At 33.7% G+C, this 143,216-nt stretch overlaps 13 protein-coding genes and 1 non-coding gene across 23 annotated transcripts in view; 8 read left to right on the top strand and 6 right to left on the bottom strand.

Moving 5' to 3' along the window:
* Positions 1-3,498: 3,498 nt before the first annotated feature.
* On the bottom strand, positions 3,499-5,075 carry LOC125867536 (cationic peroxidase 1-like). The gene is made up of 4 exons (XM_049548075.1): positions 4,816-5,075; positions 4,526-4,717; positions 3,986-4,151; positions 3,499-3,884 (listed from the first exon to the last, which is right to left on the bottom strand). The coding sequence occupies exons 1-4, from the start codon at positions 5,023-5,025 to the stop codon at positions 3,499-3,501; spliced, it is 954 nt and encodes a 317-aa protein (XP_049404032.1). The 5' UTR covers positions 5,026-5,075.
* Positions 5,076-12,744: 7,669 nt separating this feature from the next.
* LOC125867537 (cationic peroxidase 1-like) lies at positions 12,745-14,547 on the bottom strand. Its single transcript, XM_049548076.1, has 4 exons — positions 14,264-14,547; positions 13,652-13,843; positions 13,232-13,397; positions 12,745-13,130 (listed from the first exon to the last, which is right to left on the bottom strand). The coding sequence occupies exons 1-4, from the start codon at positions 14,471-14,473 to the stop codon at positions 12,745-12,747; spliced, it is 954 nt and encodes a 317-aa protein (XP_049404033.1). The 5' UTR covers positions 14,474-14,547.
* Positions 14,548-44,307: 29,760 nt separating this feature from the next.
* Positions 44,308-45,903, top strand: LOC125867877 (cationic peroxidase 1-like). The gene is made up of 4 exons (XM_049548468.1): positions 44,308-44,570; positions 44,669-44,860; positions 45,231-45,396; positions 45,497-45,903. The coding sequence occupies exons 1-4, from the start codon at positions 44,361-44,363 to the stop codon at positions 45,880-45,882; spliced, it is 954 nt and encodes a 317-aa protein (XP_049404425.1). The 5' UTR covers positions 44,308-44,360; the 3' UTR covers positions 45,883-45,903.
* Positions 45,904-46,973: 1,070 nt separating this feature from the next.
* Positions 46,974-52,402, top strand: LOC125867633 (spindle and kinetochore-associated protein 1 homolog). Of its 2 annotated transcripts, XM_049548191.1 has the most exons (11): positions 46,974-47,092; positions 48,053-48,184; positions 48,268-48,392; positions 48,842-48,954; positions 49,053-49,119; positions 49,598-49,665; positions 49,858-49,963; positions 50,051-50,080; positions 51,068-51,181; positions 51,873-51,968; positions 52,191-52,402. In XM_049548191.1, exons 2-10 carry the CDS (start codon positions 48,088-48,090, stop codon positions 51,948-51,950), a joined length of 798 nt encoding a protein of 265 aa, XP_049404148.1. In that variant the 5' UTR covers positions 46,974-47,092; positions 48,053-48,087; the 3' UTR covers positions 51,951-51,968; positions 52,191-52,402. The 2 variants fall into 2 exon arrangements, with proteins under 2 accessions (XP_049404148.1, XP_049404147.1); XM_049548190.1 differs by lacking the exon at positions 52,191-52,402 and having other exon boundaries at positions 51,873-52,180.
* Positions 52,403-52,734: 332 nt separating this feature from the next.
* On the bottom strand, positions 52,735-56,952 carry LOC125867313 (flavin-containing monooxygenase FMO GS-OX5-like). Its single transcript, XM_049547767.1, has 7 exons — positions 56,398-56,952; positions 54,743-54,813; positions 54,486-54,635; positions 54,263-54,345; positions 53,961-54,102; positions 53,201-53,374; positions 52,735-53,033 (listed from the first exon to the last, which is right to left on the bottom strand). Exons 1-7 carry the CDS (start codon positions 56,918-56,920, stop codon positions 52,896-52,898), a joined length of 1,281 nt encoding a protein of 426 aa, XP_049403724.1. The 5' UTR covers positions 56,921-56,952; the 3' UTR covers positions 52,735-52,895.
* Positions 56,953-57,950: 998 nt separating this feature from the next.
* Positions 57,951-72,347, bottom strand: LOC125867312 (flavin-containing monooxygenase FMO GS-OX-like 2). Of its 9 annotated transcripts, XM_049547758.1 has the most exons (8): positions 72,219-72,347; positions 65,977-66,420; positions 65,742-65,812; positions 65,500-65,649; positions 65,346-65,428; positions 64,924-65,065; positions 64,557-64,751; positions 57,998-58,277 (listed from the first exon to the last, which is right to left on the bottom strand). In XM_049547758.1, exons 1-8 carry the CDS (start codon positions 72,295-72,297, stop codon positions 58,116-58,118), a joined length of 1,326 nt encoding a protein of 441 aa, XP_049403715.1. In that variant the 5' UTR covers positions 72,298-72,347; the 3' UTR covers positions 57,998-58,115. The 9 variants fall into 9 exon arrangements, with proteins under 9 accessions (XP_049403723.1, XP_049403720.1, XP_049403722.1 ...); XM_049547766.1 differs by lacking the exons at positions 64,557-64,751; positions 64,924-65,065; positions 65,346-65,428; ... (1 more) ...; positions 65,742-65,812; positions 65,977-66,420 and adding exons at positions 59,085-59,252; positions 69,909-70,050; positions 70,343-70,425; positions 70,497-70,646; positions 70,741-70,811 and having other exon boundaries at positions 57,951-58,277; positions 71,775-72,330; XM_049547763.1 differs by lacking the exons at positions 64,557-64,751; positions 64,924-65,065; positions 65,346-65,428; ... (1 more) ...; positions 65,742-65,812; positions 65,977-66,420 and adding exons at positions 69,369-69,542; positions 69,909-70,050; positions 70,343-70,425; positions 70,497-70,646; positions 70,741-70,811 and having other exon boundaries at positions 57,960-58,277; positions 71,775-72,330.
* Positions 72,348-87,654: 15,307 nt separating this feature from the next.
* Positions 87,655-89,750, top strand: LOC125868221 (protein GRAVITROPIC IN THE LIGHT 1). The gene has a single exon (XM_049548854.1). It carries the CDS (start codon positions 87,828-87,830, stop codon positions 89,244-89,246), a length of 1,419 nt encoding a protein of 472 aa, XP_049404811.1. The 5' UTR covers positions 87,655-87,827; the 3' UTR covers positions 89,247-89,750.
* An 8,735-nt stretch (positions 89,751-98,485) lies between these two features.
* LOC125868329 (probable tRNA N6-adenosine threonylcarbamoyltransferase, mitochondrial) lies at positions 98,486-107,841 on the top strand. The gene is made up of 13 exons (XM_049548984.1): positions 98,486-98,774; positions 99,041-99,085; positions 101,055-101,129; positions 103,496-103,592; positions 103,905-103,995; positions 104,832-104,881; positions 105,540-105,730; positions 105,849-105,934; positions 106,320-106,395; positions 106,538-106,621; positions 106,755-106,869; positions 107,090-107,178; positions 107,440-107,841. The coding sequence occupies exons 1-13, from the start codon at positions 98,511-98,513 to the stop codon at positions 107,584-107,586; spliced, it is 1,410 nt and encodes a 469-aa protein (XP_049404941.1). The 5' UTR covers positions 98,486-98,510; the 3' UTR covers positions 107,587-107,841.
* Positions 107,842-108,907: 1,066 nt separating this feature from the next.
* Positions 108,908-113,690, top strand: LOC125867529 (DNA repair protein RAD51 homolog 3). The gene is made up of 9 exons (XM_049548067.1): positions 108,908-109,048; positions 111,690-111,788; positions 112,012-112,134; positions 112,273-112,306; positions 112,389-112,459; positions 112,562-112,788; positions 112,870-113,001; positions 113,093-113,159; positions 113,358-113,690. The coding sequence occupies exons 1-9, from the start codon at positions 108,937-108,939 to the stop codon at positions 113,531-113,533; spliced, it is 1,041 nt and encodes a 346-aa protein (XP_049404024.1). The 5' UTR covers positions 108,908-108,936; the 3' UTR covers positions 113,534-113,690.
* Positions 113,691-116,839: 3,149 nt separating this feature from the next.
* TRNAL-CAA (transfer RNA leucine (anticodon CAA)) lies at positions 116,840-116,923 on the bottom strand. Its single transcript has one exon. It is a non-coding gene; the product is annotated as a tRNA-Leu (tRNA).
* Positions 116,924-119,258: 2,335 nt separating this feature from the next.
* Positions 119,259-123,416, top strand: LOC125869386 (transketolase, chloroplastic-like). Its single transcript, XM_049549966.1, has 7 exons — positions 119,259-119,794; positions 120,458-120,548; positions 120,681-120,786; positions 120,890-121,172; positions 121,448-121,596; positions 121,681-121,834; positions 122,138-123,416. Exons 1-7 carry the CDS (start codon positions 119,300-119,302, stop codon positions 123,095-123,097), a joined length of 2,238 nt encoding a protein of 745 aa, XP_049405923.1. The 5' UTR covers positions 119,259-119,299; the 3' UTR covers positions 123,098-123,416.
* Positions 123,417-126,256: 2,840 nt separating this feature from the next.
* Positions 126,257-134,124, top strand: LOC125869387 (3-phosphoshikimate 1-carboxyvinyltransferase 2). Its single transcript, XM_049549967.1, has 8 exons — positions 126,257-126,728; positions 128,611-128,855; positions 129,302-129,455; positions 131,530-131,744; positions 131,825-131,942; positions 132,214-132,424; positions 133,482-133,543; positions 133,629-134,124. The coding sequence occupies exons 1-8, from the start codon at positions 126,396-126,398 to the stop codon at positions 133,845-133,847; spliced, it is 1,557 nt and encodes a 518-aa protein (XP_049405924.1). The 5' UTR covers positions 126,257-126,395; the 3' UTR covers positions 133,848-134,124.
* A 3,910-nt stretch (positions 134,125-138,034) lies between these two features.
* On the top strand, positions 138,035-140,355 carry LOC125867659 (UDP-glucuronate 4-epimerase 3-like). Its single transcript, XM_049548216.1, has one exon. The coding sequence runs from the start codon at positions 138,602-138,604 to the stop codon at positions 139,907-139,909; it is 1,308 nt and encodes a 435-aa protein (XP_049404173.1). The 5' UTR covers positions 138,035-138,601; the 3' UTR covers positions 139,910-140,355.
* Positions 140,356-142,822: 2,467 nt separating this feature from the next.
* LOC125869125 (40S ribosomal protein S13-like) overlaps positions 142,823-143,216 on the bottom strand; it is a 3,205-nt gene continuing 2,811 nt past the window's right edge. The window contains exon 5 of the mRNA XM_049549683.1: positions 142,823-143,137. Within this exon, the coding sequence (XP_049405640.1) occupies positions 143,104-143,137 (34 nt within the window). The 3' untranslated portion in view covers positions 142,823-143,103. The remainder of the gene's footprint in view (positions 143,138-143,216) is intronic.

Below are 143,216 nucleotides of genomic sequence, written 5' to 3'. Positions count from 1 at the left end.
TCAAAAAATAAAAAAATAGGGGAGACCTACTTTTGGTTTTAAACTTATTTTAAGTCATTTAAATTTAATTTAAGTTATTTTTAATTGCCAAACACGTCCTAACTTATTTTGAGTTATTTTATATTTGACACACTTTCAGAAGCCAAAAACTGACTTAAAAGTAGGTTTGACCAACTTTTAAGTCAATCCAAACATCGTATAAGTATTTAGGAGCCCAAGCTGGTTAAGACTTAATTTAATATATGAATATTTAGCAGACCTTTTAGTCCTTTTTCTTTTTTTTTTTTCTTCAGGAAAATAAAATGAATGGAGAGCAGCTAAAGAGATCTGATTTATTTTTTTAATTCTAAAGGAAAACATTCTAGAAGCAAAACAACCAAAAGAGATATTTAGTGGTAATAAACTACCTAATTAATTCTCTAGTCAAGAATTTTTTATTCTTTTGTTACTCTAATATAATGCATGTAGGATTATAGATAAAAAACAATAAAATAATTATTAAAAAAGAAAAGAAAAGATAGAGTGGTTAATCAATCACAGTCAATTTATACTGAAGAATATTTGTATTCAAATTTTGGTCGAAACCAAGTTGGACTATTGTACTATTATTTCATCAAGACTATGAAAGAGAGTGGTTTACATTTTATTAATTATTAATAATTATATAAAGCCCATGCACTAATTAGGGTTAGATAAATATATTTGACTTAATCAACCTTTATTGTTTAATTAAAAGCATGCACAGTTGATTAATTAAATGTTACACATTAATCAATCAAAGAAATCTATACCTCTACTTTCAAAAGTTGAACATTAATTTGCCATTATGCATTCATCCCATGCCAATAATAGATGTTCTTTCAATTAAAATATAGCCAACGTTTGCTTTGTGTTCATTTTTGTGTCTTTTATGAGACGTTTATATAGTCGGTATAGACAAATCTCAACGCAGTTTAATACAATAAATTCCAAAAGAATTCTTTATTTTATAAACTTCACGCTTAATTAGTCAAACTACGAACGTTATCATCACGATTCAAATTCGAATTCGAATCCACATTACATGTACCCAATCCGAGCAAACTAACTCATACGAGAAAACCTAATACACTTTTTGATTTTGATGAGTTCTTCAAGATGGTTAATATTATTAGTACATTTTTCATTGATTTTCTTGTGTTATGTTCATATTATTGTACCCTAAATGACCATGAGTTTGATATTGTCTATTTATCACATTTAACCTAACATTTTGTCTTTTCGATAATGACAATTGACAAAAGGAAAAAGGTAAAAGATGTTCATTTAGTTACTCTGATCAAAGAAACTGGTCCTTGTGACTATTATGCATTATTGATGTTGATGTTTGCAAGAAACATACCAAGACCTTTCCAAGGTTCTTATATTTAGTTATTTATAGGGTTACACTGAGTAGACGGTGAGTTCCTAGACTTATATGCAAGATCTAACATCTTAAAAGTCATTAGTACTGTTGTCGAGGTTGGTTCTTATATGCTGAAGATGCACATAAGTTTGTGATCATCAAAATGGGAAAATTTGTTGAGATGATGGAAGAATAACGGAGGAGATTGTATATCTCCAAATTTTATGACACAAGAAAGTTGCAAACATTGTTGGAGGGGTAGGGGGGAGGATTATCTCCAAATTTAAAACGTACATAGTACATCACAGTCTACGCGATAAAACAAAATCGAAAACATATAAGACACACTCCCTAAATCGTACATAGTACATCAACGTCAATTTATACTTAAGAATATTTGTATTCAAATTTTGGTTGAAACAAGTTGGACTATTGTATTGTTTCATCAAGACTATGAAAGAGAGTGGTTTACATTTTATTAATTATATAAAGGCCATGCACTAATTAGGGTTAGATAAATATATTTGACTTAATCAACCTTTATTGTTTACAATAAAAGCATGCACAGTTGATTAATTAAATGTTGCACATTAATCAATCAAAGAAATTTATACCTCTACTTTCAAAAGTAGAACAATAATTTGCCATTATGCATTCATCCCCGGTAAATTATAGATTTTCTTTCAATTACAATATAGCCAATGTTTGTTTTGTATTCATTCTATCTGAAACAATACATGAAAATATGGAATTAGCTACGGAATTTATCATATCCTTAGCTAATTTTGTTGCTAAAAAGTTTCTAGCTATGAATTTTCTTATAATCCGTTACTAATCTATAGCTAAATAGGATTGTTGGTGTATATGAATATGTATATTACACCAACAAGGATTAACATGAATGTTTTTATATTTAGCTATGAAATTTTATCAGTCACTAATTCTTTATTTTCTAGCAGCTAACGAATCTTGTGTTTTTCTCCTTCAAAATAAGAGTGAGATATATTAATTCAATTTAAATTTTCATTTTTGTGTATTTTATGACATGTTTATATAGCCAGTATACAAAAATCTTAACGCAATTTAATTCAACAAATTCCAAAAGAATTTTTTCTTTTATTAACTTCGTGCTTAGTTTGTCAAACCACGAACATTATCATCACGATTCGAATATGCGTTACATGTACCCAATCCGAGCAAACGAATTCACTTTTTGATTTTGATGAGTTCTTCGAGATGGTTAATATTATTAAAATTTTCATGTGTTATGTTCATATTAGTGTACACTAAATGATCACGAGTTTGATATTGTCTATATATTTATCACATTTAAACTATCTAACAAGGTCCTTAGCAAATCTCAATAAGGAGCTCGTAGTACTTATGATTGATAAATAATTATAGAAGAATCAGGTCCTTTGCAGGTTTATTGTAGAAATCAAATTTAACTTGGTCTTGGTTTAAAAAAAGATGAATATAAGATAGTCCTTAAGACTTTTACATTTGTTTATTTTCTTGGAAAATAAAGTCCATTTTATTTACCAAAGTTATATTTACGATTCAAGACAAAATTGAAAAAAGTTGATTTGGACATGCCCCAAACATAACTAAAACAAGGTGCAATCATCAACTAACTTCAGCAACATCAATATTTGTCTAAAACTAAGACATTTGAGCACATATAGTATGTATAAGTCCTAGTTGCGGTGCTAAATGAAAAGTACATAAATAAATTGTTTATGTACATTTGGACATAAATAAAACATCATTTTCAATGTTGCTGAAGGGGGAGGGGGGAGGATTATCTCCAAATTTAAAACGTACATATAGTACATCAAAGTCTACGCGATAAAACAAAAACGAAAATATATAAGACACACTCCCTAAATAAAATAAAGTTTTATCAAGTCAACAAATTCAAAACATTAAACCGTTGATCATTTTACTTCAACCGTTGGAAAGTTACACATCGGAGGGGGGAACTTTACCACCTTTACGTCCAAATTAACTACACAGAACTTCAAAGTTCGCGATTAATCGAAAAGGAAATACATATATAAGAAATACATGAAATCTCGAGATTAAATTTTAGAATCTCGTTTTTCTATGAAACCTTAATTGGTCTTTCTGCAATTTTTACGGATTTGGCCGTTGGTGCCGGTAAGTGGGCTAAGATTACCCATTTTCACCATGGCATTTGCAAAATCAGTGAAGAAAGTGGCTGAATTGGAGCTATAAGTGTTGACTATAGAGTCTGTTGATCCTCCACTAGAGAGTTGTTGGTCAGAATGAAGAAGACCCTTTTGAATTCGCAAATTCTTATAGTAAATATTGTCAAATGTGGTTGGGCTTGTGGTGTCTAATGGAGAGATATTATTGTCACTTCCACTTTGTGGACAGTTCGATTTAACCGATGTTGCAAATGAAGAATTTATATCAGTTTCGTTGTAGAGACGATCGCGAAAAGTAGTGCACCTTGCTTGACCTATTGTGTGAGAACCTGCAAAATTCAAAGATATTTTGATTTAGTGTATTTTCTATGAGTCTCGTAAACTAATAAAACAAAATATTTTGATGTATTTTTTTATGTAAAAAATAAACCTGATAGAGCGACCATTTCTCTGGAATTGAAACCTTTGTTAGAAAAGGAAGAAATAAGACCGCTAAGATTCAAAGTTGGTGCAGGAATATCACTATTTGCAGTACTCAAACTTGCAGTTGTTGAGTCTCTTCTTCCAAGTAATACAGTCCAACTAGGCCCACCAAGCTAACAAATCATAAACAATATAATATAATTAGTTTCAACAACTAATACAAATATAATTTCTATATATTGTCAAAACTCTGACTAATATCCTACTTTTTATAAAGGTCAACTTGCTTTCTTTTCCTTTTCCTAATCAACAAGTTTATTAGTTAAAAAATATATTTGCACATGCTTATAATAACTTCCCTGAAAAATCCATCAACTACGTACATATGGGATGTTCGTTACAATTATTTTATTGTAAGGCATATCACATGTGTTTATAGCTTAGGAAAACCAGTTTTTTTAATATTCTTTTTTCATAGATTCATGTTCAGTTAAATTAATAAACATAAAATGAAATAAAAAGAGTATTATTTTAGTTGTTAACTTACTTTAACAACAGAGTCTCTAGCTGCGACAGCTAAAATATCAGCACAAGACACGACATCGGCACATGATGATTCGACTTGAGTTTTGATAGTATCAATCACATCAAATCCCCTTATGGATCCACTATTTGGATTAGCAGTCTTTTCTCCAGTGAAACTTGATGTATCATCTAATAGCACAGATGCATCACAACCCTGCATATTCAATATTAATTAATACTTGTTTGACTTTCAAAAATCAAAAGTATTGCTAAAATTGAGACAGAGTGTGCAAAATAAGTGAGGTAACTTGCATTAACAAAGCAGTCGTGGAAATGAAGACGAAGCAAAGAAGCCCCCATGCGAGACTCCGTAGCGATAGCAGAATTCACAGCTGTTTTGATTATGGAGAGAACATTTGGGCATGATGAATTGTAGAAATTGGAAGTCAATTGAGCTGAGCTCATTCCAATTAGAAAAAAAGGGACTATAATTAGAACTAGTACAAAAGATATGTTAGCCATGACAAAGAAATTATTAGAAGTAGAAAGGAAGAAATTAAGAAGAAAAGATATTGTCTAAGTTTATTGCTTAGCACTACTTAATGTGGAATATGGTTCTTAATTCTTCCCATATTTATAGTAGAAGAGTGTGCCCAATTGTCAACCATTTTACCTTATTTTTTAAATTTCTTATTTCCATTTTCTTTTTAGAGTTTTTTTTTATTTTAAAAAATACTAACTGATTCAAACTTTGCAGCATTACCAAACAGACCATATTTTTCTAAGGCTTTGTAGGCCAATGGAAGCTATTGTGACTTTTTTCTTTAGTGGAAAAAAGGAAATGGCTCGGCTATCCCATGTAGCCTAGTTAGAAAAATTGATTAGATATAATTTAGATAAAATAAATGAGTTGGAAAAAATCAGGAATACTGAAGCTAATTCCTTTGGCCATAAATTTTGAAAGCATTTTTTAAGAATTTTGTGTCAAGCTTATAGGCATTTTTGATACTTTTAGAACTTATGAGTATTAGTCATGTTTCATGTATTTTCGAAAACAAAATAAAATATGTTTCTAGAAACTATAGTCAAACATATTTTGAGACTTCATTAATTCAAACTTCACCCAAATCAGATTTTCCAAATATATTTAGGAATCTATGATCAAACACTAGCTAAATATTTCGTTCGCCTCAAAACATTTGTCTCCATTCGCCAGTCACCCCAACTACCATCGCCACCACCTATGCACCAATCGTATTTTCCACCAACAACGATATGGTGACATTAGATGGGTTCAAATGATTGGACAAGAAGATACTACTGAAGTACATAAAAGCTACTTTTGGTTTTCAATTTTATATCGAAATGACTGATTAACTGATAACCCGACAATAATCGATGGGTAATCGTGAAGTCGAATCGAATCAGTTAATATTTTATTGGTTCAGTAGGGTTTTAACACATATCAGATTTTCCAAAAATATTTAGAAATTTATGGTCAAACGCTAGCTAAATATTTCCTTTGTCCCAAAACATTTGTCTCCATTCGTCACTCACCCCAACTACCATCGCCACCACCTACGTATCAATCGTATTTTTCGCCAGCAACAATGATGACATTCGATGGGTTCAAGTCATTGGACAAAAAGCTACTACTGGAGTACATAAAAGCTACTCATTTTGGTTTCAATTTTATATTAGATAAGACTCAATAATCGACGGATAACCGTTAAGTTCAATTGAATCAGTCAATATATGATGTCTTATTAGTTCGGTAGGTTTTAACACATAAAATTCAATAATCAACAGGTCAAATTATTAAGTTCAAAAAATCAATCTGAACCATTCAATAAGCATATATCCCTAATTTTGATATTTATTGTGTAGATAAATCTTACACATTTGTGTAGCTTTAAATTATTTCATTAAAGGTAAAAATAATAATTTCGGATTAAGTTGTTTCTAATTTTTTTTTTAGTTGTTTCTAACTATTAAAAGAAAGTGACATTTTTTTTTTTTGAAACATCAATTAAAATAGGGGAGTAGCATATAGAGTTCTTTTTGGTTCTAAATAAATTAAAATATTTCTAATTATTTAAAAACATATTTTTAAAACAGACTAAAAATAAAATATCTCACATCAATCAAAATAAGGAAGTAGTATATACACGAGTTTTTTTTCTTTCTTGGTCGTATGAAACCAATAACATTGGAGAATCTTTAATATATTTGGTCAATTGGAATAATATACATGGTATACTTAATTAAGCAATTATATATTGGGAAACCTAGTTTATGTATACTATGTAAGAGTTTACATTTACATACACAATCAATATTTTTTTAAAAAAAATTACACCATGCATCAAGTTAAATTCACGTACAATAATAAGTAGATTTTCATTTTAAAAAATGATATGATAATCTTGAAAATGAAAAAATAACTTGCTACAATTAGTTAAATTAGCCTGTAAAAATATCTTATTAGTGTATATAAATTAAATTATTTACTATTTAATAGAGACAAGAGAAGAAGAATCTGTCATGACTTTTTCATGTCAATTAGCAGGTTTAAACAATTAGTATGACTAAATTAAACCGCGTAATTAATCATTTGGTTAATCAATTTTTCCAACTTTTGAGTTGTCTTAATGCTAAAATTCCTTATTCTTGCATTTCTAGATGCAAAAATGGATGTATATTCAGAGGCTATTTGACTATAAGATTATTGTTTAATTATAATAATGTAACTTGTAAATATTCAATTAGTTTTACATTTGCTTTCTAAAAGTCACAATAATTTCTAACTTAGGCAGTTGACACTTACATTTGGCTCAAAGTCAACCTTTGATACACAGTACAACTCCAATAAGTATGGACTATGGTGTACGTATTTAGGAGTCGTTTGATAGCTGATTAAGACTTAATTTAATTATATGAATATTTTTCAGACGTTTTACCTTTTTCAGGAAAATAAAATGAATGAGAGCAGCTAAAGAGATCTGACTTATTTCTATTCCAAAGGAAAAACATTCTAATAGCAAAACAACAAAAAGAGATATTTAGTAGTAATAAACTACCTAATTCTCTAGTCAAGAATTTTTTATTCTTTTGTTACTCTAATATAATGCATGTAGGATTATAGATAAAAAAAAAAACAATAATTATTAAAAAAAGAAAAAGAAAAGATAGAGTGGTTAATCAATCAAAGTCAATTTATACTGAAGAATATTTGTATTCAAATTTTGGTCGAAACCAAGTTGGACTATTGTACTATTATTTCATCTAGACTATGAAAGAGAGTGGTTTACATTTTATTAATAATTATATAAACCCCATGCACTAATTAGGGTTAGAACATTTTATTAATAATTATATAAACCCCATGCACTAATTAGGGTTAGATAAATATATTTGACTTAATCAACCTTTATTGTTTACATTAAAAGCATGCACAGTTGATTAATTAAATGTTACACATTAATCAATCAAAGAAATCTATACCTCTACTTTCAAAAGTTGAACATTAATTTGCCATTATGCATTCATCCCATGCCAATTATAGATGTTCTTTCAATTAAAATAAAGCCAACGTTTGTTTTGTGTTCATTTTTGTGTCTTTTATGAGACGTTTATATAGTCGGTATAGACAAATCTCAACACAGTTTAATTCAATAAATTCCAAAAGAATTCTTTATTTTATAAACTTCACGCTTAATTAGTCAAACTACGAACGTTATCATCACGATTCAAATTCGAATTCGAATCCACATTACATGTACCCAATCCGAGCAAACTAACTCATACGAGAAAACCTAATACACTTTTTGATTTTGATGAGTTCTTCAAGATGGTTAATATTATTAGTACATTTTTCATTGATTTTCTTGTGTTATGTTCATATTATTGTACCCTAAATGACCATGAGTTTGATATTGTCTATTTATCACATTTAACCTAACATTTTGTCTTTTCGATAATGACAATTGACAAAAGGAAAAAGGTAAAAGATGTTCATTTAGTTACTCTGATCAAAGAAACTGGTCCTTGTGACTATTATGCATTATTGATGTTGATGTTTGCAAGAAACATACCAAGACCTTTCCAAGGTTCTTATATTTAGTTATTTATAGGGTTACACTGAGTAGACGGTGAGTTCCTAGACTTATATGCAAGATCTAACATCTTAAAAGTCATTACTGTTGTCGAGGTTGGTTCTTATATGCTAAAGATGCACATTAGTTTGTGATCATCAAAATGGGAAAATTTGTTGAGATGGTGGAAGAATAACGGAGGAGATTATATATCTCCAAATTTTATGACACGAGAAAGTTGCAAACATTGTCGGAGGGGGAGGGGGGAGGATTATCTCCAAATTTAAAACGTACATAGTAATGAAATAGGAATTACTTGATAATACACCGAAAATTAGTTAGAGGTAGTTAAGGGATTTAGGCAAGTTGTTAAGTCGGTTAGGAATAAACAAAGTATATATATATCACTGTTCCATTGTACAAAATCAGTTAAGCATTTTCTTCATTGTGTTGAAATAATATCTCTTCCTTTCTTCTTTCTAAATATCTCTGTAGAGTTCATCAATGGTGTATTAGAGTGAACAATTGCCTGTAAATCAACATGGTATTAGAGCTTTACACCCACGATTGTGAGGTTTATTCCAGTTAATTGTGCGATTTCAAGCTTCGTCAATGGCGGCAAATAAGTTCGATCATAATCATGCATTGTCCTACACCTTTCTGACACCACTGGTGCTTCCATTATTCCGATGCAACTAATAGGATCCGATAATTACTCTGTATAGAGCAGGGCTATGCAAATTCAATTGCTTGGGAAGAACAAGCTAGGAATTGTCGATAACAGCTGGAAAAAAGAGGATTTCGGGACTGAGTTAGGGCATCAATGGGACCGGTGCAACTCAATTGTTCAAGGATGGATCATGAGTTCTGTGACTCCGGATTTACACACAGACATAGTTTATGTGACCAGTGTAAGAGCAGTCTGGGAATATCTCCGGGAGCGATTTGACAAAGTAAATGCTTCGAGGATTTATCAACTGCATAAAGCTATAGCTACTACTGTACAAGGTAATGATTGTATTCCTATGTATTTCTCTAAGCTATGCAATTTATGGGATGAATTTGCTAGCATTATTCCACCTCCCTGTCAATGTCCTAATTCTAAGGAGTTTTCTATGCATTTGGAGAGACAAAAGTTGATGCAATTTCTAATGGGTTTAAATGAGAACTATGACCAATCACGAAGTCAAATTTTAATGGTTGAGCCTACTCCTAATATCAATAAGGCATATGTTATGATTATTGAACGAGAGAGTCAGAGATCTATGGCATCTTCCTCCATAGGTGGTGAGGGTACAGATCTGGCTGCTCTCTTGGCAGGGAAGGGGATGCCTCATAAATACAACAGGGGAACTGCTCCACAAAATTACAATAAGGATCACACATCACAGTCTACATCACAATACTATGATAAGGGGAAGAAAAAATGGATCAGAAGTGTGATTACTGCCACATGCAAGGACATATGGAGGGTAATTGTTTCAAACTCCATGGATATCCACCTGATTGGAAATTCAAGAAGAAGGGAGCTGGAAACAATAACAATGCTTACAATGTTCAGACTGAATGAGTAAGAGTTAAGGGCATGGATCATTTAGTTCTTGATGATTTCCCAAGAGCACCTCAATTGACTACTGATCAACATGGACATATCATGAAGATGCTTGATGGGAATGTTTCTACTGCTAATGTAATGGCTAACATGGCAGGTATGGTCCAAATTCCTATGTCTAAAACTGCAGGTTTGAAATGGATCATAGATAGCGGAGCAACTAATCACATGATCTCTAGTCTAGATGTATTGCATTATGTGCATACTGTTAAGACTGAACAAAATAGGAAAGTACATTTACCAAATGGAGGTGTGACCTTGGTAACTCATACTGGTAGTTGTAAACTCATGGAAACAGGAGAGTTACATGATGTTTTGTTTGTACCGGAGTTTCATTATAATCTTTTGTCTATATCAAAGGTTACAAATGAACTCAATTGTTTTGTGTCATTCTGCCCTGGATTCTGTTTATTCCAGGACCTTTCAACTGGGAAACTGAAAGGGATTGGTAAAGAGGATGATGGCCTTTATTTTCTGGTTCAGCAACAAAGCTTCTCTAACTCTAGAGTTCATGACAATGTTAAAAGATTTGCTGCTCATGATGACAAGAAAAACATTATGCTATGGCATAGAAGACTTGCACATGTTTCAATAGGATCTATAAAGAATCTATTAGGGTACACTGTTGATAATTGTAAATCAGTTTTGAGTGATTGTGAAATATGTCCTCTTGCTAAACATACTAGACTTCCTTTTCATAATAGTAACTGTCCGGACTGTCCTTTCCTTAGCTGCTCAAAGCCATTGGTCTGTACATCAGTTGGATGTTTATAATGCCTTCTTACAAGGTGATCTTCATGATGAAGTATACATGCATCTGCCAGAGGGTTTTTCCAGTCAGGGGGAGTCTGGACTTGTATGCAGACTTGTCAAATCCCTATATGGGCTTAAACAATTAAGCATGCAGTGGAACTTGAAGCTAAGTGAAGCATTGTTGGAGTCTGGTTTCATCCAGTTTAGACCATTCATTGTTCATTAAAAGGAAAGGGACATGGTGGTGATTTTAGTATATGTTGATGATATGTTAGTAACAGGAACCAACTTGGCTCTTATAGAGCATACAAAAGCTGCTCTACACAAGGCATTCAAGATTAAGGATCTTGGTGAATTAAATTTTTTTCTTGGGATGGAATTTAGCAGATCAGCAAAAGGTATTTTGATGAATCAGAGAAAGTATGCTTTGGAGATTATTTCAGACTTGGGGTTAGGAGGTGCTAAGCCAGCTTGGACCCCTCTTGAAGCAAATATGAAACTGACAACTCAAGAATTAGATTGTGTCACAGGAGAGCAGAATGATGAACCTTTTGAAGATAGATAATCGTATCAAAGGTTGGTGGGAAGATGTTGTATTTGACCATGACAAGGCCAGATATTGCTTACTCAGTTCAAACACTCAGCCAATTCTTACAAAATCCAAAGAAATCACACTGGGCAGCAACTTTGAGAGTGACGAGATACGTTAAAAGAGAACCGGGACTTGGAATTTTGTTAAGTAGCAAAAGCTCAAACAATCTAAGTGTGTATTGTGATGCAGACTGGGCAGCATGTCCAAATACAAGAAGATCAGTATCAGGATTCATAATTAAACATGGTGAGACATTGTTGTCATGGAAATCTAAGAAGCAAAATGTGGTCTCCAGAAGTTCAGCAGAGGTTGAGTACAAGAGTATGGCTAATGCAGTTTCAGAACTAGTATGGATAATTACTCTATTAAAGGAACTGGGAAGAGAGGTGGAACAACCAGTTGTGGTATACAGTGATAGCAAGGCAGCTTTGCAAATAACAGCTAACCCAGTGTTCCATGAGAGAACAAAGCATATTGAGATTGATTGCCATTTTATAAGACAGAAAATTCAAGCAGAAATTATGAGGACAGAACATGTGGGCTCTAAGGAACAACTTGCAGATATTCTAACTAAGGGACTGCCTAGATTGCAACATGAATGTTTAGTAGGCAAGCTTTGTGTGTTAAATGTGTTTACACCCACCAGCTTGAGGGGAGTAATGAAATGGGAATTACTTGATAATATACCGAAAATTAGTTAGGGGTAGTTAAGGGATTTAGGCATGTTGTTAAGTCGGTTAGGAATAAACAGTGTATATATATATCACTGTTCCATTGTACAAAATCAGTTAAGCATTTTCTTCATTGTGTTGAAATAATATATCTTCCTTTCTTCTTTCTAAATATCTCTGTAGAGTTCATCAATGGTGTATTAGAGTGAACAATTGCCTGTAAATCAACATACATAGTACATCAAAGTCTGCGATAAAACAAAAACGAAAACATATAAGACACACCCCCTAAATAAAATAAAGTTGTATCAAGTCAACAAATTCAAAACATTAAACCGTTGATCATCTTATTTCAACTGGTGGAAAGTTACACATCGGAGGGGGGAACTTTACCACCTTTACCTCCAAATTAACTACACAGAACATCAAAGTTCGCGATTAAACGAAAAGGAAATACATATATAAGAAACACTTGAAATCTCGAGATTAAATTTAAGAATCTCGTTTTTATAAGAAACCTTAATTGGTCTTCCTGCAATTTTTACGAATTTGGCCGTTGGTGCCAGTAAGTGGGCTAAGATTACCCATTTTCACCATGGCTTTTGCAAAATCAGCAAAGAATGTGGCTGAATTTGAACTATAAGTGTTAACTATAGAGTCTGTTGAGCCTCCACTAAAAAGTTGTTGGTCAGAATGAAGAAGACCCTTTTGAATTCGTAAATTCTTATAGTAAATATTGTCAAATGTATTTGGGCTTGTGGTGTCTAATGGAGAGATATTATTGTCACTTCCACTTTGTGGACATTTCGATTTAGCCGATGTTGCGAATGAAGCATTTATATCAGTTTCGTTGTAGAGACGATCGCGAAAAGTAGTGCACCTTGCTTGCCCTATTGTGTGAGAACCTGTCAAATCCAAAGATATTTCAATTTAGCGTATTTTCTATGAGTCTCGTGAATTGATAAAAAAAATAAATGTATGATGTATTTTTATGTAAAAAATAAACCTGAGAGAGCGACCATTTCTCTGGCATTGAAACCTTTATTAGAGAAGGAAGAAATAAGAGCGCTTAGATTCAAAGTTGGTGCAGGAATATCACTATTTGCAGTACTCAAACTTGCAGTTGTTGAGTCTCTTCTTCCAAGTAATACAGTCCAACTAGGTCCACCAAGCTGATAAAGCATAAACAATATAATATAATTAGTTTAAGCAACTACTTTACACTCTATAAGCACAACATCCAATTATTTAATTTGTATATTCAAACTATGACTAATGTCCAGCTTTCTATAAAGGTCAACATGTTTTCTTTTTCCTTTTCCTAACTAGCTATTAGTTAAATATAAACTAAATAGGATGGTTGTTACTAGTTGGTATTTTATTGTAAGGCATGTTACATGTGCCTATATTTAAATTGTTAGCTTACTTTAACGACAGAGTCTCTGGCTGCGACAGCTAAAATATCAGCACAAGATACAATATCAGCACATGATGATTCGACTTGAGTTTTGATAGTATCAATCACATCGAATCCCCTTAAAGATCCACTATTTGGATTAGCCGTCTTCTCTCCCGTGAAACTTGATGTATCATCTAATAACACAGATGCATCACAACCCTGCATGTACATTCAAATACGTAAAATAAGTTGTCATGTGGAAAATTTATTTGCATGACACTTATAGAGGCAGAGACAGAATTTGAAGCTTATAAATTTGAAGTAGTTCTTTTAAATTATTAGGTTTTAAAATAATAATTTGTACATAAAGTTATAACCAAAGTTAGTGAGTTCGATTGGTCGAATTCGTTGTCTATACTCTAGCTCCACCCTTGGACGCACAAGAGTGTTACTCATGATTACAGGGGCAACGCCAGAATGATAGTTATAAATTCGATATATTTAGTAGTTTGAGTTCAAATCTTATGTTTGTATTGAAAAATTATATCATATGTTTAAATAATTTATCAAGACCTCTCATAAAATTAAGAAATTTCGATTTTGCCTTTGTGCATGTGAAGACTAAGTAAGACAACTTACATTGACAAAGCAATCGTGAAAATGAAGACGAAGCAGAGAGGCCCCCATGCGAGACTCCTTAGCGATAGCAGAATTGACAGCTGTTTTGATTATGGAAAGAATATTTGGACATGATGAATTGTAGAAATTGGAAGTCAATTGAGCTGAGCTCATTCCAATTAGAACAAAAGGGACTATAACTAGTACTAGTAAAAAAGATATGTTAGCCATGACAAAGAAGTTATTAGCAATAAAAATGAAGAATTAGGAAGAAAAGATATTGTCTAAGTTTATTGCTTAGCACTGCTTAATGTGGAATATTGTACTTAATTCTTCACATATTTATAGTAATAGGAAGCAGAAGAGTGTCCCAAGTTGTCAAAGTTTACCTTAATTATTTTAGTATTTCTTAATTCCATTTTCTTTTAAGAGTTTTAAAAATAATTAAAAATCAGACACAGCATATTTTTCTAAGACTGGTGCAAATAAGGCCAATTGCAGCCAGTGATACCAAGTCCATGTGTCTTGGACGGAGCTATAATATTAGTTAGGTGTAGGGATGGCAACGGGACGGAGCAGACGGGGCTTGAGGCGAATTTTAGGCTATGCGAGGCGGAAAGGGCGGGTTTTAAGCTACGTAGATGCAGGATGGATTGAAATATTTCTTTCAAAATTAATGCGGGGCGGACGGATTGCGGGTATTTTTTTTGTTGTACAAATTTAAATTCTTCGAGAGACGAGAAAATTCAATTTTGATTTTGAAAATTTATAGAACCACTTTTATAGATATTCTACTATTTACGAATATATCAATTCATAGAAATATAAAATATCCCCTCCAGTAGGCTAATGGAATTCATTTGCTATAAGTGGATTAAAAAAAGTAAGTAGTTTTAATAAAAAAATAATTAATTAATCAACAAAGAGCATATAACTTTAAAAAATTTAATAAATACAATAAGATTCACTTTACAATTTTAATGTATACCTTAATAATGTTTCCTTTTCCGAATGAAAACTTCGGAGTGGGATGGATTTATGCAGGTAGGGCGGATTGAAATTATAAAAAAATGTTATGTGAGGCGGGGTGGGGAGGGGTGAGTTAAAATTTTATGGATTAATTAAGTGAAACCCGTCTCATACCCACCTCACACCATTTCATTGTCATCCTTAGTTGGATATGATTTCAAAAGAATTTAGTAAAAAAATAAATAGATTTTTATTTATATTAAGTTATTTATTATATTTAATTATAAAATTTAATAAATATTAAAACAAGCTACGAGTTTGGTGGAAAATTCACTCTTTAAATTTCAAATTTTGACAACTTCTTATAGGTTATTGATTTTTAATAGCTTGTGATAAAAGTGCATATTACATATTAGTTTCTTGTCATTTGTTTTCAACCCACTATTAACATATTATTTTTCACTGATATGTCTCACTAAAAAATATAAGTGATTATTCTTAAAAATATTTTGAATGAGTAAGTGAGAAAATAAAAGATAATTGTGTTTTCATATGAAAAAATAGTAAGCTTTCCACGGTTTTAATGAAAATTTGTTTTTCACCAAGTGCTTTTCTGATGAGCTGGTTTAATGAAAATGAGCGGAAAAATTATACTCTCACTATCCATATTAAGTGTCTTTTTTTATTGTTCAAAGTTCAAGAATCAAAATACATGTTTGGAATTTTTTCATATTTGCCCTTTAATAAAGTATTACATTTTTAGAAGATAAATTGAGATTCAGTCAAAATGCATTAGTGAAAATTATGATTTAAATTATGTTCTTGTTTTTCTTAATAAATATGTATTAACTTAAAATTTTACTATAAAAAATATAATATAAATATTATTAGTGAAATATTATTACAAAAGAATGATTATCATACCGATCCAACCAACAAATTATGCTCTTTAGAGAACCTTCTCAAATATTGAGAATATACTTTTGAGTAACTTTCACATATAGCAAACAAAAAAATCATATTTGTATGTTATAGCAAAATTTGCATAATTCCGCTCCATAGCAAACATATATATGTATAATTCGCTATACATATACAATTAAAAGCTGTCTATTTCGCTATACATATATACAAAAAGAGCAATTGTATAATTCGTTGGCTCCTCTTCAGAATTGTATAATTTCATTATACAAACATAAAACTGGGCAGGGGAATATTTTTATTGTATAATTATAAGTGTATAGGACGAATATATATATATTTGCATGTGTATATACAATTTTCTCTCGCTTTATACAAACAGAAACGCAATTTATACACTTCTGTTGTATAAAACGAGAAAGAGAGAAAGGCACAAGAGAACTGGGCAGGAGAATATTTTTATTGTATAATTATAAGTGTATAGGACGAATATATATGTATTTGCATGTGTATATACAATTTTCTCTCGCTTTATACAAACAGAAACGCAATTTATACACTTCTGTGTATAAAGCGAGAGAGGAGAACACAGAGGGAGTGAGCGAGAGAGGAGAGTGGCGAGCGAGAGTTTGAGGGAGAGAGACGCTGGCAAACAGTTTGCTACAGGACACAATTAAATCAAAGTGTGGTTATACCATTTAATTTGAATTATTAGTTTGCCATTATATACAATTTTCCCTATATTTTTTGGGTATTATGTGTAGACTTAGTGGGTTGTGGATCTTAAACCCAACCCACCCAAAGGTCGTATGAAACCATTAAAATTGGAGAATCTTTAATTTATTTAATTGGTCAATTGGGACTACATATAGAGGACCTAATTAATTAAGGAAAAATCACACCATATATAACTATCCCATTTACTTATCAAGTAGATTTTTAAAAAATAATTCTCTTTTACTTGATCACTTCAACAATTTGGGAGAAGAATAATTATCATCCTTTTCGATTTTATCTTTATTACTAACCAACCATTCAATTTTAGATTTTTAAAGTATCATTTACAAAAATAATTTAGTTAAACAAACACTTAATATATGTACTGTTTCTTAAGAGGAATGACATATTTACTTCCTTCGACCATTTTTAGTTGTCATGTTGCGCTTTTTGAAAGTTAATTTGACTAATTTTTAAAGTTAAATTAAATTATATTAATTTGATATTTTAAACAAAAAAAATTAGATAATCAAAAACTATACGAAAAGTACTTTAAATTTCAATTTTTACATATCAATATGATGAAAAAATACATCATAAAATGTTAATCAAAATTCGTATCGTTTGACTCTAAAAAAAGAAATTATGAAAACTAAAAACTAAAAATGGACAGAGGGAGTAATAGAGAAAAGAGAAGATTTTGTATGACTTTTACATGTCAATTAAGTCTTAAGACTAAATTAAATCGCGTAATTAATTTGTCATTTGGTGAATCAAAATTTTCAAACTTCTGATCAATTGTGTTAATGCTAAAATTCCTTTTTTCTTGCATTTTAGATTGCAAATGGATATATTTTCTTCATTCACTTTTACTTGTCACGTTTCACTTCTCTAGAGTGTTAAATTACATGAACTTTGACTATATTTTAAGATGTATTTTTTCATCGTATCAATATGAAAAAAATTTGCAACTTACGAATTTTTTTCTTATAATTTTTGAATATCTAAATTTATAATTTAAAATATTAAATTAATTTAATTCAACCTAACTCTAAAAACTAATCAAATTGATTCTAAAAAGCAAAATGCGACTAATAAAAATGAAAGAAATATGGTATAATATTAATATTGGTCAACTCAGATTCTCAAAAAATAAGTGCCCTTATTCACGACTATAAGGTTATTGTTTAATTATAATATTATAACTTGTAAATATTCAATGAGTTTTACATTTAGGCAGTTGACACTTACTACATGGCCCTCATCCTCATGCATGCAGCACAAAGTCTAATAGCCTTGACGCACGAAGCAAATTTAAGATCTAAATTTTATAAATTGGTTTGATTTATAAGGATTTTAACATTAATTAATTATATTTTTGAAATTACGATTTCATATCTAATAATTGTTGCAATTGAAGTGAACTTTTACATATAATTATATACTTCACATCAAAAGTATTGGATTCTAATAGACTCGGTATTGATTCATTAGATAGGTCCGCCCTTGATATACAACTCCGAATAATTATGAAATATACAGTAATTATAATTTTAAGGTTATTCCTCATAAACGTATAGATCATATATATTTCTCAGACTTTTGGTGTTTTTTTTTCTAGAATTTTTTTTTTGAATTGAGAGTAGCTAAAATTATTACAAGAAAATAAGGAATTAGCGACATACAAAATTCCATGGTTAAACAACAAAAATCTCATGTTGATTCTACTTAGCTACAGATTAGTGGTAAATTATATGAAAATCCAATTAGCTAGAAACTATTCTGTAAAGGATTAACTAGAGGTTACTAATAAATTATGTGGCTTATTATGTGTTTTCTAGTATTGAGAGAACCTTTTTTTCATTTATTCCAAAATCCAGAGGAAAAAAAAACATTCTTATAGCAGCATGATGATCATAAATTAAGATTGTTGAAATACTAAAAACCATGTTAGAGGGCGTGTTTGGTATAAAGAAAAATATTTTCAGACATCTTTTTTTTTAAAAAAAATCAGTATCCAACACTTAACTTCAAATGTAATACCTTAGCACGCAAAATACATGTATGAAAAAAGTCATTTTCCTTCTTCTTTTTTTTAAAGAATAAGTTTTGGGGTGTTTTGGAGGTCATAACTCATAGGAACATGACTTTCTTTTTAAAAAAATATTTTTTTATTTCCACCATTTATATGAAATATTAATCTCATCATTATAATATAAATAATGAGATAAAGTAATCTCATGATTAACTAATAATTCAAATAATCAACATGTGATAAAATTAATTCTAACTCTTATCCCAAAATTATTATCTTTATCGTCCTATCTACCAAACGATCACCGAAAGTATAACTAGAAGGTGCCAATAATGCATGTAGGAAAAATTAAGATGGAGTCGTTGTGGAAATTAAACAGCATTAATATCTTAAAAGATTACCTTTTATGCTTTGGTTGATCAAAGTCAATTTAATTTAACAATAAAATATTTATGATTCAAACTTTGGTCGAAACAAGTTGCACTATTGTATAATTTCATAAGAGATTATGAAAAGGCCATGCACTAATTAGTGTAAGATATTTGACTTAAACTTAAAAAAAAAAAAAAAAAAAATAGGTAACACACATCCTAAAAAGTAATTAATTAGCCTCTATTTTTGACATTAAAAGTATCCATAGTTGATTAAATATTACAAATTAATCAATCAAGAAATTAATGCCTCAACTTTCAAAATTAAAGTTGGACATTTGCTATTGTATTCATCTTCTGTCAATTATAAGATTTGCTTTCAATCAAAATATAACCAATGGTTGTTTTTAAAATTTCCAGCTTTATCATATTATATATAAATTCTTCATTAATTTCACAAAAAGAAAATGACAAATTGCATAAAACAATTCACATAGTCTTTTGTGATATTATCAAATTATTATAGGTTAGGTGGACCAGCAACTTGATGTATATAATTACATATACATGTTAGAAAAAAATACTGGTATCTAAAGGGGTATTCATACTCTATGACTCTTGCATATTTCTCCTAATAAAATAAATAGTGAGTGGGATCTAACTAAACTTTAAAAAATTTATTTTATCATTAGTAACATGTTTTTATAGCCATATACAAATCTCATGATAGTTTAATTCAAAAAGTTTCAAAAAAGATAACCTTTTTTTTTGTTTCTTAATGTTTAGGATTTACATCCATGTGGCCTGCATTTATACTAGAACCGTCAATATGGGCTAGGTCCATTGGGTCTGACCTAACCCGTGATTTGATAGGGCTGAACTATGATTTTTGGAGCCCCTTTTAAAATAAATTTTTAGCCCCACCTGAATATGTTTGTCGATTTGTGGGGTTTGAGAAATATGGATAGGGCCGGCCTGTGGGTCAAATAAAAATTAATTAAAAAATAAAAATAAAATAGAGTTTTAAAAATAACAAGAGTCTAAACTTAAAATCTGTTTAAAGTTTGAAATATTACAATTTAAACACAAATTATGTTTATAAAATATGTACTACATAAATTAAAAACTCCCTAAAATTTCTAGGGAATCACTACATAAGTCGTAGCCTATGGAATATTGTCATAATTTTTGTGTTTTATTATGATCATTGGAAAACAATTAGGTTAATATTTCTATTTAGCTATTTATGCTTTTATTTGAAATCAAACTTAATAAATATTATAAAGATAATTTTATTTGCGGATTTGATTAACACTAACACCATCTAATATTGTCTTGTCGATATTTATTATAATATTTTTAAATTATAATTTAAATTTTAAAAATTATAAAAAAAATATACTTTTAAGAAAAGAGAGCTGACCCGATAATGCCCGTAGCCCACATATTTGTGGGCTGGGTCGACCATTTTCTGGCTCACACAAAAATGGGCTAGCGCACCCTGGCCTATCAAATTTCTAAGCATGTATGGGTTAGACCAGATGGAATGGACCAATCCATATTGACAACTCTAATCTATACGAAAATACACAATTACATGTTATTCTTTATATGACGAAAATACCCAATCACATGTTATTCTTTATATGTAGAAAACTTTTATTAAGGCATCCAATTTTGATTTTTTTTTCTTAAATCGTACATAGTAAACCCGCATAGGGATTACATTAGTATATTTATCAACATTCTAGCTGTAATTTACTTAATCGGTCTTTTTTTCAAATAAAATTAGATATTTCAGACTTGATGTATTTCTTTTGTTAGACGAATGTATCCATAAGCAGACTAACCGCCCATGGTAGGGGATTACTAGTTTATTTTATTTTTTTGATTGATATCCTAGCAACAAAGGTAAAATAGTTGCACTTGTTGATTTGGGGTACACAACTTGACTTTTTAGCATGCTCACCAGAGTTTAATTTTCATTCTAACATTTGTTCAAATTTTATTTTTTTGTTAGTTTTATAGTTACATCTTAGTTGATTTCTTATATTTTTAGAGAGTTTCAGGTCAAATTTAATACCTAGTAATTGACGTGTTAATGATTTGAAGAAAAAAAATTGCATGCTTATATTAATTAATTAAAGATAATAACGCCTCGTAGCAATTTTCAACTCAGTGGTTACGTCTCTAGTTATTGTTAATGATGATCATGATTAGATAATGATCAAGCATGATAATTACTTTACGAGTTATAGAGAGTTATATTTTGTGTCTAGAATTACTTTATAATATCAAACTACTAATGTATTCGTCTGTATAAAATTATACAACCATTGTTTCATTCAATCTATCAATACAATCACAAGTTTCTCGACATTAAAATTGTGTAATCATGGTATCAGAGCTTCTCTAAAGCTATTTCCATTTAACAAAGAGAGAAGCTCCAACTTCTCACTAAATTCTGATAAAAAATCCCCTACAATGGCTAGTTTTTCTAAGAGCCTTAACGGGTCTCCCCCAAATTTTGCTCCATGAGCCTCTCCATCGACATCTTTGGACCCCCCTCTTCCTCAAATCCCAAATCCCCCAGGTCCAAAGTTTGTTGGGAACAAATCAAATGTTGACATCCCTACTTTTCAGAACAAAAATGACATGAAAATTGATGAAGCTGCCAATCAGACCCAAAAATAGTCTTATGCTGGAGCAATAGGAGTCAAAATTGGGAATCGCCCAAAGCTTAAAGTAAGTTTACCACCAAGAGCACATGAAGTGATTGATGGTAAAGCGGTGGTAATATTCACAAATGAAGAACACGAGTTACAGACAGATATTTGTCGATGGACGGTAGTCGAAAAATTCGCAAGAGGTAGGCCTGCAATTGATAAAATTAGAGCTGATTTTAATAAAGTTGTTACTCTTAAAAGTAATGTCAAAAAAGGAGCTAAGGGACAGATTTCATGTATTCATAGATGTAGACAATGAGGAGGATTTTAACAATGTACACTCGAGGGTTGATATTCAACTTAGTAATGGTGTATCCATGAAAATTCTGAAATGGACAACTAATTTAAACCCAATGCAGAATCAACCTTAGCTCAAGTTTGGATCAACCTACCTGATTTACCATGACATTACTACGAATGAGACGCTCTATGTCAAATAGTAAGCCCCTTAGGAACACCACTAGTCATGGACAAAGCCACTACATCCTAAACAAGGCCGACTACTGCTAAGCTAAGGGTTGAAATCGACCTGGATAAACCTGTTATCCACGAAGTTCAGGTATAAATAAGGATTCAACATGGAAAAATGGTTACTTTTGAGCAGAAAATCGAGTATGAGGAGCTACCAGGTTATTGTTCCCATTGCAAGGGTCACTATGTGAAGAAATGTAATCAGTTACATCCAAAAGGGCAAATAGAAAGAAACAAGCAACAACCTATTAAAGAGAATGAAGAGTCATCTCGTGATCAAAATCTTGAAAATAACGCAGTTATGAGTGATACTTAGCAAAATGAACCGAATTGTATTAATCAGAGCAACAATAGGGAGGGATGGCTAAATGTGGAAAGAAGGAAAGGAAAGGGAAACACAAAGGTCGAAGGTCAAATGAAGAACAAACAAGAAGATAACACGGAAGGAGAACAAACAGAGAAATCCAACTCGCATGAAAAGCTTACTAGAAAGGAGGATACCAATACTTTCAATGCATTACAAGAAGACAGTGAGGATGAAGAAATGTTAACTACCTCAAACCGAAACCTGCAAGATACAACCCAGGTACAAAACACAAAAAATCAACCACCATCAAAGAATACAAGATGGGACAAGGTCCAAGGAGAATTTGAAAGAAAAAAGAACAAGAGGTAAAACTAAAAAATATCATCAGGCTATGAAGATAAAGAGAACCAGAAGCAATGAACATCCAAGTTAAAATAGTGAGGACAAAGAACTCCAAGAAAAGGCCTTAAAACTTATTGGCGTGGAAATAAAAAATTCCAAGGGGATAGTCAATAACAAAACAAATTTTCTCAAGAAAATATCCATTCCTGATGATATGATCTTGGATGGTGAAACAAAAGTGAACAATGTCATATCTAGGAAACATGAAATGACTCAAGATACTAGTTGGACCCCTATCAACCTAATAAATGGGGTTATACTCGAGATGAAAAATATTAAGGAAGGAGAAGTGAAAACTTGGATCTTGGCCTAAAAGAACAACAACAACAAAAATCATTACACAATTACAACAATGAAACTCCTGATAGAAATGAAGAGAACGATGAAGAATTTAAGGAATACTTCCACAACATCAATAATATGGAAATTGATCTTACTATAATTTGCAGGAATAAAGACTCTACTCACTCTGATGATGATACAATTGGAGGAAACGCTACGTTGAATATCATGATACAATATACTTACCCAATAACCCGATTCAACAAAGTATAACTTTTTTCAACAATCTGTCATCAAAGAACCTTCAGAACCTTGGAGGTGAACCTAACAACATATCAGCACAAATACAATAGGCACAGAGATCAAAGAAAAACCACACCCTACTGTTTCCCTAAAAGGGATAAGATCAGCAGGATCTTGGGAAAAACTCCATACTATCAAACATCAATTTCAAATTCTCTTGCTACTACTACAAGAACCTATGGTGGATAATAGGAAACTTGATAAGTACAAAAGGAAGTTAAATATGCAACATGGCTTCCACAACTGCAACAACAAAATATGGATACTCTGGAATTATGAGGTGAATGTCAATATCATCTCGAATAAAGAGCAATGTGTCCTTCTTAGCTGTACTCACGCCAATAGCTCACCTATTCATCTGATAGTGGTGTCTGCAAAATGTAATGAAGAACTAAGAAGAGACGTACGACATGACTTAAAAGGACATGGCTGACAAAATTCAGGGACCTTGTGTCACAACCTAGACCATCGTCATTGGCACCACACTAACACTCCAGTGGGAGAATCACTACTATAACCCAAACCAAGCAAAAAATCTAAAAACTAAGGCATATAAGTCAATTACTAAGGAAAGACAATAGAGTTCCCATAAACTCTAACATAAGTTCAACAATAAACTAAACAAATACGGTAGAATTAACCTAGAACCTTAAAGTCAATGCACCAAAACATCTAAACAAATTATCTAAGTCTAAACAAGAAGGGATACACCCCAAACTAATGAGCTAACTAAACAAATGTCTAATTCCGGAAATAATGGACATAGATGAAAAAGAATCCCATGGCAGCCCGAAAGAATTGGCTCACCCTTGAATTCGAAACAACGATCACAGATCTTCTAAGTGAGGTCTGTCACTAGCCGCTAGAAGATGCCACGTACTCAACAAAAATAAGAGCAAGTGCAGAATCAGTACACAACCACAGTGTACTGGTAGGATCACGCGGTTATCCCACTAGTGCAACATAAACAAGTCAAACAACATTATAACCACATGCATATATATCAACATATACAACATTATCAATATTTATGAACAACCACTAGCTTTCACATTTTATATCATATCATTGGTCCTCTCATGGAACCCAAACTCAAAAAGTTAACATGTCAGAACATGGCAATCGATCTCATATTTATGCCAAAACGTGGCAACCAATCCCATATTTATGTCGAAACGTGGCAATCCGATCCAAGTTAGTTATGCCGGAATGTGGCAACCGATCCCACTCACACACCACAATCACAATCACAAGTACATCATCAAGATTATACATTTAAGTCATGATTTCATAGTAATGATATTTCATCTATCTCATTTACAACAAGTATGATCAACGTTGCAACATCCATACATATACAAGTATCATAATGAAGCAAGAACAAGCATACATCACACGAACATAGAATCACAACTATCACCTACCTCGAAACAAGCTTGAAACCCTAAGAAACTTGATTATTGCCTTTTCGGATTCATTCCGCTTGTTCTTGGTCTACAAACAATCAATATAATACGAAAACTAATAAACAATCACTAATTACCCGAATTACTAACAATTCCATAAACTCTAGATCAAACCTATGATCCCAATTATTCAATTTAGGATTGTTTCCACCATAGAATTTATAACAAAACCCTCCCCCATCAATATTTACTCATTTTATTACGTTCCACGAACGACAAATGGATTCGGGAAGTGAAAAACTTACCTTTAGCCTCAAGAATGGTGAAAAACGAGTGAGAGTTGCCTGGGGATCGTTCCTTAGCTCAAAAGGTTAAACAGTGCAAAATGAGGTCATTTAGGGTTTATTAACGACTTTAATTCGTGTCCTGCCCGCCACAGCGGCGACACCAAGACGGCAAAAACCCCTGGCAAAGCAGCATTCGCGAGACAGAGAACAACTTCAAGAATTCTAAAATCCTCATTTCACAACACATATCTAACCCCCGACGCTCAGAAAATACGTTTTACGCTAAGATCGATTTCGAGAGTTTTACTCGCCCAAATTCAATTATGTAAAGTCGTACGAATTCCTTAACGAGTTATCTAGCACCTCATGTAAACAAAATCCTAAATGATTTACCCGATTGTTACCAGATTTCCCTACACCTTAAAGACTCTGATTTATTCAAATCTGGACTATGTTGGGAAAATTCAAATACTACGTAAAAGTTTTTCCAGCCCTAATTTTCCCCCATTGGCTTGTCTACAATGACAGAAATATGTCGTTATAATAGATATCAATTTACCCATCACTCTTCCCTGAGTGACAAAACTTAGGAAACGTAGGCTAAGGAAAGAACGAAGTAGTACCTGATTCGACGAACACTTGGAGATACTTGTCTCGCATGTTTCTCTCGGTTTCCCAAGTAGCTTCTTCAACTCAACGATCCTTCCATTGAATCTTCACGGACTTAATCTCCTTGGTCCTCAACTTACGTACATCATGATCAAGAATTTCAATCGGTTCTTCTTCATATTGGAGGTATTTGTCTAACACAATTGAGTCCCATTTAATGATATAATCCCCGTCGCCATGATACCTCTTCAACATAGACACATGAAATACCGGATGAACACCCGATAGGTTAGGAGGTAAAGCCAATCTATACGCTACCAGTTCCACACATTCAAGAATCTCAAACATGCTAATGTATCTAGGACTTAACTTACCTTTCTTACCAAATCTCGTCACCCCTTTCATGGGTGATATCTTAAGAAGAACATTTTCACCGGTTTGAAATGCTATGTCTCCACCTTATGATCCGCATACTTCTTTTGTCTACTCTGGGCTGCTAGAAGCTTAGTTTTAATACTCTTAACCTTATCTTGAGCCTCATTCACTTAGTCAATCCCTAATGGTTTCACATCTCCAGCCTCAAACCAACCTATGGGTGATCTACATCCCCTCCCATAGTATGCCTCAAATGGTGCCATGTATATGCTAGAGTGATAACTATTATTATAAGAAAATTCACACAAAGGTAAGAACTTATCCCAATCCCTTCCAAAATCAATCACACATGCTCTCAACATGTCTTTCAATACTTGAATAGTCCTCTCCGATTGTCTATCCCTATGTGGATGAAAGGTTGTACTAAAAGTGAGTTGTGTTCCCAATTCATCATGCAATTTCCTCCAAAACTTGGATGTGAATTGGGTACCACAGTCTTAGATGATAGAAAAGGGCACCTCATGCAACCTCACTATCTCTTTCACATATACCTTAGCCAATTATTCAACATTATAATCTATTCTTACCGAAATGAAATGGACTGACTTAGTCAATCTATCAACCACTACCCAAATAGAATAAAACTTCCCCAAAGTCTTGGGAAGACCAACCACAAAATCCATGGCTGTTATTTTCCATTTCCATTCTAAAATTGTCATTCTTTGAAGTAAACCTGCATGCCTTTAATGTTCATACTTCACTTGTTGATAATTTTGACACTTCGCCACAAACTCTACTATGTCTTTCTTCATGCCCGGCCACCAATAAATTCATTTTAGATCTCTATACATCTTCGTCACACCCGAATGAATAAAATAATGTGAACCATGAGACTCTGTCAATAATTTCTCAATCAAGTCATCTACTCTAGAAACACATATTCTTCCTTTAAAATTGAGTACACCATCCGCATCAAGAGTGGTCTCTTATGCCTTACCAATCATAATCTTCTTTCTAAGCTCCTTCAAATTTTCATCCTCAAATTGTTTGGCCTTGATCTCCTCAATGAAAGTGGCCCTTACTTCAATACTAGCTAACACCCCACCTCTTTCTGAGATGCCCAACTACATGAATTTAGATTTCAAGGTCTGAATTTTCATAGCTAAAGGTCGCTTGGATACACTCAAGCAAGCTACACTACCCATACTCACCGTTTTTCGACTCAAAGCATCTGCTACCACATTAGCCTTGCCCGGATGGTATTGAATGGTCACATCATAATCTTTAAGTAACTCCATCCACCTTCGCTGTCTCAAATTCAGATCATTTTGAGTGAACACATGCTGTAAACTACGATGATCAGTAAACACTTCACACTTAACACCATAGAGGAAATGCCGTCATATCTTAAGAAAGCAAACACTACCGCTGTCAACTCTAAATCATGCGTTGGATAATTTCTCTCATTCACTTTCAATTAACGCGATGCATAAGCTATAACATTCTTATCCTGCATCAGCACAACACCCAAACTAGAATGTGAAGCATCACAATAAATAATAAAATCTTTACATTCAACCGGTAATGCTAGAATGGGCGCGGTGGTCAACAGAGTCTTAAGCTTTTGAAAGCTCTCTTCACACTTTTCATTTCATTCAAATAGTATCTCTTTTTTGGTCAAATTAGTCAAGTGAGTGGCAATAGAGCAAAATTCTTAACAAATCGACGATAATAGCTAGCGAGTCCCACAAAACTCCTAACTTTCGTCACAGAGTTAGGTCTAATCCAATTCTTAACCGCTTCAATCTTTTGAGGATCTACCATTACACCTTCTTTTGAAACTACATGTCCCAAAAATGCTATCGAAGTCAACCAAAAATCGCACTTAAAAAATTTAGCATATAGTTTTTGCTTCCCAATAACACCCAAAACAATACGAAGATGGTCGGCATGTTCTTCCTCACTTTTTGAATAAACCAAAATATCATCAATGAACACTATAATGAACGAATCAAGAAATGGTTTGAACACCCCATTCATCAAACTCATGAACGCTGCAGGTGCATTGGTCAAACCAAAAGACATAACCAAAAATTCATAGTGCCCATAACGAGTTCTAAACGTCGTCTTAGGTATATCCTCACGCCTAATTTTCAATTTATGGTAATCGGATCTCAAATCAATCTTAGAGAAGACTGATGCACCTTGCAATTGGTAAAAAAGATCATCTATTCGAGGCAAAGAATACCTATTTTGAATAGTGACTCTATTTAATTACCGATAATCTATACACATTCTCATGCTACCATCCTTCTTCTTAACAAACAAAATTGGAGCACCCCATGGGGAAGCACTAGGACGAATAAATCTTTTATAAAAAAGCTCTTGGATTTGAGCCTTAAGCTCTCTTAATTCTGTCGGAGCCATGCGATATGGAGGGATGGAAATGGGACGAGTATCAGGCTCTAAATCAATGCAAAAATCAATATCTCTATTCGGAGGCATACCAGACAAGTCATTAGGAAACAATTCACTAAATTCAGACACCACAGAAATAGACCCAATGGATGGAACCTCAATCTCAACATCCCTAACATGAACCAAATTAGCCAAACAACCCTACTACACTAATTTACTTGCCCAAATGGAGGATATAATCTTAGCTTGCTTAGGCTTGTACACCCTTTCCCACTTTAATTTTTCCCTTCCCAGAGTTTCTAGAGTTACAGACTTAGTATTACAATTAAGTACAACATAGAAGGGGGACAACCAAGTCATGCCTAAGATTATATCAAAGTCAGTCATATCCAAAATCACCAAATCAGCACAAGTCTGAAATCCCATAAACAAAATAGGACAAGCACGATAGATATGGGTAACTATGACTGACTCTCCAATTGGGGTAGAAACGCGAATAAGGGCATCAAGAATATCACAAATCATCTCAAAATCAGAGGCAAATCTCACAGATAGATATGAATAAGTAGAACCCGGATTAAACAACACATTAGCCATTCGGTCATAGATAAGATAGTACATGTGATCACCGCATCAGACGCCTCCGCCTCATTCTGGCCTGAAAAAGCATAACATTGAGCCATATCATCTTGACGAGCCACTTTCCTGCCTGGTTGCGCGTTACCCCTACCTCCGTTACCATTTCCTCTACCTTCACGGCCTCACTGATTACCTTATCGCCCACCTTGTGGATGTCCTCTACCATTATTACCATTTTCTGCGGGTACAACTACTCTAGAAGGCTGCTGTGCGGACTCCAACACACGTGGATGGGGACAATCTCTCCTTATATGCCCAGGTTATCTACAATTGTAGCAAGTGCGATCAAAAAATGGTCTACTACCCATTGAAGGCGCGACAATCTAACTATCCTGGAAATTATGAGATGGAGTTCCTGAGTAGTTACATGTAGAGGCGGGCATAACAGACTGAATTGGCTTGGCTTCAAGTGTTGGTAGTCCGAACCCCCTAGAATAAGAACCTTGAAAGTTACCCGAGTTCTTGGCCTTTTTTGCCCATGCCTTAGCTTGACTGTCACGCCTTACCCCCTCCACTTTCTTAACATAGTCTGTCACTTCATTAAAACTCCTCCATGCAGAAGTCATATGAACAGATAATACTTGCAACTCAAAATTTAAACCTCTAATAAATAACTGGATCCTCTCCTCCTTAGTAGTAACCAACTGCGTAGCATATCTGGATAAACATGAAACTTGGCCTCATAAGTAGCCATAGACATACCACCTTGCTCTAAAGCCATAAACTCATCATTCTTGCGATCCCTCAAAGTCCTAGACACATACTTTTCTAGAAACAGAGCATGAAATTGGATCCAAGTAAGTGGAGGTAAAGTAGAAGATTTGCACTCCATATAAGCTCTCCACCACTGCTTAACCTCACCTTGAAGTTGGAAGGACACAAACTCAATCACATGTTGGTGAACAATACCCAATTTATGCAACCTCTCATAACAGTCTAAGATAAACGCAAAAGCATCTTCAGTCTCAGAACCCAAAAACATAGGAAGGTTTAAGCTTCAGAAACTTAGTCAATATATTATGCTCATTTCCCGTCATAACAAAAACCCAATAAAGAACGAAAGAAAGCATCATTACCTCTCATTCCAACCGTCTTGGGCACAGTGCTAGAAACATAGAGATTAACGGGAGCTTGAGTTGCTTGAACAGACGGAAGTATTCCCGGACCAGCCAATCCCTTCAAAAATGACATGATTTGTTGAGCCAATACCGGATCGATGAGAGGAATACATGTAGTCTCAGCTTGCACATTTTCCTCTTGTCCAAGCTCCTCAACATTCTCAACCTCCACATTTTCCTCTTCAATCTCTTCATGATGTGCATGAGGGTTCTCATTCATAGGAGCATTATTAGTCGGTACCTCATTCACAGCAGGCACTACTCTCCCACGGCATCTACCCCTAGCTCTTCCTCTACACCTACCCCGACCACGACCTCTCGCTGCAGATTCCTCAGCTAGAACATTGACAGAAGCTACGAGCCTAACACTGGTATTAACCATCTACGGACAGAAGAGTGAATGAGGTTAGATACCAATTTGAATCGACATTTACCAATTGGAATCAAGTCATAGCATGAAAGGAAACAAGAGAAAAATAGAGAGATTTCCTAAAGTCCTATAGTCTCTCGAAGAAAAGTAAAGGCGTTTCCGCACCGTTCCGCGAGATTCTATTAGCTAGACTCGTTTCGGTACATCGAGATCAACGAATCTAGGCTCTGATACCAACTTTGTCACGACCCAGACCATCATGATTGGCACCCATACTAACACTCCGATGGGAGAACCACTACTACAACACAAACCAAGCAAAAAATCTAAAAACTAAGACATATAAGTTAATTACTAAGGAAAGACAATAGAGTTCCCATAAACTCTAACATAAGTTCAATAATAAACTAAACAAATGCGGAAGAATTAACCTAGAACCTGAAAGTCAATGCACCAAAACATCTAAACAAATTATCTAAGTCTAAACAAGAAGGGATACACCCCAAACTAATGAGCTAACTAAACAAATGTCTAAGTCCGAAAATGGTGGACATAGACGAAAGAGAATCTCATGGCAGCCCGGAAGAATTGGCTCACCTTGAATTCGAACAAACGATCATAGATCTTCTAAGTGAGGTCTGTCAGTAGCCGTTTGAAGACGCCCTATACTCAACAAAAATAAGAGCAAGTGCAGAATCAGTACACAACCACAGTGTACTGGTAGGATCACGCGACTATCCCACAAGTGCAACATAAACAAGTCAAACAACATTATAATCACATGCATATATATCAACATATACAACATCATCAACATTTATGAACAACCACCAGCTTTCACATTTTATATCATATCATTGGTCCTTTCATGGAACCCAAATTGAAAAAGTTAGCATGCTAGAACGTGTCAATCGATCCCATATTTATGCCAAAATGTGGCAACCAATCCAATATTTATGCCGAAACGTGGCAATCCGATCCAGATTAGTTATGCCGGAATGTGGCAACCGATCCCACTCACACACCACAATCACAATCATAAGTACATCATCAAGATCATACATTTAAGTCATGATTTCATAGCAATGATATTTCATCTATCTCATTTACAACAAGTGTGATCAACATTGCAACATTCATACATATACAATTATCATAATGAAGCAAGAACAAACATACATCACAGAAATATAGTATCATAACTGTCACCTACACCGAAAAAAGCTTGAAACCCTAAGAAAATTGATCCTTCCCTTTCCGAATTCGTTCCGTTTGTTCTTGATTCACAAACAATCAATATAATACGAGAATCAATAAACAATCACTAATTAACTAAATTACTAACAATTCTATGAACCCTAGATCAAACCTATGATCTCAATTATCCAATTTATAGTTGTTTCCACCATAGAATCTATAACAAAACCCTCCTCCATCAATATTTACCCATTTTATTACGTTCTACGGATAAAAAAAATGGATTCAGGGAGTAAAAAACTTACATTTAGCCTCAAGAATGGTGAAAAACGAGTAAAAGTCGCCTGGGGGTCGTTCCTTAGCTCAAAAAGTGCATAATGAGGTCTTTTAGGGGTTTATTAACGACTTTAATTCTCGTCCTGCCCGCCATAACGACGACGTTAGGGCGGTAAAAACCCTCGCCAAAGCGGCATTCGCGAGATAGAGAGCAATTTCAAGAATTCCAAAATCCTCATTTCACAACACACCTCTAACCCCCGACGCTCAGAAAATACCATTTACGCTAAGATCGATTCCAGGAGTTCTACTCGCCCGAATTCAATTCCATAAAGTCGTACAGATTCCTTAACGAGTTATCTAACACCTCATGTAATCAAAATCCAAAATGATTTACCCGATTGTTACCAGATTTTCCTACACCTTAAAGACTCTGATTTCATCCAAATCTGGACTAGGTTGGAAAAATCCAAATACTACGAAAAAGTTTTTTCCAGCCCCAATTTTTCCCATGTTGGCTTTTCTATAACGACGGGAATAGGTCGTTACACCTTGAGATGTCATTACAGATTTTAATTTTACTATCTCTAATGAAGAAAAAAAGGTGGTATAAGTCACAGATTAGAAGAAAGCATAGACTTTATAGTATGTCTCAATGAGTGCGGACTTCAAGATGTAGGATACACAAGCTCTAACTGTACTTGGTGTGACAATATAGATCCACCTCTACTATCTGGCAAATATTAGACATAATGCTTTACAACACTACTTGGTTTGATAGTATCAATAACATTGTTGTTACACACTTGTCTAGAACTTGCTCTGACCATGCCCCAATATTGGTCAAAATGAGCAATGAAGACAACACTCATATAAATATTTTAAATTTCTTAAATTTATGGACATAACATACTAACTTTCTTAAAATTGTGCAGGAATGCTCAGAGGAGGAGATATATGGAGATACTTGTACGTCCTTCGTCAAAAGATTAAAAAGTTTGGTTTCTCAGATTGGTGGGTTCACATTATAAACAACTACATTTCCAATAATTTGTACTAAGTCACAGTGAATGGGGGTAGGCATGGCTTCTTTAAGTCTGAAAGAGGCCCGAGACAAGGAGATCTTGTATTCCCCTCTCTTTTTTGTCATAGCTACAGAACTCCTATTGAAAATGCTAAAGGATCTAAATATATATACAAAGGTTTTCACATGAACTCTAATGGGTCTCAAATCAACCATCTATCATTTGCAGACAATACCATCCTGTTTTGCAATAGTAGTAAACAACCACTGGAAGTGATTTTGAGAGTTCTGAAAATGTATGAAGCTGTCTCCGGACAGCTCATGAACAAAGACAAAAGTTGTTTTACGGTGTCTGCCAACAACAACATTATTACTATAAATAAGATCAAGCGAATCACTAGTATGAACCATGAACAATTTCCTATCAAATATTTGGGATGTCCTCTATTCACAGGGAAGAAAAAGATTTCTCACTATTCTGACATGGTTAAAAATCATCAATAAAATTAGGGGATGGTATACAAAACTTCTTTCAATGGGGGGAAGAGTTATATTGATGAAACATTTTTTGTTCGTTTTTTCGGTCCATCTACTATTAACCACTAATCCTTTAATGGGTACTATAGAACTTATTAAAAAATACATTACTAGATTCTTTTGGTCTGGTCAAGAATCTAGAGGAAAGTACCATTGGGTCTCCTGGAAAAAACTTTGCTACCCATACAGTGAGGGTGGGACTAATTTTAGAAGTCTTACAGACACCTGTCAAACTTTCCAAGAAAAACAATGGTGGAACTTGAGGACGACTAACTCCTTATGGAAGCAATTTATGAAAGCTAAGTACTTCAACTTAAGTACTTCAACTTTGACCATCCCAGCACAATTCAATGGAAAAAAGGGCAAACTCAGAGTTGGAAAATACTTGCTGAAATCAAGGAAGAGGTCTAATGCAATATCATCTGGAAAGTTGGTAAGGGAGACATTTCCTTTTGGTTTGACAATTGGTCTAGATTGGTACCTCTTTGGTAATTAACTCCTAACAACGACCACTATAGCCAGATTACAATTAAGGAGGTCCTTAGTAATGGAACTTGGAACTGGAACATTCTGCAACCTCAGTTAAATGAGGAGACCAAGGCTTATAAGATCATTGACATCAATATCAGGATTGTTGAACACAAGAATGACAGAGCCATTTGATCCCTAGATAATGCAGGCCTCTTCTCAATCAGCTCTGCATGGAATATGCTGAGACAAGTAAGGACCACGAATAATTTGTCAACTATATTTGGCATAAAGACATTATATTCAAAATGTCCTTCCTGACTTGGAGAACGATAAAAGATAGACTATCCACCAAAGAGAGAGTAACTAGGTTTGGAATTCAGGTGGACGCTTCATGCCACTGTTGTAATACAAACAACACTATTACTGAGATGGAAGACACTGACCACCTATTTAGCATAGGAGAGCATGCTAGGAGAATCTGGAAATATTTTGCGAACCCTCTTGGGATTGAACATATGAATATGAGTTTGAAAATGCTCCTCCTAAATTGGTGGAACTATAAGACACCTAACATCATTGCTAAATTCATTACAATGATATTACCATTGATCGTATATTGGGAATTATGGATGGCCATATGCAACAAAAAATTCAATAATATGAACCCCTCATTCTATAGAACGAAAACTAACATACTATCCTTTCTTTTGCAGGTCATTAATAGGAGATTTGAAAATGCAGCAGCAGGACTTAATTAGTACAAGCAACATGGCAGAAGCATCAGCCATGCTTTTTGGACTCAAATGGTGTGCACATAATGGCTTTAGAACTGCCTTGGGCGAAACATACTTTTTACTGTTAGCTAAATGCATAAACAGAGAATGGAAAATTCCTTGGAGAATTCTCAATTTCATAGAAGAAATTCAGAATTTAGTTGAAGAACATGGGTTCGAGATCAATCATAGTTATAGAGAAACTAATCAACCTGCTGATAGATTGGCAAACTTGGGTCATACTATTGCGGGAACCCAAGTGTTCAACTCTTTTGTTGAGCTTCTAAAACACATTAGGGGGCTTATTAACATGGATAGATGGAATTTACCATCTTTTCGAGTCAAACGTACCAAATATGCCCAAATAGCTTATGAACCTCCTTGAATTTTGTATAAAAGCATTGAGTAGGGTAGACTAGTCTCTTTTTTTTTTTTTTGAAGGAAATATATTTTAGTCGACTAGTCTCATCTTGATGGTCATGTACAAAGTTTGGTATACCAAACTCAAATATGTAACTTTTTGCACATAAATAATCAGTAGAGACGATGTCTTTGAGTAAAAAAAAAAAAGCTATTTCCATTTTCAATTTTTTCTTAATTTCTTTTTCTATCAAACACAAACAGATGGCCTCCAACTCATTTTCAACATCCTCCTTTCATCATCTCATTGCCTAATATGAAATTTAAACTCACCAACTATCTAATATGGAGGACACAAATAATGCAACTCATTCAAGTGATTAGACTGACTTATCTTATTGAGGCTAAGAAAACACTATAACAAAAAACACCTTTTAGCAGCAATAATATACACATTAAAAATGAGTATTTAGACTTGTATACATTGTATTTTTTTATACTCCACCTAATTATTATCCTATTAGATCCTATATATGTATATTTTGTGGAAATTGTCAAAAAAGAATGTGCTTGTATAAATTCAAAGTCTATCAATTCAGTAAACAAGTACAAAGTGAACTTTCATAAACATGTGATTATTTTTCGATTAACGAATGTGTGAATAAGTAGTAGTAGAACAAAATAAAATCTCGAGGTCAAAATAGATCTCAAGTAATTGCTTAGACCAATATCATGGGTACAATTTTCGAAGTATAAATAATTAGGTTAATGTTTTGTTTTTATTATAGACATATAAAACTGGCTTCCACCATCTTCTATGATATCAAAAGCATGAAAAAAAATTAAAATATTATTTGATTGATTATTCTGTTAATGAAGGTAGCATGCAAGTAGAGACAACTAGGAAACATATATAAGCAACTATAGGTAGACATGTTTGGTGCCTAGTCAATATAAAAATGTGTCTCACTTTTTGACATTACCATAGGATCGTTCGGATGGGAATAAGTCGTTTTAAAATTAATTATTTAGAAATAAATTATTTTGGAATAAGTTATTTCATTATGTAAATGGGATAACTTATCTCATCATTATGATATAAATTGTGGTATAAATAATTCAAGGACTACCTAATACCTCCAACCAAATGTATAGATAAAATAATATTACATTTTATTCTAAAATTAGTATACATTATACCTCACACCAAACAACATGTAAGTGTGAAATAGTTTTACTAGCTTATACTATTCACTTCGTTCATTATTACTGGTTCATTATTCTAAAACTATAATTTCACTTTTAACAAATCAAGAAAAAATATTTTTTTTTTGAAAGATTACATAATTAGATATACTTCACTACCATATTTACTGTTATTACCTATATTTTCAAAATATTACATATCTTATCATTAATTAAGAATTTCCTACTATATATTGAAGACAATACACTTAGGTACATGTATTTTTGTTATCAGATACACAAAAATTGGAGAGAGGCGAGCGAGATTTGTATCATTGTATGTATCCCAGATATATGTGAATCACACTAGATACACACTAGATACATGTATTTGTATGTATCTAGAGTGGTTCACTTCCAGATACATGGGAGAGTAGCGAGCGAGATGAGAGAGAGACAAGGGAGGCGAGCGAGATCTGCTATGTATCCTAAATCATGCGAATTCACTTGGATACAATGTATCTAGAACAAATTACACCTAATTTTGACCTCTTGTATTCGAGATACATGAATCTGGACGTATCTGGAGACACCAAAATCTGGTAAGATACGTAATATTGCAAACTAGAGTGTATCTAAGTAATTATCTTCTAATTAAACTAGTAGAATTTATGTAAGTTTCCTCTTCTACTTTTTTTATTTATCATCCTCAACATTAATCACTACTTATTTTCTATTTTCCAAGACCTAAGAAGCTAAGACTATACATATGAATATTGTAGTAAAATACTCATATTAATTATTGAGGAGTGTAAAATAAAAGTGAATAAATAGAAGTGAACGAAGTGAAATAATTTGGTAAGATTTTCAAGGTAAAAAGGCGAGAAACCAGGAGGCATAAGCCAAGTAAAACCAACAAAAATGGACAGGCACTTGCTTTCTTGTTTTTCTTGTTTCCTTAACCATCATGACCCGTCTATAGTTCAACACTTAAATAAATCAACAATCTTCAAATATTTTCAAAATTCAAAAAAGTAATATATATATATATATATATATATCATGCCCTTGCTTTGAATATCTTCATGCCTTTGAGACTCAATATTTCTTATTTTGCTTCTTATTTCCTACTTGATTACATACATGATTTGCATGTTATTGTTCTAATCAAACCTTTATATCCTTCTAAAATCACCATTTAAAGCTAGCTATATCTACTCTTTAAAGTAGTATTTATATGTTACATCTTGATCCAGATTTTTTTAAAAAACAAATATATTTAAGAAGAACAATTAATGTACAATTTTTCTCAAATGTCAATGATAACTATATCCTCTCTTCTTATAATTTTCCTTCTATTCCATGCATGTAATGCACGGTCACTTGGTCTCCTCAATAAGGTAAATTCTTCTATTTCTATATATTAATTTCAAATTTATTATCTAATTTATATCTTTATGTTCAAAATTATTACATTATGTTGCATGTGGTTTTGCTCTCTTCTGATAGACTTTACATTGTCCCCTTATTACCTATTATATTTTCTTTACTGTCTCCTTGTTACCTGTTACATTTCCTTCACTGTCTCCTTCTTCCTTATATTGGATTTGCTGCACTTGAGCCGATCAAGAGTCTTGTGGAAACGTTTCTCTATCTCTACGAGGTAGTGGTAAAATCTGATACATTCTACCCTCTCAGACCCCACTTGTGAGATTTCATTGAGTATGTTGTTTGTTGTTGCAGTTGTTGTTGTTTATATCTTTATGCCATATGCATGGACAAAATAATGATTTTTTAATACTATCAATATATTATGAAGTATTATAGAAGATTATTTTATGAAAAAAAAATAATGTTTGTAATATAACTTAATACTTTTTTAATTTTAGAATTTAAATTCTATGAACTGACGGTATAAAAGTAGTTACATTAATCAAATCACTTAATTATAAGATAGTTACAAGTAAATGTCTATAATAAACATACACTAGTTAGTAACCTAGCTGTAAATATGATAATTAACCTGTCATTACATGTAACATCTAAATTTCTTGGATTGTTCAGTATATATAACTTAAATCTTAGTACTACAAGGGGTCGTTTGGTTTGAAAATGAGTTATGATGGGATACGTTATGTTGGGATAAGTTATGTTGGGATTAGTTATGATGAGATAAGTTATGTTGGGATTATTTTTTATTGAGTGTTTGGTTTGTTGTATTCAAAATAATAAATTTTAAGAACAATTTATTTGTTTACAAAAATGCCCTTCATTAATGTAAAAAGTGATATAACAAAAGGGTTGAAAGAGACATTTTTGTCATTTACCTATTTTATCCTGGGATAAGTTATCCCGGGATTACTATACCACCCAAAGAGAGGGATAACTTATCCCGGTACTAATTATTAATCCCGGGATAAGTTATCCCGAACTTGCCAACCAAACAACAAAATAAGCGGTACTATAATTTAATCCCGGGACTATTTGGTATTATCCCTCACACCAAGAGTATATTATGTATATCTTGGTAGAAATTTGGAAATCTAAAATTGAATTTTTTGGGTGTTTTTCTTGCAGAATGAGGAGATCAATTCAAGTATGGCTAGGGTTTCCATTCCATCGGGGTCGGATCTAGAAGTAGAAGTGTCAAATAAGAATATGAAAAGGGAGGCGGAGTATAACTTGGACTACTTACCGCCAAGAACACACCCTCCAGCTCACAACTGAGTTGAGTGCTGAAGTTCACATGTCGCTCTATTTAAGTTCATCTTGAAGTATAAATTTTGGTTCTTAATTTTACATTTTGATGACTCCACTAAATTTTTATGTGCATTGAGATATTTGCTACATGATATAACACCAATATGTTAGATAGGTTAAATGTGATAATTAGACAATATCCAACTCATTGTCATTTAGTCAACATTCGGAGTTTGACTAATTAAGTACGGAGTTTATAAAGAAAGATTTTTTTTTGGAACTTGTTAAATTAAACTATTTAACTATGGATTAGTGACGGATTATAAAAAATAAATTCAATTGGTTAAAAACTTTTTAGCGATATATTAACTAAGAATAACGATAAATCCCATAACTAATTTCATATTTTTTTGTAGTAATTCAAAGAGAATGAATACAAAACAAACGTTGGCTATATTTTGATTGAAAGAAAATCTATAATTGACAAATTAAAATGTCCAACTTTAGAAAGCAGAGGTATCGATTTCTCTGATTGATTAATGTGTAACATTTAATCAACTCATGTGCATGCAATTAACGTAAAAAATAAAGGTTGATTAAGTCAAATATATTTATCTAACCCTAATTAGTGCATGGCCTTTATATAATTATTAATATTTCATAAAATGTAAACCACTCTCTTTCATAGTCTTGATGAAATAATACAATAGTCCAACTTGTTTCCGCCATAATTTGAATACAAATATTCTTCCGTATTAATTGACTTTGATTGATTAACCACTCTATCTTTTTTTTTAATCCTTTTTAGTAATTTTCTTATCTATGATCGTACATGCATTATTAAATATCTCTTTTTGTTTTGCTATTAGAATGTTTTTCCATTGGAAGAAAAAATATTAGATCTCTTTAGGTACTCTCCATTCATTTATTTTTCTGGGGAAAAATAATAAACAAGAAAAAGGACCAAAAGGTCTGAGAAATATGTTTTGTTTTCTTGGATTTATGTGAAAACCCCTTAAATACTTAGGTGTTGTTTGACCACAAATATATTTGAGAAAAACTTTGACAATTAGTGTTTGATCATATAACTTGTCATTAATGGCAAATATATTTGGTAAATATCTCTAAGTTCTAAAAAAAATAGAATTTGGGTCGTTCTAATATTTGTTAATTTTAAAAAATTTATAATATTTGTTAATTTTAAAAAATTTAAAACTACCCCAGACTTTTTATATTTTATGAAACAACCATTATTTATTAATTCCAATTAATATCTATTTACAACCAACTCCATTAAAATGAACATTTTGCTTTAATGAGTTATAATTTATCTTAAATCATATATTAATGACACGTTTGAGTATGTGATTATTGTACTTCTCTTGCCCATTTTATTATTTTTGTTGTTGTTGATTGTCATCAATTATGTTATAAGATTATTTTGTAACAGAACATGTTCATTATAAAATGATTATATAAACTTATGAGTAATTTTAATAATTTTTAGAACTTATTGGTATAAATCATATTTTTTGAAAAAGTTAAATACTTCTTTCAAAATCTATGGCCAGACACATGCAAAAACTTCATCTAAAAATGAGTAGTTAAAAATACTTGAAAATTTGTGATCAAACGCTAGCTTACGCCATATATATAGTCCTTACTTATTGGAGGTATACTGTATATCAAAGTTTGACTTTAGGCCAAATATATGTGTCAACTGCCTAAGTTAGAAATTAATGAATAGTTTGGATGAATGACTTTTACAAAGCAAATGTAAAATTAATTGAATATTTACAAGTTACATTATTATAATTAAAAATAATCTTATAGTCAAATAGCCTCTGAAAATATATCCGTTTTTGCAATCTAGAAATGCAAGAATAATAAGGAATTTTACCATTAAGACAACTCAAAAGTAGAAAAAAATGATTCACCAAATGATTAATTACGCGGCTTAATTTAATCATACTAATTGTTTAAACCTACAATTGACATGAAAAAGTCATAATAGAATCTTCTTCTCTTTTTCTCTATTAAAATATATAATTTAATTTATATGCATTAATAAGATATATATTTTTATATAGGTTAATTTTAACTGAGTGTAGCAGGTTATTTGTTCATTTTTAAGATTATCATATCAATTTTTTAAAACAAAAATTTACCAATTATTCTATGTGAATTTAATTTCTTGATGTAGTTTTTTTAAAATATATTGTACAAAATTTAAACTCTTATATAGGATGAAAAAGACTAGGTTTCCCAAGAAATAAATGCTTAGTTGATTAGACTATGTTTATTTAATATTATTCCAATTGACCAAACAAATTAAAGATTCTCCAATGTTATTGGTTTCATACGACCAAGAAAGGAAAAAAAAACTCATGTATATACTATTACACACTTTTATTTTTAATTTATTTTAATTTTTTTTTTATTAATCTAAATAATTTAATTAATAGGTAGAAAAGAAAAGAACTCTATATACTACTTGACTACTCCCTATTGATGTGACACAATATTCTCCTTTTAACATATTTAAAAAAGAATGTCATTTTCTATAATTAGAAATAACTTTAAATATATATTTTTACCCTTAATAAAGTAATTTATAGCTACACAAATGTCTAAGATTTATTCTAGGCTACAAATATCAAAAGTAGGGATGTACACGCTTATCGGATGACTTGGTTCGATTTTTACACTTAACCATTTGACTTATCAATTTTCAACTTTTATGTATTAAAACCCTAATGAACCAATAAGATATTGATTGACTCAATTCGACTTCACGGTTACCCATCGATTATTGACATATTATCAGTTAATCGATCGATTGTTAGTTTTAAAGCAAATTTGTATAATGACAAGTCTCCCTCTGATGCAGGAAAACATGAACTGTATCTATCAAGATACAAAGGTTGTAAGGATATCTCATTGAAGAAAGAAGAAGCCTATTGACATGGACTTGGTTGATATGAACATGAATTAAAAATCATTCTCAACCAAGGAATCAATACAAATTCTTGATTGAATGAAACACTTTTTGATATACCTTACAAGAGCAAATCACTAAAAGAATATATAAAACATCTTTAGCATTAGGTGAAGATCACACACTTCACTGGAACTTGTATTGTTATCTTTTTTCATATTTCATAAAGCTTTATATTCCCTTGAGTGTACATTGAAAAAGAAAAGATAAAAAAAGATTCTAAGGGTAGATTATACTGGTAAAAATGTGTCAGGATAGAACATTTGATTTGCATATCAGATTGGTTTTAGTTTCGAAATTGTGTTCAACCAAGTTCCTAAAAAACTCTAAAGGAAACTCTTGTAATCCAAGGAAACTGGACTAGGCACCACACTGGTAATCTAAATCAGTATAAAATATCTATCTCATTTATTCTTATTTGTTTGCTTCATATTTTATCTGTGTTACTAATATGCAGGTTAGTCGACTTCCTTCAGAAAGCAGTCGACTCGAAAAAAATTTCAATTCACTCCCTCTTGACTTTCAATTTCGATATAAAATTGAAACCAAATAAGTAGTTTTCATGTACTTCAATAGTAGCTTCTTGTCCAATGACTTGAACCCATCGAATGTCACCATCGTTGCTGGCAAAAAATACAATTGGTACGTAGGTGGTGGCGATGGTAGTTGGGGTGAGTGACGAATGAAGACATATGTTTTAGGGCAAAGGGAATGTTTAGCTAACGTTTGATCATATATTCCTAAATATTTTTGGAAAATCTAATTTAGGTGAAGTTTGAACTAATGAAGTCTCAAAATGTGTTTGACTATAATTTTTGGAAACATATTTTACTTTATTTTTGAAAAACATGAAACATGACTAATACACATAAGTTCTAAAAACTATCAAAATACTATAAGCTTGACACAAAATTACATTTTTATCATGAACTAGATATTATATTATTCTAAAATTATAATGTATCACTTTAAAGAAAACTATTTATAACACAATTATATAGCTACTATAATTCATTAAATTATAACTAATTACGATGATCCATCAGTGCAAGAAATAAATACTGATAATAGCAATAGTACTTAATTAACTATTTTTTGATATAATCTTCTCATATTCTACAAACAATCTCTTCATAACAAGCATGCATTTCCATATCAGATGATCAAAATGGATAAATACTAAATAGGAATCAGTTAAGGTCATAAATACTCTTTTTTATATATATATATAAAATATAAAAGTTTGGGATATGTTTTAATTATATTTTAAAAGATCGACAACTATATTTTGGCCCAAGAATAAGATTTTAGCAGATTTTGAAATTTCTCAATAACAAGACACATTTTCTAATCAAATTCATATTTGCCAAAAAAATTCTTAAAAAAATGCTTTCAAAATTTATGACCAAAGGAATCAGCTTAAGTATTTCTTTTTTTTTTTTCAACTCATTTATTTTATCTAATTTATATCTAATCTATTTTTCTTGCTTGATTAGGTGAGATAGCCAAGCCATTTCCTTTTCTTTCGAATAATAGATTGGGCAAAACCACTTAAACAGAAAAAAAAAATTAAAAAAAATCTAGCTGCTATTGACCTACAAGCGTTAGAAAAATATGGTCTGTTTGGTAATGCTGTAAAGTTTGAATAAGTTAAGTAATTTTTTTTTTTCAAAACTCTATAAAGAAAATGGAAATAAGAAATAATAATAATAAAAAAAAGGTAAAATGGTTGACAATTGGGCACACTTTTCTACTATAAATATGGGAAGAATTAAGAACCATATTCCACATTAAGCAGTGCTAAGCAATAAACTTAGACAATATCTTTTCTTCTTAATTTCTTCCTTTCTACTTCTAATAATTTCTTTGTCATGGCTAACATATCTTTTTTACTAGTTCTAATTATAGTCCCTTTTGTTCTAATTGGAATGAGCTCAGCTCAATTGATTTCCAATTTCTACAATTCATCATGCCCAAATGTTCTCTCCATAATCAAAACAGCTGTGAATTCTGCTATCGCTACGGAGTCTCGTATGGGGGCTTCCTTGCTTCGTCTTCATTTCCACGATTGCTTTGTTAATGCAAGTTATCTTACTAATTTTCCATACTCTGTCTCAATTTTAGTAGTATTTTCAATTTTTGAAAGTCAAACAAGTATTAATTAGTATTGAATATGTAGGGTTGCGATGCATCTGTGCTATTAGATGATACATCAAGTTTCACCGGAGAGAAAACTGCTAATCCAAATAGTGGATCCATAAGGGGATTCGATGTGATTGATACTATTAAAACTCAAGTCGAATCATCATGTGCCGGTATCGTATCTTGTGCTGATATTTTAGCTGTCGCAGCTAGAGACTCTGTTGTTAAAGTAAGTTAACAATTAAACTAATACTTATTTTTGTTTTTTTTTTATGTTTATTAATTTAACTTAACATGAATCTATGAAAATCAAAAAAATGGTTTTCATAAGCTATAAGCACATGTGACATGCCTTACAATAAAATAATTGTAACGAACATCCCTTATGTAGTTGATGGATTTTTCAAGGAAGTTATTATAAGCATGTGCAAATATATTTTTTAACTAATAAACTTGTTGGTTAGGAAAAGGAAAAGAAAGCAAGTTGACCTTTATAAAAAACAGGACATTAGTCAAAGTTTTGATATATATAGAAATTATATATTATAATTGTATTAGTTGTTGAAACTAATTATATTATATTGTTTATGATTTATTAGCTTGGTGGACCTAGTTGGACTGTATTACTTGGAAGAAGAGACTCAACCACTGCAAGTTTGAGTACTGCAAATAGTGACATTCCTGCGCCAACTTTGAACTTAAGCAGTCTTATTTCTTCCTTTTCTAACAAAGGTTTCAATTCCAGAGAAATGGTTGCTCTCTCAGGTTTATTTTTTACATAAAAATACATCAAACATTATTTTTTTTATCAATTTACTAAACTCATAGAAAATACGCTAAATCAAAATATCTTTGAATTTTACAGGTTCTCACACAATAGGTCAAGCAAGGTGCACTACTTTTCGCAATCGTCTCTATAACGAAACTGATATAAATGCTACATTTGCAACATCACTTAAATCGAACTGTCCACAAAGTGGAAGTGACAATAATATCTCTCCATTAGACACCACAAGCCCAACCACATTTGACAATATTTACTATAAGAATTTGCGAATTCAAAAGGGTCTTCTTCATTCTGACCAACAACTCTCTAGTGGAGGCTCAACAGACTCTATAGTTAACACTTATAGCTCCAATTCAGCCACTTTCTTCACTGATTTTGCTAATGCCATGGTGAAAATGGGTAATCTCAGCCCACTTACTGGCTCAAATGGTCAAATCCGCAAAAATTGCAGAAAAACCAATTAAGATTTCGCACAAAAATGAGATTTTAAAATGTAATCTCGAAATTTCAAGTGTTGCTTATGTGGTTCTTATTTTGTTTTTATCGAACTTTGACGTTCTATGTGGTTAATTTGGAGGTAAAGGTGGCAAAGTTCACCCCTCCAATGTGTAACTTTCCAACGGTTGAAATAAGATAATTAGTGGTTTTATATTTTGAATTTGTTGACTTGATAAGACTTTATTTTATTAGGAGTGTTTCTTATATGTTTTCGTTTTTATTTTATCGCATAGACTTTGATGTACTATGTATGTTTTAAATTTGGAGGAAACTACCTTTTGGAGATGTTAGCTAAATACCATAACCTTGAAAAAGTCTTAAAGTACATTTAACCTTCAATTAAATAACTTGGGCGACTTTAGTCCTTGCAAAACTAGTAGAAGCTAACGACAATATGAAAAACTTAATAGATAGATTATTTAAAATATTTATGAAGTTTTTTAAAGTGTTGTTAGCTTCTGTTAGTTAAAGAATCAAAGTGCACAAATGATTTGATTAACAATTAAATGTGCTTAATCAAATAATATAAAGACTGTGAATGAAATAAGATGATAATTCAAGGATCCAAATCATTATTTTTTAAAAAAAATTTAAATGTATATAGATTGTCGTAAATTTTAACTTTATGCATGATACTCCAAAAACATTTGTTCGATTCTTTTGTGTTTTTTTTTTTTTAAATAGAGTCTCTATTTATACGACATATATTATTTTTATTTGTCCAACAATTATACATTAATATTTTGATAGAAATTAAAAATGTTGATTTTGACAAATATAATTGATTAGTTGTCCACTTTAGAAATGACACACATATTAAGGCAACAATGATTAGCATAGTGAAGTTACAATTTTGCCTTTATTAATTATGATTTCAAAATAAATTTATTCAAGATAACTAATCAATGTTGCGGAAAGTTTAAATTTTCAAGAAGTTTAAATGAGGGTATAATAGGAAAAAAAAAATTGTCCTTTCTTGATTTGTCAAAATGGACAAGTAAATAGGGACATCTAAAAGAGGAAATATGGACAAGTAAATAGGGACGGAGGGAGTACATACTTAAAAAGACTATTTTAAAATCTATCTTCAATTTAAAAAATTTAAGAAGAAAAGCGCGCTTTTTCCCCATTCTGCTCCGGTCACTTTCCTCAACTCCTATCGCCGGTAAAGCCAAGGTATTTGATCTTCTCCGGTTAACTTTATTTTGTACTTTATTCAACTAATTTCACAGATTTGTACAAATTTTCAGATTTCTGTAGCAATTTTATAGTTTCTCTCTGAAAAAATTGTTGTTGTTTTTCTATATTTAAAAGCATAATTTGTGGTGGAATTACAGAAATTCGTTAAAATCCGTGACTGTATCGTGTTGTTGAAAGACTTTTTTTAGGTGTTTACTGCTATAATTTAAGAACTGAATGTTAATTTTTGTATGGATTTTTGGTGGAATGCTCTGAATTTTTTATGGTTTGTAATTTGAAGCTGTATATAAGAACCCTACCTATAGCATTTCCTTAGTTCTACTAAAGTTAAATGTTAATTCTTGTCGTGTTAAATGTTAAATGTGGTTTTTACTGTCCGTTCTGGCCTTGGTGGACTAAGTTACCTGGTACTGGTGGGAGATGAAAGGTATATTAGTTGAGGTGCACGAAAGATGATACGAGCAATATGATTATAGAAAAAAAATGCCAAGAGCAATGTTAATTTTCTCTCATGACTTTGGGTGTATTGATTTGGAAAACAAGTGGTTTCCTTGCATTTCTACTGTGTCTAGCATTGGTTGACCCCGAATTTCTTAGTCATGGGTTCTTATGTGTGTTTAATATAGAGTATTGAGTTGCTACTAATCACATAATGGTGCTTGGTCAATCTATTTGCATATTAATACTAGTTTCATGTATATAAATATAGTGCACGTGTCAAAGACAAGCACCCAATGCCCATTAGTCCCTAGTTTTTGAGGCTTGTCTTGATTTTAGATAGTAATGTATGTTGTGTGACTCTTAATAGCCCTGTAACACTATAGTGGAAGTACTGGCTATATAAGGTTGGTCATGGATGAAGATGTGTAAAGCAGGAACTTAGACTATGATTGTTTTTAAGGAACTTTATTTTTTCTTTTCTCTTTTTTCCCCAAGATTTGTTTGTCAGGGTAAGAGGGAAAGAGGGGAAAATGGACATCAAGGATGCGGGATCGTCACTTGATTCTTTGGTATCCTCATTCAACACTCGGATATCGGAGATTCAACAGCTTGTCGTAGCTCGAAACAGTAAATTATCTGCTCAACCTTTTGTTCTAAAGATTTTCAAAGCTACTTATTGCTGATGATCAATTTTTGTGCAATGTGAATAGTGTACCCTGCAAGCAGCGTTTCAGATTTGTCAGCTATTGACTCTGCATTGAAGGTGTTGGAGCTTCAGCTCCACAAAATAAAAATCCGGATGCGTGAAGAAACTGAAGCCATCCCCAAAGCCAAGGTATTTCTCTTTGTCTCTCTATAAGCCTGAGTCTGTATTGCCAATTTGATTTAAGCAAGGATTATCTTAGGCATGCTATCCATTTCCAAATCCAGAAAATTCAATACCTTGGAGGTGTTCCCCTTTCTATTATTATGGGGACTGTGAATTGATTTCTACTATTCGTTCTTTCTAAAAAAACAAAAAGTTAAAAATAAGTTCTTGTCCTAGTTATGAATGTCTAGAATCCAATTAGCACATTTTACGAAAACTCGAACACTTGATCAGTGTTTCATAAATCTTACTGTAGGGTTAATATATTTGTTATAGGGCGCACATTCTTCTGTGTTTATGGTCCAGCTTGTTTTTGGAAAATCAAGTGTGGTATTGTTCTGCACTAGATCTAAACTGTAAACAAGTATTGTAGATGCAATAACTCATTGCTTCTTCGGCTGTATTTTTGGCTGCAGAAACTAATAGAAGCGTCACTGAGGCAGCAAAAGAAATTGCAAAATTTATCTTCTGTAGTTCCATCATATGTTCCTGATAGAGTGACTAAAACAACTGATGATACTACTAAATGGTAACATTCTGTACTATGTAATGAAATATCTTTACTAACATGCGGTACTTACTCCTAAAGAAGATTTGTTCTTTCTGACTATGAATTTGTTTTTATAGTTTAAATCTAGAGTCCATTGTTGAGGATAGTTTTGTTTCTCTGAAACTTGAGGAGCCTGCACCCAAGGTGACAAAATCTCCTTGATTCTCTAACTCTCTACATATCACATGATTTCTTCTGTCCTGAAAATGCAAGTCACATTTTATGTCTCTGTAGCTTGATAAATAGAGAAGTGTGGTATCAGATTGCTTAAAGGGTAAGATTCATACTTAATCCAGTCAAATAACAGGAAGGCCCTAAGTGGGATATCTGATTGCATAAAGAGTGTGATTCCCTCTTTAAAGTGGGAATGTTCTTTACTCACTCAATGAATTAATTGTTTCTAGGACCTTCCAATGAGGTCTGTGAGGGCAAAGAAAAGGAATCCCAAGTTGTCTCAGATTATGCTCCTCAATTTTAATATAATAGTGATCAAAGGATGCAGTTTATCATTCTTCACCTAATGTGAAAGACATTTACTGAATGATTCAGTTGTTCAATGGTCGGGTCAGCTTCAACCAAAATAGCCATGCTATGATCTCACCCTATATTTTGTTAATTTCAGGAGAAAAAAGGTCGCGTCTCCCCGCCACCTTTCTACATTAGCTCTGATGAACTGAATTCTGTACCACCGTAAGTTCTTTCTAACTTCTCATAAGGTAGCACTTCTTTATACAGCAATGTGATTGCCAACACTCTAACCTCCTCCCAGAAAGAGAGACCATAAGTTTCCTGATGTTAAAGAGATGCCGATTTCTTTTACTGCTTATGCATCATAAAACTCTATCTCATATATTTTCTGACAATAAGAGATGCAAATTGCAGGTATATGAAACAGCGGATCACTTTGGAAAAGGTCAATGCAGCAATAAATGACATGGCTACTTATGCTGAAGCAACTTCCCAGCTTCTCACAGCCCCTCGTAAAAAGGTTGCATTTTTGTCAAATCTGGTTACAAATTTTACTTGAAACTTGATATCACCCCAGTGCTGATACTATTTTTTTTTCCTTCTGAAGCTCAAAGAAAATCTTGTGGAGAGAGCAATGGTAAGTGAACTGAATCTTGCCTATTTGATTCAACTTTCTCATAACTAAATTTGATACCACATATCCAGTAGAGATTGGACCTTTGTGCTTTTAAATTAAATCTGCAGATTTAAGCCTCACTAGTTTGTAGTTCTATTTTCAACTAGAAATGTGATTTTTTCCACAAAATATCCATAAATCATATATTGAAAGATGGACCCTTCTTTTTTGGGATATCTCTACTTGCCAAATTTGTCCATATTATTTGCAAAATTCTAAGGCTATCCTTACCTATCAAATTATCAATTTATAATACAGAGCCGGTTCTTTGAGCATTCTGATCTGGATAGGGTTCACTTTCTTTTGGTCTTTATCGTTACATAAGGAATAACTTTTGAAAAGAGGGTGTAGGCATTCTTTTTTAAAAAAAAAATAAAAATTGGTAACTTTGGAGAGTGTAAGCATTCTATTAACCCAATTCCTACAGTTGTATGGATTTCCTTGCAAGGACACCTCTGGAATCCTGAGGCAGCTTAGGGATGAAGTTAGTGATATAATTTGTATGCGACATCCATTTAGGAATTATTTGCATCTAATTGTGATAAAAAATGTATGTGGCACCCTTGGGATTTGTACAAATAATCCAAGTTTTGAGGCCTAACTACTGTAGGGACGAGGTGTCTTAGTCTCAATCTTGTCTTAAGACCATCATGTATTCCTGTCTATGCCAAGTTTAGCTTCCTCTGATTTGCTTGATTAATTGTTCTATACATTTGCCCGCAAGACATAATTTAAAGGGCTCCCTTCAGCTTTCTATCCTTCATGGAATCTTCCTTTGTACTTTCGCGCATGATGTGTTATTGAAATATTAGCTACTTGTGGGCTATATTTGATCAGTCTGGCTTATTGTATATTGTGTTCCTTGTGATACATTCCTGTCAGGAAGTGAAACATTTGTTGATTAAATTTGACGTGTTTAAACAGCATAAAGCTACTCATGTTTTTCAGGAATTAAGAGATATTGCAGCAACAGAAACAGTTAAAGGAAAGCATTTCTTTCTTGAAACTGACATCAGAGGGCCTTCACTGAAACTTGACAATACAGGAAAAGCAATACTAACTGTGAGTTGTTCCTTATGTGAAGACAAAAATTACATGTTTACTAATGACTGTAACTTGAAAAAAAAAATTGTACTTTGTAGTTTACACAACTTAGTGAAACTTAAGTGTATTTGAATTTTGACTCGCATCATTTTTCCTTCTCAATTTAAGTTTTTATTCAGTTACATTTACATGTCAGGGTACAATGCTTGTACCTTGACATGTAAAGGTTTTCATCAATAAGTCGATCTCTTAACACTTCTTTCTATTTCAAGTATTCTTTTGCTACTTCACATTTGACTGAATGGATGTAGGATTGCTTTGAAAATCTTTGCTGATTCATGCTTCAAAAGATAATCTTGAACAATAGATTTTTTTCTAGTGTCATCTTTTTATGTTCTGAAAAACTTGACTGTAACTACTTTTAGTGGATTCATGCTGGCTTGATTCATTCTCTTGACAATGCCTTCCATGCCTTAGAAGTTAGAACTATAGCAGCTTTGCGTTGAAACGTGACCACCAATCTTAAACCCCTCGCTCTGTCAAAATCTAATAGGAGCAGCTCAAGTAACTAAGCTATTAGCATTTAGCACCTCTATTTTCCTTCTCAAATCATTTATCCTGCACCAACTGTACATGCTTGAGGCTCAAAAACTAATTACTCAATATCAGCTTCATGCTTCTTGACACTAATGTAATTTGTCATTGGCAGCTCCTCCGACACCTTGGTCGTATAAGTGAAACTCGAATTGGTCATCACCGTGTGATCCTTCTGTTGAGGCCTCACTGAATTGCTAGCGACCCTCAGGTAGTTTTTTAAAGAACTTCATGTGAACTTTTTTAGCATATTACCATTGTCTGGCAACATTCAAGCTCTCCTCAAGTACAGACACCTATCAGAGGAACCTTATGCTGTTTACAGTAAAAAATTGTATGAGATTATTGAACTATTAATGCAGAGTTCATATTAATGGATTAAATGTTAGTGGCAGTGGTTATTGTTGATTTGAGTCCCTTTTTTGGTTGTCAGGCCTCGAGATAACCTTTAGGGGTCGTTTGGTTTGAAAACAAGTTATGCAGGAATTAGTCATCCGAAGGTTTGTTTTGCATGGATTTTATAATGCAGAGATTATTTCTTGTTGAATATTTAGTTTTATGTATTGCATATAGGTGCATGCGGTATAATCTAATTTGTTTGCTTAGTCTTTTACCAAAATTAAAGATCTCGTATGAATTTGAACTATTTTATGATTTTGCAAAGAAATGAATAAATTAGGGTATTAATCGTTAAAGACAAAAGGATAGGGTGTAGATTAAAAAATATGCATATATTAACCCCTTTTTGCTTTATGATCCATTATTATATAGCAAATATATTTGGAAGATCACCCCAAAATGTAGTGGAATGAATAAAATATTTCATCCTTCATAAGATATCTTAAATTCAAGTCCTGAAAATGGAGAAATTTCTAATATATGCTTATCATTTGATGAATTCTATCGGCGCATGCATTCTATACCAAAACGAGATGATTATTATACAAACAAAAAAAAAGTACTTGGAAGAATTACAATAATGAATGTAGTAAAATATAAAAGGAATAGATATGATATTACTCAAGTATCAGAAATTACAAATTTGATTATTGGGAGAGCCACTCCTAAATGGGTCCTGCAGAGCACGATCCGGATTTAGTCGAAGCTCCACACCGAGTGAAAAAAGAAAATCAAATTCTTAGAAGTTCCACAAATCCCTATAGCCACTCCACCCAACTTGACCAACAAATTTGTAAATACTCCAATACATTTCAGTTAGGCCATCATCAATTGGTGGCATTTCCACTCGAGCTGCTAACCAATCAATGTACTCTATCTGCCAACAAATTCATGTCATTCTTAATTTCACGTATGGTCATCAAATATTCTATAATGATAAAATTATCTTGTCACGTTGAAATTATAGCATACTTGTATCTACTAATGTTTACTTATATAGTCACAAATTCCAATATTAGCCTCAAAGATAGTTATAGGAAAAACCTCGGTAGGGTGAAGACGATGTGTGTGGCGTTTTGGGATGCCGGCTTCCTCAAGTTGCCTGTTATGATCCTCAACATCGGCCAACATCTCCTCCTCTGTTGGTAAAAGCACTTTTCCAGATAAAACTTGTGCAATCCATTTGGCTTGTAATTCAAACATGAGAAACACAATTGCCTGAAAAGTCTACATTTATCATGTCCTAGCAATACCTTAAATTATTCAAGAGCATATAATACAATGTTAAAGAGGTTAAGAAATCACTTTTGTCATGCCAAATAAAACCACTTGTTTGGTTGGGAACACGTTATCCTGGGATAAGTTATTTCACTATGTATTCACTAAGGCATAAATGGTGGGATAAATAATTTTAGGACTGCCTAATTATTAAGAGTTCCCACATCAGAAAAGGGATGAGAATTTGGTCTCTTTATATGGACTAGGACAATCTTCTCCTCATAAGCTAGCTTTTGGGATTGAGTTAGGTTCAAGATCCATCTCGCCCCCATATCATAGTGGCCTCCATAATATTATTATACCTTATACCTCACGCCAAACGACTAACACAGGGAGAATATATGGACTTGGACAATGGACAATCATACCCTGCTTTTGGGGTTGAGTTAGGCCTAAGATCCATCTTTACACTAATATTTCCAACCAAACGCAGAATAAAATGATCCTAATATTATTATACCTGATACCTCACACCAAACGACTAACACCATGAGAATATGATGTTTGTCATACAAATGTAGCTGACCTGATAAGGTATACCACCAAAGGAGAGGCATGGAGAAAGCTTTGGAGGAAAGACATGTTTGTATAGTGGTCCAACAGCACGGTTCTCATCATCTACACTTACAATTCCATTGGTTTCAAGAAATGGGAAATCATATTTGTATCTGTGCAAGAAAAATAACAATAATTTTGCATGTTTAACCATGTTTCATTGTGAAATTCGAGAAATGTAGCTTTTTTTTATTCAAAATGGAAAATGATATTTGAAAAATGAGTATTTCATCAAAGAAATGCAACAAAAAAGGATTGAGATTTGAACTAAACCCTGTACAGTGGAGAATGATATCAGCATGAATGGATGATCCATCTATGAAAGTCACTTCACCATTTTCATCAACATGATCAATCTGCCAAAAAAGTTCCATATTAGCTCCTAGCACATTTGGATAGGTCAATTAACTCGACTCATTTTAATCCGTCTAAATTCAACATTTGACACCCCTACTATCTTCCCATGCATAGTCAACAACATTTAAACAATTATTACCTTTTCTTGGTTCCATAGATTTGCATAATTGTCCAGTTTTGAAACTTCAATTTCAGAAGATCTTTTTGTGAGATGAACTTGCTTGGCGACAGTAGCAATATCTCTGGAAATATCATGTCCACTTGGTCCATCTCCAATTACAACTACAATCTGAATACAAATCAGTTAACAAGAATTTTTTGTAACATATGAAGCACAAAATTATGTATGAAACTTTAAGAACTAAAAATGAAAAAAAAAAAGTATAAAGGTCTTGCCTGATCCTTAAATGGCTCAGGAACTTGATAATTGTGGCTATGTATTTGTTTTCCAGGCCAATTGTTTATACCTTTTAGATATTAACTAACAAGAATTAGTTCAAAAGATAACCAATAACTCCCATTACATTCACCATATTGAGAGTGCAACAAGGTAAAATTGTTTTTGTTTTAACTCCCCCGCGCGACAATCATGGTGTCTAGATCAATTTGTGCATACCTCGATAAATTTCACAAATACCTATTAATTTGCATCAGCATAAATACCAAATTTCTGTCTTCCCAAATATTTGAACTTGAAACTTCATGTTTTTATTTAACTCTTGCCATCCTAATATGTTTTCACTATTTTTGTTTTCATGAAGATGGTACTGGGCAGTGGGCAGGTACCTGTTACGTCCTGCAATAATATTTTTACCTAACAAAAAAAAAGTGTTCCTCTTCTCACTTTCTCACGTAATTTATATTAAATATATAAAAAGACGATTGAATATTTCATACATAAATTGTGGTTAAATTAATATTGAAAAATAGACAAAAGTTTGGGAAAGACCAAAAGTGCACCAATATTACAAACATGAGAGACTATTATTGTTCCATGTGAAAATTCAAAAATGACTTTGAGTCTTAACTAAAAAAATAATGGACTATTTTGGAGTTTTTCTCCATATGTTTGTGTCAAAAGTTGGTGAAACCAAAATTTGTGGACCAAAACTTTTTTTACTTTCTATTTGTAGTAAATACTTTCATTTCTAACATATTTGAGTTGATAATTTGTCGAAAATTGTCTTTTTATCTTTTCAAAGTAGGGGTAAGGTTGCACACACCAACTTTCCCAAATCATGAGATTACACTAAGGACCCGTTTGGCCATAGATTTCCCAAATATTTAAATTGGGCAAATAGTGTTTGTCCAAAGACTTTGTCATTATTTGGCAAATATCCTAAATTCTCAAATACTAATTTTTTCTAGTATTTGGGTCAAATCTCATTATTTGGGATCTTTTAAAAAATGAAATTTTACACCAATTTTTTTATCTTTTACAAAAACACTCTCTATAGTAGTTGTTTACGTTGTATTACATAATTTTTTACGTGAAACCAAAATAGTGATGAAATATTCAGTGATGATATGATTGTTGATGAAAATGATAAACAATCGGCTCAAGGTAACAAAGTCATGTGCTTTTGTCTACTTTACGATGTACGAAATGATGTTTGTTGCACTCACTCCAAACTACCACATTGTTCCAGTGTCATAGACACTATTTGTTATTTATTGTAACGAAGATTCAATTGACTTGTAATACAAACTTATGATTAGTTTTGATGATTTTTAAAACTTATGAATATAAATCATATTTTTCTAAAAAAATGAAATATATTTCTTAAATACATGGTGAAATTTCACCAAAATAATATTTGCCAAGAATATTTAGAAATTTATGACCAAACGCTAGCTAACACTTTGTTTGAATGATTGTTAGGTATTAATTCATAATATATTATATTATTTTAATGAATATTATGCGTTGATAGATTGTATTGTTCTCTATCATTACATAATGTAACTCATCACTTATTTGAATGATAAATGTATAGTTAATGTCCTTTTTTTTCTACCATTTGTCAAAACAAAAAAAATAGATTACTTGCCTGGAATGTTTGCAATTCTGGGTGTTGTATGGTGACCATTACAAATCACTACAGAATCAAACACCTCTTCTGAACTTAACTCCTCCGATTTCGATTCAACGATCCAACGATTTCCCCCAAATTCAACCGGCGCAACTCGTACGACCTCTGTGTTGAATCGGATCAACTCATTGATCCCAAAATCCTTAGCGAACTCATTCAAAAACTTCAATACTTCTTCGTGCCCAGGAAAGTTCAATCGGTTCACATTTTCTGCACAATCGAAAGAGTAATCGCTGAAACTCATGAGTTGTCGAGGAAGATTTGTTCGAAGAGATTTGTAAAGACTGCTATGAATAATTTCTCTGTTTGGATCGAGACTGAGTAGATCGGTCTCAACTCGAGGATTGTAAACCCATAGACCACCCAGTTGGTTCGATTTCTCGAACACTACAACTCGGTGACCTTCTCTTCGTAGCTCACGCGCCGTCACAAGACCGGATGCGCCGGCTCCGATCACTGCCACTCTCCGGGACTCCGCCATGGGAGGAGACTACTGAGCTGAAAAAACAGAATTTGAAAAGAAGCGGCAGCCAATTACTACTTACTAGTAAATGGGGAAAAGTTACCGCCATAATACATATGTCTAGCTTATTTTATTTGTTTTTTAATTTTGAATGTGCATAACTAATTACTTTAATTTGTATGAAATTTAATAAGTAGATATACATGTTCTGCGTCATATAATTCATGTAGGGTGCACATAGGATAGAAAATTGTCGTGTAGGATGAAAATGTCTATTTGTTCAATTTTATACAAATTTAAATATTTATTTGTGCACATTCAAGATTAGAAAGCGTAAATATCAGTTGAAGCTAAGTTAAAAATCATATTTATGTATTATTTCTTTAATATAATATAGATATGATTTGTGATTTGTTGCACTAAGTTATATTATAAAGTCAAACTGAATTGCCAATTTCAAGAAGTTGAATATCAATGTAGCATCGTGTTTATAGTTGTCCAACTACTCCCTCTCCGTTTTTTATGCTTAGCAATAACTCAGATCTTATGGTTTTTTTAGATAGTCAATTAATATAAAATTAGTTTGAGATCTTTTTTTTTAAATCAAAACCTCTCTTATACTACTTGTTCTTTGTTCAAGGATATCACACACACAACTGATCAATAAAATTAGAATAAAGATTGGTGAAAGGATGAGTTTTAAAAAGTTATTGGGGGAAGAGATGGAAAGTAAGTTTTAATCTATGTAAAAAGCTAAAATATGGATCCAATTTAAAAGTATAGTTGCTTGAACTAATATATAGTGCAATTTTCTCTTGATCTTTTACTTGCACTTTAGTTTTTACTTCTTTTCACTTTTTATTTTTAAATTTATAGGCCCATAAATATAGGCATTTATCCTATTTTTTATCGGTAGATCTCAAGAACAAAAAGCAAGTCTCCTCTAATATTATTATTTTCTTTTCTTTAAAGTTAAATCATAATACAATATTATTATTACAAAAACAATAACATATCCCGTGAAATCTCATAAAATAAGGTTTGGAAAGGGTAAAGTGTATGCAGGCCTTATCACTACCTCGTGGAGGTAGAGAGAAGGTTTGTGATATAGTATTATTATTATTAATGTTTGGAATAATTATATAATGAATGTTATAAAACAGAAAATGAATAGAAATAATATTACGTATAAAAAAACACTAATTTTTTATAACTACAAAGAGTATTTAGCCAAATTGTCAAAGACCCACAAATCCCTATAGTTAGCATACCCTACTTCACCAGCACATCTGTAAATACTCCAATACATTTCCTTTAGGCCGGCGTCAACTGATGGTATTCCCATTTGAGCTGCTATCCAGTCCATGTACTCCATCTGTCAACAAATTCATGTAATTAAGAAAGAAAAAAACTCGAATATGAAGCTCTTGCTATGCATGAATTCTAGGAAAGAGTCGTATCACATTATGGTCTACTTGCAGTTTTAGCTTGTATTTCTGCAAGAGGTTGTTTTCATGACTTGAACACGTGACCTCCTAGTCACATGATAACAAGTCTTAGCATTGTTATGCAATGATACAATCTAGGGAGAACCACGCCCCCAAAAGCTAGTTATTGAGGTGGGAGATCCAAGGATATATAAATCAATGTGGGACTCAAGTCTCATACCTTGCAATAGGATAACAACAAACCACGCTATGCTCTGCATCAGTCATCCTCAACGAATATGTTTTGAGGACAACACTGCAATACTGGCATCACAATCCAAGGCATGACGGGTGGTAGGTGAATCTGATATCGTTGATACAATCTACGTAGCCTAGAAACTAGCTATTGAGATGGGAGAGTCCAAGGATGCATGAGCCCCACATCAGCTCCCCATTAAATTGATGTGGGACTCAAGTCTCATAGCTTGCAGTAGGATCATAACAGTCAAGGATCTCCTTCATTGAGTTTTAGAAAGTGTTTTAGGATCTTTAACATGAGGACATACAAATCCTTCTCAACTATACTTCATTTGTAGCTGGAATTGAACGAAGTATTATATTCAAGAATTTTTCTAATAATGGTATGGGAATTTTGAAAAAGAAGAAAAAAGCAACTAAATAACGAGTGATGAACAAGTTTTTGCCCGAGTCATACTGAAATGAATCTTGAAAAATAAATAAGTTATCGGAATAACCTGAGGGTGAAGGCGATGAGTGTGACGTTTTGGGGTGCCGGCTTCCTCAAGTTGCCTATTATGATCCTCAACATCAGCTAACATCTCCTCTTCAGATAAAAACACCTTTCCAGACAAAACTTGTGCAATCCATTTGGCTTGTAATTCAAACATTAGAAAGACTATTCCCTGATCATCACATGGAAAAGTCTACATAGTCATTTCTCACAATAGCTAAAAAAAATTCAAGAGCATAATACAATGTAAACTCATAGTGACGGAGCTAGAAATTTAAGTAAAGAGGATTCCAAAAAAAAAGGTTCGTATGCAACAAAAAAAAACATAATCCCCTATCTACATAGCGTAATCTTTCAATGAAGGGAACTCTAATCAATAAAAACTAAATATGTTGTCAAGCATGATCCAGTTTGCTTATGTTATTTTCACTCTCCAATCAAACAGTGAGAAAATGTTTTCCATAATATTCTTTCATACAATTTAGCTGACCTGATAAGGTATACCAACAAAGGAGAGGCAGGGAGAAAGCTTTGGAGGAAAGACATGCTTGTACAGTGGTCCAACAACACGGCCCTTGTCATCTACACTTACTATTCCATTGGTTTCGAGAAATGGGAAGTCATACTTGTATCTGCGCAAGAAAATAATGTAAACACACATCACTAAGCTTTTAGATAAGATGATCATACAATTCAACATGATATCAGAATAGATAGAAGTCCTAGTTTTGTGTCTCACTGCCACACATTAACAGAAAACTTCCACAACTTTAGCCCGCAAAGATTAGATCAAGTCCACATGTGAGGGGGCGTGGTGAAGATATAAATGAAAGGGTGATTTTTAACTTTGACAGCTTAAATTTGTTTAGATGAGATGATCACACGATTTTTGAGAAAACAAAAAGACTCAAGATTTGAACTAAACCCTGTGCAGTGGAGAATGATATCAGCATGAATAGAAGATCCATCCAAGAAAGTCACTTCACCACTTTCATCAACATGATCAATCTGCAATAAGAACTTCCAAAATCAGCACCCTTTCTATATCACAATCAACAACATCTAAAACAATTACATACCTTTGAATGATTCCATAGATTTTCATAATTGTCCAATTTCGGAAATTCAATTTCAGAAGATCTTGTTGAAAGATGAACTTGCTTGGCTACAGTAGCTATCTCTAGGCAAATATCAAGCCCACTTGGCCATCTCCAATTACTACTACAATCTAAATACAAAAATAATGATTTACAAGTGGACACATAGATTTGTTGTATGTAACTTTAAGAAGTGAAAACACAGAAAGGGTTTAAAGGTCTTGCCTGATCCTTAAATGGCTCGGGAACTCGATAATTGTGGCTATGTATTTGTTTTCCAGGCCAATTGTTTATACCTTTGGATATTAACTATCAAGAATTAGTTCAAAATAAAATCCAATCATTCTCATTTCTTTGATCACCATGTGGTGACTTGTGAGTGCAGCAAGGTAAAATTGTTTTCTGTTTAACTCTTACCATCCTAATTTGTTTTCACTATTTTTTCTATGGTGGTTTATGGCCAAGTATCTGCCATCTCCCACCAGCAAAATGTGTAACTACGTCCATTAAAACTTACACAAATGAAAGAATATAACATTTTATTATCTACTTTCACAAGGATTTGTTGACCACTAGGTCACACTCGTTATATATTTTGAAACCGACAATCTCTTCATATCTAAACGTTAAAAAAATACTCCCTCCATTTCAAAAAGACTGACCTCATTTCCTTTTTGGTCAGTTTCAAAAAAAAAACTGGCCTCTTTTTTTTTTTTGGTAACATTTTAATTTCAGCTTTCCACGTGGCATGTTTAAGGCCACAAGATTAAAGGGCAATTTTGTACATTTGACATAACTTTAATTTAGGATTACAAGATTCAAAAGTTTTCTTTATTTTCTTAAACTTCGTGCCAAGACAAACTAGATCATTCTTTGTGAAACGGAGGGAGTAATTTTTAGAATGTAAGTCAAATTTTATTTATCTCGACTAAGAGTACATGTTTGGCCAAAATTCTAAAATAGCTTATCTTAAGAGGCACTTTTGTCAAATTAAGTTTCCGGAGAAGTAAACATGATGCTATAAGGAGTAGTATAATTAAGAGCTTTCAATGAAATAGGTTGAACAGAGATAAAAATATTAATCCCTTCATTCTTTTTTAGTTGTTACGTTGCACTTTTTGAAAGTTAATTTGACTAATTTTTAAAGCTAAATTAGATTACATTAGTTTGATATTTTAAAACAAAATTTTAGATATTCAAAAACTATGGGTGTGTTTGGTATGGAGGAAAACATTTTCTCGAAATGGTTAGCTTAAATGCTTGGAAAATATTTTCCAATCAACTCATTTTTCCCAAATTTAAGGAAAATGACTTCCCTTCCAAAATTAAGCAAAACACTTTCTATAAATCTACTTCATCCTTTAATTTTTTATTTTTACGTCACCCCTTACCCCCACCCCTACTCCCCAACCACTCCCCACCCAGGCCATCCCATCAAATTTCATATCAATATGATGAAAAATACGTCTTAAAAAGTTTGTTAATATTTATATAGTTTTGACTCTCAAAAGAGAAACTCTAACAACTAAAAAGGAAGGCAGAGAGTAAGTGATTTCTTTCCATTTGTCGTATTTCTCATATTTATCGCCAATAGAAGGTGACGAATATTACCTGGAATATTTGCAACTCTGGGTACTGTATAGTGACCATTACAAATCACTACAGAATCAAACACCTCTTCTGAACTTAACTCCTCCGATTTCGACTCAACAACCCAACGATTTCCCCCAAATTCAACCGGCGCAACTCGTACTACCTCCGTGTTGAATCGGATTAACTCATTGATCCCAAAATCCTTAGCGAACTCATTCAAAAACTTCAATACTTCTTCGTGCTCAGGAAAGTTCAGTCGGTTCCCATTTTCTGCACAATCGAAAGAGTAATCGCTGAAACTCATGAATTGTCGAGGAAGATTTGTTCGAAGAGATTTGTAAAGACTGCTATGAATAATTTCTCTGTTTGGATCGAGACTGAGTAGATCGGTCTCAACTCGAGGATTGTAAACCCATAGACCACCCAGTTGGTTCGATTTCTCGAACACTACAACTCGGTGACCTTCTCTTCGTAGCTCACGCGCCGTCACAAGACCGGATGCGCCGGCTCCGATTACTGCTACTTTCCGGGACTCCGCCATGGAAAGAGACTATTGAGCTGAAAAAACAGAATTTGAAAAGAAGCGGCAGCCAATTACTACTTACTAGCCACTTTAGTTTTTAAGTTTGGGAAAAAGTTACCGTCATAATACATAAATATGTCTTTTTAATAATTTATGTGTCCTTTAATTTTGTGTGTGCACATGTAATTAATTAAATTTATATAAAATTTAATAAGTAGATATACATACATAGGATAGAAAATTGTTGTGTAGGACGTCACATATGATGAAAGTGTCTACTTGTTTAATTTTATACAAATTTAAGTATTTATTTGTGCACATTCAAAATTAGAAAGTGTAAATATCAATTGAAACTAAGTTAAAGATCATATTTATATATTATCCCTTTAATATAATATAGATATGATTTGTGATTTGTTGCACTAATTTTATAAAGTTAAACTGAATTGCCAATTTCAAGAAGTTGAATATCAATGTAGCATTGTGTTTATAGTTGTCCAACTACTTCCTCTCCGATTTTTATGCTTAGCTATAACTCAGATCTTATGGTTTTTTTAGATATTCAATTAATATAAAATTAGTTTGAGATTTTTTTTTAATCAAAACCTCTCTTCTACTACTTGTTCTTTGTTCAAGGATATCACACACACAACTGATCAATAAAATTAGAATAAAGATTGGTGAAAGGATGAGTTTTAAAAAGTTGTTGGGGGAAGAGATGGAAAGTACGTTTTAATCTATGTAAAAAGCTAAAATATGGATCCAATTTAAAAGTATAGTTGCTTGAACTAATATATAGTGCAATTTTCTCTTGATCTTTTACTTGCACTTTAGTTTTTACTTCTTTTCACTTTTTATTTTTAAATTTATAGGCCCATAAATATAGGCATTTATCCTATTTTTTATAGGTAGATCTCAAGAACAAAAAGCAAGTCTCCTCTAATATTATTATTTGATTTTCTTTAAAGTTAAATCATAATACAATATTATTATTACAAAAACAGTAACATACCCCGTGAAATCCCATAAAATAGGATTTGAAAAGGGTAAAGTGTATGCAGACCTTACCACTACCTCGTGGAGGTAGAGAGACAGTTTGTGATACAGTATTATTATTAATGTTTGGAATAATTATATAATGAATGTTATAAAACATAAAATGAATAGAAATGATATTACATATCAAAAACCACTAATTTTTGATAACTACAAAGACAATTTAGCCAAATTGTCAAAAACCCACAAATCCCTATAGTTAGCATACCCTACTTTACCAATACATCTGTAAATACTCCAATACATTTCCTTTAGGCCGGCGTCAAGTGATGGCATTTCCATTTGAGCTGCTATCCAGTCTATGTACTCCATCTGCCAACAAATTCATGTAATTATTGCCTATCACTAACTTTATAGGTAAAACATTCACATTCAGAAAGAAGGAAAAAAACTCGAATATGAAGCTCTTGCTATGTACGAGTTCTAGGGAAGGGCCGTATCACATTATGGTCTCGCAATTTTAGCTTGTATTTATGCAAGAAGTTGTTTTCACGAATTGTACATGTGAGTCCCTCGTGGTCACACAATAACAATTCTTACAACTATATATGTCAAATGATATATAACCTAGGGAGAACCACACCCCCAAAAGCTAGTTATTGGGGTGGGAGAGCCAAGGCTATATAAGTCCCACATCAGCTCCCTATTAAATTGATGAGGAACTCAAGTCTCATACATTGCAATTGGATAATAACAAACCATGCTAGCTCCACATCAGTCGTCAGACTACTACGCTCTGCATCAGTCGTCCTCAAACATTATGCGCTAAACCATTTTCTAGTATGAGGCCAACACTGCAATACCGGTGTCACCATACAACGCACGATGGGTGGTGGGTGCCTCTAATATCGTTGATACAATCTAGGGTGCCTAGAAACTAGCTATTGAGATGGGAGAATCAAAGGATGCATAAGCCCCACATCATCTCCCCATTAAATCGATGTGGACTCAAGTCTCATATCTTGCAATAGGATCATAACAGTCAAGGCTCTCCTTCATTAAGTTCTATTAAGTGTTTTAGGATCTTTAACGTGAGGACATACAAATCCTTCTCAACATAATTATACTTATTTTGTAGCTAGAATTGAGTGAAGTTTTTTGAAAAAGAAGAAAAAAGCAACAAAATAACGAGTGATATTGATCGAACAGGTTTTGCATGAGTCATACTGAAACAAATCTTGAAAAATAAATTAGTTATCGGATTAACCACGTGAGGGTGAAGGCGATGAGTGTGACGTTTTGGGATGCCGGCTTCCTCAAGTTGCCTGTTATGATCCTCAACATCAGCTAACATGTCATCCTCTGAAGGTAAAAGCACCTTTCCAGACAAAACTTGTGCAATCCATTTGGCTTGTAATTCAGACCCAAGAAAGATTATTCCCTGATCATCACAGTGAAAAGTCTACATTGTCATTTCTCACAATAGCTTTAAAATTTTCAAGAGCATACTAACAATGTTAAAGAGCAGTGGCGGAGCCAGAAATTCAGTAAGGGGGATTCACAAAAAAGAAAGTTTGTATGCCAAAAAGATCCAAACAACTTATATATATGCAAGTCCTACAAATGTAGCTGACCTGAGAAGGTATACCAACAAAGGAGAGGCAGGGAGAAAGCTTTGGAGGAAAGACATGCTTATATAGTGGTCCAACAGCACGGCCCTCGTCATCTACACTTACTATTCCATTGGTTTCAAGAAATGGGAAATCATACTTGTATCTGTATGTGCAAGAAAATAATGTTAAAGACATCACTAAGTAAATACAAGTATGTTCTCTATAACAATTCAACATGATATCATAATAGATAGAAGTCCTTCGGTTTGTGTGTCTCACTACCACACATTAACAAAAAAACTTCCACGAGCTTAGCCCACAAGATTAAATCAGGGCGTGTTGAAGATATAAGTAAAAGGGTGATCTCTAACAGCTTAAATTTTTTAGATGAGATGATCACACGATTTTTGTGAAAACAAAAAGACTCAAGATTTGAACTAAACCCTGTGCAATGGAGAATGATATCAGCATGAATAGAAGATCCATCCAAGAAAGTCACTTCACCACTTTCATCAACATGATCAATCTGCAATAAGAACTTCCAAAATCAGCTCCCTTTCTATATCATAATCAACAACATCTAAAACAATTACATACCTTTGAATGGTTCCATAGATTTTCATAATTGTCCAATTTCGAAACTTCAATTTCAGAAGATCTTGTTGAAAGATGAACTTGCTTGGCTACAGTCGCTATGTCTCGGCAAATATCAAGCCCACTTGGTCCATCTCCAATTACTACTACAGTCTGAATACAAAAATCAATTTACAAGTGGAAGCATAGACTTGTTGTATGTAACTTTAAGAAGTGAAAATGCAGAAAGTGTATAAAGGTCTTGCCTGATCCTTAAATGGCTCAGGAACTCGATAATTGTGGCTATGTATTTGTTTTCCAGGCCAATTTTTTATACCTTTGGATATTAACTAACAACAATTAGTTCAAAATAAAATCCAATCATTCTCATTTCTTTGATCACCATGCTGTGACTTGTGAGTGAAGCAAGGTAAAATTGTTTTCTGTTCAACTCTTACCATCATAATTTTGTTTTCACTATTAGAAGGTGACAGATATTACCTGGAATATTTGCAACTCTGGGTACTGTATAGTGACCATTACAAATCACTACAGAATCAAACACTTCTTCTGAACTTAACTCCTCCGATTTCGACTCAACAATCCAACGATTTCCCCCAAATTCAACCGGCGCAACTCGTACAACTTCCGTGTTGAATCGGATCAACTCATTGATCGCAAAATCGTTAGCAAACTCATTCAAAAACTTCAATACTTCTTCGTGCTCAGGAAAGTTCAATCGGTTCCCATTTTCTGCACAATCGAAAGAGTAATCGCTAAAACTCATGAGTTGTCGAGGAAGATTAGTTCGAAGAGATTTGTAAAGACTGCTATGAATAATTTCTCTGTTTGGATCGAGACTGAGTAAATCGGTCTCAACTTGAGGATTGTAATCCCATAGACCACCCAGTTGGTTCGATTTCTCGAATACTACAACTCGGTGACCTTCTCTTTGTAGCTCACGCGCCGTCACAAGACCCGATGGCCCGGCTCCGATCACCGCCACTCTCCGCGACTCCGCCATGGGAGGAGACTATTGAGCTGGATAAACACAGTTTTGCACTGAGTTTTTTATATTATAAAGACAAACTAAATTGTCAATTTTTAGAAAACTAATATATCCTTGTGTATACAGTTGTCTAACCATTTTTTTAACTAACTTTTATGCTCGGCGCCAACTCATATCTTATGTTTTTGAATTAATATCTCAAAATGTCTCTCAACTTTGAAAGTTTATCTAGCAAAGTCATTAAACTTTACCTTGTATCAATAAAATCACTCAATCACATTTATTATTAAAATAAATTTGATATGACAAAATAATTACTTTTATACTATATTAATGATTGAATAATAAATAAATGAGTCAAAATTCTTCATTTATAGATAGGAGTTGTCTCCATATATTCTTTGCTGCTACTTTTTCCATCAACGTCTACCATGGTCTCTCTTAGCATGCCGTCAATCAGTAACCCGTAAACCTCTCTTCCTCATTTAATCTAAACGGAAGATAATATCTTTTTCTTTTTAAAGATCACCTTTTATTTTTTTGATGTTCGCTAATATAAAGAGGTAAACACATAAAGAAATTAAGATGATTCAACGTTTATTATATGAATATAAAAAATAATTTTAATTTCATATATATATAATATAATTTTTCAATCAATCCTTTTACGATATCCCGATGGCACCCCTAATTATGCAGGTATAAACTAAAAATATGATTTCGATGCAGTAGTAATTATGCAGGTTTAAACCCCTTTACGGTATCTTTGTATAATGATGTAGTAGTAATTTCAAGTCATTTGCTTATTATTTTAATTATGATGAACATGACAAGGCCAATAATTTATTTTGTCATGTTAAATTTATTTTAATGATGAAATTTATTGAGTGATTTTATTGATATAAAAACTTAAGTTGAGTGATTTTATTGATACAAAATAAAGTTTAATGATTTTATTAGATAAATTATTAAAATTGAGTGACCTTTTGAGATATTAACTCTATGTTTTTCAAATGTTCAACACACTTCATAAATTAATAGATAATTTTATACTTAAATCCTAATTTGTCTTTATTATTAATTATAGTCATTTCTCTGTTATATTTTTTAAGACATTATATTTATTATATTTAAATGGTGATCTGGTAAAATCACCCTTCTATTTATTGACGTGTGCAAAGTCAATAGTGGACAAGTATTGTTGGATAGATAGAGTATTTGTCATTTCACAAAATTAATGCATAAATGACACTATTCTTCCTACCTTGAGAGTTATTAGCTTTGAAAGTATGAATTTGACCAACATAGGAAAACTAAATGATTAATTTATGTTCATTGATAACTAATTGATAAAAATAAATTAATTTATGTACATTTATTGAAAACTTGACTTCAATAAAATACTAAACAAAAGTATATTGGTAAACTTACATAATTTCTATAGGAATGTGAAATCTAAAATGGTGAGATATAAATAAAAACAAAGGGAGTAGTATTGTGTTGCTTATATATATATATATATATATATTACGATTTCTCTTAATTTACCTTTGGTCAGTTCCATCAGCTGCACCTCATCCTTGGTGGTTCTCTTGATCTTTAAATATTGTTTTATTAATAATTTCAAAATTTAACTCATTATAAGATTATATTATAAAGTTTATTTGAAAAAATGTTAACATTTAACATCTTAATATATTATAATAGAATATTTATGTAAATAAATCCATATATAAGATTAGTTCATCGTCTAAATGAATGTGGTAAAACATAAAAGGAATAGAAATGATGTTACATATAAAAAAACCACTAATTTTTTGATAACTACAAAGACGATTGAGTCAAATTTTCAAAGACCCACAAATCTCTATAGTTTGCATACCCTACTTCACGAGCACATTTGTAAATACTCCAATATATTTCCTTTAGGCCGGCGTCAAGTGATGGCATTCCTATTTGAGCTGCTATCCAGTCCATGTACTCCATCTGCCAACAAATTCAGTAATTATAGCCTATCACTAACTTTATAGGTAAAACATTCACATTTAGAAAAAAAGAAAGAAAACTCGAATATGAAGCTCTTGCTATGCATGAGTTTTAGGGAAGGGTCTTATCACATTATGGTCTACTTGCAGTTTTAGCTTGTATATCTGCAAGAGATTGTTTTTACGACTTGAACATGTGACCTCCTAGTCACATGATAACAATTCTTAGTATTGTTATGCAATGATTCAATCTAGGGAGAACCACACCCCAAACCCAAACGCTAGTTGTTGAGGTGGGAGATCCCAATGCTATATAAGTCCCACATCAGCTCCCTATTAAATAGATGAAGGACTCAAGTCTCACACCTTGCAATAGGATAATAATAAACCACGCTATGTCCTCAACGATTATGCGCTAAACAATTTTCTAGTCTGAGGCCAACACTGCCTCAACACTGCAGTATCAATGTCACGATCCAAGGCATGACGGGTGGTGGGTGGCTCAGATATCGTTGATACAATCTAGGTAGCCAAGAAACTAGCTATTAAGATGGGAGAGTCAAAAGATGCATAAACCCCACATCAGCTCCCCATTAATTAAATCGATGTTGGACTCAAGTCTCATATCTTGCAATATGATCATAACAATCAAGGCTCTCCTTCATTGAGTTTTTAGAAAGTGTTTTAGGATCTTTAACATGTGGACATACAAATCCTTCTCAACTATACTTCTTTTGTAGCAGGAATTGGGTGAAGTTTTATATTCAAGAATTTTTCTAATAATGGCATGGGAATTTTGTAAAAGAAGAAAAAAGCAACAAAATAACGAGTGATGAACAGGTTTTTGCCCAAGTCATACTGAAATGAATCTAGAAAAATAAATTAGTTATCGGAATAACCTCATGAGGGTGAAGGCGATGAGTGTGACGTTTTGGGATGCCGGCTTCCTCAAGTTGCCTATTATGATCCTCAACATCAGCTAACATCTCCTCTTCAGATGGTAAAAGCACCTTTCCAAACAAAACTTGTGCAATCCATTTGGCTTGTAATTCAAACATTAGAAAGACTATTCCCTGATCATCACATGGAAAAGTCTACATTGTCATTTCTCACAGTAGCTAAAAAATTTCAAGAGCATAATACAACGTAAAAGCATAGTGACGGAGTCAGAAATTCAAGTAAAGAGGATTCGAAAAAAAAGGTTCTTATGCCAAGAAGATCCAAAAACTTATACATATGCAACAAAAAAAAAAACATTTTCCCCTATCTACATAGCGTAATCTTTCAATGAAGGGGGTTCATTGCATATTTACTACTCTAATCAATAAAAACTAAAATATGTTGTCAAACATGATCCAGTTTGCTTATGTTATTTTCACTCTCCAATCAAACATCGAGAAAATGTTTTCCATAATATTCTTTCATACAATTTGGCTGACCTGATAAGGTATACTAACAAAGGAGAGGCAGGGAGAAAGCATTGGAGGAAAGACATGCTTGTATAGTGGTCCAACAACACGGCCCTCGTCATTTACACTTACTATTCCGTTGGTTTCAAGAAATGGGAAATCATATTTGTATCTGCGCAAGAAAATAATGTTAAACACATCATGAAGTTTTTAGATAAGATGATCTTACAATTCAACATGATATCAGAATAGATAGAAGTCCTGGTTATGTGTCTCACTGCCACACGTTAACAGAAAACTTCCACAACTTTAGCTCACAAAGACTAGATCAAGTCCATATGTGAGTGGCGCGTGTTGAAGATATAAATGAAAGGGTGATCTTTAACTTTAAAAACTTAATTTTTTTAGATGAGATGATCACACGATTTTTGAGAAAACAAAAGGATTCAAGATTTGAACTAAACCCTGTGCAATGGAGAATGATATCAGCGTGAATAGAAGATCCATCCAAGAAAGTCACTTCACCACTTTCATCAACATGATCAATCTGCAATAAGAACTTCCAAAATCAGCTCCCTTTCTATATCATAATCAACAACATTTAAAACAATTACATACCTTTGAATGGTTCCATAGATTTTCATAATTGTCCAATTTCGAAACTTCAATTTCAGAAGATCTTGTTGACAGATGAACTTGCTTGGCTACAGTCGCTATGTCTCGGCAAATATCAAGTCCACTTGGTCCATCTCCAATTACTACTACAATCTGAATACAAAAATAATGATTTACAAGTGGAAGCATAGACTTGTTGTATGTAACTTTAAGAAGTGAAAATGCAGAAAGTGTATAAAGGTCTTGCCTGATCCTTAAATGGCTCAGGAACTCGATAATTGTGGCTATGTATTTGTTTTCCAGGCCAGTTGTGTATACCTTTGGATTTTAACTAACAAGAATTAGTTCAAAATACAAGCCATGTACATATTGTCTTACCATCCTAATTTGTTTTCACTATTTATTACTTTTAAGGAACGCAGTGACAGACTGACAGGGGCCGAGCTAAGTGGGGGTTCATGGATTCGGATGACCCAGTAGCTTTTCTGCAGACCCTATATTTGTATTAGAAAGTTAAATAAATATAAATGTATATTAACTTGTGAGCCCCAAACTCCTAATCCTGGCTCCGTCTTGATGTGGTGTCCGCCATGTACATATTGTCTCCCACTGGCAAAAGGTACTAAGTAATTTTATGCACCAAGACTTTGACAAATGAAAAAATATCATACTGTATTTTTTTTACTTTTATAAAGGCTCAAACCTGAAACTTCATAATTCTCTTCGCACTTTAAAGGTCGCACTCAGTCAGTTATTTTGAAACTATATAAAATTCTCATATTCAAATGTTAAAAGAAAATTATTTATTTATTTATATATATATATATATATATAATTGGCTAAAAAAGGAAGAGAAGAAGAAGATTGTATTTATATTTGAGAGACATACGGGTAAAATTATTGAGAGATTGTTTAATAAAGATACTTTTGTCTAATTAAGTTTTTATTTGTGCTTCATTTATAGCTTTTTTGCAACAGTAGAAAACTTAAAAGGGAGAAATATTAAAAATACTTTTAAACTAGGGTGAATTATTAGTTTCATCTCTGATTTATTGATCGTCTTAAAAACTCTTTTTTATTTTGATAATTTGAACTTAAATACACTTTTAATCTTGCAACACGATTGAAATACATTCCTAAATTCTCACCAAATTTAAAGTATTTTCAACACACGACTCTTTATTAAGTGATTTCTTTTTATTTATCTTATTATTAATGTATAGAATTATTAGTGGATAGAATTATTTCATATTTATTACCATAGAAGGTGACAAATATTACCTGGAATATTTGCAACTCTGGGTGTTGTATAGTGACCATTACAAATCACTACAGAATCAAACACCTCTTCTGAACTTAACTCCTCCGATTTTGACTCAACAACCCAACGATTTCCCCCAAATTCAACCGACGCAACTCGTACTACCTCCGTGTTGAATCTGATCAACTCATTGATCCCAAAATCGTTAGCGAACTCATTCAAAAACTTCAATACTTCTTCGTGCTCAGGAAAGTTCAATCGGTTCCCAATTTCTGCACAATCGAAAGAGTAATCGCTGAAACTCATAAGTTGTCGAGGAAGATTTGTTCGAAGAGATTTGTAAAGACTGCTATGAACAATTTCTCTGTTTGGATCGAGACTGAGTAGATCGGTCTCAACTCGAGGATTGTAAACCCATAGACCACCCAGTTGGTTTGATTTCTCGAATACAACAACTCTGTGACCTTCTCTTTGTAGCTCACGCGACGTCACAAGACCCGATGCGCCGGCTCCGATTACTGCTACTTTCCGGGACTCTGCCATGGGAGGAGACTATTGAGCTGAAAAAACAGAGTTTTGAAAAAAAACAAAAATATAAAAGCTGCAGCCAATTACTATCAACTTTATTTTTTAATCTTTTACAAAAAGTTCAAACACGTTTAATATAATATACATATGATTTGTTGCACTAAAGTTTTTATATTATAAAGTCATTGGAAAAAAAAAAAGACGGCGGAAAGGATCAGTTTTAAAAAGTTGTTGGCCAAAGTAAGTTTTAATCTACTTCATAGTCTCGAGTTTGAGTTTTAGGTATAGAAAAAAAAAATTATAACAAGGCGCTACTCCCAAATGTGGCGCTATTCAATGTGAATTCAAATTTTGTACATTTCAATATAAATATCAAACACTGAGCAAGAAACTAAAAAAAAAAGTTTCAATCTACATAAAATGCATAAGTACCCCCCCAGCCTATGCCCGAAATCTCAGAGACACACCTAACCTTTACTAAGGTCCTATTACCCCCTCGAACTTAATTTATCTATAATATTCTACCCCTTTTCGGCCTACGTGGCACTATCCTCGAAAAAAATGTCAACATGCGCTGGGCCCACAAGACAGTGCCACGTAGGCCAAAAAGGGGTAGAATATTACATATAAAATAAGTTCGGGGGGTAATAGGACCTTAGTAAATGTTAGGTGTGTCTCTGGGATTTCGGGTATAGGCTGGGGGGGTACTTATGCATTTTCCCTAAAATTTAAGTCAAACTAGTTTAGAAGCTAAAATATGGAAAAAATTTAATACTATAGTATTGTTCTTTGAATTTGATTTCTCTCTGGTCACCCGGATCTTGCTGACTCTATTAAATCGAAGAATTATGATGCTGTCTCACATAAACTCCTCAATAGTTCCACCCCTCCCCTCTAAGGGGAGACAAGGGAACATAATGGCCCACCATCACAGGGAATCTCAAAGCCCCGAGCTCCGTAGTAAGTTTTTCATGGAAAGGTATCCAGAAAGCACAGTAACAGCTATAGCACCTAAGAGAAATTAGGCGGTCGGGTACATCATAAAGCCTTTGCTTTCATCGGGCTGTGCGGCTCCCGCGAAGCGAATGAAGGGAAGCTTTTTCCTGATAAGAGATAGACAGACGGTAGGAGATCCAATTACGATAGCAGTTCACGGGACACGTGGCAGCCCTTAATCCTTGGGATCTTTTTCAACCCCAGGATGTGATGAGTCGACATCGAAGTGCCAAGCGACTCTGTCAATAAAAGCTCTTGGGAGTCATCATCTTTTTTTTATAGAGAGAGAGTAAGGGGGGTTTTCTGGGGCTTTGAAGTAAGGCCACTTATATTGCAAAACTTTCAGAGCCACTGGGTGAGAGGTGCACCTAACCCACCTACCAAGCACTTGCCCGCTGCTCCCGCCACCCGCTTGGCGGGCGGAGCGCTCGTTATCCTGACTTTTCTCTCTGCGACCCCCCATATTATACCAGCATCTCTTACTTCGTTCCTCAACAAAACCAGTTTTGATTTCCAGAAAGATCCCCACGCTGAGGCCTGAACCTCGCCAAGGCTGTATGGAATATAATGAAGGGTTAGGGTTCTTGCGGAAAGAAGGACAAAGCTCGACCCATTCATTCATTAGTATTAGTAAAGGGGCTAGTACGCTCAAATGCAAAGAGATAGACTTAGACCTGCACAGAAAAAGCTTGGACTATGCTATGTATGAATGATCTTTTCTATTTCATAGCAAATTTTTTCAGGTTCATCTTCAATTGATGTTTTCTTAACCTTTCGAAGACCTTGCGTAAATTTTCGACTAACAAACTACAACAAAAGCAAGTGCGCCGGTCGGATTGACTAAACCAATGCAACAATCAAGAAGGCGCAGTAAGTAGATCGAGAGGTCGTTCCGCCCCTTGTCCCCGAATATGGGGAATATGTTCTCATAAAATCTAGCTTCAATCTGACCTAGCTAGCGAGCGATCCCAGTTCACGACAGAGAACAAGACAGCAAGCGAGCGTACTTTTGTTCGCTTCTTCTCCACCAAGCACGGAAGTTTAAGGATAACTGTAGGTCGGTGTGAAAGACGAGGAAATGCCGATTCCAGTGTCTCCTAGGAGGCGTCGTGCGTCGAGTATACACCCAGTACCCAGCTTCCCGTAAACGATACGTTTTCCACTTATCCAAGGAATCCCTTTCTTGACATGAGATCCTAATTGCCATGGTTCCGCTGCATCACAAGGAGCAATTGTGAGGAATAGCCATTCTAGAACAATCATTTGGTTTGGTTCATTCTTTGACTGTCTCTCAAATCCTCGAATGAGAACTTCCCTTAAGGAAGGAATGAATCTAGGGAAGAAGTCGCAAGGATAGACTAGTTAAATTAAAGCAAAACCCATAACACCCATCAACACGAGATACTCAGACTTCTCCCAATTTTGTCAAATTTGGCCAATTGACAACTTTTGCCCTTAAGAAGGACGTTACCCACTCTATCATTGGGCAAATTACATCGTTTGGCATAGATACGGGCAACTCAGACTTCACCCAACCAAACTAAACAACATGCAAGCACAACCCCACAAAATTTAAATCATTTTAAAGCACAGGAATATGGGATTTCAACAATCAAAACAATACAATATCAAATTAAAATAGGCATTCAAACATTCTAATCCTATCAAACAGGCCCCAGTACACGTCAATACGATAAGATAATTTATATAAGAGTACAATTTCGATAAAAGTAAACTCGGGGTTTGGAAAACCAACATTTTATGCTGATTAAGATAAGATTGAATTGCTAGGTGACAATGTAATCCAAATTCGAGCACAAATCAACGACTAAAATACTCTAAAAGTGCAAAAATATATAAACTATAGTGCAGGTGTGAGTTTGGGAAGATAAAAAGTGAGGGAAAGTGAAAGAGTTGGATGTTTCAACCTTTGGCCTTTTAAAAACCGTCCAGTGCTCACCCACTCGGTGACATAAGTTTTGCTCGTCAACCCACTCATCATCCCGTATCTCAACCAACTTTTTTCTTGTCTCCAAATCTCTCTTTTGGCTTTTGAAACTTCGATTCGTGCCAGCTACTCATACGTGCATCCCGGGGCGGGGCAAATTACATAAAGAAAGGAGACTTATTTCAAAGTGGTTCAGGTAGCTCAGCTGGACTGAAAATTCATAGAATATGACATATTGTAGTATAGTTACTTAACTAATAATTTGTTGTTCAAACTTTAATAATTAAATAAATGATTCGACACTTCAAATTTACTTCAAATAAATTAAAATTTGATGCATAAATTTTATATTATAAAAAATAAATTGCAACTATCAATTTGTCAAACATCAATCAATCTAATAGATTCAATTTGCAATAACGATAGTTGATTTGTCATTATTTTCAATTTTTTCAACAATCATGAACTTAGTGTTTAGTGTAAAATGTAACGAAACCAATTCAAACCTAAAATCAATGGATATAAGAAATCTAGTAATATAAAATGTTGGATAGATAGAGGAGGAAGAAAAAGAGGAAGAAGACGATATATTTGCTTGTATATATTTCAAGAATTAAGACTCTTTTTCCTCTTATTATAGGTTCACTTGCGCACTTAGAGGATATTTTTACTGATCGATAAAGAGTTAGTAATACAGAAATTAGCTATGTATAATTAATTTATTTTTATTTTATATAAAATAATATATAAATTCACATACTTATGTGGGATTATAAGATAATAATCAAAATAGTACCATATTTAAGGTGTTATATCATATATGTACTAATTTTAATATATGAATAAATCTCTTCTTAACCAGCAATCACATGAGTACCTTTTTCTTTTTCTTTTTTCTCCTAGCCTATGAATTATAAATTGAATTTCATAAACTTTTAACTTTAGTTTCTTGAGTTTAAATGCCTTTCAAATCAATGCATGTATCTTTCTACAATTTGATCAAACTTTTCTCTTACTACAAGCATAGTAAAGTGAAAACACAATGGAAAGAAAGATACATACATAACCAAAGATTGCGATGTTTTAAATCAAAAGTCGTCTTAGATTTGAAGTCTAAACACGAAAAAAAAAAAAAACTTTTAATGAACAATGTTTCTTCCTTAGTAAGCTTTACATAATGTAAATTCAAATTAATTTGACCCTAATAGAAATATCAAATACTGCATAAAATAAAAGAAGACAACGGAAAGAGAGACACCAACGAAGATTGAGGTGAAATGAATAAGATTCTTCCATTCTAAATTAGAGATCTCGAATTAAAATTTTAGGTATTAAAAAAATCATGATAAAAAGTGTTACATAACGTAAATTCAGATTAATCACCNCCCCCCCCCCCCCCCAAATACAGATATCAAACACCACGAGAAACAAAAGCAAGACAATGGAAATTAAAAGAGGCACCACCGAGGCATTGATGGAGCCAGAAACTTGACAAAGGGTGTGCAAATTTTCTTTTCAGTTGTGTTAAGAATGAGCAAAATTAAATATACACTCATATTAATTACTAATTTATCCTTTGTACACCATATAATTTTTTGATGAAGAGTGTAGACCGAACCACCCTTCGCCTAAGATAGCACCCTTGCACCTAGGATTGAGATGGGAGGAATAGGATCCCATTTTTCTAAGCATACCATGTTCGAATTCTAGATATATTGTGTAAATCTATATTAATCGAGCCTTTATATAAATAATGACCGAGTAAAAAATAAAAGATGAGACAACTTAGAAGTAAAATGAGTAAATCTACTACGACGACACATATATACATCAAAATGACTACACCTTCCAAAATTATTTTTTTCATATTGAGATAGTGGCGTATTCATTCTAATGACTACTCAAATCAGCATTCCTTTGATTGAGTGTCACCAAATTTTGTAAGATAGGCGTGCCCAACATGCATGATTTCAATATTGTTTTTTTACTTTTAACAATATAACTTAAATAATTTAATTACATTTAGTCAAATGTCTTAGGATTAACATGGGTAAGAATGTGACATTTTCATGTACTTGTGAAAAAGAGCTCATACATCTTCGAATAATATTAATTTTGCTCCAATCTTATATCAAGATAAAGAAAATCAAACACTAATTCATAATGAAGTTTAAATAGATAACGATTTATCTGACCAATAGGCTATGCACAATACGTGCATAGTTGGGTACTTTTATTTATTCTAATAAAAATATATAAGACCACCCAATAAATAATATATATATATATATATATATATATATATTATCGAATGCGCTATTTCATTCTATCCACTGTGACATAGACTTTTGTACTCAACACTATTCCTCAATTAAAATATTCAGCACGTATATGTCCAATGAGTGATCTCTTATCGTCTTATAGTCTTATAGTAAATTTGGCCGAATCGTGTATATATATATTTGTATATTCTAACCATATTGATAATAAATTTGATCGAATCGCGCATATTGATAGGTTTTCTTTGTTTTTTTCTTGAGGTCAATTTGAATTTAGGTACATGGGCTAAGATAAGGGAAGCTAACACAATTGTTGTTCCAAAAGATAAAGCTGCTCCACAAAGAACCTCCTTGGGCCAATGCTCAATTGTTATATGTAAGTTTGTTATTTTCTAGAGGTCCATTTGGATTTAGCTACATGGGCCAAGATTCATGAAGCCCAATACAATTGTTGTTCTAAAAACTAAAGTTGTTCCACTAATTAATTAAGGGTAAACAACATAAAGCATACTATTATTGGTAATAATTACAACTGAAAAGCAGTTTTTGAAATTATATTTCTTGCCAATTAATTGTTCTGTAGACATGTATATGACGGTTCATATATATATCTTAGATATACACAAGTCGGATTACCTGTAATTTATTTCAGATACACTCTATTCAAGGTGTAATTCGCACGTAACTGAGATATACAAACTCTCTTTCTCGCCTCTTTCCTCTGTTGCTCGTCTCTCTCCCTCTCTCGTTTAGTTTCACAATTTCATGGATCCATTATTCAATTTTGGACAACAAATGTCTTCTCTGTTATCAATACTACTATTGTTCATTACATGATATCATTTAGCCCTTGAACTCAAAATGATGAATATGTTCAGCTTGTCATAGAAAATCATAAAGTTCTTCCCTTTCGAAAAAAAAGAGTCATATTCATAAATACAAGTTTATTTTTATTCCTTGACATTTTCATACTTACGCAATGACTTCGTACTTCAACATAATTTCTTAATTAGTTCATTCAAGTGATTATGTTCTCGTGATTTCAATTGAGTTATTTATATGATCAAGTCATAGCACAAAGATACGAGATGTACAATATTTAATCTTAATATATTTGTGTTTGAACCAAACGATCCATAAATGCAAATTTATTTGTATACTAAAGTAACAGCTTGGAGGATATTTTATTTTATTTTTATCTTACTGACAATGAATGATTAAGATGAGATGACAGATATATTATCCTGTTGACTTGGTCTTACTTTAAAATAAAGCACCTAGAAACTTAACCAATTAGAAATCAATCAATATCTTAAAAGTGTCCAGTAATCCACATGAAAACAACCAGAAAACACCATTATTTGCTTTTTAATAATATAACTATAAACATTATGGTTGCCTTTTTATTATATAACGACAATAGATAAACACTATTATTTGCTTCATAAATAAATAAAAAATATAACCATATGAATCTTTGTGGAGTAATAGTTATATGTTTCCAGTTTTTAAGTCTTTCCTCTGTCCTATTTTATTAGGTGCCCTTTAATTTGATACAATATTTTTTTGAAAAAAGTTATTTTTTATGAAAAGTGTATTTTTATTTATATTTTTAGATATTTATATGATTATAAATCATTCTATTAAGGTTCTTTGAAATGACTTAATTGATTTGAAGGATGTTCATTCACACATATAACTGGGGATCGATTCCCCCTCAATATTTTCTGAGTCGAGTTTTTTTCATAGGACTTGCCTAATGTGATTTACATTATGTGTAGTTTGCAGGCTATTACATAGTGAGTGACTTATCTGGTGCGCACAAAATGCTCATTTGAAGGGTAGATATTGTGGCAGAGATTGTAGTGGCTCTAGATTATCCTGGAGTTTTTTTAAAAAATAAAAATTCATTAAGGTAAAAACAAAATTTTAAAGTTAAATTATTTCGTTTGTTTGGGATGGACTAAAAAGGGAAGAATGTCACGTAAAATAGGACGGAGGATTCGTGGAGTAGATTCTACTTTATATGTTATTTTTCTAAAAAAAAAAACATACATGTGAAGAATCACATTTACCCTAAACGTATCAATCCAAAAATCAAACTAAAATCTAAATGATTCTACTACAACTTACATAGTTAGAAGGAAGGAGTTATTGCCTTGATTTTATTTGAAAAAATTACTCGACCCAATAAAAATAGTTTCAATATTTACTCGAAATAGTGATACTTTTTTTAAAAAATACAATATGTAGTAAGAGTTTGGATTTGGTAGCCAATACACCCAATGCATGTATCTTTTTTATTTTAAGCCTGAAATATAAGTGTATCTCATCATAAAATACAATGACGTACAAGTGATATTTTGTTGGGGTGTTTCTGATAATGATACACATATATTTTTTAAAATACAAGAATTATCGTAAAAATACAAAATATTTCGTTCTATAATTTATTTCCTAAATTTTATAAATACACAAATTATCACTATGTTTCATAACTAGGATCAAAACTACTTAAATCTTTTTTATTTACTCCTACAATTTTTGAAATTGGTCCCATAGACTTTGGAGTTTGACTTGAATATATATAACCAACCTCTCCCAATAATGCCATCCAATAGCTTTTGGAATTTGACTTAATTAGAACTATTCTAACCAAACTCTCCTAATAATGCCATCCATTATTATTTGAATTTTGACTAATTAATTAAATCAAAACATAACTAGCTCTCGATGTATTTTTAATGCTCTCTTTAATTGAATTGTCTTATTCTTAACCTAATTAATCAGTCCGGGAAGAGAATGATGATGAAGATGTATTGTGGTTTACCTTTGATAATTGATATCCCTCTCCTTGTGATAAAGGTAACGACTTCGTACATGACCAATTTTCATAGTGTGATAGGAGGCGGTGTGTACAAGGCCCGAAAATGAATAAGTTGTCATATGTTTGATCAGGCGCACATGTTTATGTTATGAAACATTGACTTGTAGAAATTCTCCATTTTTCTATGGAGGTTTAAATCTATCCTTTGCATTTGAGCGTACTAGCTTTTTTACTAAATACTAAATAGTAAATACTAATACTAATGAATGAATGAGTTTAGTGATAATAAATCAATGAATTTAACTTTAGGAGTTACAAATATTAAAAATACTGTAACACCCCAAAAAAAATTTGAGCTAAGACTCGAACCCTTATTTGTAGTGAGTGAGATTTTTGCAAGGAATTTAAAATTTCTTGAGTGTTAAGGTCACTAGACGTAGCACCTTGAGTTCCAAAAAGAATCGAATTGGAAATAGCAAAATCTGAAATTTTGCAAGTTAAGCTAAGTATGAGTTTTGGGTCGACTTCAAACGACCATAACTCCTAGATCAGAATGATTTAGGTGTGCTACCAGATACCTTCGGAAAGGTCTTCGAATTATCTTTCCAACGCCACCGAGTTTGCTCAATTCCGAGCTCTGAGTAAAACGTTATGACGGATTTACTAACGTCGCGCAAACCTGGCAGCATCTCCGAGATAGCTCCGCGACGCGGAGCCAACACGAACCTCACTGCCTGGTGAAAGATCTTTCCGACTCCCAGTTCGTTTTAATTATTTCTTTAGAGGTATTTTAGTCCTAAAAACCCTTAGGAGGTCATCTAAATTGCCCTAAATGTGTAGAAAATCAGTTTTCTTAGATCAAACCCTCTCATTCACTCCAAAGATTCTACGCTCAAGAAATTCAAGAAAAAACTAAGGCTAGGGTTCTTCTTCAAAGGTTTTCCTTCAAATTGCTTCAAGAGGATAATTCTTTCAGGTATGTAAGTTTCCATAGTGTTGGGTTTGTTCATTCACACGCCAATCATGTTAATTTCAACTTTAAATTCGTTCTAAAGGTTGAAGCTTTGATGTTCTTGTTATGTATTCATGAATTTGCTTTCGTTCTTGAATTGGGCTGAAATTGAGGATTTCTTGAGGTTAATGTGTCGATTTATAGAGAGGTTAGAGTTAGATTCTAGTGTACATGTGCTGGGTATCTAAATCTAAAGAGAGATTGAGAAAAATGATCGAATTTAGGCAAATTGAGGTTAGAAAATGAAGAAGAAATTTCGTCGAACGAAGGTGGTCGTGCGTCGCGCGCCTAGTGCTCAGATTCAAAATTTCAGCTTCGCGTCGCGGAGCTAACACGAGGTGTTCTGCCTCAAAAGACGTTTTCAAAACCAAATTTTAAAAGCCTCTTTGCGTCGCGGACCCACTCTCAAATGTTGGTTTTCAGTCTTTTCTCATGTTTAGCTATCTAAAATCATTCCTAAACATCATGAGACCTTTCCTATCACAAATCACAACCTTGAATTCATATATCACATTCAAGGTAGAGTTGAGAGTTAAGTCTTGAAAGTTCTTTCGAACATTTTTCAGAAAATCCCTTTTTGTCTTTTTGAGGAGTCTTCTACAAATTCTAATAACTTGTTTCAAGACTCGAGCAAGTGAGTATGAGAATGAGAATAATGTATTCATGAGTCTACCTTGTCATCATGAGATCTTTTTCTTATCATGAACTATAACATTTGAATTCATAATTCACATTCAAGAGAGAGTTAAGAGTAGAGTTCAAGAAAGCCTTTGAGTTCAATTGTGAATCGTTAAGATCAACTATCGATTTGAACTAAGTTTTGAGGAAGTAATTCAGAGAATAAGAAGAGTCGTATACATGAGTTCCATATAGTTATGTAGACTATCAAGCCGAGTTGTTTCATGCCCATAATTTTGCATGAACTTCGTAACTTGAGCATCATTCAGAGAAGTGGTATCTTCAAGTTCTAAGCCTTTAAATGTTGAGTTCCTAATCCCTTTTGAGAAGCATCTTTGAGTACTTGAGTTGAATATTTCATGCCTATAATTCCGCATGAACACTATAAGTCAAAAAATCTTGAGATGAGTAGTATCATTGAAGTTCTTGAGTTCCAAGTATTGAGTTCTATCTATGGTTATTGAAAACCTTGCATTGAGTCGTTCATGTCCATCATTCGGCATGAACCATATTTTAAGAAGTCTTTTACAAATGTTTAAACTTTGTTTTAAGACTTAAGCTTTGAAGTTGAGTAAAAAGTAAGACTAAGTTCATTTTCCTTAAAATGATATATGGAAACTAAGTATTTCCAAGAGTAAATGTTTTCACATTTAAGATGTGAGGAAACTGAGATTTCCAAAAGAGTTTTGAGCAAGAAAAGGGAACATCGATTCCAAGAGATCTTTTAAGCTAAGTTTGAGTAATTATCTCAAATCAGAGAAGAAGTTGTTTTAAAAACAGATGAGCTAAGTATATTTTGGGAGTATTATTGAGCACCGATGTGGGGATGCGAGTTTCATATTAACTCAAGTCTCCATGAAAACCATGTAGCCATCATGGGTAGAAAATGATCATACTTTTTAGATGAATCATTTTCACATAGACTAGTGGATCCACTAAGTTCAGTTAGGTCATATACTGATGGCAAGGTATAAGATGGTCCTTGGCAGCATGAGGTAAAGTGTTGTATCATCACTATAGCTCTTAAGTGATGGTTGTTGGTTAGAGAAACTCCCACATAAACTATATTACTTTATTATATAAGTAAAGTTGAGTTTGTTATTGCATTTTCTTTAACGAACTAAGTTGTTTTTACTGTTTTATAAAGCTTTCCATATATTGCTTGTGTATTGTTGCTTTATATTGAGTTGAGTACCCATAGTCGAATTCATATCTTTGAGTTGAGTATCTAATCTCTGAGTTGAGTATCTTATCCTTGAATACTTCTGAGTTGAGTAAGTTTGAGTAGTTTTGAGTATCCTTGAGTATTCCTTGAGTTTAGTAAGTTTGAGAAGAGGTAAGTATGTTTCCTTTTTATCAAGTTTCAAGCTTATGTTATGCATTAGAATTTCTCTTACATGCTCGTACATTCCACACACTGAGCCATTTGGCCTGCATCTTCTCATGATGCGGACACAAGTATTCAGGATCATCAACAGGAGCTTCGTTGATACATCTGAGAGTTCAAGTTAGCTATGATGAGCTTTCTTGCTTCCGGAGGATTTCATTTACTTTTCAGTTCAGTCAGGATGTCGTAGGTCTTGTCCCGACATCCATCATTATTAGTTAGATGTTTCATAGATAGTCAGTATAGTTGAGAAGTCTGTATTATTCATTTATTTTATTAAATGTTTTAACGACTTAAGTGCCTATTTTATGGCGAGTTGAATATATTATTTGTATTCTAAGTTGTTCATTTGAGTTAAAGTTTTGAAAAGTTGAGTTTATTGAATTTAACAAGTTTTAAGCTTTTGCATGCTTAAGTTAATCTTCCACTTGTAGTCAGCCAGGATGAGGGTTCACTTGGGGACCAACAATGGTTCTTAAGTGCCGGCCATGTCCAGGGTGTAGACTCGAATCGTGACAAATACACATCGCTTAATCATGGTTAGATGATAAATATGCATATACACTACCAATTTTATATTTATTGATTTGATACGAATAATACAATATTCAAATAAGATTTTATCTTGAACCCTCACATAATAACTGAATTTTTCAAAAATCCTACCAACTCCAAAAGACAAATGGGATAATATCACATGATTGAACTTGTCTAACTCCATACCACCAAACTTTACCAAACACGAAAATCCCATCACCACCTACCAAATCCCAAGACTATTGATGAGTTTCTTTCAACATATTAAAATTTCACCATGCAACAAATTGTTAATTTCAGCAAGATTTGGTCATCAATTAATAAAGATCACTAAAACTAATTAATTTTTCATTAAGTATTGAAAGAGTGAAGTCTAAGGATCGCGGTAAATGTGATAGAATGACACATTTGTGACAGATATTTTGTAAGTGATATGATGTCTCATTTTATATGAAACTAATATTATCTAGATGGAAAAAATTTATTGGCTATGGTGATTTCAAATTATTTATTCAAATATGAAAATTTGTGATTTCAAGTTATTTATACGCGGTGGCAAAATATGTAAATCATATTATGAAAAGTTGAGATTAAATCGGACCCAAAAAAATGCTATCTCTGTCCATTTTATTTGGTACCCTTTTTTTTAGTTCGTCCCAAAAAGACCTTACTATAATTATAAACAATTCAACTTTAAAATTTCTCAGTCACACAAATATTTAAGAATTATTTTAGACTACAAATTTTAATAGTCATCCTTTTTTTAAAAATGTTGTAGCAAATCAAAACGTGTCACATCAAATGGGATAAACTAATTAAATTATGTTTATTCTTTATTACGGATCAAAATCAATAGAATAAAGAACTACTCTATAAAAATAGAAAAAACGAATTTCATAAATAGAATTCTATATTAGTAATTATCTTCTTCCCACCCTCATTCATAGCCATCACCCCATTACCATTAACCACACCCTTAATTTAAAGTTTTTTCATTTTGATTTTGACAAATATTCAAAACGCTACCGGCCTTAGATATGAGCAAAGAATAATAACAAAGAAACATAGTCATTAATAATTAATAAAGTTGTTATGATTGTTTAAGCAGTAGGGATGTGAAGGCCACTAAGTTGATTACTATATACCAAAATATCCCTTTCAAAAGTGGGCATCAAATCAAAACTCTTTCCAACTTTGCATGCATCACGCCTCATGCTTTGCCTATTTCTCATCATATATATATATATATATATATAGGCAATTGACTTATTGATATTGAGTTATTAGATATACGATTGATAAATGAATTAATATTTTATAATTAATGATTTATTGATATAAAGACGGAAATCGTTAATCCTTTAAGAACCAAGATGTATAAACTAATGAAGAATATATAATACTAAAACAATTTATCAATGCATGATAACAACTTATGGATCATGTCTTAAAACATTTAAAGGACATCTATCAAGTGTGTTAAGAGCATCGTCTTACCCATGATTTCTCGTGATAACTTAATATTTTAAGTGTTAAGTGTTTTTGCCTTTGTGAGGGAAGTGTAAAGCATATTTAACATTGTTTTTTGTGAGGCAATAACAAGTAGACTTAAGTGTATTTAGTATAGTATTTTCCGTATCACTGGCTCACCATCTTTTTGTAAGGTGCATTCTTTTAAAAAATAGTACCATAGAGGTTAGCTGATACACTGTTTAATAATCATCCGATAATTATTAATTTGTTATCAAATCAATCGATATCTTATTGATTGATTAACGGATTAGTAAATTTAAAAATCAATAAATCAAATTGTTAAGTGAAATTATATATCCGTCCAATCCGCCTAATAAGCAACCCTAAAAATAAATATATTTTCAACTTCAATTTTATAAAAAAACATATGAAACAAAATATTTAAATCATAGTCAAAATGCCTATAAAATATTGATCAGAAAATTTATTCACTAGGAGTCGTTTAGTTGAGAACAAGTTATCCCAGGATTAGTTATCCTGGAGTTAGTTATCCTAACATAGCTTATCTCATCATGCATATGAGATAACTTATATCATTATTATGATATAAATGATGTGATAAGTTATCTCAAACATGACAACCAAATAAGATACAAAAATTTTATCATACCAAAATAAATACTCCCCCATTTAGTTGTTATATTACGTTTTTTAAGAGCTAGTTTGACTAATTTTCAAAGTTAAATTACTTTGAAATAAAATTTTAAATATTTAAAATATATTAAAAATACTCAAATGGTACAAATTGTCAGAAAGAAAGAGTAGAAAATAATTATGAGAAAAATAACAAAATGGAATCCTAATGATTAAGTTTCAGTCAATTTCGTATTATAAATATTTTAATTGTTTTTTGGGTCGGCCACTGGCTGTGAGTGTGAAACACCATGACTCCTCTGTCACCGTAGCCATCCCTCTTTATTACCGTTAATCATACTCCCTCCTAGGGACCCAAAAGAAAACACTATGATATATTATAATTTTTTTAATTTTTTATTTGATATTTGATATTTAATATTGAATCTTGATTAATTTAAATATGTGACAGATAGAACCTCATTCGAAGAAAACACTCTTATCAAGGTAAGTTAACTACTTCGTGGCATTAGAAATGCAATTTATTTATATTTGGTTGAACCAATAAGTTCCTTGTAAATAGGACTTCTCTAATGAAAATAGAAAAAACAAGTTGCATGACCTTTCAAATTTATTATATTCTCCAACTCATCCAACCCTCACCCTTGATTATCCCACCCCGTCATCCCACAACCTCCACTCCTCATTTCTATTGACCTCCATAAAATTTTGCTAGATATATAACATATTGTAAGTGTTTAGGGATAGTATATTCTGCTTATTTGTCAAACACTAGAAAATAATTGAGAGACTCAATTATTTTTTAAGAATTCATTTTCCGTGGAAAATCCAAAGCGGAAAAGTGAAGAATTAAAAAAAATATTGAAATCATCCGTAAACATCCTCGAACTATCGTCAGCCTTAAAACATCCTATTTACTTGACTAACTATGTACACCCCCGATCTTGTAACATGAGTGAAATACATCCCTAAATTCTCGCCAAGTTTAGGGGTGTTTTCAACACTTCTCAAATTCTCACCCTAACTCCTAAATTCTCGTTAAATTTAGGGGTGTTTTCAACACTTTCTCTTGGCTTTTTATTAAGAGCCTCATACTTCTACAAGAATTTGAGACCACTTGCTTATGTCATGCATGTGGTGGATCGGTGCGTAACTCAACCCAAAACCTAGCTTACGAGGAGAGAGAATTGTCTAAGTATCTATAAAGAGACCAACTTCCCATCATTTTTTCGATGTGAGACTTCTTAACACTCCCCCGGACGCCCATACCTCATTAACTAGAGCATGAACAATATAATATGGGGGCCCTACATCGGTGAACAAAGAATTGGAATGAGCCTAAGTCTAATACAATGTAAAGATTTATCTTGGACCTAACTCAACCCTAAAACTAAATCTAAATTTAGTTAGTCAAGTAGAAATTTTTTTTTTAAGACTGTCAATAATTCGAGAAGGAAACTAATAATTTAGACCGAGTTCAAAATGTTTTCAATACCTATATAAAAAAAAAAGAATTACTCTAAATTAGGGAGTGGGGGCATAAATGGAAAAAGATGTAATGATGTAGAAAAGTCTCACAAGCTCACTCCACCATTAACAGAGAAAGAAGCTTTCACACACATACCTTCCTTCTAAGACACCCATTCACACTTTTCACTTCCATCTTTCTCCTATCAAATCTCAAGCACAAGCCAAGAATTTCACCTTCTTTCTGTAAACTGTAAGATACCTTTTATCTATATGTCTTCTTAGAGATGCTAGAAATGGAAGGAACAGCAAAACCCCCACAAATTTCTGAAATGTTTCACAAATTCGCCCATGTTGTAAGAACCAAAACCTTCGAACTCTTCGCCGACGATGAGAACAATAACTCCATCGCCGACGACGAGAACGCCGACACTGATGTTTTCACTCTCCTTGATTCAGCTGAAGAATTCATACCTGACCAAAAAGTTGTTGTAATCAAGCCTGATTTCTGTAAATTTCCTCATTTAGCAAATACCCATTTCAGTAAATCCCTGATTTCTTCACTCTTCGCTACAATTTCGTCGTTTGAAGCTTCGTATCTTCAGTTACAAACAGCTCATGTGCCCTTTGACGAAAAAGCCATTGAATCAGCGGATAAAGCTTTGGTGACTGTTCTTCAGAAATTGACTGAAATGAAGAATTTGTATAAGGATTTCAGGAGAAACCCAAGTTGTAATATTGATGTTCTTATCGGGTCAGAGCTGGAATTTCAGGTTCAGGAGCATCAGAGCAAGCTCAGAGTTTTGGAGACTATGGTAAATCAATTACTGTCTTATATGGAGTCTAAAGATGAAGAAGTTTCAATTTTGAGGAAGAAATTGGATAAAATTCAAGATTCTAATTTGAGTTTGTATAAAAAATTAGGGGTAGAAAATGAAAAGTCAAATAGTAGTACTACGGAGGTATTGTGTACAGTTCGTGTTTTTGAATCTATGCTACGCGATTCGATCAAGTCAGTGAATAAATTTTCTAAGTTATTGATGGAGTTAATGAAAAGGGCAAGTTGGGATTTGGAGAAAGCAGCTAATTCTGTGTATTCTGATGTTAATTATGCAGAAAAAGAACATCATAAATATGCATTCCTGTCATATATTTGTTTAGGTATGTTTAAGGGGTTTGATCTGGAAGACTTTGGTTTGTGTGATGAAGAAATGTTGTCTGATGGATTAATATCTGATGAGAATGATTATTTGAAACAATTACTTGAGCATGTTTCATGTAATCCAATGGAGACTTTGAGTAAGAATCCTAGTTGTGCATTTTCAAGATATTGTGATAAGAAGTATGAGCAGATAATTCATCCTACAATAGAATCATCGATTTTCAGGGATTTGGATGGGAAAGAAGTCATAGTGGATTCATGGAAGTCGTTAAGTGTGTTTTATGAGTTGTTTGTAAGGATGGCTAGTACAATATGGCTGCTTCATAAGTTGGCACACTCATTTAATCCTGTAGTTGAGATATTCCAAGTTGAGAGAGGGGTGGACTTCTCGATGGTCTACACGGAAGATGTTACAAGGAAAATTCAATTCCCTTTGAGCAAGACAAGGCCAAAGGTGGGATTTACTGTGGTGCCTGGGTTTAAAATTGGGAGTACAATCATTCAGACACAGGTTTATCTAACTGGCTTAAAAGGCATGAAATAGGGTAAAACAAAGAGATCAGTACAGTCGTCTGCAAGTCACTTTGCTTTATCGTGTGCTTTGTTTCCTCTGACTTACACCAAGAGATTTAGAGTGCTCCATTTGACAGCTAACCTTCTTTGGTACCAGAATTCAAAGAATTCTTGTCAAAGTGCTATTGCCGAGGCATAAGCCATTTGATATTGTTGCAGAAGTTGGTGTTCTCGCGGGCCTGGATTGGTATGGATGTTTTTTGTTATTGTCGCTACTCGCTAGTAAGTGGTCACTAGTTAGTCTAATTTGTGTATTTGCTTGAATAGAAGTTCTGTTTCCAGTGGTTCTGTTAGTCCTATGCAATGTATGTAAAGCACTGCTTTTATGTTTTTTTTCTTGGTTGTTTTTCTTTTTATTTGGTTACTTTTAGTTAGGGAGGTGAGATGAGGTGGTGGGAGTAGTACAGGATATTACACAATCGAATTGTATGTAACTCTTTTAATGTCAAAATGGACAGTGATTTCAACAGTTCAATGAATTCTTTCATTAGTTAGCATAGTTACTAGTTATAGAACTGTCTGTTTGCTTTAAATAAGTGTTCACTTGTTCTCTAGGCACGTCAATGGACTGCGACCTTGGTCATTGATAGTTTGTGGGCTTGATCAACTGTTTCTTGAATGCCTTATTTCTACATGTAGAATAACATAGATTGGAGATTCTTATACTGTGTGATATATTTTTTTGGACTCATGAATTGCCTGTAGTTGTTATCTTGATAGTACCGCCTTTCTTGAAAGAAATATTGTGCTTGTTTCTCTACCTTTCCACATATCCATAAAGGATGATTAGCTATAATACCATGATCTTACTTTCTCCATCTACAATTCATTTTTAATAGGCACGAACCATGAGTTATAAAAAAAAAAAGAGAGGCATAATCCATGGTTTACTTTGAATGCCAATCTTTTTGTAAAGGAAGGAACAAGCAGAACCAAAGCAATGGTTTGTTGCTACTTTGAGTGAAGGAATTGCTTGACAGTTTAAGTATTTGCCTCTTTGCTTCTCTGATCATTCTCAATGCCATCAAAATTGCCCAATAGAATAGGATATTAACTCTCTGATTAGATTCATTTCCAAGTGATGAATTGTGTGGATAATATCTGTCACGACCCGATTTCTCAAGTCATGATGGCACCTACTATAACCCACCAGCAGGTAAGCCAACCCGTAACCCGGAACAACAAGTAATGGATCTGAGGTAGAAACTAAACAAGAGTAGGAAAATAACAATATACACCGGCGGAAGCAAACCAAAAACATATATACAAATAAAAATCTCTCCCAGAACTTGGAAGTCACTAGTACAGAGCTACTAACAAAATGAGTACAAGTCCCAAAAGTGGACAACAGAGACTGGACTATCTCGAAAGGAAAAAGACAAGTCTATATATACAGATGGAGACTGAAATAGTACAAAACGCCGTGTGCTCACCCCCGTCTCCGGATCAGTCTGCTCCAGCTCGATCAACGCTAGCTACTAGTGCTCGGACCTGCATCACGAAACAGATGCAGAGCGTAGCATGAGTACCAAAACAACAGGTACCCAGTAGGCATCATAGGCCGACTGAACTTGAAAAGTAAAGGCAATATGAAAAGAAGGAATACACAAATCGAGGTCAAGAAAAAAAATCTAACTAACAAAGGAATGCACACGAGTGTACAAAGAACTAACTAAAGTAATCTATAAGCTAACTACACCTAACTAGACCCCCATAAGCCCAGAAGGTACACTCGTGCGCAAGCTAAATAAAAACCCGAACGGACCCCCATAAGCCCGACGAGTACACATAATAACTAAAACTAAAGAGAATTGCATATAAGAACCCAAGAACGAAGAACGTCGAACTAGAACCTCAACCCTAATTAGTAGAATCTGACAGTACGGAGGCCGAACCTTGAACCAGATGCTCACCAGAAGTACCCAAGTAACCAATCACAAGTATCAAGTATAAGAGGTCGGAACTCTAACCGGATGCTCTATATAAGTATCTAGGCAATAGAAGCCGGAACTCTAACCGGATGCTCTATATAAGTATTTGGGCAATAGAGGTCGGAACTCTAACCGGATGCTCTATATAAGTATTTGGGCAATAGAGGCCGGAACTCTAATCAGATGCTCTATATAAGTATCTGGGCAATAGAGGCCGGAACTCTAACCGGATGCTCTATAAAGGTGTCAATGTAGCTGCTGAAAGAGTCCCAATCGATCTATTCTCATAAATGTCCGTGGATCGCCGTCCACACCTTGCCAATTAATGAAAGTCCTTGGAATCGAATCGAAAATCAAATTCAAATCGCGAGGCAGAACTAGTGTCGCCGACGTAACTCTTGAAGCTGTAACATTGGGGAAATAAGGATAACTATCATCGGAACAAACGTATCGCCTAGCTAACGCCCAAACTATCAGGCTCAAGTCTGCTACACCAGTCTACATGGATCTAAGTCGGCCGAGCGACATCGGGACAAAACTAAGGCCTATCGGATCCAAATCATGTATTTCTAAGGCAAGCCCTAGTCAAACCTAAACTAAGGCCCAAATGTTTCAACAAATAGTAAATTAAGCATGCAAGCACTCCACATAGCGAGGAGGGTCAATTAATAACACAAAGCATACTCACAGTTACCCGATAATTCTCGAAATAGGCCGAAAACATGATTTCCAAACACTTATGCATGATTCAATAATAATCCAACTCAAATCCCAACTAATCAACATGCATCTACATTCTCAAGCTCAATCTAGGAGAGGGAAACCGTAGCCTACCTGTAGGCCGATCACACGCGCTCCAAAATCACTTCTCCGAAGCTTTCCCTTTCCGAACGTCCTCGAAACGCTGCCCCGCTATCAAAAATAGAGTCACAATGTTATTACGGTCGTTTAGACACCAAAATCACAACAAACGGATACGGACCAATTTCGGGATCAAAACAGGGAAAGTGGGACCCGCGCTGAAAATTCCGAAATTAACTCCAAAAGTGCGTCCTAACCAGTTCCTCCAGCTCATGTCCCAAAATGGGACACAATTCGGGGCTCGGGAACAACACAATATCAACATGCAACTAAAACCCAAATTTTCTCAAAAACTAGAAATGGGACAGCAGTTGAATCAGTGTATTTACCAGAAATTGGAGGTCTGCAGTGAAATGCGACAACACCACGACGTTCTCCTCGAAAGACCACTCAAGATAGCCTCAAAAATCACTGAAATCGGACCTAGAAAGACTGAGAAAACAAGTCTCAAAATCTTCCAAAATCAAGCTCACAAAAAGGGTCGTGGCAGCAGGTGTTTTACGAAAATTACCTCAAACGGGGACCCCAAATCACTATCCGAGCTCACCAACGCGTTGTCCTCGAAAAATCTCACAACTTTGCCTTTTGAATCGCCCAAATCGGTTGAGAGATGAGAGAGTTATGAGGGTTTAAGTTTGGGGAAAAGTTGCTGGTTTTTCTGCATCTTTTTTTTTTTTGAACATTGGTATTGTATTCTTCAGTAATGCTGGCCACCTTCAAAATTTACAGCCCTAAGCGAAATTACAAGCTCCCTATTAATTCTATAATTTGATCTACATCTTCTATGCAGAGTTGTTTACACCAAAAAAGTAAAGATACCAAACAATTCCATTTTACTTTGTGAATGGAATTTAGATCTATCTTCAAAACATCTCCCATTTCTTTCCCTCCACACTGACCACCATATGCATGATGGTATTAGCTTCCACCACTTCTTTTGAGTCTTGCTACCCCTCTTCTGATCCAACATTTAAAAAGATCAGAGGTGTGTTCTGGCATAGACCAGCTACAACATGTGATGTTGAGAAACAGCTCCCAGATCTGTGCAGTGAATTTGCAATGTAAAAATAGGTGATTGTTTGTTTCCCCAGTCAAATTGCATAGGAAACACCTGGGGACTAGTTGCTTTCCTTTCTTCTGAAGCACTTCTTGAGTTAAGCAGGCTCTTTTGATGACTAACCAAGTGAAGCATTTCACTTTGGTGGGGATCAATCCTCTCCAAATACTCTTCCAGTGATGATGGTAGCCTCTAACCCCAACTTGTATGCCTTTCTTGTAAGCACTGTTTACTGTGAATTTGCCATCCTTGTTGTGCTTCCAACTAACTCTATCTGGTGCATTTGTTACTAGATTGGTTCCCCCCAATTTTCCCAAGAAAGAAGCCACTCTATCTACTTCCCAGTCATTCAATAGCCTTCTGAAGGATAGGTCCCAGCCTTGAGTTGTCCAGCATTCACATACTCTGGCTTCAGGATTGTTGCATATTGAGAAAAGATCTGGGAATGACTCAGAGGAATTTGATCAATCCATCCATCTCTCCAAAACTTGATCTTGTTGCCATTTCCAATTTTGAGAAACACATTTTCTTCCATAGAATTCCATAAAGCTCTGATTGACCTCCATACTCCCCATCCATAGGGTTCTGACACTATCTCTGTACACCATGGGTTCAATTCCCCATACTTTGCCACTATCACCTCCTTCCATAGGGTTCCTTCCTCACTAGTATATCTCCACAACCACTTCATCAAAAGGCTCTTGTTTTGGATTCTCAAATTTTTAATACCCAATCCCTCTCTTTCTTTGCTTAGCATCGTAGTATTCCATTTCACTAAATAATAACCCTTGCCCTCTCCCTCTTTGCCTTTTTTCCAGAGGAAGTTTCTTCTCAGTCTGTTCAGCTTTTTGATAACTATTGGAGGAATTGGAAATAACGACATAACATAAGTAGGCAGTGAATCTAAAACAGAGTTTATCAAGATCACTCTACCCCCAAGGATAGATATTGAGCCTTCCATCCTGATAATTTTTTTTCTGCTTTTTCCAGAATTCCATCCCATATCCCCAACGCTTTATGTTTGCTCCCTAGTGGCATTCCCAAGTAGGTTGTCGGCAATTTCTCTACTTTACAGCCTAGAATGCTTGCCAATCCTTGAATCTGAGGCACCTCCTTGACTGCAATCAAGCTGCTTTTCCCCCAATTGACCCTTAGCCCCGATACTGCTTCAAATAAGATCAGAATCAATCTGATGTAGTTCAGCTGTTCGGCTTCTGGCTCACAAAGGATGATAGTATCATCTGCATATAGCAAATGGCTGATCTCCTTTCCATTCCCTATTCTGTCTCCTATTTGGAAGCCCTTAATCCACCTGTTCTGTGTAGCTATTCTCATCATACTGTCAAAACCTTCCATTGCTAGAATAAAGAGAAAATGTGACAGTGGATCACCTTGTCGCAGCCCCCTTTCTGATGCAAAGAAGCCAACAGGTTCACCATTTACTAGTATTGAGAACCTGACTGTTTTAATGCACACTTCTATCCATTTTAGCCACTTACTGCCAAAGCCCATTTGTCTCAAAACATTCAGTAAGAATGCCCAATTTACATGGTCATATGCTTTCTGGATGTCTAACTTGCATAATACACCCGCAACTCCACCTTTCATCCTTGAGTCTATGCACTCGCTTGCTATCAATGCAACATCCATGATCTGTCTCCCTTTTATGAAAGCCATCTGATTTTTATTGACCAATTTGCTCACCACCCTCTTAAGTCTTTCTGCCAGTAACTTAGCTATGATTTTGTAGACCCCTCCTATTAGACTGATTGGCCTATAATCTTTTAATTCTGCACTTTCCCCAAAAACTAAAAACTCCGACGGGGTGCTCCGATCTCGTTCGGAACCCCGTGCATGCAAACGAGATATGCAACCATACCAAATTCGATATTTCGGACTCAACGGCGTAGTCAAAATTTTCATCAGAGGTCATCTCGATAAAAAGTGGGTCCCACTTCCAAATGCCATTTTAAGTCAAAACCACAAAAGAGCTCAGAAAAATATCAAAAACCTTCAGACACAAAAGAAGGGTCAATCTAGACCAAACTTGACATTCCGGAAATAACCGCGCTGACGAAATTTTCAACTGAGCGTGTTTTCCAAGAATGTTGACCAAAGTTAACCTTAAGCCAAATTTCAAAGGCTAAAACGCCTAATGATCCAAACTCACATCGAAGACCTCGATACTCGTGCCAACTATGCTACTAACCTAATTTGGCCATTCCGGAGCGGATGGAACCGTCAGAATTCTATTCTGGAGTCGTCTTCTTGAACTTTTGATCGAAAAGGATCGTTCAAGGTACATAAGCTCCAAAACACTAAAACTCGCACCATAACCAAACGAACAACCAGGTGACCGAACTGTCAGTCCCAGCAAGTCATAAATGACTTGGGGTCGCTACAGGAATGCTCTAAACGACACACAGAATGCAAGACACAAAAATGACCAGGAGGGTCATTACAATATCAGAGCAAAAACATGCATTATTTGTAATTATATGGTGTTCACTGTGAGTACTCACTTATAAGCTAAAGCTTACTTTTTAGGTCTGTGTCTCTGTGAGTAATTTATTCAGCTTTATCGAACTGGCTGGTAATGTATAGTAGTGTTGTACTTTTGAGTGTCCTCCCATGGGTGCATTTTTATCATACATTTGTCAGCACATATATCTTTTTTAATAAGATTATGTGGGGCAACGGGATGCATGACACCCAGGCATACGTGAACATTTGTCTATGCACTTTTTAAGGGGGACGACTTTGGTTTTTGTATGACAAGGAAATATTCTGTAATTGCAATGTTAGTGTCTGGTGAAAATGGTTGTCTACTATTTATTGAGCATGCTTTTGTAAACCTATGAAAGCTTTGAGTAGGAATCCTAGCTGTGTGATTTTTCAATTTCCAGTATGAGCAAGTAATTCATCCGCCAATAGGATCTTCAAGTTTCAGCAATTTGGATGAGAAAGAGACATACTGGATATAGTTATACTGGAGGCACTCAGCGTTTTTTATGAGTTTGTTTGTAAGGATGGCATGTGCAAATGGTTGCTTCATAAGTTGGCATATTCCTTTGACATATTCCATGTTGAGAGAGGCATTTTCAAATCATTACTTGTTCAATTGGCCGATGTTACACGGAAAAGTCAATTCCTTTTTGAGCAAGATGAGGCCAAAGGTAGGAGTTAATATTATACATGTGTTTAAAATTGGGAAGGAGAATCATTCAGGCTCAGGTTTATATTACTAGCTTTGGATGCAGAGAGTTGTGTAAACAACGAGAGTATAGTGGTGTGCAAGTTCTTTGCTTCAAACTGCACAATTGAATGTGCTCCATTTGTCAACAAACTCCTTTTTGTGTACTATAATCCAAACAATTCATGTCAAAGTGATAGGTGCTGCTACTTCAAAGGGACATTCGTCAAAGACGCTATCCATTGCTGGCCAGGATTTGTAGGGATGCTTTTTCTTATTGCAGCAACTGGTTACTAGTTAGCCTAATTTGCGTATTTGCTTGCTTAGAATTGCTGTTTCCAGAGCTTCTGGTCAGTCCTATAAAATGTTTGTAAATCACTGATTTTGTTGGGTTTTGTTATTGTTTTTCTTAGTAAAGTGATAGATGCTGCTACTGCTGAGAGCCTATCATCAATGATTGTATCTCTTTCTGGCCAGGATTTGTATGGGCATTTTTTTGGTTGTGCTACCAATTTGTTACTACTTACTCTAAATTTGTATGAGACTAGTTAGTCTCAATGATTTGTATAAGCCGACCTCCACGAGGTAGGGGTAAGGTTTGCGTACACCCTACCCTCCCGAGATCCCACCACACCGATGGGATTTCTCTGTGTATGTTGTTGTTGTTAGTCTAATTTGTGTATTTTGCTCACTTGCAACTTCTGTTTCCAGGGCTTCAGGTAAGTCCTATGAAATGGTATGTAAAACGCTTAGTATGGAGGTTTCTTAATTGTTTTACTTTAGTTTGTTGGGGAGGGGGTGAGCTGGGCTGGTGGCTGGTGGTTTCTTTATTGTTTTGGTGTCTTCCCAGTGAAGAGATAAAACTGAAGCTATTAGAGATTGCTGAGTTTGGGTGTTGTTTCAGTATGCATTTTGCACTGGTCTTGAAGTTTAACTAGTTTTTGCTGAATCTTATCTTCTCTGAGCCTATTTTGCTGCAGTTACAGTTCAGAATGTTCTGCTTTGGACTGTTTTTCTTGAGTGGAGGGTCTATTGGGAATAACCTCTCTACCTCTGAGGTTGGTTAAGGTCTGTAAACGATCTATCTTTTTCAGACCCCACTTTGTAGGATTACACTGGGTGTACTGTTGTTGTACAGAGGAATTAGAAGAGGCATATGTATTCTTCATCTTTTGTATTATATGAAATTGAGCAACTTTTGCCTTTCGTTTGATTTTGATTTTGATTTATCCATACCCTCGTTGGCAAATCGACTCATGATTTCCCTTGCCATTAACGGAGCTTCAACATGAAATGAGTTTTTTTTTTTTTCAATCGACAGGGTAATATTAGACCAAGAGTTAAATGGATGGCAAGGTTGCTCAAAATTCAAATAGCGCAAGGGGAAATTTGACCTTTTCCGATGTGTATCGTACAATTGGTATTGCCAACAGATTGAATTACAAAGGACTTATTAAATCGAAATCCTCTCTAGTATGGTTTCTTTCATTTTTAGAGCTCAAACCCGAACAAAACAATCTTCTATCAATCATACCAACATCATGACAAACAATGGATTTGCGCAACCCTCCCTAACAAATGCGATTCCGTACCAAAGGGGATTCAAATTCGAGATTTCTTGGTTATGGATGAAGGAGTACTTATCACTCCACCACAAGAAAAACGTGATTTCATCGGAAATATTAAGATTTAAAAAATTATTTAATTGCATATTTGCCTTTCAAATGACCAATAAAAAATAACATAAACCTCAAAATTTGAACTTATAAATGTGAATTATCATTTACCAATATTCTCTCGTTTCAGTTAAATTTAAAATTAGAATTTGACAAATATTTGATAGCAATAATGCTTATTTCAACAAACTATCAAAAATGTAAAATAATACTTTAAAGAACATTTTAAACCTACTATATTAATTAATTATTAAATATAAAGGGTCATTTTTATCATTGTCTTCATTTTCAATAATAATAAATTTGAACATTTTCTCAATTTAAATTTATTTACTTATTATATGTCTAGTATAATTAAAATTAAATTATGTACTCTTTTCTTAAACCAAAGTTCTCAAATTTAAGTAATTCCGAAAATTGTTCTAATGCGGATATCGGATTTTTTTTAATTTCACATACATATAACATTAACTGGAGTGAGGTTTTTGCAGTAAAGCCCTCATCCTACTCTGTGGAAATGGCTTCCTTATTACCCAATTTGTCTTCACCAATTTCTCGTCTAAGGCTGCTCTGGAGACCCTCAATTCACCTCACATTCAAAGCGACAAGCAAATTGCAATTGCATAACAAAGCAGTAAAGCCTCAACTGTTCAAATCCTTTTCAGCTTATTGTTCTACTTCAGCTTCTAATGTTCAAACCCAGAATCAAATACTGGGAGAAAATGAGAATTTGGTTGTTTTAGGCATTGAAACGAGCTGTGATGATACTGCCGCCGCTGTGGTAACTTCTTTGCTAGTTTCTTTGAAATTACTTTTGTGGCGGAGCTAAGTTTGAACTCTATAGGTTTTTTAAATTTCAGGATATCGACATTAGCTATTAGTAACTTGGTTATAAATTTTAATTTTTGTTTTACATGTTTACTGAATTTCTTAATACAAATACAGAAAGCTATTAGGTTCGGCCAAACTTGGCTTCTAGCTCCACCCCTGTTTGTGGGGCTGTGCAAAGTTTCTTCTTTTATTGAGTTTAGTGATATCCATTTGTAGGTTAATAGCAATGGTGAAATTCTCAGCCAAGTTATCTCTTCGCAGGTACTCTATATGTATTTAAGTAGTTATAGAAAGTCTGGAGAATTATCATTTAGTTTATATTGTTATCTTGTTCTGTTAAATTAATGACTACTGATAAACTATTGGGCACTTATTATCTTGTGTGCATTACATTGTTTTAGTTGAAGGCTTGTTTCCTCATTTATTTTTGCATCATTATGTAAATAATTGGGGTCTGTCTAGAATGACAAATGTCACGTTCCACATTGGTTGCTGGTCTGAACAATTTCTATTCACTTTCCTATTTATACATATAAAGATGCAAGAATTGTTTACCTCTAAATCAGTGACTTAGGATAACAATTGAATTTGTTCTAGTGGTTCAAGGGCACACACATTATAGTGACCAAATAGTCTAAGTTGCGCGGACTCTTCACTTTCGATGCTGCACCCGTGTTGGATTCTCCAACAGTATACTACTTTTGGAGAATCGAACACGCATCCGTTGACTTTTTTGAAGAGTCCGAGCAACATAGCAAACAATATGGTTTTGGTGCTAAATTACTTGCTAATGAGTATAATTAAAGTGATAAGGGAAATAGTAAACAATGAAACGATGAGTAAAAGAGAAAGAGAATAAATCTTGTTAAGCTGTTTTCCGGTGTAATCTTCTGGCAATGTCACCGGGAAAGCAAGAGCTTGAGAGTTTGAGTTACAATTCGAAGTGCAATAGAGCTATTGTAGTACGCATCCGATGGGTTACAAGGGAAGGGAAGGAGTACTTATAACCTAGCCCTGGGTTACGTCTTGCGTCTGTTCTGCCCCGCATTAATGAACATGATTTTTAAGTTGAAACTGTTACGCTCATCTGTTGGAGAGAATCCTGAATTCTCAGGAAACAGTTACTGGCAAGCTTTATTCTGTTCCGGAGACTGATGAATTCCACCTCCAGACTTATTGCTCCGGAGCTAGGCAAGCATCATCTTACTGAGTGCAGCAGTGCCTGGCCTGAACGCTGCTGAGCTAGACTTGACTGGACCTTGACTGCCACGTGTCACCTTCTGATACACTAGATGCCAAAACCGATTTTGACCCATACAAGTATTTGGTGCTTTTGTTCAAGTGTGGAAAAATCTTACGAGTTATACATAAGAGGCAAATCCAATAGCAAAGTAGTATCTCAAAGATTAACATATTTAAGCATCATTCTGTAAGGAAATGTGGAGCAGACTTTTTATCTCATTTAGAAGGAGAGGTGTGGGGAGGAAAAAAAGAGAGGTAAGAATAAAAGATATCCCAATATGTTTTGGTTGAAATTATAGCAGAAAAGCTAATAACTTAGCCAATGTGCCAAATGCCAATATTTCTAGGATTGTGTCTTTATTGGAACTGCCGTGGCATCAAATAAGGCTTCACAAATACATTGAAGTATCAGCAAACTCTCCTAAGACAATTTTTTTCTTGAGTCCGAAAAGGTGATAAATGTTTAAGCAAGAATGATGTGCAGGTAGCTGTGGTTTATTGGTGATGCAGCCAGGTTAACCTTGGGCTTCACAGATCAATACTGTAATACAAGCGTAGTGTGATCTGCACACTCTGTTTAGTTAGAATATGATCTACAAATCAACACATAAAATATTAGTTGGGCGGGAACTTTATGTAGGAAGTCAGGCAGATAGTGCGATACATGCGTATATCGCAAATAGCAGAAGGAAGATATTTAATGGGGCTGCTTTGTTAGTGAAAGGCACTTAGAGGTTGATGCATTCCTATGCATGGCACATAGTCAACATAATATGTGAAGTGATACTAAGCGTCGTTCTTTTATATTCTTATGCTGCATAATTTCATATCTGTTCACACCACTGTTCTTTCTTCATGTCAATTGCTCAGGGAATTTCTCAATGCTCTAAAGAATAGTAACTTCGAGAAGTTATCCAAATTATACTATTTTTGTGTGCCCACATTATGTGGTCTTTCTTCTAATCTTGAGGTTCCATAAATCATCAAGGCAGAACTGCTTGCTAGATATGGAGGAGTTGCTCCTAAGATGGCAGAGGAAGCACATGCTCTGGTGATTGATCAGGTATATGCTGTCAACCCTGAAGTACTTTGTTTCAAGAACTTGGAAACTGTTGGTCACTGGTGGAAAGTGTTATGATAGTATCAAGTGCGCATCTCTTTTAGGTGTTATACCACGATCCTGCATGTTACTTCTTTTTTTTCAATAAGACGATTGAAAATACATCAATTTGCAAAGTGCTTTACTTCTTGCTAAACATCAGCATTACAAGGTTTTAAAATGTCAATGAACTCTGACCAAGTAGTTTGTTTGATTTCACATGCTAGATGTTTCACTAAACCAATTGAACAATTCCTTTGGGCATTATGATTTTATGTCCTGTTTAGTAATGTTCTGTATTTCTGTTTGTGCAGATAAGCTTCCCTTTCGACCCTTTTGTTCTACCTCACTTTTCACTAGAAAACAGAAATTTGAATTGGCTCTTTTGATTATTTTTGCAGTTTTCCTAGATATATCACGTAAGGGATTTTAAAGTATTATTAAATTCCCTGGAATTAGTCCCTCTTAAGGATCTCCTCCAGAGGCGTATCCAGGATTTTGAGATGATGGGTGCACTATTACAAAAAGGTGGATCTAAGATATAAATTTGATTGATTTAACATTTAGGTTCTTATCACTAAAAATAATTAAAATTTTAAAATTATAGGTCCAAAGTTATTTTTACCTATCCAAACCGCTTAGAGAGATATTACCCAATTTTAAAAAGGAAAATAAAACAAGATAACTAAAAGATTCAAATTTCTAACCTCACTTAGAGAGGTGCACCCAACATAATCGCACGGTATAATACTCAAAGTGTGGGTTCACATATCTATATTTAAATATTTTTAAAAAATATAACACTACTATATATGATTTCAGGAGGGGAGCATGGGTTCACGTGAACCCGGTGACCCCCTCCTGGATACGCCTCTGATCTCCTCCAGGATCCAGACATGTTTCATAGTAGTGACATGAACTTAACAGATAAGTGTTCATTAAAAACCATAGAATCAAATTTTGTTTTAAGGAAATATGTCTTCTGTTAAATTTTACCTAATGCTCAACTAAATGCCCCAAGGAAAAGCTTCTCTTAGATGTTGCCACCACTATCCAAGAGAAGTCCGCACGAGTTGGATAAACAGTCCACCCTATCCCTGACTGAGAAACTGTTAGGGATGCGTTGGAAGTCATTAATTTAAGTATTTAATTATATTTTTAGTTGCTTTATTTATTATTCTAGAATAAGGTTTAGTTTCAGGGTTAAGTTATAGTTATTAGTTTGGAATAGGATTTAGGTCTCCTACTTTCATAAGAATTAGACTTCCTATTGATGTAATTAGACTCCTATTTAAAGGGGTTTTTGATGAATAAATCAGTAAGTCATAATTCAGCAAAAAGCAGGAGATTAGAGTTCTCTCTTCCATTGAACTCTAAGGTTTCAGTCTCCCTTTGAAGAGCTGAAGAGATTAGAGTTCTCTTTTAATGAATTCTAAGGTTTCAGCCTCCCGCTAACGAGCTGATTTATATATCGCCTTGTGAATCGATCCTTCCCTAAAGATTCATAACAGAAACTATCAGAGGCTCATTTGCTCAACAATCATTTCTCAGAGCCTCAAACAAAGACAGCACACAATCAAAATGTTCAACTTAATAGGTAGTTAGGTACTGAAAAATATGATAAAAGCTTTTGAAAAAACTTACCTCGGGGTCTCTCCTGTACTTGAAAGTCTCTCTCTCTCTGTATTTTTTTTCTTTTCCCATATTTGATTATGATAAACTGGAAAGAAGAGAGAAGTTCTGGTCTGGGCTTATTTTTGCTTTAGATTTAAAGATGTCCTCTCGTGGTTTGACTTGTTCGATCATCTTTTGCTAAGGCTAAGTTTATCAACTTCGTGGGAATGATCAAAAAAGGATACTCCTATTATTCAGTACTCCAAAAAACACTCCCTAATGAACTGGAAAATCAATGGGGTCTCTTCCAACAAGGAAAAAAAGTAATAATGTGAATTCCCTTCTTTTTCTGATATTTTATATCATGGATTAATTCAATGAATTAGAATGAATTCAACTGATTGATGATCTATATCCTTTAGAGTACAGTTAATAGATACTCTTAATCATAATTATAATTAACAGACTATGATTCCATAATAGAAAACTTTCAAATATCTTGTCGGTTTTGTTTTTCTGAGGCTTCACATTGTTGTCTCAAGGAGAAAATGTGGATATCATTCCAAAGGACCCTGCCTCAAGTTCTCTTCTTGTTACACTTTGACTCATAATTCTGCATTTCTCGCACTTTTAAGATTGTTAGCTTGTTAATTTGAATTGACACATAATATTTCTGCTATGTATTCCTGCGATCAATGTGTACTTATTCCCTTCAGGTGGTACAAGAAGCGCTAGATAAAGCTAATCTGACTGAGAAGGATCTATCTGCAGTTGCTGTCACGATTGGTCCTGGTTTAAGCCTTTGTTTGCGAAGTAAGTTTTTATTCAGTCTTTGCTTTAGTAGCCTTTCTTTCTTTTGGTTTGTTTTAATTTTTCCTTCGGGAGGGCTGATCATTTTTTTTCTCTCTCTTTTTCCTCTCCTCCCTGCACCAATTAATGTGCCTATTTGTTTTAGACTGAAGTACTGTTCTTAATTCGTTAATATTTGTCAATTTCTAACATAGACTACTTATGAATCTGAAAAATTAAACATTGGGGATATTCGTGTGGGACACAGATGCATTTTGTGACAACTAATGAACCTTGTGTAAGTCCTTGTACCTTATTTGTTCAATTTATGTGTAGTTGGTGTGCGGAAAGCAAGAAGTGTTGCCGGTTCTCATAATTTACCTCTTGTCGGTGTCCATCACATGGAAGCTCACACTCTGGTTGCCAGGTAGCAATATGGAGTAAAGGTTAAGTTATTCATGCTAGTAGCAAACAGTAGAATAAGATCAGTGCATACAGCTAAAAATTTGTTGGGAATTTGTCCAGTTCCATGGTTAGTTAGACTGTGAATCTCCCAGCTTTCAATTAATTTGTCCGGAATACTGCAAATTACAATAAAATAAAGAAAAAACTTTGGCTGAAATAATCTTGTAAGATGAATTTATCTCCTCTGCGGTAACACTTTTATGTTTTACTTATTCTTGATTGTTTTGCTATTTATTTGGTTGCCAACTTTTGTCAGGGAATCATATGAATAAGCAGATAATTTTTTTTCTTGTCTTCTTTGTTCTATTTCTAGGGGCACCATTAGTTTTTGTGAGATGATAACCTATGGTCTGTTTTGTAGCTATAGAGGTCTTGTCACCTTAAATATATCATGGGATACCTTGTTTTAGAGCACTTATCTGTCTCCTTGAGAAACAAAGATTTACCAATTACAAATATTGGCTGCATGGTATGAGGTGGTAATCTTGTCTGAATTCTACTTCACTTTTCCCCTTTCTTTTCTTCTTCTGGAACCCTGTAGTAATTACAGATGATTTCATTGACCTTGGAGTCTCAAATATGAATAAGCTGATAGGAGAAAATGTAGTCGCCCATGGAATGCTCCTCAAACCCACCATTGCTTTTTACATTAGCTTACAGCAAGTTGCCAAAGTGTCTAAAATGCCCGCCTATCTTATGCTTACAGATAAGTCGAAGTTTCTATGAAGATTGTATGCTTCAAGATATTTGTAAACTCAGTGTACTGTGCCGCCTGGAACTAATGTTTTCTCTTTTCAGGCTAGTAGACAGAGAGCTGCAGTTTCCTTTTATGGCCCTACTTGTCTCAGGTTAGATAACCTTCTACAATTTTATAGGTCTGTTTTATTTACTCTTACTGAAAATATATTGGGTCATCTTTTCCTGTGTTTTAGATATATATGGCCAAGCTATATAGTATTGTGCTAATTCTTATTGGGCCTTCTTATTGCACAGCCATCTTATGGTGCTATCTATATCAGTTCACCTTGGAACATCACTTGAATATAAAAGATCTAGGATTTGTTACTGAACGTCCCACTACCCAGAGAGTTTTGACATCTTTTGGCAGTTTAATTTGTGTCTAAAGGTCTTTCATATGCTTGTTCGGATGCTCATGATATTCATTGTTATGCTTATGAGTCCTTCGATTGTATCCTGCAAGATGAAAATCTCTCATATATACAATCAAACATCTTGTGGTTGATTCAATTCAAGTATATTATTTGTGATCTTTGTGTGTGTTTTTTCTTTTAGTTTCTTTTCCCAAGGGACCTGACTTCTCTAAAAAGTTACGAAAATTGAATTGTTTAACCTTTAAGCCAATGTATGCTAAATATTGGATATGTTTCTCAATTCAACAACATAAAATACAGTTTTCATAATGAAAAACAATTTGACCAGTTGTATTTTCCTGTGAATTAGATATCAATAACATACTGGATTTTCTTTTATTCATATGCTCTTTAGGAGGCCATAATCTTTTAATCCTTGCACGTGATCTTGGCGATTACATACAGCTTGGGACAACAATTGATGATGCAATTGGCGAGGCATATGACAAAACAGCAAAATGGCTTGGTCTTGATCTGAGGAAGAGTGGGGGCCCTGCTGTAGAGGAGCTAGCGCAAGAAGGAGATGCCAAGTCTGTCAAATTTAAAGTAAGTTACTTTAGAGACATTTGCACTTATATGCAATACGTCTCCGGGTTTTCTCTATTAAGGAATTTTAGAAGTGATATTGTTTGCCCAATTGACTAGAAGTTTGAATGAATTTTAGGTCCCTATGAAACAACACAAGGATTGCAACTTCTCATATGCTGGTCTGAAGACGCAAGTGAGGTTGGCAATTGAAGCAAAAAGAATGTATGTGATTTATTAGGAAAAAGTTATTGATCAGCTCTGCAAAGTGTTTTTCCGTTTCATTTCATCTTAAAACTTTACCACCATGATCGTTGCGTTGCTTTTTGTTCTTTTCGAATTATAGAAATTGGTTTTCCATTCCCAATAAGGTAAACAGTGAATTATCCCATCTATAGAAACAACCTCTGGGTCAAAGCTCTTGTTTTTTCCTCTTTCTACAATGTTACCTTAGAATAGTGTTCTGTAAAATATGGTCCAGAAAGTACAGTAGCTTTTAGCTTTGTCTTATGATCGTAAGGTTAAATGAATCACTAGGACAACAATGTACATCAGTTGGTTGTCATTGTCCTCGTCTTCTAGCTATTTACATTTTGTAGGTTGTGTGCAGCAATGCTGGAATTTCTCTTGCTTCAGCTTCTGACGAAGAGAGACAGGCTCGGGCAGATATTGCTGCCTCCTTCCAGGTATATAGCTTTTATAGAAGATTGATCTTGCTGTAATTTGTTTATAATTAAGAAGTATTGGTCGACAACTCAATGGATCTGTTTCCTATACCTCTTCCATATTCTTAAAACTCATTTGCATTGTAATGAATGCTTCACGCAGCGAGTTGCGGTATTACATTTGGAGGAAAAGTGTGAACGGGCAATCGAGTGGGGTTTGAACATAGAGCCTTCCATAAATCATTTGGTCAGTGTTTTCTGTTTACTGCAGTTTTATATGACTAATATCTTCCTCCTTGACTTTATTCTAATGTATTAGTTTCACATGATCCTGTAAGCTTAATGTCAATTATGCTAATTGTCCAATTTACCTTTCACAGGTAGTGTCTGGAGGTGTTGCATCTAACAAGTATGTCAGAGCTCGGCTTGATGAGGTTGTGAAAAGGAAAGGGCTGAAACTTGTATGCCCCCCTCCAAGCCTTTGTACTGACAATGGTTAGACAATTCTCCTTCTTACGTTGCCTCAGTTTCATACAGGAACTTTGGATTCTTAATTTTTAAGTTTCCAAGGCTTCAGAGGAAAGGTCATGTCTCTTACTGAGTCAAGTAAATTGGCATGCACTGCCTCTAGGTTGATTGTCTCGTGGATAATTTTTTAGCTCAAAAGTGCAAATGGCTTGACATTGCACTCTAATACGTTGACCTGTTCTAATAGGTGTAATGGTTGCGTGGACTGGCCTTGAGCATTTCCGTCTGGGCAGATTTGATCCTCCACCTCCCGCAAATGAACCAGAAGATGCCGTGGTTAGTCTTTTTCTTCCCTCAACTCAAAACTGGCCATAATGTCCTATAGTTACGTTGATTGAGTATGACAACCCATAGATTTGTGCCTTGAAAGTTAAGTTTGCCAAAAGTGATGCGATTATTCAATCAAAATAAACGCCTACATGTTAAACTGATCTGCTTTATTGAATTTCTGTAGTTCTACTTCCTGTTCCCTGAAGCCCCCTTCCCACACCCTTCTCCTTACCATGTTTAATTATGATCCATTGCTCCCTTAATCAGCTTGATTTGCGCCCAAGGTGGCCTCTCGGTGAGGAATATGCTGAAGGAAAAAGTGAAGCTCGCTCAATGAGAACAGCACGGATGCATCCATCACTTACCTCTCTCATTAAGGCATCTATCAAGCAAGAGTCACAGTCTGCAATTTAAACAACTCAAAGACTTTTCTACAACGCACATCCACAAACGTGTAGATATTTATATAAAGTGGTTTGCCTAGAATCATGATTCGAATATGTAAAATCATATTGGAAAATTGGTGAGCTGAAAGCTTGAAAGAACCATAATTCAAGAGCAATGAGCCAGTGGGGGATAACTGTGTATTTTGATGTTGTATCATATTTTAGTGCCTCCTGCATTTGGTACTTTTCCATCTTGTACTTTAAAAATTCAGCTACGTTAAGGGCATTTTTGTTCAATTTTTCACATAGTTTAAGGGTATTTTGACCCATTTTTTTTGTTTTTCTAATTAAACGTGTTCAAATGATATAATCTTTATGGCCATTCAGCAGAAATTCACATTTAGAAATTAGAAGTGTTTTTATTATTTTTGGTCTATTCCTTAAATAGTTTGGTGCAACATTTGCTATTTTATTTAAAGTTTAGTTTAGTGTCTAGCTTATTGTTTTGAGTATTTGATGGAATTTTTCTAATGTTTTTTATTAAAGTTTTTTTTCTTCAAAACATTCATTTGTTAATTCATTACCGATATAATATGTTTAAAGAATCATACAACATTTACAATTTAACTTGGAAATATTCGTTCCCAAGAAAAATTAACAAAGAAGTCGAAAACTTAGCTACGTTATGAGCTACAATATTAAAACTTCTAGAAAAATATGTACAAAAACGTCTTGCTTTAGATATGCAGATATTCTAAATATCTTCACAAGCTACATTCATATTCCGAGTAGCCTTCATATTTTTCTTCAATTATATCTACTGCACCTTTCACACTACAGCTGAGCTTCCTACGTCCATCTTGTATCACTTTTTTCATAGCTATTCTTATTATATCATAAACTTGTCGACGAATGCATGAAGCAAAACATCCTTGCTATCCATGGTAACTAAATCAATACTTATCTTCTTTGATTCAACTTGTAATCGTGCATGACATTTAAACAAATCTTATTAAATACTTTAATTAATATTTCATAATTCTCTTGAAAATTACTATTCACAAGCATTTATTCAAGAAATTCGTTGTACTTGAATAAAAATTTTGTCACTATCGAATGGTCAATTAATTCATTATTAAAACTCCAACTCCCATATCATTATTATCAATATTGTTGATCAACTTTGTTTTTCCACAATATTCAAATCTAAACAGAGTTTATTTAAAATATTTAACAAAAATCCAAAAATACATCTTTTTTTATTAACTTAATAATAAATTAAAATTTCTAGAATATGTTTAAGAAATTACTTTGAATAATTCATGACCATTTTGTCATTAGCTCCAATTTTGAGCGGGAAAACCCTGAAAAGATTGTGATGGAAGTTTCAAGTCTTCCGATATCGGCGTCGCTGAGAGCGAAGCTTATCTCCGGCGGCTACACTTCTATATCTTCTCTCTTTTCCGTTTCTCACTCCGATATTGCCCGCGGTATACTTCTTCTCTCTGTCAAATTTATTACTATTAATGCTCTGAATCTGTCTTTGAATTGACTAGCAATCGGTTTATAAGTTAGCTAGTTTATTTGTTTTCGCGTAGTGAAATATATGTAGAGAAAGAGAGGCGCTTTGAATTGGGCTCTTACTAGTGGAATTGGGGAGAATCTAGTTTTCATTTGTTGAATTAATGTCTAATTTGATCGATAGTTAAGGTGCCGGACTCAGATTTTGAGCTCCAAGTTGTATGATGCCTGAAAGGTTTTAATAATCTTCTGCTGGAAATATGATATTCTTTTTACTAGGAAAGGTTAACTGAATTAAGGAGAGGCGGAGCCAGGATTTTTAGTTTATGGCTTTCGGACCACAATTGGCAGGATTCTTCTGGAATCTGATCACTTTTGTAATGACTGGTGAATTATAGCGTTGATAACTTGTTTTCTGATTTGTATACGCACAACAAGGTCAAGTAATATGTATTTTGATTCAGTTCCTTGATCTTTTTTGGTGCTTAGAATTCGAAATTTTATATACTGCTCCTCTGTTCTGTAATTTTACGGCGATGGCGGAGCTGAGATCAGTGGCTTTTGTTTTACGAAATTGGAAAAGTGAAATGAGGTTTGATTGAAAAAATAATTTCGAGAAAAGTTCTAATTGTTTTTGAAAAACTGGAAACATTGAAAGATCATTTCATTGTTTTTTCAAACAAACACCACCTTAATACTAGTTAGAAATTTGTTGATTGAAAGAATTTGGAAATGGAGTCCGGAGATTGAACGAGATGATGCTAGATTTCCTATAATATTGGAGTTTTGGGGCAAATTTGTTGGTTTATTTGGCTTGAGTCGTTGTTTGAGTTTATTTGATCATTCATCGCGTAGGATTGAATTGGTGTTTTCATCAATATAGAGTCAGTCTTGATCTTCACTCTCCTAATTCACTTTAAATTTGTTATATAATCATGGGATGTACAAATTTGGTTGAGTTAAGAGAAGGACCAAGAGCCCTTTATATAGTTTCTAAAGTGTCTCTTTGTGACTGTAAAAGAGTCACCATAAATAAAGACTATTAATCCTTCCTCTACATTCAAATATGTAAATCTGTGATGTATGTTTCTTCTAAGTGTATGTATTTAATATATAGAGATATTCATATCTACGAAATAAGAATGTATCAAGGTATTGTTATACCATTAGTTATCTATATACATTGCCTGTGCATTAATCTCCTATAAAAGTCCAAGTACATTTGTAGTAGATATGCATAAATGCATTCATATAGTGATGAGTCATAACTGTTGAATTTTACTAACAGATAATCAGAAGATTTTCGAAGTAGTTGCATTAAGCTTACTGTGTTATCTCGACATTTGAGGAGGAGAGTCTTAGATCTGGTTCCTGATGAGACTTGTGCTAATAAAACTATTGTTTTTTGTTGAATAATCTTTACTGTTACGCAACTCTGCTTTCCGTTTGTGTCCAGTCTTACTCATTCGTCTGTTTAACTCCAGTATTATAGGAAATCTAGCATCATCCTACAACTCGTTCAATCTCCAGACTCCATTCCCAAATTCTTCAATCAACACATTTCTAACTAGCATTAAGGTGGTGTTTGTTTCAAAAAATAATGAAATGATCTTTAATTTTTCCAGTTTTTCGAAAACAATTAGAAGTTTTCTCGAAATTCTTTTTCAATCAAACCTCATTTCACATTTTTCCAATTTTTGTAAAACAAAAGCTACTGTTCTCAGCTCCGCCATTGAAGCTAAAATTAAGGAACAAAAGATTTCGAATTCTAAGCATCAAAAAGATCAAGGAACTGAATCAAGATACATATTACTTGATCTTCTTGTATGTATACGAATCAGAAAACAAGTTATCGACGCTGTAATTCGCTGATCATTACGAAATTATCAGAGTCCTGCCAATTGTGGTCCAGAAGCCATAAACTAAAAATTCTGGCTCCACCTCTCCTTAGTTCAATTAACCTTTCAAGCATCAACTTGGAGCTCAAAATCCGAGTCCGGCACCTTAACCGGTGATCAAATTAAACATTATTTCAACATATGAAAACTAGATTCTCCCTAATTCCACTTGTAAGAACCCAATTCATGTCAGTGTTAGGTGTCCATGAAATACAGTGGGGACGGGTTGGAGTGTATTATTGTCAGATGGAGGTGTCTAGATGTGCATGCAAAGTTGGAGGGATTACTTGACAGTTGAGGCCAAGTTTGAGTGTCGGTTTATGTATTATGCCTTTAACACACATGCAAAGTTGGAGGGATTACTTGACAGTTGGAGTGTCGGTTTATGTATTATGCCTTTAACACACATGCAAAGTTTGAGACAAAGTTACTGGATTCTGCTGAACCCGTAGCCACCATTATAGCTCTGCCGCTGGATGTAAGGGGAACTCATTTTTTAGGAAAATTAGGAAAAGAATAAGCTTGGAGCTACAACAAAGAGAAGCTTAAATTTGCATGACTTTCATTTTCTTTCCGTTATAATTTTTTGATTAAGTGTGATGGACACTAAAACAGATTAAGTTTTGTTTAACGAGTGACACCAATGTTATTCCTAATTAGTGTTTTTATGCATATGTAGAATATTTCATTGTTTTGACTTTATCTGTTATAGATCTAAAGATTTCAGAAAATGAGGCGCTCGAGATTTTGAGAGTTGCATCACAAAGGAGGGGATCGGAAAGATCTAATGGAACTAGCTCTATTGTCAATGGTATGTTATTACTACTATTCTCTCTCCTTTTGAAAACTTGATGTTTTGTCCATTAGAAGTCATCTAGGTAATGCTTACAGTAATTTACAATTATGAGGTCATTTGTTCAATGATTAAGTTTGTTTCAGTGTGACTTGTTGACAGTAGCATGCAGTGTCATTTTTTCTGCTTTGATTATTTGGCAAATAGGAAGCATATTTAGTTATGTGTTTCTTGGGTATAGGAGCACAGAGTGCCTGGGAAATGCTAAACGAGGAGAAATCGCTTGGACGTATCACAACATCCTGTTCAGAGTTGGACGATATCTTGGGTGGGGGTATAAGTTGCAAAGAGGTTACTGAAATTGGTTAGTGTTTAAACCTCTACATATGCTTGCCCATTACTAACATATCATAAGGTGTTCACTCTTGCTTATTGGCATTTCTAAGACGACATGTTTGCAGCTCTTGTCAAGTGAGGATAAATTATTTTCTGATTGTTTCAGGTGGGGTGCCAGGAATTGGTAAAACGCAACTTGGGTAATCGTTGTCATATGTACTTCCTGTGTATTAGAAATAGCTTCATTTTTGTTTCTTGTGGTTAAGACGCTTCAAAATTCAGGATACAACTTGCAGTGAACGTTCAAATTCCCATGGATTATGGCGGTCTCCAAGGCAAGGCAGTATATATAGGTACGTGCTGATAGAGTTGTCTTTTTCTTCACATCTTACATCAATTATAGCTAGTCTCTTTCTAAAATCAGCCAAGCACTTAGAGTTATATGCACTTTGTAGATACAGAAGGAAGCTTCATGGTGGAGCGTGCTTTACAAATTGCTGAAGCTTGTTTGGAAGATATGCACGAATATCATGGATTTTTAAAGAGGGATTTACAAGCTTGTCAAGTTAACATGCAGCCAAAGGATTTCCTTGAGAATATATTCTATTTTCGCGTTTGTAGTTACACAGAGCAAATTGCTGTTGTAAATTACTTGGAAAAGTTCATTTCAGAGCATAAAGATGTGGGTAGAGTAACTCTTTCTTTTTAAATATTCATCCTCATTACCAAAAATATGTGATCTCTTAAATTTTATGCTTAATAGGTGAAGGTGGTTATAATTGATAGCATTACATTCCATTTCCGTCAAGATTTTGATGACATGGCCCTTAGAACCCGACTACTGGGTGGAATGGCCTTAAAGCTGATGAAGCTTGCAAAGAAATATACTTTGGCAGTAAGGATAACTTTATTACCTAAGTGATTTTCTTTCTGTACATGATTTGACAGTGTTACTTATGATTATATGAATTGATTTATTTGTGTAGGTTATCCTCTTGAATCAAGTCACCACCAAGTATACAGAAGGTCAATATCAATTAACTCTTGCATTAGGTAATTACAAAGCCTCCTTTTGTAATGATATAACTTGTTACACTATATACCTGCTATGTTGCTGATTTTGGCTCTGAACCCTCCACATTCCTGAAGAAATTTTTCTGGTTTTTACAAGTTTGAGGAAAACGAAGATGGTGATATTATTGTATTAAGCATTGTCCCTATTTTAGCTTCTTATTAAGTCTTGCTAAACAGGAGATAGCTGGTCACATGCTTGCACTAACCGGGTGATTCTATACTGGAATGGTAACGAAAGGTATGCATACATTGACAAGTCGCCTTCTGTTCGATCAGCAGCAGCCGCATATTCCGTAACAGGCAGAGGGATTCGGAGCTCTGTTTCAAACTGTAAACGAGTCAAGATGATGTAAGTTCTTGGTTTAAATTTTAAGGATAAATGAATGGAACTCGTTTCTATCTTTCTCCAGGGTGAGAAACTGAGCTTTACATGAAGTGACATGATCTTGTAAATACTGCGCTTAGCCATGAGTCTCTGTTGTATGAGAAAATAAATTATTTGTGTAGCATCTTATTTAAATACAAGTTAACAAATGATTCTACTCGTTAAGTTTCTCATTTCAACTGCGAGCAACTCTTACTCATTTGGTTGGGAACAAGTTATTCATTTCTAGGTTTGTCATCTTACCATATTGAGGGATAAAAACAACACTTTAATCTGGAGATAACTAATTTCGGAATAAGTTATCTTCCAATTTCATCTCAATTAAACATCCTGACCCCAGAAAAACCTAATCCATGCGGCTGCTCGTGAATGGTTACTTAGAAGCCTCTCCTGAGTCTCAAACTGTGGGAGAGTCAAACCTTATAAATACATATGCATGTCTAATGAATTATAATCTTACGGCACTGACCAAAACAATCTTGAAACCTATTCAATTAATACACGGGGAACCAACTGTCTGATTTACTTCTAAGGAATTAGATGAGTATGTCGTTGAGAGGGACTTCATCAAGCCGTGATTATGAAGCTTTCCTATGGTGCGCCAAGCTTACACGAATTGAGAAAATTAATTCCAAAACAGTTGGTCATCAAAGGACGTTATTTAATTGGCTCGCGACATCTTTTAATTCGGTGTGATCTTTATGAAGGTTTTTGCTCTGTTCTTTCAAAACAGTTTGGTTATCTTCAATTTAATGGGGAACAACATCTGTTCCGTAACTTTCCATGGACACAATTTTAACCCTAAGGAAGAAACTTCAAAAGCTTTGGCGTGGGTTTCGCTACCGGATCTGTTGCCAAATCTTTTTGCTCGAAGACCTTTGTTATCCATTGCATCGGCTATTGGTAAGCAGTAGCCATAGATAAAGCCACTTAAAATAGGACAAGACCTAGCACAACTAGAGTTAAGGTCATTCTTGATCTTATGGACAAACATCCGAAACGAGTAAGGATGCATTTTTTGGATGAACAATCTGGTAAGCTCATTGAACACTATCAACAGGTTGTGTTTGATAATCTTCCTTTGTATTGTACCTATTGTAAGCACCAAGGTCATGAAGATGTTGATTGCCGACTAATGATCCAGAAAAACAAAAGGGAAGAGGGTAATCAAGATGACAAAACAAACAATCTGGAACAATTGCAGGGTGATGCACGAGACTTCTTGAATGCAAAAAAAAACTGAAAATAAAGTCTCTAATGATACAGATAATGCAAGTAATGTGAACGGAACACCGAATATCAATTCTATGCAGCACCTAACTACTGAAAATAGTGGGGCGATACAAGGCTAGTAGTAGTTGGTCAAAGGTCAGTGCCTGGAACAAAGGTTTGGGAGGGCCTTTTGGTGCCTGGACCAGAGGTTCAGTTGTTAAACATCTCTGGAAAAAGTTTGGCTGATGCTACGAAAACTTCAGATAAGGGCCAAGGATATCAAGAAGGCTATACATGTGTAATTTCATGTGAAGATCAAGTTGGTTCGAATGCAGGTCAGGTGCTTGATCGAAATTCGATTGCAACATGGAAACTTGAAAATTCTGGGCAGCAAACATGTCAAACTGAAGTTGGGCAGCAACTAAATTATAATGCTACTGAAAAAGAAAGTGTTACAGCTACAGGGATCGCGAGGGTAGGGAGTGAACCTGCAGATACAACAAATGATAAGATTGGGCTTCAAGAAAAGACAACTAATTCAAAGGCTTTTGGTGTTGCGTCGCAAGTCGCTTCTGGAAAGCTATTGACTGAAGATGTAGCCATTAACACAACTGCTACTTTTGTGGCGCAAATAAAAGAACTTGGACAGTCTAATATAGTTGATAGAGCAGGGTAACAGTTGATGTTGGAACTCAAATTGGTTCTCCTGGAGCCTCTCAAATTAAGCCTCATGTTGCTCCTAAGTTGAATATGGTTAATTCTCATGCTCTACTGATTGTTTCAATCTCTCAAGTTACTTCGACAAATAATTTGATCACTTCTAGCGGGCAAAAAGGTGTTACAGGTGAGTCGATGGGTCGATCGGGTGGAAGAAGAGGATGAACATGTCACAACTCATAGAAAATTGAGCCCCGAAGCACCATTTTTTGTGCCTAAGGGTAGTGGCATTTCCAGTGATTCATCCCCATTACATATAGGGCGACAATTGGTTTTAACAGGTACTAAGGTTCAAAAAGTTTCAGTTGGTGACAAAGAGCTTCTTGATGCGTTGGTGAGTTATAATGTTAAAAAATTGACTTCTCTTACGCCTATTAACACAAACAAACAACTACAAGATGTTGGTAGTAGTTCTTTCTGCACAAACAGATTTGCTAACCTACAAGATGAGGACACCTTTGAGGAAAGTGAATAATATGATAAGTTGAATAATTGTTTTGCAAATGCAGCTAGGGATGCATATATTTCTTCTAGGCAACAACGCAACAACAAAAAGAAGCATGAAAGAAAAAATAGTTGGGATGATAAGATGACTGAGGAGTTTGTTCCAAGGCACCTACCGATGCAACTGACAAAGTAGAATCATATGACAATGTTAACAACTTTAACAAGATCCAATAAATCTAAGAAGAATAAATGAACTGTCAAGTATTGTTAGACAGATTTGAAGAGGTAGAGAAGAGGAAAACACTCCAGGTTACTTTAGAAGGGCAATCTGTCTTTTTTAGTTCATACTTTTGTAAAACGAAGTTTGAGTTTAATTACTCAAATCTCATCATGACTTTTATACATTTGTAATATCATCATAGAGTGTATTATAAACTCTGTGATGATCATAGAATACTTTGTTTTCTCTAGCTTTTATTTTCTTCGTGCGGGTTAATTAGTAGAGGTTTCGTACCTCATTAGAATTGGTAAGGTAAGGTCTAGTCCCCCTTGCTTGTACTTATCTTTGTTGAGGTTTTCTTTTAATTATATTATTAATAAAAGGCCGCTAGACACTGTCTAGTGGTATAAATTCCAAAAAAAAAAAAAAAAAAACTCTTATCCTTCTTACCAAACGATTATAATGAATGCAACTAATATAGATAAAGTAATCAGTACTTTCCAAAATGATAGTAACAATTAAGTAACTTAGAAGACATTATATAGTTTTAACTCACTCACTTTACTTTTATCTTTAATGACTACGTTTAACTTTCTTTCTTTGATGTGTGTATGTAGACTGTAGTTACTCTCTTTTTAGTCTATTTATTTTTTAAAGAGAAAAAATATTTTATAAAAATGTCAGAAGTGGGATTTGAACCCACGCCCTCTTACGAAGACCAGAACTTGAGTCTGGCGCCTTAGACCACTCGGCCATCCTGACTTGATGTGCACTTAACTTCATTCTCTAGTTATATACTATTAGTACTTTGAATTCGAACATACAAAACTAAAAGTTATCCCTCCATTTTTAATCAGTCGTCACATTTTAGGTTTCAAGCCCCTTAATAAACTAGGTAAGGTAATTACTATTTAGTATTTTTTTTTAAGTCAAGTTTTCAATAAATAATCCTACGCGACATAATTTGAACTTCAATAGAAATATCGAATGTCAAGTGAAAACCAAATAAGGCACAAGGTAAATAAATAAAAAACAGAAGTGGTTATAATAACTAGGTGAAGAGCAAGTTAATTTGTATTGGTTGCTGCTATTTTTAGTGCCAAGTGGTCTTTGCGCCTTGTAATTGCCGCCTGCTAAAAATGACCAATCTGCTATTGCGTGCGTCTATAACGACAGCCCCAAACTCCAACAACTCCACACAGCATCAGTATCAGTTAGGTTTAAGGGATCGGTTGATAACTGATTTGGAGATGAGTTATACATGTATTAAATTATATGTAAGGGAAATTATGTTTCATAGCTTAAGAATAAATTATTTATTTATTTATATAATTAATATGACATTTAATTTATAATTTAAAAGTCGATATAATTAATATATTTATAAATTATGAGAGGATTTATATATTATTTTATAAAAATGATAGAATTTATATTAAATCATGCATCGATTTCTTATAAGTAATCCTTATATTGTTAATATCAGTATAATTTTAATTAGCTATCAAAGTGTTTAATTCTACCAAATGTTCCCTTCTTAATTTCTTTATTTATAGATCATTCACGCATTAGTGAATTTTTTTAAATAGATAAGGGTATTAACTTCTTTTGTTTCTTTCTCCATTCAAAGAAGTAAATGTGTATATTAAAGGGGTGATTAATTAAATATCTTTTATTGAGTATATATATATATATATGTTTTTCTTTGAATACACTTAATAAATTTTTCGATTTCAATGCTACAAAGAAGGATTTGTTTTCTCTTTAAACTAAATTTGACAACTCTAGAACAATATAAAAAAAATTAAAAATCTTAAGCCTGACATAGAATTCCACATCAAAAACTAGTAGGTACAATATTTTTTAGTAATTCTTTTTTCACTAAAAATATGTTTAAAATTTTTCAGTTGGATTTTGCTATATGGTTAGGTGAGATGATTTTTTTGACCTAAAACATAGCTTCCACCAACTCTTTTTTAGGGACTTCTTATGTTGTTGATGAAGGGTGTCAAAGTTAACAAACCTAATTTGGTTGTTGGATTCTTGTATTCCACCTACCTAATTTAATAATATTATTTAGTATTTCCATATTATTTTATTTTTTATATTTATTCTTTATTATTATTATTATTATTATTATTATTATTATTATTATTTGTTTTATTCATTTTGCTTATCTTGCTATTTTATTGACATATCATTTTGTTTTGATTACATTTCTTTTGAATTGAGCATATATTAGAATTCAGAAATAACATCTCTACCTCCACAGATATCTAACAAAGTCTCTGTATATTTTACCCTTTTCAAATTCATGATATTTCACTTACATATGTTATTGTACCTAATATTTCTCCAAGTTTCTCTACTTGGTTTTTTTCTTCCTTATTTTTTTTTATAGCCATAATCAATTTTGAGAATATGCTACTATTCTACATCATTTTATTTAATACAAAGAGAAAAAAATAGAGAGAATATAAACAATATATTCCTTTCAAATGTCTCCTTCATTCTTGGTCATGTTTTTTTTTCCAAAAAATTGCTTTCATCTCATCACTCTCACTAAATGGCTTCTGTCAAACTTCTCAAGTTTCAGAAGAAGAAAAAAATCATTAATTTTGGAAGATTAACATTATGGCAATTGACTTGAAACAACAAAGAACCAAAATAAAACAAAATGGTCCCAAAAAAACCAAAATAAAGCAAATAAAGAAATTCCCTTTTAACAAGTAAATACACTCGTTCTATATGACAATTGTTTTATATTATATCATGTATGATATGTGTGTTTATTTGTTCAACTAATTATATATTCTTAATAAAGAGCGTTTTTATTTGAATTGGGTACTACACAATGTGAATCTAGATATCATCCTCCATTCTAATATAACTATCGTACATCAAATAATTTTTATTTTTTTGTATATTATTATATATTAAATAAATTAAAATTAAAAGACATATTTATATATTAATTAAGTATAGTTGCATGACATTGACCTACTCGTAAGTATCTCTTAGAGCCAAAAGGAGCCAATCCCTAAAAATAAATCCTCAAAAGTCATATAAAGGCCACTCTACATTTCATTTTCCTAATTTATATCAACTCATCTTCTCACATTTCTCTCTCTGTAAGCCATGGCTTCTTCTTCTCTCACTCTCTCTCAAGCTATCCTTTCTCGTTCAGTTTCTCGCCATGGCTCTTCTTCTTCCACAAACTCTCAGCTTTCCCCTTCTTCCCTCTCTCTTCCAACTTTTTCCGGTCTTAAATCCACCACTGCTACCTCATTCCGCCGCCATATTCTTCCCTCCACCGCCGCCTCCGGCAGACACTCAGCGATTCTCGCTTCAGCTGCTGTAGAGACTTTAGAGAAAACTGATAATGCCCTTGTTGAGAAATCTGTAAATACGATCAGATTTTTGGCTATTGATGCTGTTGAAAAGGCGAATTCGGGTCATCCGGGTTTACCTATGGGATGTGCTCCTATGGGTCATATATTGTACGATGAGATCATGAGGTATAACCCCAAGAACCCTTATTGGTTTAATCGTGATCGCTTTGTTCTCTCCGCCGGACATGGATGTATGCTTCAGTATGCTTTGCTTCACCTCGCTGGCTATGATGCTGTCAGGGTAAAAATCCTTAAGTCTTTTAACTCTTTTCTGCCCTTAAATTTGTGTATGCATGAGTGGATCTATATATTTTCTGCTTTGTGTTTTTATTTTTCTGAATTGGATCTTTAAAAGCTTCTTATCTTTTTGAGTTCTGCAGAGAATTATGTTTCACTAAAAGGGGAAATGGCTTGTGCTCTAATGGGTGCAGGTCATTTTCCCTTTATAACTATTTTTAGCTCTTATACTTCATATCACTTGCTACAACCAATACTTGCACACTGTTATCAGTATTTGATACTAAAAGAATTCATTGAAGCACTATCTAATTTGCGATAAATATTTTTTCAGAAGATATTTTTCACTAACCAATCAATGATTCACTTGAAATTAAGTGGGTAAACCATGGAAAATATTTTCCTTCATACCAAAGACACATCTTTCTGGTATATCCATTTCATTTGCAGAAAAATATTTCCTCCATACAGCACTGAAAACTGAAACATGATTTTTGGTACACTTTGGACAGTTACTAATAATTTTTATCTGTCTTTTAGCTTAATGAGCTTATGTCTTTTGAAGTGTGTTTGTACTTAGAATTTACTTAGATTACATTTGGAGTTAATTTCTGCCGTTGTGTTGTTTAAACTGTGCTGATGATGTTTACTGTTATATTTTGACTAGGAAGAGGACTTGAAGAGCTTCCGTCAGTGGGGAAGCAAAACCCCTGGACACCCCGAGAACTTTGAGACACCTGGTGTTGAAGTCACTACTGGTTAGTGCACTTTTTATATGTCCGTCTACATTTATTAGATTTCTATCTGGTGGTGTATTATGTATATATGTGTAGGTAGCTTTTCGTTGAGAGCTGTATAACTGATTATGATATTTATTTTCTTGCGGTTAGGGCCTCTTGGACAAGGGATTGCCAATGCCGTTGGCTTGGCCCTCTCAGAGAAGCACTTGGCTGCTCGTTTCAATAAGCCTGATACTGAGATTGTAGACCACTACACGTGAGAGTCTCCTCACTCTCTCTTTTTTATTTTGAATGCCATAAACAATTCTAGGATTTAATGCAGCCTGTTTGTTTGACTAATGGTATCGGTGTTCATGCAGCTATTGTATTGTTGGTGATGGTTGCCAGATGGAGGGTATTTCACAAGAAGCTGCTTCTCTTGCTGGACACTGGGGGCTCGGAAAGTTGATTGCTTTCTATGATGACAATCACATCTCAATCGATGGTGACACAGAAATCGCTTTCACTGAGGATGTTGCTGCCCGTTATGAGGCTCTTGGTTGGCATGTAATCTGGGTGAAGAATGGTAACACTGGTTATGATGAGATTCGTGCTGCCATTAAGGAAGCAAAAGCAGTCACAGACAAACCCACTTTGATCAAGGTACTTTACCCGTTGCATCTTTATGTTGGGTACTAGGAGGTAATCCTGGAAAGTAGTATTATGGTTGAGTTATTGTATATACTTTGTTGCATCTTTTTGCCCTTGTTTCTTATTGATAACTTTACATTTCATTTTTGCAACCCTTTTCCTTTATTTTTTGTTTCCCTCAGTTAGGATGCATGATTAATTCATTATTTGTAATGTCACTATAGATTCCTTCATAGATTCAGTTCATATCGTTTATCATTAGGTTTGCTGAGCCTTTCTCCTTTCAGGTGACTACAACCATTGGTTTTGGCTCGCCCAACAAGTCAAACAGTTACAGTGTACACGGAAGCGCACTTGGAGCTAAGGAAGTAGAAGCCACAAGGCAGAACTTGGGATGGCCTTATGAGCCTTTCCATGTGCCTGAAGAAGTCAAGAGGTACTATTCCGTTCCCGTTTTCCAGATTCATTTGAACATTATTGGTAACTTACTAGCTATTGGTGCACTTGCTACTTCTTGCAGCCATTGGAGCCGTCATGTTCCTGAGGGTGCTGCTCTTGAAGCTGGATGGAATTCCAAGTTTGCTGAATATGAGAAGAAGTACCCAGAGGAAGCTGCAGACCTCAAATCCATCATCACTGGTGAACTACCTGCTGACTGGGAGAAAGCTCTTCCTGTAAGTAGTCATTTTTATTGTTCTCTCTCCAATTGAAAAGCTGACTTCAACTGCTTTTGGTTTGCACTATCTTCATATTGGGTTCTTAGTTTTTGGGTGGTTTTATGTATTTTTGCCTCCTTATATAGACGAGAGTTTGTTTCATTTTTACCCAACATTTTATAAGTCAAATCAACTATTTTGCATCACAATTCCTTGGTCATGCTTTTCTATTTAATCATTCTTCCTAAATACCCGTCTAGTTCTGGAACATGTAAATAAATCTATACTGATTAATTACTTTGCTTGCTTTCTGAATCTCAGACCTACACACCTGAAAGTCCAGCAGATGCCACCAGAAACTTGTCCCAACAAAACTTGAATGCTCTTGCCAAGGTTCTTCCTGGTTTCCTTGGTGGTAGTGCTGATCTTGCCTCATCAAACATGACCCTCATGAAAATGTTTGGTGACTTCCAAAAGAGCACCCCAGAGGAGCGTAATATAAGATTTGGTGTTCGTGAACATGGTATGGGAGCTATCTGTAATGGAATTGCTCTCCACAGCCCCGGCTTAATTCCCTACTGTGCTACTTTCTTTGTGTTTACTGACTACATGAGAGCAGCCATTAGAATTTCAGCTTTGTCTGAATCACGCGTTATCTATGTTATGACTCATGATTCAATTGGGCTTGGAGAAGATGGACCTACACATCAGCCCATTGAGCACTTGGCAAGTTTCCGTGCAATGCCCAATGTTCTGATGCTCCGTCCAGCAGATGGTAATGAAACAGCTGGTGCTTACAGGGTGGCCATCCTCAAGAGTAAGACACCATCCATCCTGGCTCTTTCTCGGCAAAAGTTGCCCCAGCTTGCTGGAACTTCTATTGAAGGAACAGCAAAAGGTGGCTACACTATATCAGACAACTCTTCAGGCAACAAGCCTGATGTCATTTTGATTGGTACTGGCTCAGAGCTGGAAATTGCTGTCAAGGCTGCTGATGAACTCAGAAAGGAAGGAAAGGCCGTGAGAGTTGTCTCTTTCGTTTCTTGGGAGCTTTTCGATGAGCAATCAGCTGAGTACAAGGAAAGTGTCCTTCCAGCAGCTGTTACCGCTAGAGTTAGCATTGAAGCTGGAACCACATTTGGGTGGGAGAAGATCGTCGGATCCAAGGGGAAGGCCATTGGAATTGACAGATTCGGTGCCAGTGCCCCTGCTGGAAAAATATACAAGGAGTTTGGAATCACAGCAGAGGCTGTTATAGCTGCAGCTAAACAAGTTTCTTAGACTCTTATTACTTACCCTTGGTTGCTGGTGTCTACCAAAGTTGTTTTCGTTTTGGTTCTGATGTTGGAGATAATGGTGGAAATCGATACCAAGTGGCCTCGGCAGTTCTGATATTTTCAATAAAGACAATTTCTTCGTCATTTTCTTCAGTTTGAGCAGCGGGGCAACCAGAATGAACCCAAGATGAGGATAGAAATAGGCTTTTATGGATGCTCCTGACCCATGTACACTTAAACATATCTTTGAGTTTTGTAACTTTTGTTTGGTCGAGTGATAATGAGGTCCAATTTATAATTGGAATTTCAGGTCTTCTGATAAACAACGGGCTTTCTTTGTCTTTACTATAGTTTTCACTTTGTGGCTATCTGTTCCAAAGCAATTGGACTAAATAATCTTTTGGCAACATTCATTACAAAGTATTGCCTTAATGGTACTGATGAAAGTACATATGTTCTACCATTAAACTAGACTGTTTCTGCACATTTTTCTGCTTAATTTTAAATGGCTGGGGGAGAAGTTATCATTCGTTTGGTGTGAGGGATAAAAATAAATAGTGATGGGATAAAAATTTTGTTTCTTGTTTGGTTGCCATGTTTGGGATAACTTATCCCACCATTTATACCATAGTGATGGGATAGGTTATCCCATATACATGGTGGGATAAGTTATCCCAGGATAACTAGTCCTGTGATAATTTGTTCCAAACCAAACGATAGGTGATATCTTAACTTCTCTTATATTAATCACTGATATGCTAATGAGGAATTGGATTATTGTATTTCTCTTTTATTAGCTTTTGGTTCTAAGCCATGGAAGAAAAATATGGAAATCTAATTTTGTGAAGCTAACATGAGTCTTTTCTAAGAAACTCATGTTCAATTTTAAGCTCGGAGGATTATATTAAAGAGTAGTATATTACAACTTAGGTTCAATTTTACTTTTTATATGAATTAAAGTTCAATCAATAAATGTTGTATTTTTTAGTATAAACATGTGGTAATATATTATACTTTGTTTATGAATTTTTGCTCATTTGGCAAGCTTGTATAAGAGTTGGATTTTTTTTGATAATTTCTACAACTTGTGGGATTTTCCTGTTTATGAGAAAAAAAAAATACAACATGAGAAATTCATATTGCATATCTAAACTAAAACTTCAACTTCATACTAATCTCAGTTTATATCATGATTTTGTGTCGTATGTCCAAACGAGCTCTAGTATATCAGTATTACATCAAATGAATCCAAATTAGTCAAGACAATGAGTTTTGAATAAAAAAGTTATGTGGCCCTACCATAGACAAAGGGTTGAAGGATGGTGATTTGTCTCCATCCAAAGTTGTGTGGTAGTTGAAACTTTTGGTTGTTCTTGATTGTTGAAAGTCTAGCTTTAATCCTTCCTATCCACAGTGTCTCCTTCCACTTTTTGAATCAAATAGTATGTGAAAGTAATAGGCTCTTTGTTAGGTCAATTTTTGTCCAACCAGGTTGTTGAGTATGGTCCCACTCTATTTTTAGAATAATGTTTTGGAGCTTTAGCATATTCTCCATTTTTAATTGTTCCATTACATTAAAATAATGTTTGAAGGACTAAAGTTGGTACATTAAATTATCTTATCTTAGTGATTTTATCTACCTACTTTAATCATCCACATCTCACCAACCCACTAAACATCTTTACTAGTGTTGTTCTTTTTATTTTTATCTTATAAAAAAACATGAAATTTAAGAATTGTAATTTGAAATTCTTATTTATCATAATATTTATGTGAGTATAATTTTTTGAATATCATAATTTTCTATTAAATTAGTTATTATGGGAAGAAGGCATGGGGCTTCATTTGCTTGCGGTGGGAATTTGAATGGTTCAAACTTTAGGTCATTAAGTGAATTTTATTTATATTAAGATTTAAATACTTATTTGGTTTGAGTTAAACAAAATCTTAATATCATGAAATACATTTTTTTTATGAATAATTTTCACCATCCATCCACAATCACCTGTTGTCACCACCATCACTAGCACCACCAGCATTGTCAACTATCATTATCCTCATTAATCACTAGTTATCTCTGTCATCACAACCATCATATTGTCAATAATCATAACCGTCAACTATTATTGTTGATCACTACCACCTATCACATTCATCATTATAATTATATTCACTATTACCACCACCTCCATTACCATCAATGCGACCAATCCCTACTACTGGCTACCTCCACACTGATGTCAACTACCATCAACATATCGTCAACCACCACACATTATTTAACTATCACCAACCAACTTCACAACCATTATCACGCTAGTAACTACAAACACCAATCACATCCACCATCACAACTATCATTACCACCATGTCTACAAACTATCTTCCACCATCACTAGCAAACATAAATGTTTCATTCTCTTTTATTTATAATAAGAAGTATTATTAAATTTATATTCATATCTTTTTATAGTTAATTGCTCTTTTATTTGAATGGTATACTTATTATGTTTATGAACAAATAAATTAGGTCATTCAAATATTGAAAAACAAACAATTTTAATTATGTAATGATCAAAGACAATATCTTAATCATTTATATATGTATTTAGATTTAATTATCTTAATCTTAATGAAAGCAAATGAGAGCTAGTAGGTGATCTGGTAGTGTCCAACAACTATCAAACTTTAGATTGACATAAAATCACAACTAATCCAATATCATTTGCGATTATTAGTCCAGACAAAAATGAAAAATGCTTTTGAGTAAGTAAAACTTAATATATGGCACAAGTGATCTCAATATTTGTTAAAGGTAGAATGTCATACATTTTAAAAAGTAAATCAATCATTCAATAAATTGAGGCTGGTAATTGTTACTATAATATATCGTAAATGCTTAAAAATTTGAGATGTCCAAACTAATTAATTCAAACCAAACATAAAAAACCAATCCAAGATTTGAATTATCATTTCTTCAATTCAAAAATCAAAATTTTCATATCCAATTCGAACACCGAAAATCCACCCCTTAATAGAAGTACAAACAAGACAAATATGTAAATTGTAATAGAACCAAGTGTTGATCTTCAACCACTTATTCCCCTTTAGAACAGACAACAGAGCAAAAAATTTACAGATAAAGATTTGTTGGGAGGGACCTCATACCCCATTACCTTCAGTCTACTTATCACCTTCCACCTTAAAACAAATTTCTGTAATAAAAAAGTTGTTATCTTTTGCAAAAGACTCAAACTTTAGCTCTCAATACCAAAGACAAACTCACAGAAAGAGCCTAAAATATGGCACAGATTAGCAAAATGACACAGGGGATACAAACCCTTTATCCCAATTCCAAGATTCATAAACCCCAAGTTCCCACATTTCCCCCTTCACTTTCTTTTGGATCTAAAAACCTGAAAAAATCAGCAAAATCTTTGTGGGTTTTGAATAAAGATTCAGTTTTGACAACAAGGTCTTATTCTTCATCTTTTAGGATTTCAGCATCAGTGGCTACTACCCAGAAACCTTCTGAGATTGTGCTGCAACCCATCAAAGAAATATCAGGCACTGTCAAATTGCCTGGCTCTAAATCCCTATCCAATCGTATTCTCCTTCTTGCTGCCCTGTCTGAAGTAAGTAACCAATTATTAGTGCATTTACGCCTTGTTTGGATGGTTGTTACGTATTGTTTCATAATGTATCGTATTGTATTGTATTACATTGTATTGTTTTAATGAATACAACGTTTGGATAAATTGTATCCTTCTCCGTCATTACATAATGTGTCACATCAATAATTTGAATGACAGACCTACAAGAAAAGTAAGCTACAAATATGATAAAGGATTAAATATGATTATTAAATAATAAATAAAGATAAAATGAAAAGAAAATATAAAGGTAACAACGCGGGTTCAAGCCCCATACCATCCAAAGCGAAGCCCGGTATTTAAGTGGAGAAGGGTAGAGGGGCGGGCCCATTATCCACCGAGTTTAGAAGGCTGTGATTGGTCCAAAAGGGCGGGTCACAGACGTATTTCTCAGTTATCAAAAAAAAAAATATAAAGGTAACAATGCGATCACAATAAATTGGTCTTTACATAAAATGGGACTTTTTGTTGTTACCTAACGATATATTTAAACGATACGATACAATAAACTTTAAGTAATAATTAAAACAAACCATTGTATTTAAACTAACAATACAATATAAATCCAAACAAGGTGTTAGTGGTTGTTGGTTTTGAAGGTGAGCATTGACGAAATTGGTAATGTTGTTGTCATGTGACGTGTTTGAACTATGGAAACAAACTCTTGTAGAAATGCAGGTAAGATTGTCTACAATAAACGATTGTGGTTCGGTCGTTTCTCACACCCCCTCACACAGTGGGAGCTTAGTGCACTGAGCCGCTCTTTAAGTGATTGTTTGGTTTACATGTTAGTTATGGTGGGATTATTTATGCAAAGGATTAATAATGAGGGATTGTTATATAGTGATGAATAATGAAGAGATTGTAATATATGGATTAATTACTCTAAAAGAGATTTTTTTGTCTTTATATAGTTTAGTCTTTGCATTGCTAATACAAGTATTTTTGTTCCACCTTTTATCCCGCATAAAGTAATGGGATACTTTAACACTACCAACCAAATGTTGCATAGGTTAAGGGACAAACCAAACACTATATTATCTTATGCGGAATTTTATAATGGGATTAATAATTCCTCTAACATGTTAGATGCAGATGGTGTATTTGTTGGTTATGTATTCAGAGCTATACGTGGTTCCTTTATATCCAAACTACCCCAATGTACTGCATAATGCATGTATATTTCTTATGGTTGCAGTAGTTCACCTTGGTTTCTAAGAAGCTGTTGTTGTGGGTTTATGTTAAGTCTTTCTCCAGCATCCCTTTGTGGTTCTTTCAAAATTATTAAATATCCTTGTCACCAGATTGAAATAGTATTAGGGTGGGTCTGGGCATTGAGTGGTTTATTTGAACAAGAATGGATGTGTATGCAAACAATCTATACCTATACAGCCAATATGTGGTCGAAATAGTATGTTTTGCCTGCTTATTATGAAAAGGGGAAAAAAGAAAGGAATACTTTTCATACTCATGATAGAAGTTTGTCATTGTTTATCATTTAACACTTAGCTTCATGTGATTTCTTCAACATTGATGTTTTCTCTTCTTCCCCCCCCTAGGAGAGTTAGTGGTGTTTTTAGCAACACCTAGTTGAGTTATAAGGTGCTCCTCTTACCAACTAGGATTATATCTTCCGAAGCTGAAGGCAGCTTGAACGACTTTTATAGCATAATAGGTCTGAACCATGATCAACTTTGCGAACACCTTTAAGCAGCGAAAGTTCACACTTCTCATTCATTTACAGTTCTGCAAAAGATGATTGTCACATTGAAATGTATGTAAATAATCTTTTACTTTATTATGTTTGCTGTATGTATCAACAATCTTTTGTGGCCATTAAATGTGACTTGCATTTGAATTTCAGGGAACAACTGTTGTTGACAATTTGCTAAGTAGTGATGATATTCATTACATGCTTGGTGCCTTGAAAACACTTGGACTGCAAGTAGAAGATGACAGTGGAAACCAACGAGCTGTTGTTGAAGGTTGTGGTGGGTTGTTCCCTGTTGGTAAAGAGTCCAAGGAAGAGATTCAACTTTTCCTTGGAAATGCAGGAACTGCGATGCGGCCACTAACAGCAGCAGTTGCTGTAGCTGGCGGAAATTCAAGGTCTAATAGCATCCCTTCTTAATTCCATTTCACTCTTTTAAGTTGAAGTCAAAACTATTGAAATGTAATTGGCCTAACTAGAGCAAAATGATTAGAGATTATTCAATAAGCCGACCTGACTAGCTTGGTATTGAAGCATAATTGATTGATTGCTGTTAAAGCTATTCTGATATTCTTCAGGTATTGCATTTGTGGTATTTCTGACTAAAATTTTCTCTACATAGATAGCTAAATCTGATTTCCTGGAAGGTATTGTCAGCGACGTGAGGTTTTGAGAGCATGAATAATTAGATATCTACTAGATCTTGAAAAGTTTGTGTGATGCATACAATGGTACATACATTGTCTTAACATCTTTTCCAATGCTTCTTTATGGCGGGCAGTTTTATCGATTAAAAACAATGTTACCATGTTACTAAGTTTATTAGGTCATTCTCTTGTTACAGGTATGTACTTGATGGAGTTCCTCGAATGAGAGAGAGACCAATTAGTGATTTGGTTGATGGTCTTAAGCAGCTTGGTGCAGAGGTTGATTGTTTCCTTGGTACGAAATGTCCTCCTGTTCGAATTGTCAGCAAGGGAGGTCTTCCAGGAGGGAAGGTGAGGATTACAAGTTCTATTCTGCAATATTTATAATTTAAATAAATAATGTCTTAAAACTGTAATATGAACAAGTAACTAGGTTGCAGAAGCGGAGAAGACTTTGTTTACAAAGTTAAAGTAAGCTAAGGCTGGAAGAAATTGGCATAGTCTAACCCTACTTCGAGAATACATTTGAATACATATCCTTGCTTATAGCCTATTGGACCAAGCTTCTGAAATCAACTTATTTTCTTAAGTGTTTTTTCAAAATAGTGCTTTTGGTGAAAAGAAGTTAGTGTTTGGCCAATAAATTTAAAAAACACTTTTGAGCAGCAATTAGTGTTTGGCCAAGTTTTTTAATTTCTCGAAAGTGCTTTTGGGGAAAACTACTTGTCTTAGCTTTTGAAAAACAGTTTCTGCTACTCCCCGAAAGGACTTATTTTCTTCCAAAAGCTTGGCCAAACACCTCATTTTTTTTAAATTAGCACTTTTTGGAAGAAAAAATAAACACTTTTTGCCTCCCAAAAGCTTGACCAAAAAGGCTAGGAAGCCAAAATATGCCTCTCATAAATTTGAATACTGTAAATTTCCAGTGCATTAGGCATACCTTTTTTTCCTATATGGTTTAAAGTAACTATTCTAATCCTATAGGTTACTATTCAGAATTCAAAATGTTTGTAGACAGAGATCATTTCCAACTTAGGTTCCAATTGAAAATAAGCTTGGAGGTGAGTCATATGAGAATAGAGAGAAGGGGCCAGAGCTCATTTTCCTTGTTGTATGTTTTGGTGCAACTACTGGAGACTTAAGTCTTGCAGCAAATGGTCGTCTCTTCATCTAAGGAAAACTACAGTTTACCTGGTTTTTATCATGGCCGCATCCTTATAAATGAGGCATCTTAATGCAGGAAGAATCAGTTGTAAAGCCAAGGAAAACCAATAGAGGTCTGTTATTAAAGCAAAGAAATCTTATGTTCTATGATTGAACTCAAAATCCAAACTCTAAATTCCTTAACAGTAGTAAGTTGAATGATTACAAAATTGTATTAAGCTCAAAGAAATGTGGCTAGCTGCTTCTATAAGATCCACTGTTCTTGTGAATCAAGAGCTTTTTTGAGGACAAAACGTAATTCTCTTACATTTCTAAATAGCTGTTGTCCTTATCTTATTTATAGTTGTCGGAATATTTTGTTCACTTTCTTTGTAGAGGAACTTATTTCTGTCACTCTTCTTAATTATTTCAAGTATTACCCTAATCTATAAAAAGGTACTATAGAGACACATTTTTATATTAAAAAGGGTTCAAATACTTTGAAAGTAACCTCTATCTCCCCTATATACAACTTTAATATAAAATAGTGAAATTTCAACCTTTACAATAAAAGTCACGGTGTAACAAAAGAAAAACACCTAAATTGGACAGGGTGTCAAACACATCCTAAACCAATGATGATTCAAATAATAAAACTTGCCTAAAACAAGGAAGAAGCTAAACAATAACCCTAATCCTCAAGGACTGGTATGGGAAGGACCAACAATATTACTTAATGAATTGTATATTGCTATTACAGTGTTCTGGAATGGTCTCTTTTGCCTGCCATTCCCTGCATCACATCTTTATGTTTCAGTCCTCTTAAGAAGTCCTAAAAATTTTACCAATTGTTTGAGTTACTTGTTCTGCCAAAGTTTCTCCTATTTAGCTTTTCCTTAGGGACTTGCTGCAGCTACAAAAGAGAAGAACTATTAATTTTGCCTCGAACATGTCCATGAATCCTGATTCTTATGTTGCCCTTGGTTCATTAGTTAGCTTCTTTTAAGAAGATTTTTAATTTTTTTTCTTTTGTGAATGTACCGATGAATCCTCTATTGGAAACCACCTCTCTACCCCACAAAAGCAGGGGTAAGGTCTGCGTACACACCACTTGTGGGATCACATTGGGTATGTTGTTGTTGATACGATGAATCTTGATTCTTATGTTATCTGTGGTTCAATACTTACTTGTCAGTTTCTTTCTTTTGTGTTTCCGTAGCATAGAATACCCTTATAATGCAGAAGTTTGTGCTTTAGCTATTCTTTCTTGACTATCTTTTAGGTGAAGCTGTCTGGATCCATTAGCAGCCAATACTTGACTGCTCTGCTTATGGCTGCTCCACTGGCTTTAGGAGATGTGGAGATTGAAATCATTGACAAACTAATATCTGTACCTTATGTCGAAATGACATTGAAGTTGATGAAGCGATTTGGTATATCTGTGGAGCACAATAGTAGCTGGGACAGGTTTTCTGTCCGAGGAGGTCAGAAATACAAGTAAGTTTGTTTTTGGTCATTCTAATGGCTTGTAAAGTTATCACCAAAAACAGCTGACGTAAAGATTGATGAAATATTAGGTCTCCTGGAAAAGCTTATGTGGAAGGTGATGCTTCAAGTGCTAGTTACTTCTTGGCTGGTGCAGCTGTCACAGGTGGAACCATCACTGTTGAAGGTTGTGGGAACAGCAGTTTACAGGTATTTCTCATGCCATTTTGAGCCAGGGGAGGGGGTTGGCATGCTGAACTTCTCTTTGATCTTTCCGTGTTGACTTTGTGGTAGCATGCTTATGTATACTCACATCTTGTCCATCAACAAGTTTGGGTTTTGTTAGTCCTTAATGAATATTATGTGTATGATACATTCTTTACACTTTACAGTAGCACACAAATCGAGGACCGCATTGAGATGACTTTCAATGCTATAGCTGAAATATCTTATTTGTGTCTTTATGTTTGCCTTCATGAAGGGGGATGTCAAATTTGCTGAGGTTCTTGAGAAAATGGGAGCAGAAGTTACGTGGACAGAGAATAGCGTCACAGTCAAAGGACCTCCAAGGAATTCTCCTGGAAGGAAGCATTTGCGTGCCATTGATGTGAACATGAATAAAATGCCTGATGTCGCCATGACACTTGCTGTAGTTGCACTTTTTGCTGATGGTCCCACTGCTATAAGAGACGGTATGGCTAGCTTTGCTTTCTGACAATCAGATTGAATTTGAAGTTTTCTTTTTATTTATTCATATATAATTAGCTGAGTGGGATCAGATGCACTATGCTGCTATATCCAAAGTCTTACGATAATTTTCTTGCATAATTAAGTACAAAATATAAGCTGGAAATATCCACCAAGTTTCAGGCCGTGCCTTGGGAGTTTCTCGTTTATAGAAAAGAGTACACTGGAAATAAAACATAACTAGTTTATAGCAAAGTGGTTTTAGAAATATGTATCTTCTGAGGCTGGGTTAGGTATTGCAAGAAGAAAGAAGTGAACTCATCCATCTTTGGTATGTTTTTTGTAATTAGTCTATCAAATTAGGATGGGCTCACCCTCTTCTTTTTTTTTTATAAAGTTAAAGTTGTATTCTTCAGCATAAAGGGTATGCTGGCTACCTCCAAAAAGTTACAAGCTAAATCCATAATTACATAGATCCTAGGAAATCTACCAACTGTTCTACTTCTTCTATACCATCTTCTTTATACCAAAAAAACAACATGTTAATATGGAAACCTCAGACGTAAGTTCAATATAAATTAGTTGATGACCTGTTATGTATGCATGAGATTTGATTGCACATGCATCAATGTATAGATCTGGACTCTAGAAATTGTGTTTTTTCTGTGATAGTAAAATTTAAGAAACCTCCACAAAATGGAGAAGTTTCTGATGTTTTCTCTCCAAGTGTGTAGTTTACGTGTTCAGCAAGCTTTAAATAAGGCTCGACATATATATGTCGCTGAAGTCTGATTGTCTTTATATTGCAAATAGGTATGTACATTATTCTTTTGTTAAATGTACATGATCCTAAAACAAGTTCAATTGTTCACATCTATGAAGAGCTTACGCGGATAAAGATCTATATTATAGTTTTGCTGGCTAAGTTCATAAAGCAATGGCTTAAATATTAACCTTAAGCAGCATTTTTATTTGAGCAGACCATAATGTTCTCAGGGCGTTTCCTTTCTCCTTTTCCTGTTCTTCCATCTTTCTTTATTGTGCTCTCTTCTCTCTTATCAGTTGCTAGTTGGAGAGTCAAGGAAACTGAACGCATGATCGCCATATGCACAGAACTTAGGAAGGTAAACTTGTAGAAATTATCCTCGACTTCCTTCCATTTTCGTTCTTTTTTTCCCATACTCTTACCTTTTTGCATGAAAATTGTAGTTGGGAGCAACTGTTGAAGAAGGACCTGACTACTGCATAATCACCCCACCGGAGAAATTAAATGTGACCGAAATTGATACTTACGACGATCACAGGATGGCCATGGCCTTTTCTCTTGCTGCTTGTGCTGATGTTCCAGTCACCATCAATGACCCTGACTGTACGCGGAAAACCTTCCCAAACTACTTTGATGTCCTTCAGCAGTACTCCAAGCATTGAAGCCACTTCAATATGTTGTAGAGTGTAAGTAAAAACATGTGAAAGAATTTAGTTCTTGTACAACAAGACAGGCTATAGCTGGTATCTGAACACAATGACTTTAACTTGTTTAATTATTTGCCATGTGATGATGTTCAGTGTATTTGTTGAAGTTTAGCTGTTTTTTTTTTGTCTTTGAAGGAATGTATACTATAACAGAGTTAACAATTTTCCTTGTATGAGCAAATGTAAGGAGTACTAGTTCTATTATCTAATTTTATTGATTGAATTTTGTGAATGATCTGGTTAAGTCACTGGTTTATTTTGTTATTCTGATAGTAGTTATGGCCTCAATTGTTGTGTCTAGATGAAAATTTTTGACATTTTTTTGAAGGGTATGGAGTACACGGAGTATAGAAGGTTAGTAGGTAACAGTGTTGTCTTATCGTCCGTTCGTATTTGTAGTTTCTTGTTCATTGCTTAAAAAGTAGGATCTTTTGCCTTGCTTACAAGTTTGTTTCTCCTTTAATACCTAAAACTAAAATGTGACCCTCACATGACTGTGTCTCCTTTTAGGGCTTTAGTATTAACTCAACACCACAAACTTCAAGTTTCTTGCCTAAATACAGAACAAAGGCATGTTGAGATATAGGGGTGTACAAAATTAAACCGAAAATTGAATCAAACCTCAAATTGAGAAAAAAACCCGACTAGTGGTTAGTTTGACTTGGTTTGGTATTGGAAAAAAACTCCGACTATATTTGGGTTGGTTTGGTTTTAACTAAAAAAAATCAACCTGAGACCAAACCAATCCGACATTATATATATAATTTTAAAATTTTATTTTATACATAAAAATATTTACTTTGATATAATTTTTAAATATTTCTNGAGAACAAAGGCATGTTGAGATATAGGGGTGTACAAAATCAAACCTCAAATCGAGAAAAAAACCTGACTAATGGTTGGTTTGACTTGGTTTGGTATTGGAAAAAAACTCCCACTATATTTGGGTTGGTTTGGTTTTAACTAAAAAAAATCAACCTGAGACCAAACCAATCCGACATTATATATATAATTTTAAAATTTTATTTTATACATAAAAATATTTACCTTGATATAATTTTTAAATATTTCTTATACTTTTTCATAGTTTTTATCTTTTAATATATTATTATTTCAAGTTTGAAACTTAGAATTCTAAATGGTTCAATAAAGATTATAGTCCACAGATATTAGTAATTATAATAAAGCTTAGATCAAAATTAATTTAATACCAAAGCAAAAAAAATAAACAATTCAACACTAAGAATGACAATAATATTGAATATTTGTTCTATGGTTTTACATTGGTTTATTCAAATACATAATTTAATTTTAATTTCCTTTAATATTTAGTCATGTAACTAATACTTATTAAACTTATTTTAACATGATTTAGTACTTTTAAATTATGATCATTTTCATTATGACTTGTTAATTTGCAATATTTGTTTTACCCGATTTCATTATTATTATATTTTGTTGGATATTTTAGTATCATTACTCATATAATATTGTGTTATTTTCTTAAGAAACATTTTAGATAGTTGTATTTTGGTAGGACTAAAGAAATATTTGAAGTACAAGTAAATTATATGTTTGTATGATTACTTTTCCGGAAAAAACCCGAAAATCCGAAAAACCCGAAAAAATCTGAAGTTGAAAAACCAGAGTTTTATTGGTTTCGTTTGGTTTATAGATTTAAAAATCCGACACAAATGGTTTGGTTTGATATTTGAAAAACTCGAACCAACCCGGTCATTTACATCCCTATAATGAGATATATCTAACCTCTGTCCATTTTTATTTGTTCATTATATTAAAAAATAATTATTTTTATTTGTTCAATTTAAAATTTCAAAGAGATAATTTGTTATTTTATACCTATTTCATTCTTATTATTCAGAGGTTGAGCCAAAATTTAATGTTTGTGGGTTCCTAAGTAGTGAATAGAGTAGAACCTTTTTTCGTTACAACATATTAATTAAGTAAAACAAATAATGCTTGGACAGACGGAGATCACCGAGCCATCTACCTTTCTTTGCTTGTGGGTTCACAGACAACGATTATACACTGTTGTATTTGATATTTTAGTATGAATATAAGGTTTACGCAAAATCTACTAGGTTTGTCCGAATTTCGTGTAATACAGTAGCTTCGTCCTTCTTATTATTACGTACTAGATATTTTAAATTTATATTCTAATGAGTGAGATGGCTTAATGAGTAATTAATATTGACATAGTAAAATTGCCACTTTATTCATTATGTGTCAGGTTAAATATAAACAAGTAAAGATAAATGGAGGGAGTAACTTTCATCTCCTTTTGTATGCTTTATCTTGTTTCTCCAATTTAAAGTTGCGTAGGTAACTTCTATTCATTTGTAGGGTCATACAAAGGCAAAAAGAATTCTCCTTGGTTGAATGTTTTCATTTTATTTAATTGCTTTTTGAGGATGTATTTTAGTTAACTTTTTGTCGATGAGTTGTTTCTGTTTAAAAAGTATCATAACTCTTTCACCCACTATACAAATTTTATACAGAAATAGAGGACAAACGTACAATGCCGTTTCCAGAGACCCAATTATAAAAGTACTTATTTGAGTATATTAATGTTCTAGAAGTCTTTCTTCCATATACTTTCTTTAAGTCCTCCAATCTCACGATATCATTGATATTGTATCCTATCGTGGATTACCATATACCTTGTAGGTAGCCTTCAAAAATATCCACATTATCAACCTCACAATGAATATCACTATGGTCTTAAACAAGTACCAAGACAATACAGTGTTAAATTGTATAAAATTATTAGCGAAGACAAATTTGAACTATTTCATATAATTCAGAGGTAAATATTTCTGTATCTTTTCCCTTAAAAGCTTATAGCTATGATTCGAAGTACAAAGTAAGAAGTAAATTATTTTTTAACTAAATCTCATAAATGGAAAGAGGAAAACCATAGTGTAACATATTTGGAGCACAAATTTTGGAATATTTTTCCATTAAGGCACTTATATTTCTCAACCCTTCGTGCAATATTAGAATACAAATGATTTTGAGTTAGATAAAGAATAAGTGAATATCATGATTTGTACTTGTTTGATTTATTTGAACTTTACAAGACATAATCTTGTATAAAAATGGAATTATGAGAAAAAAGAACGCATTTTTAAAGCTATATATTTGCAAGAAGTTCATACTATATAGTAATATTCTAGCATTTGAGATTTGCCATAAATATTAAGTATAAGAATTTATCTATGATCTTCCTTTCTAATGGTAATCAAGCTACTTTTCATTTCCTTTTAATTCAAGAAAAGATACGTACTAAAAAACAAAGCAAAATGGAAGTTTTATGTTCATAATACTCCGAAAGTAGGGATGTCAAAAGAATATGAAAAATCCATCAAACCTAACCGTATCGAATCGATTTATATAATTTTTTCAATAAATTCATGAACTGCGAATAATTGGAATGATCTTTTTATCATCGTATTTGACCTAACACACCTCTTAAAAAGTAAACGATAATCTTATTATACCATCATTAATTATTATATAAACTAACTAAATAAATAAAATAAATATTTTAGTAAAAGTGGATGGAGAGAATATGAAAAAATTGAAATTAGTGAGGAATGTAGATATTCAAACTTATCAAATCCCTATAAATCTTTCTCACCAACCAATAAGGTGTTAATTAGGAGCCCCTCGTAATTAGCCCCTAAATGTCGTCCACTTCATCTCCAACAAACCATCCTTATTTCACTAAAAACCTTAATCTCCTTTTTCCCAAAATCAATAAACTCCTCCATATTTAAAGTAAAAACAATTTTTCTTTCATCTAAATAAACACCTCTAAATTATCCATTTTCCCAAAATTCAAGAAACTCTCCTCATATTTAAAGTAACCAAATCTCTATGTAAATAAAGACCTCAAAATTAATCCTTTAATTTTCCAAAATAAGTAAACAATTTAGGTAAATTAAAGGCCTCAAAATTAATCCTTTTTTTTCAAAATCAAGAAACTCCATACATATTTAAATGCCTCACATTTAAGGTTTTATTTTTTTTAATCCTCCACCAAACAAATACAATAATCTCCCTCCTCCCATCTCCCCCAACTCTTTCTCCTCCAAGAACCTCAATAATGGTAAAAAAAAATAAAATTAATCTTTCATTTACAAACATCTCTAATCAAAGTTTAAACTAATCCATTTTCATTAATTTTACATTTTTTGTTTGACTTTGTTCTTGAATCTTGATCTCCCCCTACCCACCTAATAGTCCACTCCAAATCTTTCATTATTCCATTTTTAAATTCTTCAAACCTCATTCTTCTCCCTCCCTAATTAGTCCACCCACTTGTTAATCTCTTTCTCTAATCATCCATTTTCTTGATAAAAATCCAATCTATACTTCATTTCAAGAAACCCCACAAAGTAATCTTGAACAATAACCAATCCTTTCAAGAAATCAAGAAGATTCTTATTCTTATAGATAAAGTGCTAAAATTTCCCATACCCCTTTTTCTTGTTTTCCTTATCCCCATTTACATTATCAAGAATCAATCTTTCTTTCATTGGGGGCAAAAATATAGAAAAAAAAAAGGAAAATTTCTCAAACCCTAACCCTGAGTTTTGTTTTTAATCAAGAAAAATCAGAGGAAAAAGATTTGGAGAGATTCTTGATTTGGGTATTGTTTAAATTTTCAAGATTTGGTTAGAATAATGTCACAAATGAAGCACATTGATAATACTCCATCAACCCCAGGAAAATTCAAGATTGAAAAATCACCTTATAATAGGCTTAGGCTACAATTTTCTTTAGCCAAGATCATTTTTTGGTCACTTGTTTTTGTGGGGTTAATCTTTGTATTCTTTTACAGATCACCATCATCTTCCTCTCATGTTTCTTCAGATCTCTTCAGGAGATCTCTTAGAACAAGCTCTTATGGTGGTCCAGCTTGGGAGAAAAAGATTAAGGCTTCAGCAAAACCAAGGTCAAGTAATGGTATGTGTGTGTTGGTAACTGGGGCAGCTGGTTTTGTAGGAACACATGTATCAGCTGCCTTAAAACGCCGCGGAAATGGCGTGTTGGGGTTGGATAATTTCAATGATTATTATGATCCTTCGCTCAAAAGAGCGAGGCAAGAGCTATTAGAGCGCTCTGGGGTGTACATTGTTGAGGCTGACATCAATGATGCCACCCTCTTGAAGAAACTTTTTGAAATTGTTGCATTTACTCATGTTATGCATTTGGCTGCACAAGCTGGTGTGCGATATGCTATGGAAAATCCTAGCTCATATGTGCATAGTAACATTGCTGGACTTGTTAATATGCTTGAGGTTTGCAAAAGTGTTAATCCTCAACCTTCTATTGTGTGGGCGTCGTCTAGTTCTGTATATGGATTGAATACTAAGGTACCTTTTTCAGAGAGGGATAGGACAGACCAACCTGCTAGTTTATATGCTGCTACTAAGAAGGCTGGTGAGGAGATTGCTCATACCTATAATCATATATATGGGCTTTCGATAACTGGATTGAGGTTTTTCACAGTTTATGGACCGTGGGGGCGGCCAGATATGGCTTACTTCTTTTTCACAAGGGATATTTTGAAGGGAAAGTCAATTCCAATCTTTGAGGCAGCTAATCATGGCACAGTCGCGAGGGATTTTACCTACATTGATGACATAGTGAAGGGTTGTTTGGGGGCATTGGACACAGCTAAGAAGAGCACCGGAAGTGGTGGGAAGAAGAAAGGTCCTGCTCAATTGAGGGTGTTCAATTTGGGCAACACTTCTCCTGTCCCAGTATCTGATCTTGTCAGCATTTTGGAGAAGTTGTTAAAGGTAAAGGCTAAGAGATTGATTATGAAGTTGCCAAGGAATGGAGATGTGCAGTTTACTCATGCAAATATAAGTTTGGCCCAGAAGGAGTTTGGATATAAGCCTACCACAGATCTACAGACAGGATTGAAGAAATTTGTTCGATGGTACCTAAGCTACTATGGTAATGGAAAGAAAAGCACGCAGTGATACATTTCGATGCAATCGAGTGGTAGGACAATTAATTCTTTTCACTTTGATTCTTATGATTATTTTCATGTATCTCCAGCTTGTTGCCCCCTTGTGTTTTTTTTCCCTCCATATCTTAATGATACCATATATAAGGGGCACATCCAATCCCACGACGAAGAATTTGTGGTGGATGGACAGTGTTTGCTGGGCAAGTTGTTATGTATCAGATGCAAACTGAAGCCATCTTTTTTTTTTTTCTTTTTCCACTTTTGAAGTGTAATTGTTGTAGTTTTATAATTGTAGAATTCATGACAGATAGAGCTGCTGCTGATTGATGGACAGTGATCATGTATCATCTTTATCAGATTCTAATAAACGTAGCAAGATAGTTCTATATTTGGTTCACTCTGTATATCTTTTTAAATTGAATATTTCCTTGTTAATCAAGATGATATTGTGCTCTAGGTTGATGATTTTGGTTGATCCTGTTATGTGTTTTTATGTTGCCACAACTTTCTGATATTTCTTCTCTGTGATCATTCCTCGTACATAGTTGCTGAAGTTAGATCCTTCTATTTCTAAATATAAGATTATGCATCTCATGTTATACTATTAAAAGTTGATTATTTAGGGTCATTGTAATAATACTCATAAAAAAAAATTAGGGTCACCGTAATAGATTGGTGCAGTTCTTTCCTTTCTCTAGTTTTTCTGGAACTTTTGTTTCGTGGAGAAGAAAAAAAAGTGGGGGTGCGGGTATACGGATTCATTTGAAGCTGCAATGTTATATATGGCAAAAGATGCGGGACTATAGCGCATACTAATCTCAAGATGCACAAAGTAAGCAAATAGTTACTTCTCGTACCAGAAGAGAGAAGTGATTACTAATATCTTCAGGTTGCTAAGACGTTAGAAAAAGGTTAAAGCCTCGGTCCTGCAACTCTAGGTTCTCTGTTTCCCTTTTTCATATAATTATTGCAGCACCATACACCCGGCGAAGTAGTTAGATAGAGGAATCATGGAGACAGTTTGCTTTTCATCCACACTGCCTTTCTAGTGTTTGTATAAGTACTTCTTTGACTTGTTACAATCCTTAACATGAGATGTAAAATCTTCGACACATGTGATAACCCATAAAAATGTTGCATCTTTTGATAAGATCTCGTCTTTCTGGAGTTTAGCCTTCACCATCTTGTTAACGCTACTTTCCTACAAAAGCATGTTGCTGGATCATACAAACTTTCGCACCTTTCACTTCTTGGAAGGTTAAAATGTTTGGAACCTTTGTTTTTCTCCTCTTCCCTTCTGAACACAGTGATGTCCGGGGAAAGGGAGAAGTAGCAGCAGGGTGTGGATTAAATGAAAATTGTGACTTCTGAATCATGGGTTTCTCTCATCTTAGTTACTGCTTTTGTCCATGGCTGTTCAAATATGATTTGTTGGAAAGACGTTAAACTCGAACTGTATCTAGATATTATAATTTTGCCTCTGAAACTAGTGCATTAAGATTTGGAAAATGTGAAATGTTGCATGCTTGCTGGGAATGATCCTGGAAACTGTTGGAGAAATAATTCAAATAAAACGCAATCTTCTTGGTGAAAAACTGGATTTAGTGCATTTTTAAATAACTTTTCATGTTTAATTCTAGAAACACTTGCATATTCTTGAAGATATCTGATGCTGTTGAACACAAAAATAATGAAGGAACTCGTCTTACGAGTGTGTATATCGCTGTCTGTGTTTGCTAGTTTTTCCTCAGACATTTGGGAGTTGCTCATAGCAGTTTGGATTTTGTGTCATGGGGACTTTTGAGTTTGAGTAAGTTATTAGTACATGGATGGTTGCTATGTTATGGATAAAGTGCTGCCAATTTGCTAGCTGATAGAAGATATTGACAAAATTCTTGCACTTTTGAGTTCAGAGTGAAATTATTTAACACATGGAATGGTTGCCAATTGATATTAGGCATTAGCTAAAGATTTTGGGCAAAGTGCTGCCAATTGCTAGCTGATAGCAGTTGTGACAAAATGCTTGCAGTGTTGTCAACTTGGTGCAATTAACCATGTGTTATCTCTTTGCCATATCAAACACCTGAAAGTTGGAGTTATATAGTTACAATTCCTCATCTTAGGGTCCGTTTAGACATGTGATATGGAATCAGATAAATTTGAAGTTGGAGTTTTGTTTGAATATGCAATTAGGATTTTTTTTAAGTTGTATTTTTCTTATAAATATGAAAATCCCACAAATTATGAAAACTAATAAAAAAATTCCCAATTTATATACAATATTATCAAATAAGCAAACCATAATTCATAAACAAAATATTAGAATATCCGAAGACTCAGCATTGAAAAATCATACATTTCTATGTTCCTTTTATTAATATTTAATAGATGTTTCCAATTACAAACATCAGATACGCATAATGTTATAATAATCAACTAGTCAACAATAACAGTAAAGTGTGCTTCTTTAATATAATTGTTACGGACAATCTCTCAACACCAAGCATGAGTCCTTTATTTTTTTTCAAAATATAAACTTATTGAGTAAAGTTTTACATTTGAAATCCCTAAACCATGTTTTTTTGTTTGGAGTATCTGTGATTTAAAATCATAAATCTCAAATTGCATGTCCAGGCACAAATTTAAAACCATGATATCATATAGCAAACCCAAACACAAGGTTAGCCAGCCCTTCCTGGAGTAGCTTAGTATCTACGTTGCTTTACTAGCTTACTATCTACATTCTTTGGCTATATAATTGGCATTAATAGCTGGTCTATCTTTTCTTACAAAGTACCGTTTTCTGCAATTTTTTATAAACACTGTTTGCCAGCACCAATAAAAAGTAAAATACAAACAAGAGTTAAAGCGGTTTAATTGTTTCCATGATACAGCATCAACATAGAGCAGACTATATCTCTAGACCCAATTTAGATATGGAGCAAGGTAATTCATCATTAACTAACCCAGCAGACATTCGTAACAATTTTAAAGCTTTGGTAAGATCAACTATTAAACATAAGCGCCAAGATTTGAATATATCACAACATCTAAAGAAAGAAAAGGGAATCAAATACCAACTCAAAAAAGAACTAAATCATCACCAATATCTTAACAGTTTTTTTTCTCAATTAAGCATCCTGGCAGTTCCGACTTAATATTGAACTTTGGAGGCAAAATTTGACCGCAAAAGCAGAGTCTTCTCTATGCCACGAGAGTACTGGCGGTGGTAGATTCACTGCAAAGAACAAAAGAAGAAGACATTAGTAACGCTATCCCCAAAAAAGGAACGGAAAAGGGGGGAGAGCAAGCCGCTA

Source organism: Solanum stenotomum, chromosome 6, assembly GCF_019186545.1.
Source record: "Solanum stenotomum isolate F172 chromosome 6, ASM1918654v1, whole genome shotgun sequence".
Classification (NCBI taxonomy): domain Eukaryota; kingdom Viridiplantae; phylum Streptophyta; class Magnoliopsida; order Solanales; family Solanaceae; genus Solanum; species Solanum stenotomum.
The sequence above is the reverse complement of the archived record's forward strand: the minus strand, read 5'-3'. Positions and strand labels throughout refer to the sequence as shown.

What these genes read in the sequence shown, in the direction of transcription:
- LOC125867536 (XM_049548075.1), bottom strand. Translation starts at nt 5,025, where the DNA reads ATGGCTAACATATCTTTTGTACTAGTTCTAATTATAGTCCCTTTTTTT. An exon ending in CTAGAGACTCTGTTGTTAAA is followed by an intron (nt 4,152 to 4,525) that starts GTAAGTTAACAA and finishes ATGATTTGTTAG; the next exon opens with CTTGGTGGGCCTAGTTGGAC. An exon ending in AGAAATGGTCGCTCTATCAG is followed by an intron (nt 3,885 to 3,985) that starts GTTTATTTTTTA and finishes TGAATTTTGCAG; the next exon opens with GTTCTCACACAATAGGTCAA.
- LOC125867537 (XM_049548076.1), bottom strand. Translation starts at nt 14,473, where the DNA reads ATGGCTAACATATCTTTTTTACTAGTACTAGTTATAGTCCCTTTTGTT. An exon ending in TTCACGATTGCTTTGTCAAT is followed by an intron (nt 13,844 to 14,263) that starts GTAAGTTGTCTT and finishes ATGTACATGCAG; the next exon opens with GGTTGTGATGCATCTGTGTT. An exon ending in AGAAATGGTCGCTCTCTCAG is followed by an intron (nt 13,131 to 13,231) that starts GTTTATTTTTTA and finishes TGGATTTGACAG; the next exon opens with GTTCTCACACAATAGGGCAA.
- LOC125867877 (XM_049548468.1), top strand. Translation starts at nt 44,361, where the DNA reads ATGGCTAACATATCTTTTTTACTAGTTCTAATTATAGTCCCTTTTGTT. An exon ending in TCCACGATTGCTTTGTTAAT is followed by an intron (nt 44,571 to 44,668) that starts GCAAGTTATCTT and finishes TTGAATATGTAG; the next exon opens with GGTTGCGATGCATCTGTGCT. An exon ending in CTAGAGACTCTGTTGTTAAA is followed by an intron (nt 44,861 to 45,230) that starts GTAAGTTAACAA and finishes ATGATTTATTAG; the next exon opens with CTTGGTGGACCTAGTTGGAC.
- LOC125867633 (XM_049548191.1), top strand. Translation starts at nt 48,088, where the DNA reads ATGGACATCAAGGATGCGGGATCGTCACTTGATTCTTTGGTATCCTCA. An exon ending in TTGAGGAGCCTGCACCCAAG is followed by an intron (nt 49,120 to 49,597) that starts GTGACAAAATCT and finishes TGTTAATTTCAG; the next exon opens with GAGAAAAAAGGTCGCGTCTC. An exon ending in ATCTTGTGGAGAGAGCAATG is followed by an intron (nt 50,081 to 51,067) that starts GTAAGTGAACTG and finishes CATGTTTTTCAG; the next exon opens with GAATTAAGAGATATTGCAGC.
- LOC125867313 (XM_049547767.1), bottom strand. Translation starts at nt 56,920, where the DNA reads ATGGCGGAGTCCCGGAGAGTGGCAGTGATCGGAGCCGGCGCATCCGGT. An exon ending in CTGAGCCATTTAAGGATCAG is followed by an intron (nt 54,636 to 54,742) that starts GCAAGACCTTTA and finishes ATTTGTATTCAG; the next exon opens with ATTGTAGTTGTAATTGGAGA. An exon ending in TTGGTGGTATACCTTATCAG is followed by an intron (nt 53,375 to 53,960) that starts GTCAGCTACATT and finishes TAGACTTTTCAG; the next exon opens with GCAATTGTGTTTCTCATGTT.
- LOC125867312 (XM_049547758.1), bottom strand. Translation starts at nt 72,297, where the DNA reads ATGGCAGAGTCCCGGAAAGTAGCAGTAATCGGAGCCGGCGCATCGGGT. An exon ending in GCGTGAGCTACAAAGAGAAG is followed by an intron (nt 66,421 to 72,218) that starts GTCACAGAGTTG and finishes TACAAAGAGAAG; the next exon opens with GTCACCGAGTTGTAGTATTC. An exon ending in ATCATTCTCCATTGCACAGG is followed by an intron (nt 65,066 to 65,345) that starts GTTTAGTTCAAA and finishes TTGCACATACAG; the next exon opens with ATACAAGTATGATTTCCCAT.
- LOC125868221 (XM_049548854.1), top strand. Translation starts at nt 87,828, where the DNA reads ATGCTAGAAATGGAAGGAACAGCAAAACCCCCACAAATTTCTGAAATG.
- LOC125868329 (XM_049548984.1), top strand. Translation starts at nt 98,511, where the DNA reads ATGGCTTCCTTATTACCCAATTTGTCTTCACCAATTTCTCGTCTAAGG. An exon ending in GCTCACACTCTGGTTGCCAG is followed by an intron (nt 103,996 to 104,831) that starts GTAGCAATATGG and finishes TTCTCTTTTCAG; the next exon opens with GCTAGTAGACAGAGAGCTGC. An exon ending in TATGGCCCTACTTGTCTCAG is followed by an intron (nt 104,882 to 105,539) that starts GTTAGATAACCT and finishes TATGCTCTTTAG; the next exon opens with GAGGCCATAATCTTTTAATC.
- LOC125867529 (XM_049548067.1), top strand. Translation starts at nt 108,937, where the DNA reads ATGGAAGTTTCAAGTCTTCCGATATCGGCGTCGCTGAGAGCGAAGCTT. An exon ending in CAAAGAGGTTACTGAAATTG is followed by an intron (nt 112,135 to 112,272) that starts GTTAGTGTTTAA and finishes TGATTGTTTCAG; the next exon opens with GTGGGGTGCCAGGAATTGGT. An exon ending in ATTGGTAAAACGCAACTTGG is followed by an intron (nt 112,307 to 112,388) that starts GTAATCGTTGTC and finishes TTCAAAATTCAG; the next exon opens with GATACAACTTGCAGTGAACG.
- LOC125869386 (XM_049549966.1), top strand. Translation starts at nt 119,300, where the DNA reads ATGGCTTCTTCTTCTCTCACTCTCTCTCAAGCTATCCTTTCTCGTTCA. An exon ending in TGGTGTTGAAGTCACTACTG is followed by an intron (nt 120,549 to 120,680) that starts GTTAGTGCACTT and finishes TCTTGCGGTTAG; the next exon opens with GGCCTCTTGGACAAGGGATT. An exon ending in ACAAACCCACTTTGATCAAG is followed by an intron (nt 121,173 to 121,447) that starts GTACTTTACCCG and finishes TTCTCCTTTCAG; the next exon opens with GTGACTACAACCATTGGTTT.
- LOC125869387 (XM_049549967.1), top strand. Translation starts at nt 126,396, where the DNA reads ATGGCACAGATTAGCAAAATGACACAGGGGATACAAACCCTTTATCCC. An exon ending in TTCTTGCTGCCCTGTCTGAA is followed by an intron (nt 126,729 to 128,610) that starts GTAAGTAACCAA and finishes TTTGAATTTCAG; the next exon opens with GGAACAACTGTTGTTGACAA. An exon ending in TCCCACTGCTATAAGAGACG is followed by an intron (nt 132,425 to 133,481) that starts GTATGGCTAGCT and finishes CTCTCTTATCAG; the next exon opens with TTGCTAGTTGGAGAGTCAAG.
- LOC125867659 (XM_049548216.1), top strand. Translation starts at nt 138,602, where the DNA reads ATGTCACAAATGAAGCACATTGATAATACTCCATCAACCCCAGGAAAA.